The 103,850-nt window shown below is 48.5% G+C and overlaps 2 protein-coding genes and 1 pseudogene across 6 annotated transcripts; 1 reads left to right on the top strand and 2 right to left on the bottom strand.

The window, feature by feature from the left end:
* Positions 1-15,174: 15,174 nt before the first annotated feature.
* Positions 15,175-16,140, bottom strand: LOC118664637 (olfactory receptor 2AT4). Its single transcript, XM_036324968.1, has one exon. The coding sequence runs from the start codon at positions 16,138-16,140 to the stop codon at positions 15,175-15,177; it is 966 nt and encodes a 321-aa protein (XP_036180861.1).
* Positions 16,141-31,743: 15,603 nt separating this feature from the next.
* Positions 31,744-32,685, bottom strand: LOC118664238 (annotated as a pseudogene).
* Positions 32,686-39,308: 6,623 nt separating this feature from the next.
* Positions 39,309-103,106, top strand: SLCO2B1 (solute carrier organic anion transporter family member 2B1). 5 transcript variants are annotated; one of them, XM_036324963.1, is made up of 15 exons: positions 39,310-39,742; positions 47,662-47,959; positions 52,721-52,851; positions 54,026-54,163; positions 56,486-56,648; positions 60,308-60,544; positions 60,772-60,870; positions 64,345-64,523; positions 85,720-85,819; positions 90,093-90,450; positions 93,208-93,373; positions 97,961-98,124; positions 99,524-99,588; positions 99,920-100,040; positions 101,553-103,106. In XM_036324963.1, the coding sequence occupies exons 2-15, from the start codon at positions 47,923-47,925 to the stop codon at positions 101,728-101,730; spliced, it is 2,136 nt and encodes a 711-aa protein (XP_036180856.1). In that variant the 5' UTR covers positions 39,310-39,742; positions 47,662-47,922; the 3' UTR covers positions 101,731-103,106. The 5 variants fall into 5 exon arrangements, with proteins under 5 accessions (XP_036180860.1, XP_036180856.1, XP_036180858.1 ...); XM_036324965.1 differs by lacking the exon at positions 47,662-47,959 and having other exon boundaries at positions 101,553-101,730; XM_036324964.1 differs by lacking the exons at positions 39,310-39,742; positions 47,662-47,959 and adding an exon at positions 48,832-48,852 and having other exon boundaries at positions 101,553-101,730.
* The last annotated feature ends 744 nt before the right edge of the window (positions 103,107-103,850 follow it).

Below are 103,850 nucleotides of genomic sequence, written 5' to 3'. Positions count from 1 at the left end.
ACTGCAAGCTCAGAGGCTGGCAGCAGCAGGCGGGGAACGTTGGAGTCCTCCGTCACTGAAGCAAGCAAGCCTCATGTTCGCTTCAAGCTGCCTGGCTGCCGGCCGCCATCTTGGCTGGCAGTTAATTTGCATATCGCCCTGATTAGCCAATGGGAAGGGTAGCGGATGTACAGCTAATTACCATGTTTCTCTTTTATTAGATAGGATATGGGATTGGTATTGTCAGTATCCCTGTCTTGGAATATTTAACCTCAGCCTGAGCTTAAGTAACTTGATTAAAAACACACCACCCTGATGGAGATAGGTTTCAAGCCAGATCATGTGCTACACACCCCAACCTCTTACTCACAATGCTATATAGTATAGTGGCCTCAAAGCCCACTCCAGTTTAGGGCTCTGGAGCCCACTTCCTGCAGGCACTGGTTCCACCAATCACTGCCTTGCCTCTTTAAGCTCTCTCTCTCCACTGGCTCCTTAGCATTCAACATTTTTATGACTTTCCCATCTCAAAAATGGCCTCCATCCCATGTAACTCTACAGCTACTCTTTCCTCACTGTCATAGCACAGTATATTTTTCTTGGGTTTTTCTACATGTTCTCTACACTTCCTCACCCCTGGCTTCCACTCCTCCCACTCCACCTAAACTCCATCCTAAGCATATGGAGATTATAGGAAAAAAAATTGTATGCCTATCAACAGCCTAAAAGAACTGTCAATTAAGCATGAAATCAGCTATGTAAAGTGTAAAACATGTCACAGCGCTAGACAAAATTTTCATCAAGATTGAAAAGAGTTGCAAAGACAAACACTGAGTACTTTGGCATAACTCAATTGATGATGACACTGGAGCCAAGACTTCTCCTTCTAGCTCAAGTTTTGCTTTTCTGCTCACATGCATTCTAATATTATACCCAGCCAATGTGTCATTCAAGTGTAAAGGCAACAGCCCAAGTGTCTTTAAAAGCAACAGAACTGACACTTGGACTGATCGGTTTCCCTGGGTACACACAGTTCTTACTCTTCTTCACTTATTTAACATCCAGCCATGGTAGATCGTGGCTTCTTTCTTGTTAACTAAAATTATTAGAAAATAGCACTAAAAATAAAGTCCCCTTTTCTTTGTGGGTTCTCGGCTACCACACCTCCCTAACAGTTGTTATGCATTTCTCAGCCTTTCTCTCTTCCTCCTATAATCTGCTTGTTCCCTTCCCTTCACATCTTTGCTACTCTTTCTAACACTGCTATTTTCCTCGCCTGGCTTGGATTTCTGTGAGAGGTTGGATAAGAATCACTAGTATGCCAGGGTCAAAAGACACCCTTCGCTATCCAAAGCCTAGTCAGAGAGATGATTCAGGACCGTGGGCAGGGCAGGTATAGGCCCTGTCAACCATTTAGTTGCACTGTACCCTTGAAAACTACTTTGCCAAGGTCCCCAGTGACTGCTGCATGGAGCATTCACTGCCCTGCTGCCTGCTGGTCCCTAAACCAGTTTTTAGCTTTCGTGTTACTGACCATTGGGCAGCACCAGGGACCACTTACTATTTGACCTTCCTGAAGCAATTCCATTCCTCCTGCGCTACGTCACATAGCATCACTCTAATTCCCTGTCTATCTTCCTGTTGCTCATCTTCTACGGGTTGGAATTCTCTGAAGTTCCAGCCTCAGTCTTCCACTCACTGTACACACTCTCTCTAATGACCTAGTCCATTCACACAACTGTGACTACCTGTTTGTGAATGATTCCCAAGTCTCTCTCCAGGCTAGGTCTTGGCCCTACATGCAGATATTCATCTGCCCTCTAATTCAACCGGCCAAGACCACACCCCCCTGCTGCCCCCAAACCTGCTTCTCCTCCTGTGCTCCCTCTGTCCATCTAGCCTCCCTGGTCAGAAGCCTTCATGGCTTTCTTGAATCCTCTCTGTCCTTTGCTTTCCACATCCAACCAATAGCAGAAATCAGATGGAGTTCACACTCCCTTAGACTCTCTGGAAACTTCCTAGGAAGAACACAGTAGAAGAGAATGGGCTTTAGGGTTAGACAGGCCTGGCTTGAAATCCTGCCTCTGTCACTTATTGTCTATTTGACGTTTGGTGACTCCCTTAATTCACCCAGGGCTTAATCTCCTTATCTACAAAATGGGGTGCTAACCACTTTGAAGAGTTGTTGTGAGGATTAGAAACAATGATGTACATACCTAGCACTGTGCCTGTCCAATAGTAACCCTTAATAGTGGTAGTCATCATCATCATCATCATCATCATGATCATTGTTATTATTTCTGGATTCACTGTTATTGCTCTAATCTAGGACATCATCTTCCCTCTTCTAGACCATTACATCAGCCTCCTCACTGGACCCTTTGCCTTCATTCTCCATCACTATCCCGAAATCCGCTTTTCAGAGAGTATTTGAAGAGATGGTTTTTTTAAAATGCAAATATGATAATGACACTTACCTGCCTAAAACTCTTCTCTCCCCGATTCTGTCTGCCCTATGCCCCAGCCATACTTTCAGGTCTCCAAACACACGGTTGCTCCGCCTTCTGCCATGTTTTATTCAACTCCCTCTGCCTCTGCCTAGATGTCTCTTTCCCTCCATTTACTCACACCCTACCTGGAAAATTCTCGCCCTTCATGCCCTGTGCCAACGCCTGTCCCTCACCCCATGGGGTGTCCCTTTACTTGGAGTTGGTGGCCAGCTCTTTGAGGACATGGAGCAGGTTGGATTCTTTCTTGTGGCCCCCACCTGGCTGCACAGGGCTTGGCACAGAGAAGGGCCTCACAAAATGTCTTCAGACACTTGCCCATGGTCACACAGTAGGTGAGCAGCAGGACCAAGGCTTGAACCCAGGTCCCTTGTCTTCTTGCCCAGGACTCCTTCCTCGCAGCAAAGAGCAGGAGCCCAGGGTTGGTGGCTTGGGGTGGAGAACCTCTCCACATGAGGGCAGCAGCCAACCTGAGGACATGACACACCTCATCTCAGTGCTGTGCCCGGGAAGTGGGGGAAGGATAAAATTATCCACTGCCCACGTCCTGCATCTTCCCGTCCGACATGGACTAGAGATGAAAAATGAACGACCCAAAATCCAATCTTCCTTGGTGCAAAGGCTGGCAGGGGTGCGTGGGGGTGGGACTGCTCCTGGCAGAGCACATCTCATATTTATTGGCTCGTAATTGAAGGCAGCCTGGAGATGTCCCAGCACTGGCACCCAGCGAGACAGATGGGCACAGTGACTGTGAAGGAGGGAGTCAGGACACAGGCTGCCTCATGGGACGGCCGCCATGGAGGGGAGGCCAGAGAAGGGAAGGCAGCTAGCTGGCTGCTCTGGCCCCAGGCTTCTGACCCAGACCCAGGTCTTGCTTCTGCCACCCACTTGGGATGACCTCAATCAGACCCTTCCTTCTCCAAGCCCATAATTTCAGGCTCCTAGGTGTTGCTTTTTTAACACCAGGTTATGGGAGAGCTCTATGGGGGGTTGGGGGAATCTGGGCTACTAACTTGCTGTGTGGCTTTAGGTGAATCCCTTTACTTCTCTCGGCTTTGTGCTTTCTCCTCGTAAAGAGGAGAGGATGACTCTTTCCTCTATAGAAAGACTGAGGGAGTTGGGTTGGCCTACAAGCAGCCAGATTGTGCATTTTAGCAACAACACTGGGAGGTTTCTGTTGGGGGAAGGGGGGAAAAAAAGAAAGAAAAGAAATGATGCCAAATATGAAGAACCTGCCGTGGCTCCCAATTGCTCATGGGAATGGTCCAAATTCACAGGCTTGGCATGCAAGGCTCTGTGAGACCTGCACGGTCCTACTGCTAGTTGTGCTACTGTGGGGGGTGGGCCCCAGGACGCCTGGGTCTGGACCAGTCTTACCGCTACCTCTCTGTGTGACTTTGGACAGGGCCATCTCTAGGTCTCGGTTTCCCCATCTGTAAGATTTCTGCACAGGATCCCAGGCCATCAGGGTTCCTAAGAACCAGTCAATGACTAAGTTCTGTGTCTCTCCAAGTGCCCCTAATCCTTCCCTTTCCTCCAATCATGGCCATGCCTTCCCTTGGCACTCCTCTTTTCTCCCAGACCAGCAGCCTCTTTGCTGGTCTCATAGCAAAGGGTCTCCACCCACCCCTGTCCATACTCTAGTCAAAGCCGCCCCCTTCGCTGTGCCAAACCCTTCCTCAGTGACTCACTGTCCTGTCAACCTCGTCAGACTGGTATTTAAGATCCCGCATGACCTGGCCCTGTCTTGTCTTTCTATCCCCCCACTGTCTGCACCTTTCAGGCTGGCCTCTGCATCCCTCTTCCGCGCCTTTGCTCAGGCTGTTCTCCTACACCAGCGGTTCTCAACCTGTGGGTCGCGACCCTTTGGGGGTCGAACAACCCTTTCACAGGGGTCGCCTAAATACATCCTGCAAATCAGATATTTACACTACAATTCATAACAGTAGTAAAATTACAGTTATGAAGTAGTAATGAAAATAATTTTATGGTTGGGGGTCACCACAACATGAGGAACTGTATTAAAGGGTCGCGGCATTAGGAAGGTTGAGAACCACTGTCCTACACCCTTCCCTGCCCTCTCCCCAGCTCCGACACCAGGCCTGGGCTTTCCCCAAACTGGCCAATAGGGGAAGGGCTTGCAGATTCTTCCCAGGCCCCTCTCCACCTTCCAGGGAACCATTGTCTCAGGGCTGAAGTCACTGCTTTGCGTGAAAGGCTATTCTATGCAGGCCCAATGTGATGGCTGCGGTAAGTGACACCATCAGGGAGCTTTTCCAAGTGTGAGGTTATTAGTTTCCTAGATGTAATTTCATAGGAAGAATATGGCCAGCAGCTGAAGCAGCCTAATCAAGATGCAAACTCAAATGTTACCTGCATAGCATGTCTGTCCATGACATTAGAACCCTGTGCTCATTCTGCAAATAATGAGAGCACCGTGGGCGAGGCTGAGTGCCAGACTTGGGGGGTCCACAGCCCATGCTTTCATTTCCTTTCGTTTTCATCATTTCATTTTGACATTTCGTTCTTTAACTCACTTAGGGTTTACGTGGGCATATGATATAAAGTGAAACTCTAAAATGATTTCCCCAAGTTGGACTGTGTACATGTGAACTGTAATCTAGGTCAGAATTTTCCAGAGTGTTTCTACAGAACACTGGTCCTATAAGATGTGCAGGAGTCGAAAACATCTGTAGTCAAAAATATTTAGGGACTGTTGCATCCCAGAGCCTTGTTAGAGAGTCACAAGGGACATGCACATAGTCAAGGCTTCGAGGAGTTCTGCAGGAAGTAAACCTTTATGCCCTGTTTCCTAATTTTATTTGATGACAGAACCTGTTTTTAAATAACAGCCATGACACTATGCAGACATCCACTTTGGAGTAAAGACAATAGTAGAGTAGAACCAAGACTGAGGCCTCCTCTGTGTCCGATCCAGCTTCTCCTCACTTGTGGATCTGGGGTCTGGCCAGGATGAATGATATGCAAATGACCAGTTCTGCTCCAGGGCCCACAGTGCTATCAGCTCTGCCTGGAGCCAGAAACAATGGGTGCCCCAGGGAAGACCAGGTGGCCTGTCTGGCAATCGGGCTAACACTTCATGGAGGAATGTTTGCTCTGGGCCTTGAAGGATGAGCAGAAATAGCTCTTGTGAGAACAAGATCCCTAGTAGTGACACCCAGCTTCTGTTGGAAGAAGGCAAAAAAAAAAAAAAAAGAAAGAAAGAAAGAAAGAAAGAAATGCTGCCAAATATGAAGAACCTGCCATGGCTCCCAATTGCTCATGAGAATGGTCCAAATTCACAGGCTTGAAATTCAAGGCTCTGTGAGACCTGCACGGTCCTACTGCTATTTGTGCTATTGTGGGGGAAAGGTCAGGGGCTGGGTGCCAGGACACCTGGGCCTGACCACTACCTCACTGGGTGACTTTGGACAGGACCATCTCCAGGACTCAGTTTCCCCATCTGTAAGATTTCTGCACAGGATCGGTGAGGCAATCAGATTCCCTAAGAACAGGACACGGCAGTGACACAGACCATGGCTCCAGAACCATGGGGTGGAAAGAGTTATAGGAACAAAGATGCTCAAATTAGATGCCCCTGGAGAAGCCAGGTGAGAATACACATGTCTATAACATGGGGCTAAGATGGGTGTGGGCGTGCAGCTGGAACGGGTGCCGGGAAGGGAAGGATACTGAGCATTCACTTTCCAAGTTCTGGGTCTGCCTCGATTAGGCAGGTTCTCCTGGGGCCTCGTTATGACAGTCGGCACAGACCACACATGAGACCCTCCCACAGCTTCTCTTTCCTTGGGGAGTCTGCAACCTTCCTTTCTTGTCTGAAGCACATAACTGGGGAGTTGGAGTGGAATGAGAGGAGAATGTGGGGACCCAAATCCCTAGGAATTAATTAGGGCCTGTCAATGAGATCTGTTTCCTCTCTGGAGGCCAATTAGGATATCTGGAAACTTGGGTGGTGGGGAGGTATGTGTGTATGTGCTTGAGGCAGACCCATCTCTACTCTGCTGGGCTGGGTCCCTCTCGGGGGAGATTGGGCCTCAGGGGCACCCTGTCCACTTAGAGGAAATGTGCAAGTGCAAAGATAATCACAGAACTGTTTCATCATCTAAGAACTGTATGAAGTGCATTGTCCTCATCACAGAAATCACCCTTCCCTCCATAGTATTGTCCTGTAATGGGCGCTCACTAGGGTCCAAGCCCTGGGCTAGTCCTTTACATTCTTGATCCACCAGCAATGCACAGGGTCCCAATTTTCCCACATCCTCACCAACACTTGTTGTTCTCTGTTTTTTGATATTAGCCATCCTAATGGGTGTGAAGTGGTATTTTGTTGTGGTTTGATTTGCATTTTGATGGTTTTGAGCATCATTTTATGTACTTTTTGGTCATTTGTGTATGTTCTTTGGAGAACTGTGTATTAATTTGTCCACTTTTAAATTGGGTTGTTTTGTTTTGTTGTTGGTGGTGGGTTCTTTATATATTTTTGGAATTGATGCCTTATCAGATATTTTCTCCTATTCTGTGGGTTGCCTTTTTACTCCCTTGATAGCATCCTATGATGAAGAAAAGATTTTCATTTTTTGATGAAGCCCAATTTATCTATATATTTCTTTTTGTTGCCTATGCTTTTGTTGTCATATCAAAAAAATCATTGCCAAATCCAGTGTCATGAAGCTTTTCTTCAATGTTTTCTTCTAAGAGTTTTATTCTTTTAGCTCTTGTGTGTAGGTCTTTGGGAGAGGCAGTTTTTAATCTTACTTCATTTAGTAAACATCTATGGAACACCTTCTAAATCAGTGGTTCTCAACCTTCTGGCCCTTTAAATACAGTTCCTCATGTTGTGACCCAATCATAAAATTATTTTCGTTGCTACTGCATAACTGTAATGTTTCTACTGTTATGAATCGTAATGTAAATATCTGATATGCAGGATGGTCTTAGGTGACCCCTGTGAAATGGTCGTTCGACCGCCAAAGGGGTCTCGACCCACAGGCTGTTCTAAATGATGGATCCTGGTGCTTGAGAATACAATGATGAATACAACTTTTTAAGTCAGACATGTTTTGGATGAGGGATTTGAGGCTCAGAGAAATGAAGTAAACTGTCTAAGGCCACATAGCTAATAAGTGAAAGAAACATGACCACTCTAGGTCTTTTGACATCAAATCTACCCTCCTGTGCCATTCCCTTTGCCTGTTTGCATGCCTCCTGCAGTTCCTGAATGCCCAAGAACCAAGACCACACTCCTCAATAAGGCACACCAGGCTCTTTTCTGGGCCAGTCTACCTTTCCAGCCTCATCTTTCCTGAACCACCTTTATGTATCCCTGAGTCCTGATCCAGGACTCAGTTCAATGCCCCACGCTCTCTACTTCTTTCTTCTTCTTTTTCTCAAACTCACTCACATTCAAAGGCCCAGCTAACAACCCACTTACTCCAGAAAGACTTTCCTAACCTTTCAGCCCTCACACATCTCTTCTCTTCCCACAGAATGTAAAGTCGCAATATCGTACCTCTTTTCATCTCATCACAGTTGTCATATCTGAATCAGCATCAGATTTGGCTTCAGAGAAACCTGATCTTGAATCCTCTTTCTACTATTTCGTTTTTTTGAAATATATTTTATTGATTTTTCACAGAGAGGAAGTGAGAGGGACAGAGGGTTAGAAACATCGATGAGAGAGAAACATCGATCAGCTGCCTCCTGCACACTCCCCACTGGAGATGTGCCCGCAACCAAGGTACATGCCCTTGACCGAAATCGAACCCAGGACCCTTCAGTCCGAAGGCTGACACTCCATCCACTGAGCCAAACCGGTCAGGTCTTTCTGCTACTTTGTAACATCACATCATCTTTCAGAACCTCAGTGTCTTCCTCCGTAAAATGGGGACAGCAATGCTGACATGGCTGGTTTGTTGTGAGACTTAACAACGACCTAAAACTCCGGCAAGTGCTCAGTGACATTTATTATAGGTCCTCTCTCCTTCTTTCCCCACCCATTTCCCCTTCCCTCTGTGTCCTGAATGAGTCTGCTCTCCTTAACCACAGCATGTGGGTGTTCCTGCCAACAACTGTGATTCTCTCACTCTCACAGCTGTGCAGCAGGAAAACCACCCTGTGCTCATGCCCTCCCCTCGGCCCCTTCCAGAAAAAGAAATAAGGCCCATGAGGGAAAGTGACTTACCTGAAGACACACTGTTAGCTAGGCCTGCCGCCTATGTGTCTGATGGTTTGCTTTATTAATAGCATTACATAAGCTGTGATTATCTTGTTTATTTATTTACTTCTTGTCTGTGCTCTCACTTGAATGTGCACTATACAAGGATAAGAACTTTTTCTTGTTCATCTTTGTTTCCAGTGCCTACCCATAGTCTTTCCTTTATCGATGTTTGTTGAATGTTACCAATTTTATCCAAAGGAAAAGGCAGTGAGGAAAGTAGTGAATTCAGAATGTCCACTGTAGGCAGCCCTTTTTAAAGCATTGAGATCCCCTGAACTAGAAGCAACTTTTAGCGTCTGAGAGGGTCTGACTCAGAAGGGCCCTTAGGATATCTTGGTCCAATCCCCTCATTTTACAGAGAGAGAGAGGAGAGATGGGTAAGGACTTAGTGAGGGACACATAGCAAGGCTGTGACAAATGTAACTGGGACCCTGGTCTCCTGCTGTCCAACATAATAACAAATGCCCAACACAGCAGCTTGAGTAAAACGTGGGTCTGTTGTGCCATTAAGCAGGAAGTCCAAGGGCATAGTTTGGCTTCTGGTGAGGCTGACCTAGGGATTCAAGTGATAACTTTGCTCTCTTTGCTCCATCTCTCAAAGAATCTGCTGTCTGTTCTCCCCGCGGCGTTAAGAAGAAGGGCACTTCATGGATCAGTGAAGTGGATCTCAGTGAGGAAACTGGGCTCTGGCTTTTTCTTTCATTTACTCCAAGTCCTTGGGAAATACACCCCCTCTCCCTGGCTGTGAGGACATCCATCTCCACAGCGTGGCATCTGATGAGATGATTGTTTAGAGAGTAGGAGGGAACTACTGCTGAATGACACCATGTGTCAAGGGCTGAGCCATTTGTTAAGCTGCTGCTGTGTGCCAGCCCTATGAGAGGTGCTGGGCATGCAGAGATAGGAAAGGCAGGCCCAGTGCCAATCTCCATGTAGCTTGGCGTCTAATGAAGAATACATGCTAGTAATAAAAAAGGAATTATAATTCACTGTGATAAGGGCTATGATTGCGAAGCTTTTATACTAGCCAGAAACTGTGTTCTTTTTCTAGCATAATAACCAGAACAAAAATTTTAATGCCTTTTTACAGTAGTAATAAAGTTATAATGTCAAAAATGACTACCATGTTTGTTGAAAAAAATCTAGAAATTTAAAGGAAAGACATAAAAGAAGGTTTTATATATATATATGTATATCCTGGCCAAAATGGCTCAGTGGTTGAGTGTTGATCTATGAACTAGGAGGTCATGGTTCGATTCCTGGTCAGGACACATGCCCAGGTTGCGGGCATGCAGGAGGTAGCTGATTAATGATTCGCTCTCATCATTGATGTTTCTATCTCTCCCTCCCTCTGCCTTTCTCTCTGAAATCAATTAAAATATATTTAAATATGTATATGGTGAATCAGGTAGGTAAAAAGACATACTGCAAAGCTATAATAATAAAATAATATGGTACTGGTCTAGCCATAGGCAAATAGATAATAGAACTAAATAGCTCAGAAGTAAACAAGGTGTATAGGAATTTGAAATTAATAAAGATGGAACTATACAACAATGAGGAAGAACGGATTTTTAAAGATAGATTGGGGGAAAAATAGCTTTCAGCATGAAGAAAAATAAAACAGAATTGCTACCTTACATGTTAAACCAACAGGAATTCCCCATGGATTCAAGTATACATGTGAAAGATAAAACTAAGAAGCTAATGAAAAGAAAATGTTGGGAAATACCCTGGTGAAATAGTTGTAAGAAAAGCTAAAACTCACATACCAAAAGGTAAAAAATGTGATGGAATTGAGTATATCAAAATTAAGATTGTCTGCTACATGAAGGACAGATCACAAATTTGAAAATATATTTGCAATATTTAAAGTTGCCAAGGAACAAACGTAGAGAAGTCCTGAAGGCAATAAAATAATACAGGAATTCCAAAGAAAATGAGCAAATGTTCTCAATAAGCAATTCACATAAGAGTAAATGCTAGTTGCTAACAAGTATTTACAGAGATGATGCATTAGTAATTAGAGAGATGCAGATTAAATGGAATGAGGTAGCACTTTAGCCTGATAAGGATGGCAAAAAATTAAAAAGTTGGATAATATATCAAATGTTAGTGAGTATGTGGGAAGATGGGAACTACATAGTCCATTGTTGGTGGGAGTATAAATGGTACAACTATTCTAGGAAACAATATTAAAGTAAAGTCAATTCTCATTATTTGTGGTAGTTACATTCTATAAAGTAGCAGTGAACACTGAATTAGCAAATACTGAATCATTCTTCTAGGAAAAATACAGGGTTATTTTCTTGTGAGCCTCTGGTCATAACATCTTCATCAGCTGATCAAATACATACCCTTGTTTCATGTGTGTTTCTATTTAAAAGCACCTTAGTTAATACATTGTTGATTCATTAACATTGAACTCGGCCAATAGCACTGTAACTCATGCCTGAATGAAGCTTATCTAACACGTGTATTCTCTCTAGAAGGCACATCACACACTGTGCTTAGGAACACTAGACAGCACTTCAGCACTATGCTTGGGTACCATGTTAAATAGCAAAATCACTGCCCCTCTTCCAGCACAAAAAATGCAGAACAAAAACAAAAAACCATGGTCCTAAATAGACTATGAAAAGGACACTTGTATGCAGTGGAAGCTGAAGCAAGAAAGCAGAGTGTTGCCTTGTTAGGCAACTGGGAGCATGGATGTGGGCGGCTCAGATATTTTGCTGCTCTGGGCATGTCCGGTAGTGACCCTGAAAGTGCCACGAGTATTGGCTTTGGGTTTAGTGAGTAAGCAAATTTGCAAATACAGAATCTGCAAATAGTGAGGAGACTATGTTTGGCTCAAGTTTATGCATAACCGATGACTAACCCGACTCCTTGTCCTATGTTCCAGGGAAAATCCTCCAGGGGCTCCACGAAAGGACATACACAAGGACACTTACGAAGACACTGTAGTAGCAAAGAGTTGGAGGTGGTTTCAGTGTCCCCCACTAGGAGAAGAAAGTAAGATGTGAGGAAGTCATACTACGGAATATTATACATCAATTGGTGCCAATGAAACTAGATGAATAAACAGCAACATAGCAGATCTAAAACTTGGAACTGAATGCAAATGTAAGAAATAAACTGAGATGTGTAACATCACATATAAATTAAAAGTGTACATACATAAGCACATGACATATTTTACAAAGATATGTTTATATTTATGGATGGACATCCAACACATCAGAACGGATGCTTAAGTGGGGAAAGGAGAATGGGATGGAAATTGGGGAGATGGAGATAAAGAGGAAGATGAATAAAACAAGCAAGGAGCTTGCACAGGCTAATGGGTATAATGTGCTCAGAGCTCTCGTCTCCTAAGGTCCAGAAATAAAAAAAGTGCCACCATGGGAGGGGGGGATTATAAACTGCTGAGGGAGAACATGTGAATGGCACCCACCTCGCATTTCAGGGTGAGGTGCCAGGGCAGGCTCCCCTGAGAAGATGATGTTTCAGGAGAAGCCCAAGTAAGATGCCAGCTGACGTAGACAAAGAGGAAGAGGGCTTTGGGAAGAGAGAAGAGTGAGTCATTGGTGAGAATGAGGACTTGGTGTGTTTGAGAAACTGAAGGAAGTTCAGAATTGCCATGAGAGAGGCAATGGTGAGATTTGCAGTCAAAGAGGCCGTTTCAGGCCACATTAGCGAGAGCCTTCCAGTTATGTGGAGGGTGGTAAGGTAACCAGATTTGTCTGTCAGAAAACCCATTCTGCCCACTTATGGAATGGACGGCGGGCCCACAGGCGGAGGGACCAGTGAGGAGACCGTTGTGCTCATTCAGGAGAGAGAAGGTGGTACATCTGCCCCAGGGTTGATGATGTGGGGATGCAGAGGAGCGGATGCCGTCTCAAGATATTGGGGAGATGAAATTACCTGCTCTCACTCAGATCTTCACAACAGTCTCCTGATACAGATGGGGAAAGGACTCCCCTAAGTGCGGCAGGTGTCAAATGCCTTTCCTCCCACCCCACTTTTTAAGGCAAGCTGCTCCACGACTGTTTGTGTCCGTGTTAAACCATGTGATTGAACAACATACCTCCCTCTGGCCACAGCTTATGGGCCAGGGGTGGGCATCTGACCAGGGGCAGGCAGGCCCCTGGCTACTCAGGGGCCTGGGACCCAGGGCCTGGTGAAACGGTGTTTTAAATATATTTTGATTGTGGCAAAGTATACGTCATATAAAACTTACCATTTTTAAATGTAATCTACAGGGACATTAAATCGATGCACAGTGTTGTGCAGCTATCACCACTGCCTGTTTCCAGAAGCGTTTCATCATTCCAAGTGGACACTCCATAGACATCAAACAGGGACTCTCCCTTCCCCTCTCCACCCCCAGCTCCTGTAACTATTGTTTTCCTCTCAGTCTTTATGATTTGATTATCCCTCATGCCTCATGTAAGCGGAATCATGTGATGTGTCTTTTTGCGTCTGGCTTATTTCACTTAGCATAATGTCTTCGAGTTTTATCCATGTTGTGGCATGTATCAGAATTTTAGTATTTTTTAAGCCTGAATTATATTCTATTGTATGTATATACCACATTTTGTTTATTTGTTCATCTGTTGATGGATAGTTGGTTATTGTGAATAAAGCCACTATAAACATAGGTTTACAGATATCTCTTAGGGCCCTGCTTTCAATTCTTTTGAATATATACCCAGAAGAGGAATTGATAGATCATTTGGTATTTCTATATTTATTTTGTTGGGGTTTTTTTTTGAGAAGTCTCCGTATTGTTTTCCACAGTGCCTGCCCCATTTTTTCCCCAAGGGTTCCAATTTCTCCATATCCTCACCAATGCTTATTATTTTCTATTTTTTTTATAATAGCCATCCTACTGGGTTCAAAGTGGGTATCTCATTATGGTTTTAATTTACCTGATGGCTGGTGATGTTGAGCATCTTCTCATGTTCTTGTTGGACATTTGTATATCTGTTTTGTAGGAGTATCTATTCAAGTCTTTTGCCCATTTTTGGAGTTAAGTTGTTTGTTTTTTGTTGTTGTTGAGTTGCAGGAGTTCTTTATATATTCTGGATATTAATACTTTATCAGATATGTGATTTGCAAGAAAATATATTACATGTATTTTCTCCCTTTCTGTGTGTTGTCTTCTCACACTCTCTTGGTGGTATCCTTTGATGCATGAAGTTAAAACTGTTTTTTAAATTTGAAAATGCAGAGGGACTTGCCAATTAGCAGATAAAGCTCCAGGTGAAAAACATTATTATTGTTGTCATTGTTATTTCATGTCCACTCATGGAAAATGTGACGAGGAGCCACAATAGTGTGTGGGGGTGGAACTAGCCTGGAGATCCATGTTGCTCTGATCCACTCTTCATGTGATTAATTCATTGCTCCATCTAGAAAGGGAACTGAACATGAAAGGATGTCATGAGGCTCATCCAGGAAACCAAAGCCCTGAACTGAAACGGAAATAGATACCAGAAGAGAGTTGCACAAAGCAGGGCTTTAGTGGTGACGTGAGGGTATTTTGAAGTTGTTTATTGGGTGGTAGTGGAGTAGAGAGAGAAACAATTTCTCTGCAAGCCCTTAAGTTAAATTCAGCAGGTCTTCAAGAGGAAATGAGGCATAGGGGAAGGGAACCAGGACACGGGGATGGCCACTAAGCCAGAAAGAGGAATTCGTAAGACAGTGTTTTGAGAAAGAGTAGAGGTCCTGGACCCAGGATCCTACTGATAAGGGCAAACTTCTCTACTAAGCTCCCCATTGTCATGGATGGGAAAACTATGGTGTGGCTGGGAACCAAAAGAACTGTAATGCTTTGGTGCCCACACAGGTTTGGTAAGGGGCACCACTTGCCTAAGCATAAGCTAGAGGAAGGGCCTGCTTTTGAATGACCCCATGAGGGTCTAGAGGTAAATATCTTGTGTGACTGGTGTTGAAATATTGGTAGTGGCAGTGAATTTTTAGGAAACAGGGATTGAAATGGTAGCAGTCAGACTTTAATCCCTGAAAGGGGTTTCTAAGGTGCTGTTCTAACAATAAGGGCAAGACGGATTCATGTCTAGATGTCAACAATCCTGGGGATGTTTAGAAATACTGGAAGAAGAGATATAAGGAAAAAGACTGAATTTATTGCTGGTAAAATACTTGGAGTCTCTGAGAATCAAAATACTTTGAATTAATGGAAATGTGACCACAATTATATTCACAATCTTGTGAAGTTGGGATTCACAGCTTAAAAATTAAACAGAAAACTCCCATCCATTTTGTCTGTGAATTAAGGAAAGAAAATTATTATTTTATTACAGCAGAGGAATACTTAAGGCCATATTTTGAGAATTATTGTTCTAACTATCTGGTTGCTTCAATTGTCAACTTTTCCCTCTATTGTTATTGGTGTTTGTGAATAGGTCAAGTTATACCTACGAATCAGGGTTTCCCAGCATTCTTTAGGCCCTTGGGACATGCCATTTTGGTGATGGCTGCTTTGACATCCTTATTCCTCAGTGTGTAGATGAGAGGGTTGAGGACAGGTGTGAGAATAGCAAACACCACATTGCCCATAATGTGGAAGTCCAGGGGCAGGTTAGCTCTATAGGCCACATAGGCTATGGCAATAGAGGAGTAGTATGTGCCAACCACCAGGAGGTGGGAGCTGCAGGTGGAGAAGGCTTTTGAACGTCCTCCTCGGGAGCTGATGCAAAGAATGGAGGCCAGAATATGGGCATAGGAGAGAAACACCAGCAGAAGGGGCAGGAAGGACACCCCCATGGCGATGCAGAAGCCCATGAGGGTCTGGCCCATGGTGTCAGAGCAGGAAGCCTGGACCACAGCCAAGTGGTCACAGAAGCAGTGGTAGACCTGGGCCACAGAACTAAAAGCCATGTGGGATGTCTGCACCACTGCTGGGATGGGCAGCAGGAGGGCCGTGAGCCAGGCACTGGCTGCTAGTGCCGCATTGGTCTGTGGGGTCATGAGGACAGGGTAGTGCAGTGGGCGGCAGATAGCCACATAGCGGTCATAGGCCATGACCACCAGGATGAAGGCTTCAGAGCAGGAGAAGCTGTGGAAGAGGTACATCTGCAGGAAGCAGGCAGGGAAGCTGAGGAAGTGGTCCCCGAGCAGAAACAGGGACAGCATCTTGGGGACGGTGGTTGTGGTGAAAAGGATGTCCAAGGCAGAGAGATTGATCAGGAAAAAGTACATGGGCTTGTGGAGGCTGGGCTCTGCCACCACAGCCACCAGGATCAGGGTGTTACCTGCAACAATGAGCAGATAGAGGAGGAGAAAGACAAAGAAGATAGAAAGGAAGAGAGATTTCGGCAAAGAGGGGATGCCTGTTAGGTAGAAGATGGTTGAGGAATCCTCTGATCCATTACAGGCTGTGGTCTGCATGATGGGTTAAGCTGGATGCCCAGTAGGTGGGTAGTGAAAACGTGAGAACCAGGCACATTATCTGGAAAACAGGATAAGCAGTGATTCTGGAATGAGAATTAAATAATGATCACTGTGAGCCCTAACCAGTTTGGCTCAGTGGATAGAGCGTCGGCCTGCAGACTCAAGGGTCCCAGGTTCGATTCCGGTCAAGGGCATGTACCTGGGTTGCGGGCACATACCCAGTAGGGAGTGTGCAAGGAGGCAGCTGATCGATGTTTCTCTCTCATCGATGTTTCTAACTCTCCATCCCTCTCCCTTCCTCTCTGTAAAAAATCAATAAAATATATTTTAAAAAATAATAATAATGATCACTGTGTAGTTAATATAACCATATTTATTTACAGTGACTTTAAAAGAAACATGATGGGCCCTCTCTTCATCCTATCCCAGAATTCCCTGTTTTCTTTTTGAACCAAGTATGGAAAAAGCACCTATGATATACAAAACCATGTGTTATATGCTGGAACATATAACACATGGTTTTGTAGTAGACACGTTGAACAAGACAGAGGTCTCCAACCTCATGGAGCTGAAGTTCTAGCAGCAGAGAAAGAAACATTAAGCAATAAACTACACAATTATTTAACTGCAATTGTGTTAAGTGTTATGGAAGAACTTCCACTGGTCCTCTTTCCACATCCCATCTGATCATTTAGGGATATCAGATCTCTTAAACCAGGCCTCTACACTTCTTTATCTTTTGGCATTTACTTTAAGTTTTAAAAAAAAGGTGACATCTTTGTCACTGCGTTGCTAAGGAGGGCTGATTTCTCCAATGCTTACAGCAACATGTTGTCTTTCCACCATAGTTATTAACCAGGGAATGGCTCCTTTCTCTCTCGTTTGCTTGGTCCTATGGTTCTGCTTGTCTCCATCTAAGCTGAGTACTCTGTATCTTGTCTCTGGGTGTGGGGCCTTTGTCATGTTACAGTGAGGGGAATGACAATGAACATGCTCTCGGTGGGAAGAGTCATTTCTGATTAGAGTCTGAAGTCATAATGGGTTCTCCCGCAGTTGGGTAGCAACAGAGAATCCAAGACAATGTCTGTGTTGCTCCATTGAATTCACCTCCCTACTGGCTGCTGCAGCCCAGCAGGTGCTCCTGTTTAACCATTGAGTGCCCACTGCCCAGCAGGCTTCCCAAGTCCCTGGTCAGAAGTTGTCATGTGGCCTGGGAAGGCTTGGGAGGCATGGTTGATAGGAACTGAAGATCTGCTCAAAGCCCAAGAACTCTTCCCAGAGGAATCAGAAGAGAGTGTCTTCAACCCACAGACCTGGGGGACTTGAGCTAAAGGAAGCGCTGATCCACCCCCCTCCACTTTAGACTTGTCCCTCAGACTAAGCAACTACCCCACGCCCACCCCCGGCAAGTTCATGTTGACAGTGGTATGGCTGCCTCTTTGATCCTGGTGATTCCGTGAGCAGTGTCCCTGTGATTTTCCTGGAGTCACCTCTAATTTCTTTCTCTTCTCACACCTCTTATGCATAAAACCACCAATGTAAAAACTGGAAAAATCTTTTTTTTATTTTTTATTTTCAAGGCCAACCACTTTCCCCTGAAGGCCAGGGACTGAGCAGGGTCTTTCTCAGTTGCCACCTGCATTGGTTGCAGAGTCACCACCAGAACTCAGGTCTCTGATTCTTAGGACAGGACTCTTTCTTCTATGCCATTTTCCCCCCTGGAGAATCCAGAAGTTCAAGTTTACAGGGGAGAAAACATTAGGACCAAGGTTTTCTATTTCCCTTTCTGTTTTTCCCCCCCATGGATAACATGAGACAAATCTCTATTTCAGAATTTTATCTGAGTCTGCATATGGTAAGTACTAAGTTGAGAATAGTTACCTGACAATGCAAATCCTTGTTTGAAATAATGATCCAGAAGTCGGTCCCCTGCCTCCAGACCTAGCAAAAGAGTGAAGCTGTTTTGTCCCAAATTAAAAGGGTTATCCCTTAGTTAACCAAACCCCATCCAACAAGTTCATGACCAGGTTTTACTCACACCTGAAGGGTTACAAACTGCCCTGCCCTGGACAGTTCTGTTCTCAGAGAGGCAGTCATGCTGATGGGTCCAGGTGAGGCAGAGTAGGGGATCTGAGGGGCAGAAACAAAGAGGGCCAAAGCCAGAGAAGTCCTAAGGGGCCATCTAGTCCAGCTCTGCCCCTCTCCCGCCTCCTCTGTCCCACTGCTTTATAGATGGAGCTAGGGGTGCTGAGACCCTGGTGGAGAGGTGGCACATGCTACTCACTGAAGGGTGGGGCTGGGCTATCCAGCAGGGAGAGCAGACATGTGCTGGGCCATCACAAGGCAGGGGCACCAAAAATACTTCCCGAAAGAATTTCACATTTGATATTTCCAAGCACCGTTCTTGTTTTATTTGAAATTACATACTGCACCTGAGTGATGCAGCCTGTGCTTAGGGCCGAAAAGATGCTGTTTCTGTGGGCACAGAACTTGCCCCAGCAGGTTCTCCGCGTCAGGATAGTCTGTGAGCCAGTTACGGTGCTGGTGGGGACAGAGAAGGACCGAACAACCCATCACCCGAGTGTGCACGTTACGTACTTTATGTACATCATCACTTCTCATCCAGGCCTGCCAAGGTGTGGTTATACCCCTTCAACAGATGAGAAACTGGGGATCAGAAAAGGACAGGCGATTGTCCAAGGCCATGGCTGGTGAGAGGTTGTCCTGTAGCCGACCTGCTGTAAGAGACTGAGCCCCGCCTGTCAGCTGTGCGTCCTGGCTCCTGAGCCAGTTCTGCCGCTCACTGCTGTGACTTGGGGGCCCTGAGCCTCGGTGTTCTCATTGGTTCACTAAGGAGCTGAGAGGAAAAGCCCCCTAGGGAGCAGCTGCTGCCAGTGGGATCTTTACATTCATTATGTCACGTGGACCTTTGTGCTTAAGTGTGTGGATTTGTGAGTCAGAAAGGACTGAACTGCAATCCCAGCTCCTGCCTTCAGCTGTGTGACCTTGGGCAAGCCATTCCCCTCTCAGCCCCTTTCCCTCATTGTGACCTGGGGTTGTTGTGAGTCTTTACAGAGAGAGTTCTGGACAAAGCTTATACCAGAACCTGGAACATGTAAGAGTGCAAAGTTTGCTAGTGTTTCCAATGGTTACTACTCTTATCAGTCTTGCTTTCCTGTGGAAAGCTGTTGGCCAAGGTGATTTGAATCCCACCTGTGAGCACCCTCTCTTACCCAGACCTCCCAGAATATGTGGTCTAAGATCTCACAGCCCATGTATGCACAACCATCCTGGATCCTAGCTGCCTGCCTTTTGTGTCCACCCAATAAGTCTTCTTGATCCCTGGTTTATAGGCTCTGGCCTCCCTGCCCCTGCCTCCCCACCCCAGTTTTCTCTGCCTACCTCTGGGCACTCCATCCCTAGCTCTTCTCACCTGTTAAGCCTGATCCATACTGGTGTTTCCTGTGGTGTCTATGAGCAAGGCCTTGTTGAAGGCTGAAGCATAGCCCATTCAACCCTCAGCCCCTCCTTTCAAGGAAGCCTCCTGGGGTACTTCCCTTAAGATGGTGCTCCTATGGGGCACTGCACCCACTATTCCTCAGGGATGGACTCCCTCGCATCTCCTAACGAGAGGGGCAAGGATGTCCCTAGGCTTTGCTGATAATGAGGAGAACATCTTTAACAGCCCTCAACGGCCCAGCACTTTACTCCAATGGTGTAACCTTCATTCTCATTATGAGTCTGACTGATCTCCATGGGACAATCATCTTGTCTACCTGACCTTGCCTACTCTTGATGATGTTGGAAAGCTTTTTCTACCATGGATACCCTTTGGTAAACAGTTACATGGGACTCAAGTATCTTTACAATTTGTGCCCCTTCTGAGATCTAAAACCTTAACTCTTCTCCAGATTCCCTCTTTATGAATCCTCTCACCTTGTTCTTTCCAAATACCTTCATGTTCCAGCCAAACCATTAGCCATTGCACATAAATTTGTATAGATCCTTACTCTTTCCATTGCATCTTCTAAACCTACCAGGAAAAAAGCCAGATGCACTGCCCAAGATTCTGCTCACTGACAGGATTTACCTTCTAGTTGATAGTTCAGGCCCTTCTGAATGGGGCCTTATGCAGCAGCAGTCCACTTTTGGGTGGACTCAGCATATTTTGAAAAACTGTTTGTAAATCAGGCCTGAATTTTTTTTCTTCTTGAGGGAGTTGGTTATAGGACATTTTCCATGAGGATGCATGTTAGAGTTGATGGAAAGGTGTCAATGTAGCAAGATTGTGTGTCATGGGAGTCTAAGACAACTGCTCATGCAATTTACTTATGCCTTTGAGATCTGCTTGACCTAATATAACATTTATTATTTGCAATTGAGGATGGGATATTTCTGTACATAGCCAATGTTATATTTGGTTTGTTCAAATTCATATCCAATACATAAGGGACAGCTTAGGGTCCCCTAGTCATTAAGTGTTCCCTGGTCAGGCATTCAATCTGCACCAGGAACTATTTTTCAAAAGGAGAATAGTTGTCTACAGAAAAAAGTACAGGTTTGCTCTAAAATTCTAGGTCGAGTGCTGTGATTCTCCTATTACTAGCACATGTCACCTCAAAAATTCAAAGAGGACTTTAAAGTTTTGGCTATGACAGAATAGCTTGTTTTAACTAACCTTCCTGGTGAAAACAACTAGAAAAGCTGGACAAGATATAAAACAATTGTTTGAAGGCTTCAGAGAACAACCAAGGGCAGGTCTTGAAGAATTGCAGTCCTTGAAAGAAGGAAGGCTCATGAGGTGAGTTCCACAGGACTCCAGCTTTTTACCTGAGGGCATTTCCCAATTTGCAGGATTGGAGAATAGAGCTGAATTAGAAAAGGGAAGTCTCCCTTGACTGAGGAGATATGGAGTTGGAATTTGGGTAATCAAAGTGACTGACGCATGAGGGGCAAAATCCTAGAGAGCAGGGTACTTACAGAGAGAAAGAATATCACAATCTGTATGCAAATTCCCTTCAAGTCCTTGACCAACTCCTAAGGTGCATGTGTAGGGAAAGACCTGGAGAAACTAGGAGACTATAGCAGCTGGAGGCTACAAAGCTGCAGAAAGATTTGAGCAGCCACATGATGTTGGAGAGTCAGAGGTTGGAACCCAAGCCCTATCCAAGTGGATGGACCTTGGTAAGTTCCCCAGGACTTCCGTTGCGACCCTGGAAATGCCAGGCTCTAGGAATAATGGCTAAACCTTAAATATAAGAACCAAATGAGAGTAGATGAGGCATCACATAGACTACAATCAAGCCACAACATGGATGATCCATTGGTAATCAGTTTGCTAGTAGAATGCAACATTTCTTGGAGAAAGATAAATCATTTAGAGCTTTAAAACTTTTTCATCTTCAATGTCCAATACCCACTAAAAAAATATGAGTCAAGGTTAAAAAAATTATATCAGACCAAATGAGGAGAAATAAAAGAGTAGAAGCAAAGACACAGATGATTGAGGTATCGCAATTAGAAGACAGGGCCCCTGAATGAACTGTGATGAATATAGTCTTCCCCTCCACCATACAGAGGAAAAGATAGACAAAATATAAGAAATGAGGAATTTCAAGATTGAATTGGAATCTATAGAAAAGAATGAATGAACATTTCAGAACTGAAATATATAATATGTGAACTTAACTTTTTTGGACGGGTACACAAAGGAAAGGATCAATAAAAGGAAGACAGATGAATAGAAAATAACCAAAGTGAATCACAGAGGAAAAAATAATTAGAAATGTAAAAGAGCACAAATGATTGTGGCACCTGTTCAAAAGATCTAACACACATGCATTTTAAGTCCCCAAAGTAGGAGAGAAAAGAATGATGCAGAAACAATTTGTACAGAATAATGTCTGAGAAATTTCCAAAACTGGTAACAAATCAACCTACAGATTTAAGAAGCTCAGCAAATCCTAAGCCAAAAAAATAAACCAACAAAAAACCATAAAGGAACCACATTGCATCATAGTCAAACTTCTAAAAACCTATGTTAAAGGGAAAAACTAAAAAATAGCCACAGAAAGTAAGAAACTTTTCTTTTAATGTAGCAACAATAGGACTGAGAGCTGTCTTTTCAATAGAAACCCTGGAAGCCAAAAGACTATGGCATAACATCATTACAATGTTAACAGAAAAAGCCTCCTAGCCTAGAATTTTATACTCACCAAGATATCCTATTAGAATTCCAAAGTAGAGTTCATATTAAAGTCTCTCAGAAAAAATGGGAAATAGAAAAGAACATCCCCCGCTTAATAAAGGGCATATATGAAAAATCCATAGCTAGCATATTTAATGGTATAAAACTGAATGCCTTTAACTCTCAGATCAGGAGGTAGACAGCCTATCTTCTTTCACCACTTTTATTCAACATTGTGCTGGACGTCTGAGGCAGTGCAAAAAAGGTAAGTAAAGAAATAAAAGGTATAGGCATCAGAAAGGAACAGATAAAAGTCGTTATTCATAAATGACATGATCATATATGTTAAAAATCCTGCCCAGATGGATTGGATCAGTTGGTTGAGCGTTGTCTTGTGCACTGAAAGGTTGTCAGTTCCATTCGGGACACATACCTGGGTTGGTGGTTTGATCCCTGGTCAGGGCATGTACAGAAGGCAGCCAATCGATGTTTCTTTCTCACATTGATGTTTCCCCCTCTCTCCCGCCCCAACCCCCTTCTCCTCTCTAAGTATGTTTTCGGGTGAGGATATTTTAAAAAAGAAGAATTTTTAAAAATCCCACAGAATCTAAATTAGTTACTGGAACATCAGCACACCTGGAAGTCAGGTCAATCAAGGAAACATTAACTAGAACATGCATCCTTTTTCTTTCCAAGCTTGGATCTCAATCCTGACAGTTTCTTTGTGTCTGGAGTTTCATCGCACAACTAAGATGCCCAGGATAGTGAAGTGTCTAGTGAGCAATGGTTGAAAGAGCTGGTCCTGTCTGGTGAACCCCTGCAGGGCTGTCAAGGGCAGGAACAACACTTACAGAGAACTAGAGCCAGGATTAGCAGCTCCAGGGGCCCAGACATGGATAAGTTTCTTATAATCAGAACTATCCCATTAAGCAAAAGAGTGGCTTCAAAATTAATGAATTCCATGTAACTAGAGATATGGAAGGCCAGGTCCTATTTGAACCATAGGACATTCAATATTTGGATAAGAGCCAAAGTAAAGACCTTTAAGCAACCTTCTAAACCTGGATCCATTGATTCTTTTTTTTTTTTAAGTAACATAAATGAATCACATCAATCAGATTGTAGGTTTTGGGGGACAAATTTATTCTATCTGAGAGAAATATTCTTGAGAAGAATGTAAAAAATCAAGTAGCTTCTTTATTAGTCCATGTGTCTCCTTTAAGGATGTCAGATGTGGTAGCCTAGTTCCTGCTCCCACAGTTGGAGGAACACTCTGTGTGTGGTAATGTTGATGAACCACTTACCAGACTTTGTCCATTGTCAGCACCGGAATCTTGACTGCTGTCCTTTGGCACAAGTCCAGTCCGTCCAGATATATCTACACAGCAGTTCTTGAATGGAGCTCTTTAACCTGAGGCCTTGTGAAGACACCAGGATGACTGGTTGAGAGTGATGAAGCTAAACCCAGGAGTGAAAGAAAACTCCTTGTACTTTAAGGTTCCGTTGACCCTACTTACATACCTCTGAGCCTAGGTGATTGTCAGTGGCCTCTATCTGATAAGGACTTTTAGCTTGTGAGCTCTCAGGCGCTGGTGGGACCCTTCTTCAGCGATGGCTGCAAGAACCAGCCTGTGCAGCTCTGGATTTAGTTCCTCTTCCATGCCCCAGGCCATCCTCATCCTGCTCCTCAGAGCTGGGGTGCTGTGTCTCTTGAATCAGTGTTCTTTGTCTCTACATTCCCATTCACTTGAGGGTTCCCATTCTGGGATATGATGTGGTGGTGCTGATAGGAGGGCCTCCTCCTCCATGGAGTTCATCAGGATGCTGTCTGCTTAACAAAGAACGGGTTAAGCTGCTGCCGGGTTCTCTATCTGCCTCCGGCTAACCTGGTGCCCTGTGACCTGTGTCTGTATTCTGTCTCCTGGTCATATTTAGGGACTAACCATCCTGATCTGCCCAGAACTGCCTGGTTTTAGCCCTGGAAGCCCCATGTTCTGGGAAATCACTCAGTCCCCAGCAGACCTGGGTATTGGTCACCCTGGGAGGGTATCGGCATTGTGCGCGCCTTTGGCAGAAGGAGACATTTCCCAAATGGAGTCCAAATTGAAGGTGGATTCTCCTCCTAGTGGGAAAAAACAGACTCGAGGGTCCCTCCCGCGCCACTCCATGTCTTCTCTCCTCCCGACTGCGGCAGTTCGGCAGGGCTTACTATGTAGCCATTTCGTGCCCACACCCTGGAGTGGCCCCAGCCCGGAGGGCACCACAGAGAACTGAAACGTCCCGGAACCAGTGTCAGGAGAGAAGACCAAGCGCTCAGCAGTGAAGAAGTTCCCGCGCATCCTGGCAGCCCAAGACCTCCGAAGTGAGACTTTCCAGCCCACGGAGCTGAGCTGGGGGAGTGTGACTCATTCTTTACCTTGAAGGAGCGATCAGGGCCAGGTTGTGCTGACATTCAGATCCCCGCCTCTCCGCCCCCACGTACCCTGGAGCAGTTCTACTTGGTTTTCCAAAACCACCTCCGGTTTCTCCCCTTTCTAACATAACTCTTCTCAGGCCACAGAATATATATAACAGTGGAAAGGGCCCTGCAGACTGTTCAGGCCCTGAACCTTTCTTCACAAATGAAGACTCAGGGTGGGGATGGGGAGCAGCAGGTCAGTGCCCAGTTGGTCCTGGAAACCAGGCCTCCTGGCTCTGGCCTTGGACTCTGCCCACCAAGCCAGGCCACCTGGAGGGCTCAGAAACTCTGCTTTCCACCTGGGCAAAAGTTAGACCAAAGGTTTTCTTTTCTTCTCTCCATTTCTTAGGCTGATGTCAGAGACAACTATACATTTCTGTTTTTGTTCTGAGGGCATTTTCAAACAGTTTCAGATGGACTGATTACTAAATGGAGGTTCTCTATGGAAAAAAAAAAAAAGCCCTTTTCAACAAATGACGTTAAGAAGAGATGGACTGGGCACATCTGTGTGGACAATGGTCATGGCCGCCAGGCCCCGCGTCCGAGCAGCAATGTTGCACACCGGCTGCCCCGGGAAACCCAGCTCACAACGGACCCTCAGCAAATATTTTTAAGTAAATCAATTAAGGAATGAATGGGTTAACCCAAGCTAAACGGAACTTTTCCCCATAGTGGACTAGTCAGAAGGCATTTTTATTTCCTTTTATTTTAGCATCTAAATGGACACAAACTGCCTTTCCCTGAGAGGTTGTTGCCTCTGCTCACTGGGCCCACGCAGCTGGTGGTGCAGGTTTTGCTGGGCAATCACAGTGTCAGAGCCAGAATTGTCCTTAACATGCAGGCAATGTCGTCCAATCCCCAGTTCCCCTATTTTTCAAATAAAAAGAGCTTGGAGAAGGGAGTGACTTGCTCAAGGTCACACCGGGAGTTGTTGGCAGAGCTGCACTAGAAGCCAGACTCCTGGCTCCTGCCCAGGGCTCCTGAGGGCCCACCGTGGGAGAGGCACTGAAGCAACCCTGTCTGGCAGCACAGATTATTCTGCGTGTTTCCCTCACCTGCCTGGGGGTTTGTTGGGGCTGGAGGTTGGCTCTGACTCCTCCCCTATAAAACCGGAGTCGCAGTGGGGCGCCTTGCTTCTCAGTGTTTCCACAGGCGGAGACGGGAGCATGGCTGTCCTGAGGTCCCAGGCCTTCCTCTCTAGCATCCCCGCAGTCAGACAATACTTGACTTTATGGAGAGCCCTGGTCCCGCTTCCTTGCTGTTGCTGACAGGGTTGAGGGAGGCCCAGAGAGCAGCCATGACCTGGCCAACATCACAGTTAGCAAGACAGCAGCAGAACCAGCCAGCCAGAACGCTATCATTGGGGCAGAAATATTTCAGCCCATCTTCCCTCTCTTAGAGCTCCTATGATAGTGGTGTGAGGGCCCTTAACTGCCCCCCTAAACCCTGCTCTCCCAGAGCTCTGACCAGCTCTGGGCACTTTCTCAGTAGCTTTCATACCCAAGATCTCTGCAAGGTGGCCCAGCTCACCTGCAACCCAGGCCACTCCAGCTGCTCCCTCCTCTCCCCAAGCCAATGCAGCCTCAGTGGGGAGGACTGGACTGCGACTGAGCCAGGCCCCATTAAACCCCTAGGCCTTGCCCATCCTTAGCCTGCTGTGGCCCTGCCCATTGATATCCCTTCTCCTGGGGCCCTGAGTAATGTTTTTCTGGGGATTCCCAAGTGGCTGATTAGCAGCTACCACTGGGCTTTGCTGATATTAGAACAACAAGATAAATAATCCTCCCTGGGGCACAGAACTCTGTGGTCTAGGAAGCCTTTCCCACTTGTTGAGCAGCAATTGGTATCCCCATGTGACAGATGAGAAAACTGAGGCTCCTATGTGAAAGGAATTACCCATGTCACAGCAAGCCAAGGACAAAGCAGGATCGGGTCTCAGATTTGCTAACTCTCAGTCTAGCTCTGAGCCAACTAACCAGATAAATGAGAAAAAAAATGTGAGTGGGAGAGGATTCTAGAAATAGGAAAACCCAGCTGAGAGCTGGATAGCAAGGAGAGGAACAGGGAGAAGTAATCATGATTCCGATAACAGAAGCCACTGCCCTTTGCTGAGTGCTTGCTTATGCTAATGACTGTGTCAGGTGGTCACATATTTCATGTCAGTCTATCTGAGCAGTGGTTTTTATTACTCTTGCTTTGTAGATGAGGAAGCTCAGAGAGGTTAAGTAACTAAGCCTGCTTTGGTCCCTCCTCGGGGACAACAGTGAGTTGCTGTTAGAATCTTATCTCTTTCCAAGGCCTATACCTCTTAACTATCAAGGCTTAGAGAAATGTTTGAGGCAAAATAGTCAGAATTTGATAACTGCATATGGAAGCGTCCAAGATGATGCTCAGTGTTCTGGATTGGATGACAGGAGAGACGGCGGCGATACTGACTGAGAGAACATGGTGGCGGGTGATGGGCAGTGTAGATGGGAAGAAGACATTGAGTTTGTTTCTGGACATGTTGCATTTGAGGAGGCTGTGGGACAGCCAAGTGGGGATACCTGGCAGACATGTGTGGGTTTATGTCTGGAGCTTAGGTGAGAGCTGAGTTGCAAACAAAGACTTGGGAGGCCTATGCTCAGTGGAACTTAGAGGGAGGGTAGAGTGAGAAGGACAGAACCTCATGCTTAAAGGAAACCAGCATGAGACTGGGGCAGGACAAGAAGGGTATGCAAGAGATGCTGAGAAAAAAATGGTGGGAAGGCGTGAAGCAAAGCCAGGAGTGTATGTGCAGTAGCACAGAGGAGCTCCAAGGGGCACATGTGGCCAGTGGCAGTAAAAGCTGCTGATGTGACCAGAAGGGTGAGAAGTGATGAGTGTCCCGGGGATCCAGCAAGGAAGAGGTCACTGCTGAACAGGTCCAGTGGAAAGGTGGGTATGGAAGGTGAGGGAGTGAGTAGATAGAGCAGATAACATTTTCAAGATGTTTGGCTGTGAGGAGAAGTAAATGGTTGTAGGGCAATGAGGGGTCAGGGAGGATTTTGTTGTATTTTTTTTTAATATATTTTATTGATTTTTCACAGAGAGGAAAGGAGAGGGATAGAGAGTTAGAAATATGGATGAGAGAGAAACATCGATCAGTTGCCTCCTGCACACCTCCTACTGGGGATGTACCCGCAACCAAGGTACATGCCCTTGGCCGGAATCGAACCCGGGACCTTTCAGTCCGCAGGCCGATGCTCTATCCACTGAGCCAAACCGGCTAGGGCTTGTTGTATTTTTAAATAAAAGATATTTGAGCAGATTTTCCACCATTTGTTGATGGGAATTAACCAGCGGAAGGAATGGGAGAGGAAGGGATGGTTAACAGAGAAGAAGAGAGCTTCTGAGCCCAGGATCTAGACTTCTCATGAGTCCGGTGGGAGAGAAGAAGGTAAAAAATGGAGGTTTGGGGGAGATAAAGACAAGTTTACAGATCTAGTGGCCCAGGTCAGGGACAAGTCTCACTTAAGACAGAAGAGGTGGGAGGATTTTGTGAAGATGCTGAGATTGTAGGAGAGTTTGTTCTCCACCTAACGGGAGGCTGTATGGTAAATACTCAGATCTTAGTGCCAGACTGGTGTAGATCCAAGCCTGGCATTTAGCTTCCGAAGACTCTGTTTCCTCTTCTGTAAAATGGGTTTGTTCGTTGAGTAAGTATCTCCTGAGAGCACGCTCTGTGCTAGTGTGGTGCAGGTTGAAAAAAAGTGAGGGACACAAGCAGGTGTCATTACCATTTCCCACTGAAATTGCACAAGCCCTGTCTCTCTCTCCTGGGACTGACCGTGGAAGGTCCATCACATTCACAGTCCAGGTCTCACCCTCCTCAGAGAATGGGGAGGTCCAGAAATATCTCCAGGAGGAAACCCGTGTATTTCAGGAACATTTCTGAGCTCAGAACAGAAAACAACTCTGAAGGTCCCACCAGAGTGGAGGCCAGCTGCCTGCCTTGCAAAATCGTCGGTGACGCTCTGTCTCTCCCCACCTCACCAGCATCACTCCTCACCCTCAGCAGCGTGAGGCTCCCACAGATGCAAGAGGCTGGAAAGGAAAGTGCCAAGGAGGAAAGGGAAGTTATAGAAACGTCCAGGGAGGGCCACACTGCCTTCCTGGCTGTGGGCAGGAGGCCCACGGAGCTCTGCGAGAGGCGTCTAGAATCAGGGACCACTGTTGGGGCATCCCACATGCTCATCACTGGCATCATCCTTCCTGCCACTAGGAGGCAGAGTGGCATCAGCTTTGGGGACCAAACACAGGGGTTCAAATCGCAGCTCCTCCATTTACCACTGGTAACTTCACTTCGACAGGTAACTTCGCTTGTCTCGGCTGCTGTCTCCCTTTGTGAATAGGGTGACAGTACCAGCAATATGGGCTGGAGTGAAGGTTACGATACTCTGGGTGAGAGTACTTTGCAAACTGTGAAGTGCTGGGAAGATTTCCGTTGCCATCGCCACCATAGCCCCCCCCTGGATGTCTTGCTTCCCCTCTGTGGTTTTTCCCCTCAAGGCTGCCTTTTGGCTGGAGGCGGAGGAACTGGCTGATGAAAAGTCCCCTGAGAGTCTGGCCAGCCTGTACAGTGCTCGCTGACCAGGGCCATGTAGAAATCTAGGGTATGATCCTGACCTTGTCTGTTTTCTTTCTGGAGGAGTCAGGAAACACTCGGGGGGTAGGGGGAATTGGTGGAGACTTGGAGGTGGTCCTTGAAGGGTAAGTGCTAATTCTCTGACAAAGGGAGGAAGGGCATCTGACCAGAGGGAACTGCACATACAGCACCAGGACAGGAGTGGACATCAGCAGGGTGTCAGCTAGAGCGGAATCTAGGAGTCAGCAGCTGGGGTTCAGGCTCTTCCTGATTTGTAAACTGGGGATTATAAGGGTAGTTGGGAATTGTTAACTGAGATAATGCAAGTAACATACATAGAGTAGTAAAATAGAACAGTGCTTGACATATATGAATGTTGGTCCTAATTATTGTATCCATTTTATAGTTGAGGAAACTGAGGCTTAGAAAGGTGAACTAACTGCCCAGCGCTACACAGCTAGTTGTTGGCACAGCTCAGGCCTGCGTGACTCCGAAGACTGCATTGTTTTGCTTAGGCTGAAGTGCGTTCTCTTGTGGTCATTTCTGGAAGATGGTTGGTGCTTTTAACTCAAGAGACAGGAGTACCCAACTTAAAGACTCTTAGAGGCGATTCCGTGGCCCTCTAGGCTCCCTGTCTGGGCCCAGCTCTGATTCTGACAGTGAGGCAGGATAGTAAGAAGCTAGGAAAATTCTTTCGAAAGTGGAATGAGGGAAATTGAGACAAAAAAACAACAACCGATAAAGCCCATCAATTTAAGTAATTTACAGTCAGCTAGTGAATCACAATGGCTGCCTTTCCTAGCCAAAAACACTTAACAGCAATGATTTCCACATTCCAGACCACACAGGGGCAGGCCCATCGCCTCCCATTCCTCTTCAATGACACTCTTTAAAGATAAAACTAACCAGAAAAACAATAAAATAAAAGATAAAACTAACCAGAGAATGACCCTGACTCCTCTCTACACTCATTTTGATGAATCAACATATTGAAGGACACGCCTGAAAAACGAATATATATTCCGTTATCACCCTCCCTGGAGACCTTCCCTAGGATGCCCTTCAGAAGAGAGATAAAGCCTCAAGACACAGGACCCAGCACAGGCTCTCTCTGGAGCACACCCACGCCTTTTCTTGGGCACGAATTTTTTACTTTCTTTTCCTAAACACTAAAGATCCCCACAAGACTTTCAACCAGGAGAGCAATGGGCAGCAGCAGCTCATCCTGGGCTTACCCTCTGAACCTGTCTCCAAGGCCCCTTTTTCTCCGACTTTCCAGTGAGCTAAAAGCAGCCCCGCCTTGGCTCACTCCTGCACTGTGACTTTTACTTTTCAATGAATCCACGCAGCCCAGTGTGGCTCACTTCTTTCCTCTAACATCTTTAGAGAGCCAAAGCAGCCCACCTGGGCTCTCTCCTGTAGCTTCTATCCTAAGCCCTTTTTGTTGCACTGCCCCCAGCTTTACTAAACATACTCTCAAAATCACCTGGACTCGTGTTGTGAAATTTTTCCTGCACAAAGTGAAGAACCCACACACTACAGGCCAGCCAAGGCAGACCCACTCCAGGCCCAGTCCCCGTCTGGTAACACCACCACCATGAAGCCTGTGTGCTAGAGAGATCCACTCCTGCCCTTGCCAGAGACCAGGCCTGCTCCGTGTGGGACATCTCAGGCCTGGGCTCTCCCCTCCCCTAGAGAGACAGATCTATGTTCCATCCAGAGGAAAAAAAAAAAAAAAAAAAAAAAAAAATGGAGAGCAGGCATTTAAACAAAGACAGAACCACTCGGATGGTGAGAGGATTCTAGACATGAGTGCCAGGAACAGTTGGAGTGAACAAATCTAGGAATAGTGTGTGTGGAGTGGAGGGAGTAGTGTTTGGGGTGGAACATGAGAAGGAGAGACTTAAGCAAAATGCAAGCTGACAATGTTCCAAATAGCTACACTGATGAAAACAAGTTAGCTTGTTCCAGCCGTTCCCGAAAGAGTTAGAACAGAGGCAAGTTGGGGGTCTTGCAGCAGCCCCGCCTGGGCCAGACGCCAGGCAGAATTCTCCTGCCCGTGCACTTCTCCCTGGAGCATCGGTGGAGGGCCAGCCTGACTGAGAAGCAGCTGCCTACACGCACTCCGCTTCCTACCTTCCCGTCTCAGGCTCCTAGCCCCACCAGGAAAGGAAGTGACTCATCTTGCTGGGACGAAGCATGCGTCAGGCTGCCCCAGCAGCTGTCCCAAACCCCCCAGTCACAGAAACGAATCGGCCTATGGATTTCTTTTTGTTGTTGTTGTTCACTGGTCAATAGATTAGATTGTTCTAATTCTCTCACTAGAAGAAACTCCAGCTTTTCATTTTCAGGTGGGGTAAACTGTAACTCCAGTAGAACGGCGATACAGAGAGATTTTGTCACACGGCCTAGTTTCCATTTAGTCACTGTTCCTAGCTGTCTCCATTGGGATAGATGTGTTTATAGAACTGGCTGGCCTGAGCCTTCTTTGCAAGCAGCTGCAGAACTGCAGTGCTCCTGGCAACTGCCCCCTTTCCTGCTGGGCCGAGGCGCTCTGCACCGCGTGCTTCTCCACCCATCGTGCCATGTGCTCTTGTTCCTTTCGATGCATCGTGTTCTGCACGGAGATATGATAATCCAGGCGATTCTTTACCTCCGTGTGAACTCTATGCAGCCGTTTCCAGTAAGTAACCCTTCCAGGCCATAGCAATGTTAGGCCTCTGGACATGAAAAAGGTAATGGTGCTTTTGAACACTGCCTGCTGTGACTTCTCCAGCTCAATTGCATCCTGGATGCTTGTGACGGAGCCTGTTTCGCCTCTTCTATAGCAGTTGGGCATTTCTTGCTCATTGAGTTTATCAGTAAATTCCCCAATCGAGGTACCATCTTTTTAAATTACGTAGACAATCAACCCTATTGTTGGTACGGCAGAGATGGTGTCTGGAGTAATCACATCTATTTCTTTGAACAGAAAATATAGGCTCAGCCAAGTTCTGAGCACATAGGGTCTTGTTACACTGGTTTTAGGAGGAAGGACCTGGAAGAATTCCTCAGGATCAGCCCCTGACAAACCTTTCCTCCATATTTAGGAAGAGGTGGCACAGGGGCAAGCCTTGGTGCCCAGTTGGAAGATCCCTGTTGCCTGCAATACCCTGGGCCGAGGACGGCAGCGTTCTTCAGAGAGGGGCTGCTGTGGTGGCCGCAGGAAGTACCAGCCGAGACAGCCAGGTCAGCGAGGGTCTGCTTGGTGGTCTTGGCGGCCCAGTGATGGGCGGGACTGGCCTTTGGATTTCGTTAGATAACCCATGCGTGCTGCTTCACGTCCTTTCCAGGGCAGTTTCCTGGGTGAAAAGGGTGAAGGGATTAAGCAAAAAACAAACAAAAACGCGTAGACACAGACCACAGTATGGTAATGACCAGAGGTAAAGGGAGGTAAAAGACAGCATAGGGGGATAAATGGTGATGGAAGGAGGCTTGACTTGGGGTGGTAAACATACAATACAATATACAGATAATGCATGATAGAATTGTACACCAGTTGAGACCTATAGAATTCTATATAAATTCAATAAAAAGTAAAAAAAAAAAATAAAGTCTATTTTGTCTGTTAAAGATAAAGAGATAGAAAAAATTAGAGTACTAATTTTTGAGCACCTACCTATCAGGCGCTGTGCCAAGCATGTCCATTTTTCAGCCCCATCCTACAGGTGAGAAAACAGAGGCATAAAGAATGAAGTCACACAAGGATGTGGAGTTCCAGTTTGGGGAGACAAAGAATTTCTGGAGAGGGATGGTGGTGATGGTTGCACAACCATGTGAATGTACTTAATGCCACTGTACTGTATACTTAAAATGTTCAAAATGGTAAATTTGATGTTATGGGCATTTACCACAACAAAAATACCTACAGAGAATTAAGTAGCATAAGAAGCCAGGAGTTGCACCCTCAGGGTCCAGTCCCAAAGCCTGGTTCTTGACCACCCACTATTTCATTTCACTTGCACATGACGACACTGAACTTGCAGAAGACAGTGACAGAGGGACAAGGGCTCTCTAGATCAGGCTTAGAAAGATGGGGTTATCCTGAGGGCCGGGGCCGGGGTCGGGGGCAGGGACAGGGTTTTAAGCAGGGAGGAGGGTATGATTAGATTTAATGCTTGGAAAGTTTCTTCTGGCTCCCAAGAAGATGGGCTGGAAGGTAAGAGCAGAGGCGGAGAGGAGGCTGGGGCATGGCCCCGCCAGAGCTGCTGGTGGGGGGAGGAAGTGGGTTGGTTTGAGAGACATGAAGAGGAACAGACTGTGTGGAGGGGAGGGAGAGTGAGGAACAGGCAGTGATTGCTCTTCCGGGCGGCTTCTGGCCTCTCCATTTCAGCCTCTTATGACAGTAGGCCTTCCAGCCCCCTTTCCCTGGTTGTCATCTTGCAGAAAAAGTCCGAGCACAAATCTCTTCTCTGGCCCCCAGGGGGCAGTGTTGCAAAGTCTTCAGGAAGTTGGGGCTCTTGCTCCAAACTACCCGCAGCCAGGGGCATATGCTTGCTCCCCGTCTTCTCTCCCAGCCTTCCCAGCATCCCCGTCCCCATGCCCTCTCTCCCAGGAGCTTAATTACTGATTACTGTAATCCCTCATGTCCCGAACGTGACACTTTACAAACGCCAACCTCCCACAGTCCCTCCCAAAAGGTAGGGATGGAGCACATGAGACCTTTCCTCTTACTCCCCCACGCATTTCATAATAAGGAAACTGAGGACCAGGCAGGAAGTGGAACCGGACCAAGGCCAATGTGTTGGTGGCAGAGCCGAGGCTGTGTCTGGACCTTGTGAGACGGGCCACCCTGTGGCACCCATAGAACAACAGCTGCTAACAATGGCCTGCTACTACCCAACCTGCCTGCTGGACCCAAACTTGCCCTTCAGCTCCCTCCCACCTCAAGGCGCCTCTTCCTATGACTTATTTTCATGGGATTGTCAGTTAGGTCAGACTCACCTGGCACATGCCAGATTTACTTCTCCCTTTCCTCTGCTTCCAGAATTACAAGTCATTGCCATTGCCACCATCCCCATATGAACAATGGCGTGTGTTTGCTCAGCTCTCCAGAACTTAGCAAGGAATACTCCATCCATCAGCTCATCTGAGCCTCATGGCAGCCATGGAAAGGTATTTCACAGACAAGGGCACTGAGGATCAGAAAGGGCAAGTAACCAGCCTCAGGTTACCCAGCGAGGCCTCGTTTACACTCTCCTGGGAGAGAGAAGCTATGCACATACCAAGTAGAACAGCGGTTTTCAACCTGTGGGTCGCGACCCTTTGGGTGTCGAACGACCCTTTCACAGGGGTCACCTAAGACCATCGGAAAACACACATATAATTACATATTGTTTTTGTGAAAATCACTATGCTTTAATTATGTTCAATTTGTAACAATGAAATGGGGAGTCACCACAACATGAGGAACTGTATTAAAGGGTCGAGGCATTAGGAAGGTTGAGAACCACTGAAGTAGAAGATAGGGCGAGATGACGGGATTTAGTGCAGTTCTGCCAGGAGGTTTCCTGCCACCTCCATTTTACAGATGGGGAAACTGAGTCTCAGATCTTCTTACAGGGTTAGGATTGAACTATCTGACGGAAAAGCTCATGCTATTTCTGGGGCATAGGGCTGCCACTTTCAGAGAGGGGTGCAGAGCTTCTAGCATGGTATGCATTCTCCCTAGGCTGGAGGGAGAGGCTGGTGGGAAGTAGAGGCAGTTGGACAAAAGGGCTTCCTGAGGAAGAAACTCACGGAGGGGTTTAAGGTGTGCAGGGCTGGCTGTGCTGAGCCAAGGTGGTGGGGCTGCGGAGCCAGGCCAGACACCCATCTGCCTGCCAACCTGAGCTTCTCCTCACAGGGTTGGGAAATTTCCTGGGTTCCGACCCAAGAGGTGTGCCAGCGAAGAGGGGGAAGTCCTGAACTTTTGGCAGGATGTGGTCTGCTTCTCATCCACCACAGAGAGAAATTGAAACCTAAGGACAGACAGTCACGACATGTACAGCAGAGCCTGCCTCTCCCCAGCCCTCAGTCTCCCAATCGCAAAAAGGGACGGGTTGAATTAAATGAACTTGAAGTTCCTTCCAGCTCTGACCTCCTGAATGTCATGCATCCATCTTTGCTGTCCTTGCCTCAGATCCCAACCTGACATGTAGCCCTGGGCAAGTCACACAGCGTCTCTGAGTGTCAGAGTCCTCATGCGTGAAATAACTATGACTTTGCCTTCCTTGGACGGATTTAAAGAGCCATGCATGGGGGCACGTCTACACAGCTTGGGTTCTGACCCCCAGGCAGCACCTGGGGTGGGGAAGGCTGAGGCTCTGGCTGAGGCTCTCACTTGTCTGCTCAGACAAGGGCTCGTTTATAGATATCCGCTCCCTGGCTGCCAGGCCAGGGGGAAGTGGGAGCAAAGGTGCTGAGCGGGCAGTTTGGAACCTTTTCAGGAAGGAGCTTCTGGGCACTCTTCCTCCTGCCCCCACCCCCATCTTCTGGGCATCCTCGCAGCGATTCTCATAACAGTTCAGAAGGTCAGCATCTTGACTTCACAATCTCCATTAAACAGAGGCGAAGACCGAGACTTAGAGAGGAGAAAGGACTTGCTCAAAGTGCCACTGCAAGGCAGTGACAGGGCTGGGACCAGAATTGAGGTCTTGAGCCTGGAGCCCAGGATTCTTCCCTTGTACCCAAGCTTAGCGAGTTCTAGAAAATGAAGTCTCCTATTATGCCTGGTTAGCAAAAAACACACCAAAACAACAACAACACATTTTCCTACATGGGTTGATGCAAAGAGGGGAAGGGCTCGGGTTCTGCAAACACACTGAGGTTTTATGAACAGCGGCAGGCTCAGCACGAGGACACGGGACTGTGCGAATGTCATGGGGCCCTGGAGGCTGCAAACTGTGCCAGGCTTTGCCAACAGCACAGGACTCAAAAAAGGCAGCGAGTTTGCAAACCGGGGAATTCGCAGGTGGTGTCGCAATCCGCACATTCGTGGGGCTCTGTGAAGTTGCACTGGGCTCAGCAAACACCACATTGGCAAGGGGCAAAGCTGGAGTGCAAACATGTTGGTCAGACCTCAGCCTGGGCCTCCCCCAGTGGGGCCTCAATGTAGGATTAGCCCAAAGCTATTTGAGGGCTTGTCAGCATAACTCCCAGAGGCCCCAGGTACCTGACCCTTGCTCCAGGTTCACAAGTGAGTTCAGGATTACTCTTGGACCAGGCTGTGTCAGCATGGGGAGGCTGAGGTGGTAAATGAAGACTGTTCCTGCGTCTTCCATGCCCCGTGGGGTGCTATCCATTGAGGTGAACTTTATCAGGCAAGTTAGTCCTGTTGTAGGAGGGAATGGCACCATGTGTCTGACTGGTGGGGCTCAGACCAAACCTGGGTTCCGCAACCTCATTACTTGGGTTCGGGCTAGAAAAGAATTCAAAGTCCAGACCAAACTGTAAGAGAACATTTACTGGGTAAATCACAGAGATAGAGTAATTCCTAGAAGAAATGAGCTTAGCAAACAAGTTCTGAAGGTAAAAGAAGGGCCCGTGGAGCTTGGGAGTGAGGAAGCTGATGGTAACTCACCTGGGGAGGGGGCGGGGAAAGGGCAGGGTAAAGGGAAGGAAAAGGCTCAAGCGTGCTCCCCGGAGGGAGAGCGCACTGGGTCCTCCTTCCTAAGGGTTTAAGGCTGGAGAGTTAGGGGAGGTCCCAGCGGAAGATCTTAACACATCGCCGACCAGTAGTTTTATGGCTAGCTTTACCCAGTGGCCAGATAAGTTTCTATTGAACGAGTACAGAACACGCTTTACATAAATGTTAAAGGCACGCTTTAAAAGTAAATACCCATTGCATTTTGAAGTTATTTATTACATGTTCTTACAAGCTAATATCTTTTTAAAGTATGATGCTTTGTAAAACACTGTGTAATATGAAGCGAGAATTCTCATGATCCGTCCGAGATGTTAATAGAATATTCAGTAGTTTCCCAGGTGTGTCCTTTCGGGGCTGTGATCTCCACTGATTGATCGGTCAGCGCCAGGGGAGGGGGTCATTATTCAATGCAGCTGGTCCTGAGAGCAGCCACAGAGTCGCTGGTCTCGTTTTATTGGTTGTCTGGGCCTAGAGCAGAAATACAACTGAGGCGTAGTTTTTATCTCTAGGGAGGAAAGGTCAGGGGGTCTACACCTCATGACCAGAGATATGCTGGGGGAGGAAAAGTCACCCTAGGGTGTAGGAGTGAGGTCTCCCGCTACAATTGATTGTCCATTGTTAGGCACCTGGGACTTCCCGTCCTGGTGACCTTCTTTCTGTACCTGGTCCAATGTCCTTGCTTTGCTCATGTCTGTCTAACTGCCTACAGCATCCCCAGCACATACCCAGACCAATCCATGTGCATAATTTCTTCATCCCCAGAGCCAAGCAACTGGGCTTCCAGAAAGTCTAAAGGAAACTTCCTTCTCTCAACCATGCACCTTCCATTTGGAATCAGGAAAGTTGCACCTCTACCAATCTCAGTGAGGACTCATAGTTCCAACTATGGGCCAGGCCAATCTGCGATTATTTCCAACTAGAGGCCAGGTGCACAAAATCTGTGCACTTGGGGGAGGGGTGTCCCTCAACCTGGCCTGCACCCTCTTACAGTCTAGGTGAAGGCCAGGTTGAGGGACACCCCGTCCCCCGCAAGTGCACAAATCAGGGGATGTCTGACTGACGGCTTAGGCCAGCTCCCCCCGGGGAGCAGGTCTAAGCCAGCAGTCAGACATTCTTAGCGCTGAGCCTGGCTCCTGCTTTGAGCGTCTGCCCCCTGGTGGTCAGTGTGCATCATAGCAACCGGTCGTTCTGCTGTTTGGTTGATTTGCACGTTAGCCTTTTATTATATAGGATACTCCTCACTTCCTCCTAACATCCTCATACAGCCACTAGGAGCCAAGTGGCACTGATGATATTTCTCAATCATTACACCCCGAAAGTTAGACTCCAAACCCACATTCTTGTTTCATGCAAAGACTTTATTCCTGGAACTGAGTCAGGTTCACTTATTAGCTCAGTGACCTCTGGGCAGATCCAGAGACTCAATGCCTCATCTGTATCCTGAGGGAATAAATTCCTGGCCTACAGGTCAATAGGAGGGCCGGAGGGGGCTGCATGTGTGAAAATGCTGAGGTGGATTAGCTTTCTCTCATGATGCCTGGTTCTGAGCCACCTCTGCTGCTCCCTTCTCTGAGCTCCAGGACTTCAGACTTGGAAGTCCTGAATTTTCTTGCTCACTAAACTTTCACAGCAGCCCTGCAAGTGAGGAATATCGTCCCTTCTTTATAGATGAAAGAACATGCTCAGAGAGGTGCAAAGAGTTGCCTAAGGCCACTTGACCTACGATTGACAGGGATGAGATGAGACTCAAGTCCATAGTTCCATGTCCTCCATTCTCAGCCTCAGTTCAGGAAACTCTGGAAATTTCATAGTTGTCCTGCTCTTCCTCTTCCCCCCACCCCCCTATCGAAAGGGCCATGCTTTATGGAGCTGCTACTGTGAGTCCCTACCAGATGGGCTGGCCATTGCAATTCCCAATGGACAGAGTCCCTCCTTGCTCTAAATCCTTGGAACTTGGAGAGGAGACAGGAGTTCAGTGAGAGGGAACCAGAGCTTGAGGAGGACAGGGGTTTGGTGAAGGAGGACAGTGGGGAAACAGGCTCTCTATGGGGCTCATGAACAGTAAGAGAAGTTCAGTGAGGGGGACAAAAGCTTAGTGGATCAGGAAGCACAGTGAGAAGAATCAGGACTGAATGACCACAGGGCTTGGGGACACTCCCATTGGCCCCACCTCTCCACTGCTAACACAGGAAGAAAAAATATCCAAGGGAAATGCTGAGGCAAGAGGCTGGGAAGAAGCAGGCTGACAGCAGCCTCCTCCCATCAGTGGGGCTGGATCTAAACAAACCCAGCCTCCTACTCCACTGGCCCTGGGCTGCCCCAGGCAGAGATCAGAGGAATTCAGAGAGAGAGACAGAGAGATTGTGAGTTTGTAAGCCAGGGGCTGGGGCGGAGAGAGACAGAAGAAACAAGTGATCAAGGCAGGCAGGCACTTGGAGAGTGGGATCAAATTTGAGCAGGACTTCCTTAGCCCTACCTGGAAAAGGTAGCTGCCTTGTGATCAAAGAAGCATCGGCCGGTGCCTGGAGGCCCCACTTTAGCGCGCGCCCGCTGTGGCTTGAGACTTGTCTCTGGGAGTCCCTGATAAGAGCTCACTCCCTCGTTCCTGCTAAACTCCAGCCCTGGGGTTGAAATAGGGGTTGGAACTGACTGCACCCCACACAGTCATGGGACCCAGGATAGGTAAGTCCGGACAAAGTAAGAAAGGGGTATCGGGAGGGCATATGGGGCCACATTCTCAATGTGGAGGGTGCAGCTGTTGAGCCAAAAGGGGTGTATTGGGGGCTCGGGTTCCTTACCCAGAGCCCAGCACAGGTGAGAGTGTGTGGAATGAATGAGTGAACTGCGGGAGGGGCAGAAAGGGACGCTGTTTACTCAGGTGGAGGTAGGGGGCCTTATGAGACATAGCGACTGTTAACATAAAAACATTCAAACCTGTAAAGAATTTTTGTGAGTTTATTTGAGCCAAAGTGTCAACAATTGCCGGGAAGCAGTATCTCAACAGATTGGGATAGTGCTCCAGAGGATGGCAGTTTTTGCATCTATTTTTATATATTGCAATCAAAGGAGGGTACATAGGTAGGTTACATGAAATCCATTGGTGATAGAGAGAGGTGGGAGAAAGCAAAGTGGGGAAACCTCTGGGATTGGATAAAAAGTAAAATGATAGACACATACTGAGGTGGGTACAGGGTAGTTAACAGTCAACAATTAACATGATAACAATAACAGTGAAGAAATTTGTGGTATCCTGGTGCCCAGGCACATTAGGTTGTGCCCCAAGGGGTCCAGAAAAAGGGAAGTTACAAGTTACCCAGACATTTCAAGGATATGTTACCATAGATGCAAAAAGACAGATAGGCTCAATTAAGGTAAAGGTTGACCTTGTCAGGGAAGATACCGGCCTAGGACGTAACTACCCACCATAACTGCTTTTAGTTAAAGTTTAATTTCAGACCATCCTTTGTGGTGACTTTAGGTCTCTGAGTTTGCAAGACTGCCATGCAGGCCTCCCCTGAGCCTGTCAGGTCAGCGTGTGGCCCCTTTTGTCCACAGAACCAACAGGGCAATAGAAAGGCACCCCCGCCCCCCGATTCCTTCACCAAGCCCTGTTTCTGCTCTCTGAAGCAGCCAAAGAGAGAGACAAACACAACAGAAAAAAGAGAGAAGTGTAGTCAGAAACAGAGCAAGTCCAGAGATATGCAGAGTCAGACAAAGGCCAGGAGGGGACAGACACAGAGGGAGAAGACAAAGATTAGCAGGTGTCTGCGGGAGCGTGCAGAGGGACCCAGAAGCATGCAGAGACCAGCCCCAGAGAGAGGGCTGCAGAAGGGATTAGGAGAAGAGATAGTGAGAGAGAGAGGACCAGAAGGACATAGATACAGGACAGACCTACAGATCTGCAGACAGAGCAACAGAAAGTTCAGCACAGAAGAGACTGCAGAGACCTGTGTGCACTGGCTGCCAAGTGGGGAGGAGGCCAGAGGGGAAATGCCTGGAAGCCTTGAGAAGCCGAGCCTGGGGAGTGACTGAAGCACCATGTGGAGAGGGCGGTGGTTCTGAACCCAGCGCTGAACTTTTCTTAGGCCTGGGGAGGAAAGTGAAAGAAACAATCTTTGATCTTCGGACAGGGTGGCTCTTGGTGCTAGACCTTGCAGCAATCACCTCTGGCATCCCTCCAGCTGTCTGTCCTCTTCTAACCGTGTTAGCCTCACACCCATTCAGGCAAGGCTGGGCTTGCTCCCTGGAGTGCGGCCGTGAGGACTTTGTGGGCTGATGAAGGCTTAGTGGCCCAGCAGGCAGACTGGGCTATGTCACAGCCATGGCTTGCGGACTGTGGCAGGCAGGAAGGGTGGGGATGGATACTTCCTCTGGGGGCCTCACAGGAGAGATGACAATGAGTTTTGGAGATGGGCCACTGACAAACCAGTTTCCCAATCACCCTTGGTGAGCATTGGGACGGGAGAATTGGCAATCCTATGGGTATGGGAAGAAACTAAACTAGAGACTTTGGCCATTACTGCACCAGCCCCCAGCCCTGCCCTACCTCGACTGCTATTCTGACCCCTGCTAGGCTCCATTCTGGAATATTCTCTAGCTGCCCCCTAATTCACACATGCACCACCACCACCTATGCCCATAAAGCAGGAAGCTGGCCCCAGCATCTGCCCACTCTGCCACCAGAAGGCACACCTGGCCTATCTTCCTAAGTCCCAACCTGAGCCATGGCCGGCTTCCCCCAGGCTCTCTTTCTGGTCTGAGAACAAACACTCTGAGGGATGTGGGGATGCAGGCAGGGCAGGTACAGAGCCTGCAGCCTGAAAAGAGACCCCGTCCCAGCTCGCTGGAGGGGGAGGGAGCAACTGTCCCAGCCAGAGGCAGAGAGGAGTGGTGGTCAGATGTGGCTGTCAGCAGAGACCCATCATCAGCTCACCACGTGCCCTTATGCAACAGGTAGAGCTTTCTTGTCTGTGGGGAAGGGCTGGAGGACATGAACTAAGACAGGTGTGGGGAACCTTTTTTCTACAAGGACCATCTGGATAATTATAACATCAGTCATGGGCCATACAAAATGATCAAGTTAAAAATTAGCCTGCTATGTATTTGGTCAAATATTTAATTGACTCACCCTAAATGCCTTGGCAGGGCCAGGCCAAATGATTTTGTGGGCCTTCTAGGGCCCAAAGGGCAGGACGTTCCTCACCCCTGATCTAGAGCCAGTCCCATTCTGTGATTCAGAAAAGCCACTGTGCCATCTCTACACCTTGGCTCAGCTTTACCTTCACCTGGAAGCCCCGCCCTCCACCCACATTTCATTCTGGTGAAATTTGCCACTTTCCAATTCCTCCAAACACCAGCTCCCCCAGGAAGCCTTTCAGACCGATTCTCCGCTAGCCGTAGCCTCTCTCCCATATGCTGTTTGACCCTCTCTTTGTGGTTCATCCTTCTCTGTTCCAGGTGTTGTTTCTGTTGCTTTCTCCAGCTCTTCTGGGTTCAAATGTGAGCCAATCCAGGGCAGATGGTGTGGCAAGAGAAAACACCGGCAGCCCTAGGTTCACATGTCAGCTCTGCAGCACTGGCTTCATGAGAATGCAGTGACATGTGCTCGCCCCTTTTAACAGGCGAGGAAACAGATGCTCAGGGAGGGCACGTGACTCGCCCAAGGTCACCCTGCAGGCAAGCAGCAGAGTCGGGGCCAGAATCCAGCCTCTACCTGCGTTGGGCACTTCCCCGATGACTCCAGACAAAGCAAGCTGTTCCCTGGGTGCTAGTGCAGTATGTATGTGGGGAGGAGTTATTTCCTCCCAGGCTGGGCCTTGCCTGCTGAGCCAGATGTCAGGCAGCTGTGAACCAAATGGAGAGCTTGCTTGGACCCCACAATCGGGTGCCAGGCACCCAATGTTCAGTCTGCTTCTGTCCCTTTCTGGGACTCACTTTCTCCCTCTGTACAGTGTTGGCCAAGGTGCTCACTTGCTCCCTTCCTACTCTGAGAAGCTCAGTCTTCTGTCTTTGGAGGGAGCAGTGGAGCAGAGGCCTCTGCTGAGGGCAGGGTCCAGTCTTCCCTTAGTGTTAGGGGCCTTGGCTACCTGTAGGAGGCCTGCCTGGGCCTCAGCCACACCCTAGCGGTGTAGAGGAAGTAAACCCGGCCCCTACCGCCCCCTACCACCCCTATGGCCTGCAGCCCAGAGCCCTAAGCATCAGTGCTTGAAATTACAAAGAACAACACTCGACTCACCAGACTGGGAGCTCCCGGGGGCTGGGGCCTGATTTGATTCACTCCTAAGGCCCCAGAACTCAGAATAGGCTGGGCAGAGGTAGTACTGGGGAAGGCTCAGTACTAAGCTGTCCTCCGTCCTCTTCATGCTTCCCCTCCCCTCATGGCATTCCTCCCCTCCCTCCAACCTGTTTTGAAAGCCTCCTGAAGACTGGAGATTCGTGATATGGAGTGAGGTGGAGTACAACGGGGATCATTGGGAGTAAAGCACAGAGAGTGATGAGCTGGAAGCAGTGGTTGGAGGCCACAGGGCCTGGGCCAATGGCACTTATCTCTGAGCCTCAGGCTCTGAGTTTTAGGCCTAAGGAGACTGGGCTCAGGGCCCACCCTCCCTGTAAGCCCTCATCACTATGTTTAGGGTCATCTTGGGTCTAGATGGGTAGCTGGGGCCAGAACCGGGAACAGAAAGTCCCAGCAAAGGGTCCCTGACCTGGCTTGGAAACCACCAGAAAGTGCTTAGCCCCTTCCCCCACCCTGCATGGATCTCCTTCAAGAAGCAACAGCCGGGAGGCCTGCAACAGCTGGACCTCAAGTAGGTTATTGTTCTCCCAGCAGATCACCCAAGGGTCCTGCTAGGAGGAGGAATTTCCCAAAAATGACAGCCAAGACCTATGCCTTTAAGTCTTCCTCCTCCCTGCCGAGCCCTGCCACTCTGGGGGGACCTGGAGCAGTCAGGGCCCCCACAAGGTCCCCACCCTACCCTGGGGTCCCCCTACAGCCCCCCCATCCCCACTCTGTTTTCTCCCTCATTCAGTTTACCTCAAGTCAACAATCACGATTTTAAGGTGGGCCAGGTCTTGAAAGATGAGAAGCGGTTTGCCCAGGAGGAAGACACTCCGGGATGAGTAAGAGCATGTGCAAGTGCTGAGGGGTGGAAAAAACCACAAGGGATTTGGGGACTGGCAAGCACCACGTGGGGCCAGAGAATAATGTTTACTGGGGGTGAGGAGATGAGACAGAGTGGCGCCCATAGTCCTTGACCTCCTTGAGGCTGAGGCTTCTGTACTCAGGCTTCGGCAGATGGCGTGGGAGGGAGGAGGGGCTGACCATGGTTGAAGACTACAGTGTAACCGGCAGGTCACTTTCCTGTGAGACACTTCTCTCACTTCCAGAGAAGGAAACGGAGGCTGAGAGAGGCTAAATAAGCTGCTCAGGGGCACACAGCCACAGTGTGGCAGCACAAATATTTTAATCCAAAGTCTTTGACCAAGAGGGTTTCAGCAGGGACCCCTGTGGTCCTCCGGGACACAGGGCAGGACAGCTTCTGCTCTGTTGGGTTGATCATTGCCTAACCAGATAAGAGAGGCCAGAAATAACGCAAGGGGGTGATCAGCTCTGCAGCCCAGAGGAAGGGCTGAGGGACCTGTTCCACAAAGGGGGGCTTATGAAGGGAGAGATAGCTGGCCTGGGCCGCAGGAGCGAGGCAGGAAGGCCAGCAGGCCGAGGAAACCCAGGCAATCTAGGCGATAGGAAGAGCTCAAGGCAGGCCCTGGCTTTGATGAGGCTCCCTCCTTCCACCCCAGCACTTGCAGAGAGAGGTATGTGCCATCGTTATGAGGAATGGATTGACCAATACCTGCTGCTGGGAACATTTCCCTTTGCAGGCTTGGGCTGTGGGTGTGTTAGTGCTGGAAGCTGGTGGATTTCCCAAAAACATCCTGGCTCCTTAGTGACAATACACCCCCGCCCCCCTCCACCTTTGGCACCTGAACAGAGTTCCAATATGGTTCCTCCTTTTGCTGTGTTCTCCTCAGTTGAGGCACATGATGGGACTCCTCAGGCTCCCTGGGCAGGCTTACCCACCTGTGGCTTCTGCTACCTTTTTTTCCACACATGCCTCCCAGACTTCCAGAGGTCTGGTTCAAGGTACATCCTCTCATGGGCCCTCCTGAAGCCCATGCTCTTGGATCTCCCCCTGGGTGCCCTGGTGCCACCCCAAACTCACCTTGTCTATGGCTGGACTCACCACCACCCTACAACTCTGGCCCTCAGTGGTGGCATACCCAGACAGAAAGCTGTGCCTCTTCCCTGCCGCCAGGACAACTTGGCCTCTTCACTCCCCATCGCTGCTTTCCCACCAAGCCCTGTCCATCCCACCTCCCCACTGGTGCATCCATGGATAACTCTCCATGTGCCCAGTTCCATTTCCACTCCCTGCCCTGGACCCCACTCCTGCCTTCTCCTTGGTTCTTGTTTGCAGCCTGATTTCTCCACTCTCCCACCTCAGACATGGAGGTCTTCCTAGGAAGCCCAATCGGACCTCATCACTGGACTCAGACCAAATCCAAGCCCTTCCGCCTGGCCCTCCAACTGCTCCAGCCTCCCCTCCTCGCCTTGACCCCAGCATTCCAGCCTTGCCAGACTCCTTGTTCCCTAAGCAGTCTTTGCACTTTCCTACTTCTGCCCTTCTCTCTGATGTTTCTTCCTGTAGGAAGCCTTCCAGAACCTTCCAATCTAGGCTACGGCCTCTACACTGTGTTTCCATAGTCCCAAAACTCCTAGTGTCACATCAGTGAGCACATGTCATTGTGATTCTGTGTTAGGTGTCTGCCCACTCCCATTCCCCTCCTCTGCCCCCCCCCCGCCCCATATCACACACACACACACACACACACACACACACACACACACACACACACACACTGGAAGCTCCCCAGGGGCAGGGACTGGGTCTGCTTGTCTCTGGGTCCCCTGTGGCCTGATTCGGGAAGCTGTCAGCGTGTGTGGAATGAATTTTCTTTCTCACTCTTAAACCAACAGAGACCAACTCTGTCCCTGCCATGGTGACTCTGGGCAAGTCATGGCCCTAGTTGGCTGCTTCCTCACTCCGCAGAGAGTTAAGCAGGCCCTGGCTTCCTCTCTAGCGGACTCCCCAGGCCCAGTGCTATTGTGGGGTCACAGACAGGGAATCCTCCAGGCAGGTGAAGAGGGTCCAGGAAGCAGACCAGGCAGGCACCCCCAAAGAGGCTCCAGCAGGACAAATCGCCACGTGCAGGCCCAGCAGCTTGGACTAGCGGAGTGTTGCCATGTGGGAATGTGGGCCCATTGTTGCCAGATCTGCTAATCTTCCAAGAAAAGAAAACAAAAATCTGGAGTTTTATGTGGAATTTTCTGATTTTTAAATGCTGGAAACTGACTTGTTTAAAAACACTCAACAAGCCAAGCATTGTGCAAGCCCTCCAAAAATGTCCAGGCGTCAGATGCACCCCCGGCAGGGCTACGCATGGCACAACTCCGTAGGGCGTCATTAACCTCAGGATCCACAGCTCACACAGAGGCCGGGCCCTCCCAGTTGTAACCTCTGCCTTATATTTTGTCTCTGCCAGGTCCTTTGATGGTTCTGGTGAAGTGTGAGTGGTGGCGAGTGTGGGGGAGGGACCTTTCCGTCTCTTGCACAGGGAGATGATTAGAAAAAAAAAAAAAAAGGTCTTAGAATGCAGCTGGTGGGGATGGGGTGGGGAGGGAGGAGAAGAGACAGCAGAGGGAGGAACCCAGAGGGATTGGTGTCGCTCAGGGATCAGAAGGAGGTGAGAGAGTAATGCCGGGGCTGAGTCCCCCACAGGAAGGAAACTAAGTTATTCTGAAGCTTAGTGGCCAGACCTGGAAATAGACTCCCTGGTGAGTTGGAGGCAAAGGCTGACAACACTGGTGTTTCAGAGGCATCTTGGAGTGGATCAAGGACGTTATCCTGTGTGACCGTCACACAGGCTTGAGAAGCAAGGCTATGACTCTAGTTTAGAGGCTCAGAGAGATTGAATTGCAGGCCCAAGGTCGTACCAGGTCTAAGTGACTCTAGGTCTTGCTCTCTCTGCTGAGGGGCAGGCTGGAACATTCTAGAGAGAAAGTATCATTGCCTTGTTCCTGCTTTATCCAAGACCTCTCCTTCATCCTCAGGCATTTTTCAGGAGATCCCTCCTGAAAGTTCAAATCTGGGCTTTGATTATGAGTCTTAAGTTCCAACCATTGTCAAGCCCCCTGAACTGGGGTCCACGCGTCCCTCTCACCACACCTCTCTCCAGCCCTGCCCTGAGGCCATCAGAAAAGGGTATTGACTGACCAGTGAACTGACTGACTGACTCATTGTTTAGGTGAAGAATCAGCTGGTAAATTCTAGCCAGTTTGGCTCAGTGGATAGAGTGTCAGCCTGTGGACTAAAGAGTCCCGGGTTTTATTTTGGTCAAGGGCACATGCCCAGGTGGTGGGCTCAATCCCCAGTAGGGGATGTGCAGGAGGCAGGCAATCAGTGATACTCTCTCATCATTGATGTTTCTATCTCTCTCTCCCTATCCCTTCCTCTCTGAAATCAATATATAATATACACACACAGAAGAAGAAGAAGAATCAGCTGGTAGAATGACAGACTGCCCCCGTACAACCACCTTTGACAATCCGGGAAGCCAGGCCAGAAGAAGAAATGGCTCCATGGGGATTATTTTTGCGTTTGTTCTAAGGCCGTTGTTATAGCCACCATCTTGTGGTTGCTGGAGTCAGACAGATCTGGGTTCCAGTCCAGGCTTTTCCATTACCAGCCCAGGGACCCTGGATAAGTCACCTCCCCTCTCTGTGCCTCAGTTTCCTCATCTGTATTATGGAGTCACAGCAGCCCCCTGAAAGGATTGCTATGGGTGAGTGTGCCCAGCTCAGTCTGCCACACAGTGTTGCTCGACTATGGTAGCTCTTAGGATGAGCTCCCCCATCCGAGCCACTTGCTGTGGAGGGTGAGGGATCCTGACCAGGACTGGGTAAGAACCATGACCCAACAGTGCAGGATTTGTGGGTGGAAACAGCAAGGCAAGAATCTTGGGGATAGAGATTCAAAGAATTTGTGGGTACACACTCTGTTGATGGTTTCCCTTGAAAAGCGGATCGGTTTTTCAGGAAGTCCCTATAATAAGCAATCAAGCCATTTGCTTGGTCTGGCCAGTCAGGGAAGAGTAAGAAGGAAAAATGCTCATAAAAACAGTGGAATATCAAAATCCAGTTAACGTGGACATTAAGGTATGGTTTCGGGCTTTTAGTCCCAGCTGAATGTGGGGTGGAAGTGTCCTGGTGGACACTGTCTGCACTGGGAAGTGGGGGGAATCATCCCTGCGTTGGGGTTGAAGAGGCCAGTGGGCACTGCGTCCAAGGCCATGCGGCAGGATTGCAGCTGGAGGAGTCAAACCTGGGCAGTTGCCTCCCAAGACAGTGAGTGTGCTGGAGGGAAGGGGTCAGGCCCTCGGGTCTTACGGTTGACTGGGGCGAGGATGAGAAGGAGAGACAATCCAGGTGGAGTTAACTTGGAAGAGTCAGGTGTGCATGGAAAGGAATGGGATCATTTGGGCCTTGTGGTCTCGTAGGGCTTGAAGTATACTGGGAGAGGGGAGGGCAGTGGTGCTCAGTGGGGCCTGTGATGTGCCAGGCCCGGGCCAGGCACCCTAGATGCCTTATCTCCTTGGAGTAGATGTTGTGTCCTCACTCTGCAGATGAAGAAACAGGCTCAGAAAAATGGAGGGTCTCACTCAGGCTCACGCAGCAGGTCAGTGGTGGTGGGGAGGGCTGGGGTTCAGACTCATGTCTGAGGACTTGGAAACCGGCCATCTGCCTGGGAGTTGCTCTTGGCAGCTGGAAGGTGATGGAGAAAGCAGGCCCCTGAGTCTTTCCAGCAAAGAGCAGGTGGGGAAGGCGGCCCTCCCTCTCAGACAGCTCTCTGAAACCTTGGCCCTCACTACCCCAGAAGCAGCTGGTGAGAGGAAAGATAATTCCTGCCCCTGGATGGGGTAGCTAGAGGCAGACCCTCTGCCTTGTGGACCTACCTCCGGAGTCTGACTGAACTGGTAAACAAGGTCTCAGGGCGACTATTTGACCAGCTTGCTGAGCAGCTGCAGGCAGGTGGCCAAGCGACACCCCAAGTGGACAAGTCTCCTGAAAGGCTAGCCAGACCAGTGACTTGCCAGCAGATGGACACGAGTGGGCCTATGTGAATGACCAGCCACACAACCCACTGACAGGCACGCAGACCCCTTGCCTGCTAGCTATGGAGCTAAGGGCTCCAGCTCTTGGAACAATCCTGACCTTCCTGGGGCCCCCAAACTTGTTTGCCTACCTGGAGAGAAAGGGTCTAGGAGTTTTTACTGGGGTCTGGCTCCCTGCTTTTCCCTTCATTCCTACAGGCCACCCTGCCCAGCCCAGGTTCACTCCCCCAACTGCCCCTCTCCTGTCAAGCCTGGCCCCTGACAGTCTTCAGGGGACAGGAAGGGCCCCAAGGATGTCACAGGAGAAGGACACACAGCCCTGGACTCAGGACCCTCCTCCTGAGGGGAGCTCTGATCTCCGCCAGGGAGTTGGACTGTTTGCTGCCGGTCCCTCCAGAGAGGCCTCAGCCCACAGGAAGGGCTCAGAGGGAACGGACAACCTGCCGGACCAGCCCCACTTAGTGGCCAACTGACCACACAATACACTGACTCATGGTCTCAGAACCCAGGGGTCAGGCCAGTGCTTCCCTCTTCTGCTCAGAGGCTCAGGCTGTGGAACGGGCCACAGGAAGGTGGACGGTTCTGAGCTGGTCCACTGACCTCCTGTCTCTCTCCCTCATCTATCCCTTGGGTTTCTTTCAGAGCTGGGCCTCCAGGTCAGTGACTTCTGTCTGCCCAGCCTCGGCTCCAGCCCTTCACCTGCCCAGCCTGGCCCTTTGGCACTGCTGTCTTCCAGGTGCCTGGCTAGGTTTGCTTGGGCTGGTGCACTGTGCTTCTTCCCCTCATCAAACCTGTACAAGGAGCATCGAGCGATGGTGAGATTAACACCTGAGCTTGAGTCCCTGCACCAGTGTCACCCAGCAGAGCTAGTTACCGCTGAGCATCGGTGCCCTCCTCAGAAGCAGAGAGACAATGAAAGCACCAAAGGCACTGATTGTGGAGAGCCTGCACGAGCAGGGAGAGCATGTGGCGCAGCCCCTGCACTAGTGGCTCACCGGTCTCTGCTGGTGAGAGCCCTGGGGCTTGGAAATGGCCCCGCGATATCCTCTGGGAGAGATTGTTAGGAGCCCTTCAGCGAGCTTTGCAGTTTCCCTTGCTGCCCTTCACTAAGCCAACCCCTCAATTCCTCCCTGTCAGGTGTCACTTTTGTTTCAATATCTCCTGTTTCCTCTGAGTGTTGATGCCCCAAGAAGGCACTCCTCCCCAGCCACACACACTTTCATTTCCTCCGTCAAGCGCCTCTAGCTATTTGAATGGACAATTCTCCAGAGAAGATGTACAGACGGCCAGCAAGCACATGAAAAGATGCTCAACATCAGTAGCCCTTGGGGGAATGCAAATCAAAACCACATGAGATATCCCTTCACACCCACAAGAATGCTATCATCAAAAAGACAGCTAATAATAAGTACTGACAAGAATGCGGAGAAATTGAAGTCATCATACACTGTTGGCAGGATGAAATGGTGCAGCCACTCGGGAAAACAGTTTGATAGTTCCTCAGAAAGTTAAACATAGAGTTACCATATGACTCAGGAATCCCACGCCTGGCTATATACCCAGGAGAACTGAAAACATATGTCTAAGTAAAAATCTGTACATGAATGTTCAGAGTACCTAAAACAATTCAGATGTCCATCAACAGATGACTGAATGAACAAAATGTGATCTGTGCATACAATGGAATATTATTCAGCCATCAAAAGGAATGAAGTACGGATGTATGCTATAACATGCAAGAACCTCGAAAGCTGTGCTAAGTGAAAGAAGCCAGTCACAAAAGACCACATAGTATATTATTTCATGGATATGAATGTATATGAAATACCTGGAATAGGCAAACCCAGAGAGCCAGAAATTAGATTAGTGGTTGCCACTAATGGAGGATGGAGAAATGGGGAGTGACTGCTAATGGGTATGGGATTTCTTAGTGGGGTGATGGAAACCCCACTGGAATTAGTGGTGATGGTATCTAACTTTCTGACTATACTAAAGACCACTGAATTGTGTACTTTAAAGGGATGTATGTTATGGCATGTGAATTATATCTCAATTTTAAAAAATTTCCTAAGGCTCCCAGGTTCCTAGCGCGAGGAGTGCAAACCTCCTGCTGGGGCAGTTCCCGGCCTCTGGAGCCCCCTCCCCGAGTTTGCCTTCAGGCCTGGCGGAGGTGTCCTCAGATCAGTTTCCAGGCTCCAGAAGGAGCCTATTGAATGAGAGGAAACTCCTGCAGGTTGAGAAGCAATGAAACAATGGAGGAGGCTCCCCGCAGGAAGCGGAGCCCCAGGGGCAGGAAGGCCAAGGAGGCCTGGGCTGCCAGAAGGTACAGGGGGTTTCCATCTAAGCCAGGGGTGGAGTGTCCCAAGGCCGGACTTCTGGTTCCCCGTTGCGATTAAACCTCAGAAGACCCTAGGACAGTGGTTCTCAACCTTGGCTGCACATTAGAATCACCTGGGAATCTTTTTAAAATCCTGATTTCTGGGCCTCATCCTCCGGAAATTCTGTTTCTTTGTTACTAATGTTGTGGCCTCACCCCATAACGAAGAAACAGAATTTCCGGAGGATGAGGCCCAGAAATCAGGATTTTAAAAAGATTCCCAGGTGATTCTAATGTGCAGCCAAGGTTGAGAACCACTGTCTTAGGAGATGCTTCTGAAGGGGTTCCCCTTCCTCTCAAGACAGTGAGTGGGGTATTGACATGATTGCCGTGGCTGCCATGGGAGAAAACGGACATGTGTGATGGGGCTTGTGTCCCGTTCTACCGCCTCTCTGCCTCCTGAGTCATCACACCACTTGGGGCCTCAGTTTGGGGCGGGGGGAGTATGTTAAATAGGATGACCTCTGAGGGCCCTCTCTGTGCCAATCAACAACATGGGTTGATACATGATTTGGGGATTGGGCTGGTTCGCTCTGTGATGCCATGCAGGGTGCTCTCCTATGGAGGTGTTGGTATTTATTCCAAACTGGCCCCCAGGATAAGTCTTTATGCCCTGACCATGCACCTAGCCAGGCCCCTGCAACCTGGCCCCAGATGTCTGATCTTAGGCTAAGCCAGACAGACCCAGACACAGACTCTGTTTCCTGGGGCACCAGTATGTCACTGCTTAGGCCCAAGGCGGGCTGAGACTGTGCGTCCCCACCACTGGGGCCACTGCTCGAAGGTTGTGTCATGGTGAGCAGCGTCTCCCTAGAAGGCAAGTTTATGCTAGGAATGGAACGAAGGTGTGAAATAGGTGGTCCCAGTCAGGAGCTGGCCAAAGTGGGCACATGGAGTACACACCCTCTAGCACCTGGGACTCAGGAGTCTGAAGGCGCTAAGGTTCGTTGACTCTCAGATCCTAACCAACCCCTGAAATACCGTGGACTACCTGGGTCAGGGCCATTCTCTGGGATCCCATCTTCACTCTGACCCTCTGGCTGCCTGTCCCACAGGGCCAGTGGGTATGGAGCCCCAGATGACAGACAAGGACACCAAGGCCATGATGGGCACAGAAGACACACCTGGAGACAAAGCCAGCCCAGACTCTCAGGACTTGCGGCCAAGTGTGTTCCACAGCATCAAGGTACTTCTCAGGGCCTGGCGGCGGCAGGGCCAGCCAAACCTGGCAGAGAAATCTCTGCCACTTGCCGGCTGTGTAACACCAAGCAAGTTGCTGCCTTCCTGAGCCTCAGTTTCCTCATCTGTAGAATGGGTGGCCGTGAGAATCAAAGGGATGATCTATGAAAGCACTTAGCTTGGTTTGGGGCACAGGGAAGATGCCCAGCACAAGTTCTCCCCTTCCAGAAATGAAAAGGGGCTGCTCTGTGATGATAGGAGACCAGTTTCTCTACCCTTCATTTCCCTAGAGTGGAAGAGAAGGGCCCCAGGGATCCTGAACCTGTGTGGCACAGGCAGCCTCAATATTCAAGCACCCACTGGTACCTACAGGGTGCCAGGCCCTGTGCCAAGTGCTGTCTCCACATGATCTCATTTAGTTCTCACAGAAACACTGGGGATGGGCGGGGGGGGGGGGGGGGGGGGAGGCGGGGAGAAACATTGCCCTTGTTGTACACAGGGACACCAGACTCAAAAGAACAGAGTGAATGTTATTAAGCTTTGGCATAAAAACTCTAGTTTTTAATTCTCTGAGGCTAGGGTTTTTTTCCTCTTAGGAATTCTGCCATTTTTTTTTAGGAAGCAGGAGGGGATGTTTGAGGTGGGGCTGGGTAGAGTGGGGTGAGCAGCTTGGGGATTTGGTGGGTACAGGCTGTCTCCCAGGGGAGCTCTGGGGGGAGGTGGGTGGGGGTTGGAGAAGGACCTGGGATAGCTTCCAGGAGGAAGGGGAGGGGGGTGGTCCGGTCCAGCTCGAGGAGCTCTGAGGATCCGAGGGGCCTCTCACCAGTCTAGGCCCATGAAGACCCTCCTTTCAGTCACATGGGTTACTTGAGACCCCAGCTGAGGGTACCCTGACAGCTTTTCATTTGTGTGAGAAGCTATGGCTACTCCAATAACACTCTCTCTCTCTCTCTCTCTCTCTCTCTCTCCCTCTCCCCATCTCTCCTGTTCTTGACTCTCCCTTACTCTCTCCTCCTGTGTGTATGTCCCCCTGACTGTTTCCCCATCTCTATTCCTTGCTCCTCTCATGGCCTTACGCTCCCTCTTTCCCCAACTCCATCTCTGTCTCCCCACGCCTCTATCTCCCCACTGCCTCCCTGTCCCTCTGCCCACTGCATCGCTGCGGCCCCTCCCTCCGGCAGTTCTTCGTCCTGTGCCACAGCCTGCTGCAGCTGGCACAGCTCATGATCTCCGGCTACCTCAAGAGCTCCATCTCAACGGTGGAGAAACGCTTTGGCCTCTCCAGCCAGACCTCCGGGCTGCTGGCTGCCTTCAATGAGGTACTGGCCCTGCCCCAGCCACAGGGGTGGATGGGAGGTAGACTCGCACTCCCACCAGCCCCCATCCTCCTCTCTCACTAACGAGTCCAACATACATCCTTCCCCTCCCAGTACCTGCAGGCTTCCCCATCACAGCTGCCTCCCAAATCCTCCTTAGAGATTCCTGTGTTGTCTTGGCCAACAAAGGGACAAGCCACGTGTTAGGACAAGGCCTAATGAGAAGACCTCCCCCACCCTGTACAGTCACAGTATTGGCAATCCTGCCCTTGGGGGCCCTTTCGTGGGGGTATTTTAGAGCTAGCCACTGTCCCCATATCCACCCCCTCTCCCTTTCACTCTCCTTCCCTTTCAGGCACCTGGCTATTCCCTGTCCCACGAAGGAATCAGAGGAAGTCATTTCAACGATAGTGAGAGAGGGTTACTTTAGGTCAGAGGCAGGACTTTGGAACCTCGGGGTGGTTGGGGCGAGGTTGATACCAGAGCAGGATGTATCATCCTCAGAGATGTCCAGGGATCCAGGGCCTCTGCCTCTGGGGCCAACAGTCAGGGAGGAGGAGATAAACTGCTTTGTGTGGATTTGGAGATCAGAGTCCAGCCGTGCCAGCCGATCCCACACCAGATGTCCGGAGAAGGCCACTGTCCAGAAGTCACTCTCTTTCTTCCCCAGCCCCGGCAGATTCCTGCGAAATCCTCTCCCCGCTGGGTGATGTGTCACATTCCTCCCAAACCAAATTTTGCCAGCTCCACAGCGTTCCCAGATGTCCCTTACACCCCACCTCCAGACCTCAGGGGAGGGCAAGAAAAAGTCATTGTCTAGCTCAGGGACCGCGGTCAAGCCACTGTCTCTGGGCCTCCATGTCCCATCTAAACAATGGAGAGTGGCTGTCCTTCTGCTGTACGTGGTGGGAATGGCACCAGGTGCTAGGCGGTTGGGGACAGACCAGACCTGGGTTCAGCTCGGTGCTTGGGTTCTGGCTGGGAAAGAATTCAGAGCCAAGACTCCAACTATAAGAGAACGTTTATTTGGCAAATCACAGAGGTAGAAAAGGTAATTCCTAGAAGAAATGGTCTTAGGAAACAAGTTATAAAGGAAGGGGCCTTGGAGATTGGGAGTGAGGAACCGAATAGTAACTCGCCTGTGGGGGAGAGGGAGAGGGAAACGGAAGGGAAAGAGTAAGGGAGTGCTCCTGGGAGACTGGGCTGGGTGCTCCAGCCTAAGATTTAAGGGTGGAGATTTTAGGGGAGGTCTGGGGGGAAAGCTCAATAGAATACTCAGCAGCTTTCCAGGTGTCCTTCCAGGATCTAGTCTCCACTAACTGTTTGGCGCCGGGGAGTGCGGGGGGGGGGGGGGGGGCTGTCATTATCCAATGCAGCTGGTCCCGAGGGCAGCCATGGGGTCGCTGTCCTGGTTTTGCTACTTTTCTGGTCCTTGAGCTGAAATACAACTGAGGCCTCGATGTTATCTCTAGTGAGGAAAGGTGAGGGGGTCCAAACCATATGACCTTCTCCAAACATCTGGTGGGGGAGCAGCTGGCACAGCTGGACTCTCTGATCTCCAAATCCACACAAAGCAGCTTATCCAAATCCATCCTACAATTGTCCTTTGCTGGGCTTTCCACCTGGTGACCTTCTGTACGTGACCCATTGTCCTTCCTCTGCTCATGTCCGTCTAACTGCCTCCCGCACCTCTCAGGGTCAGTCCTCCTCCCAGCGCTCTACTGATACTGCCCGACTCCACCAGCAAGGAGCCTGGGGCTCAGGGCGAGGCCCTCACCCACAGTCAGCAGCCAGGAAGCAGTGGAGTGGGATACACACCTCAGAGGCTGACAGAGGAGCTTGCTTTTCACTTTCAAGCTCTCGTCCCCTCCAGTGCCCATATCCCAGGATTTTGATTCCAAGCCTTAGTCATCTGGGTTCAGACTTTCGTTATTCGTTTCTCTCATTCATGACATCTCAGAAATCAAAACCCCTTTCCTTGACTGCCCCCTTCATGCTCTAATATGGCAGTGATTTCCAACCTTTTCATTTCAAGGCACTCAAAGTAAAATTCTGGGGCACACCTGTTGGACATCGCTGTAATATGGGATCCAACCCATGCTCCAGAATGGAATTGAACTTCTAACCTTGTCCACTCTGCCCTCATTTCTCTCCCCTAATGGGGTAGTGGGGCCTTTCCTAGGAGGACCCAGAATCTGATTCTTATGTAGTCTACTAGTCCATTATACAGATGGGAACACTGAGGTTGGCAGTAGAGGCACGGATGGTGTAGACCTCAGCTCTGGGTTCTACTCCACACTAATGGGTCCCCTCATCCTTCTGCAGGTGGGGAACACAACTCTGATTGTGTTTGTGAGCTATTTTGGCAGCAGGGTACACCGACCCCGACTGATCGGCTGTGGAGCTATCCTTGTGGCCCTGGCGGGCCTGCTCATGACCCTCCCACACTTCATCTCGGAGCCATACCACTACGACCGCACCAGCCCCGGTAAGAGCGGGAGGGGCTGGGCAGGAGGTGGACGTGAGGAGCAGCATTACAGTGCACCAGGGCCCATCCCCAAGCCTTCATTCTGGCCTTGCTCCCCAGGACACTTCCCCACCCCACCCCCACTGCCTCCCTCATCCCAGTTTGGTCCTGGGGAGTGGGGTAGGGTGCAGTCCTGGGGCAAGGCTCTCTGGGCCACTCTTGGTGAGGGCCTGTTTGTATGTCACTGCTTCTTTTGAGGCAAATGTACACCACAGTCTACTTTGGGGCCTGGCAGTAGTAGGTCCTCAGGCAATGTCTGTGGAATAATAACAGTATCACACAGCCCTTACTATACACTAGACACTGTTCTTAGCACTTCTGATGTATTCATGCATTTAATCTTCACAAGAAGCCAAGATGCTGATGAAAGAAAGAATGAATGAGGGAAGAAACAACCTGAAAGATGAAAAATGGATGCCTGTCCCTTAGAGAACAACCCAAGCAGCCTTAGCATTTGCTCATTCCTTCTTTCTCCCATCCACCCATTTACCCATCCACCCACCACCCACCACTCACCACTCCGCATTTTACAATGCTCTGAGCGGGTGCTATCATCCTATTTTACAAGCAAGGGAACTGAAGCTCAGGGAGGGAGGGACTTCCCCAAGGCGCACAGCTACCAGAGCTATGACACACCCAGAACCCTTGCTCTGAATTACTGAATTATTCTGGTTCTAAATTCTGCATTTCTGTAGAACTTCCATAGTAGGAGACCTTTGAAAAATGAGGAAATGGAGACTCAGAGGGCTGAAAGGGTCAGTCTTCAGCCCGGGCAGCCTCGATGTGTTGTAGGTGACGGGAACGGCACCAGGTGTTAGACTGGTGGGGTCAGACCAGACCTGGGTTTAGCAACCTCGGTACTTGGGTTCTGGCTAGTAAAGAATTCAGAGCCAAGACCAAAGCTGTACGAGAACATTTATTTGATAAATCACAGAGGTAGAAGAAGTAATTCCTAGAAGAAATGGGCTTAGGAAATAAGTTATGGAGGTAAAGGAAGGGTCCTTGGAGCTTGGGAGTGAGGAAGCTAATGGTAACACATGGGGGCGGGGGGAGGGGGGGCAGACTGAGAGGAGGAAAGGGAAAGGCATAGGCATGCTCCCCGGACGGAGAGCTGCACTGGGTCCTCCTTCCTAAGGGTTTAAGGGTGGAGAATTTATGGAAGGTCCCAGGGGAAGATCTTTTTTTTAAAAAAAAAATTATATATATATATATTTATACACACACACACACACACACACACACACACACACACACACACTAGAGGCCCAGTGCACGGATTCGTGCACTGGTGGGGTCTCTTGGCCTGGCCTGTGGGGATTGGGTGAAATTGGCTCTCTGACATCCCCTGAGGGGTCCCAGATTGTGAGAGGGTGCAGGCCAGGCCGAGGGACCCCACTGGTGCATGCACCCGGGCCTCTAGTATGCATATAAGATCTTTGATTAATCTCTTCACTCCCTCCCCCCAGCCCCCAGCCCCCTTCCCTCTGAGATTCATCAGTCTGTTCCATGCCTTCATGCCTGTGCATTGAGCGTCTGCCTGCTGGTGGTCTGTGCATGTCATAGTTACCGATCGAAAGGTCAAATGGTCGAACAGTCACTTAGGCTTTTATATATAGAGATATTTTATTGATTTCAGAGAGGAAGGGAGAGGGAGGGAGAGATAGACATATCAATGATGAGAGAGAATCATGGATTGGCTGCCTCCTGCATGGCCCCGCATTTGGGGATCGAGCCTGCAACCCAGGCATGTGCCTGACTGGGAATCGAACCAGGACCTCCTGCCTGGTTGATAGGTTGATGCTCAGCCACTGCCATACCAGCTGGACTACAGTCTTTCCTATCAGGCCCTTTCCAAAAAAGTGTTTGATGACTTAAAATTGAGGCTTGCCCTTGCTCTTGAAGGGGTCATAGTCAGGTCAGGAAAATAGAAAGCAGTAGGTGGTTGATCAAGGCAGGCTGGAGCCAGCAAAGCCCCACTGGAGAGCAGAATATTAGTTTCAGGAGTTTGGGGAGTGGATTAGCTCACTGAGGCTGCCCTGACAAACTACCCCAGCTGGGCGGCTCAAACAACAGAAGTTCTCTCCCATATCCGGAGGCTGGAAGTCCAGGATGAAGGTGTCGGCAGGGCTGGTTTCTCCTGAGGCCTCTCCTTGGCTCCTCCCCGTGTCCTCTGGTGACTGACCCTGCCTAGGTGTCTGTGTCCTAATCTCATATCACAGTGGTTCTCAACCTTGGCTGCACATTAGAATCACCTGGGAATCTTTTTAAAATCCTGATTTCTGGGCTTCATCCTCCGGAAATTCTGTTTCTTTATTATGGGGTGGGGCCACAACATTAGTAACAAAGAAACAGAATTTCCGGAGGATGAGGCCCAGAAATCAGGATTTTAAAAAGATTCCCAGGTGATTCTAATGTGCAGCCAAGGTTGAGAACCACTGTCTTATCAGGACACTAATTGCCAGGGGAAGATCTTAATAGAACATGCAGCAGCTTTCCAGGTGTGTCCTTTCAGGGTCTGGTCTCCACTGATTGACTGGCCAGCACCAAGGCTGCTAGGGGTCATTATCCAATGCAGCTGGTCCTGAGGTCAGCCATGGAGTCGCTAGTCTAGTTTTGTTTCTTTTCTGGGCCCGGAGCTGAAATACAACTGAGGCCGAAGTGTTAACTCTAGGGAGGAAAGGTGAGGGGGTCCAAACCTCATGACCAGTGATATGCTAGGGGAGGAAAGGTCACCCTGGGGGCGAGGTCCCACCCTGCAATTGTCCTTTGCTAGGCCCTGGGCTTTCTGCCCTGGTGACCTTCTGTAGCTGGCTCACTGTCCTCGCTTTGCTCACGTCTGTCTAACTGCCCACCACAGATGGAAGGTCTGGATTGTTAACCTTGGTTCATGCAGCTTTTCCTCAGCCCCAGTTCCTGGAAAGGGCTGGACAGGCCGCAGAGGGAAGGCCACTTCTGCACCCATATTTGGGATAATAATAGCATGAGGGTCTTACGTTTGCTCACCAAATATTGGTTAGTTCCAGGGAAAAAATGTCTGGTACTAAATTAAGAAATGCCCTTTAACTGCACTTTACATCTGTGTCCCGAGCTGACACTGAGTCCTCCTCAGAATGAAGGCCAAGGGTCCTGGACCCCTCCACAATCCAGCCCCCGTATCCCTCCCCTGCCAGCCCTCCCTTCAGCCCCGGCCTTGCCCCTCACACTCTGGGGCCAGCAGTGCTGAACTTCCTAAGCCCCCGGGTTTGCAATGTACACTGACCTGGAATAGCCCTCCCCAAGTTCTTTTTCTGGAAACTCTTGTTTGTTCATCTCAACCCAGTTCAAACTCGACCTCCTTTGACAGCCCCACCCCACCAGAGAGCACATACCTCTGCTCAGGAAGTTAGCATACGGTGGTTTAAGAGCAAGGACTCAGAGCTGGGCTGCCTGGGTTCGGATCCTGACCCCACCCTTGCTAGTTGCTGCCTGAGCTTCAGTTTCCTCACCTAAGGGTAATGAGAGCAATCATCCCTGGGGTTTGTTGTGATTGAAATACACAAGCCCTGAGATCAGTACCTTGCATCCAGGAAGTGCTGTATAAAAGTCTTAGCTATTCTCATAATATTTTTCTCACCTCTCAGGGGACATGCCACAGGACTTCGAGGCTTCCCTGTGCCTGACCACAACCTCGGCCCCTGCCCCGACCCCCTCCAATGGCAGTAGCTGTTCCAGCTACACGGAGGCCCAGCACCTGGCCGCGGTGGGAATAATGTTCATGGCACAGACCCTGCTCGGTGTGGGCAGCGTGCCCATCCAGCCCTTCGGCATCTCCTATATCGATGACTTTGCCCATGGCAACAACTCTCCCCTTTACCTTGGTGAGGAGTGGTACCACCCTTCGGGCTCTGAGGGCGGGCCAGGCTCAGAGGCCTGGAGTGAGTGGGGTTGGAGGGGCAGCCTCTGTCCCATGTGGCCAGTGGAAGTTCAGAGTAGCCCTGGACATTTCCCAGGCTCAACCCGGGGAGACAGGCTGCTTTTGCCCAGTGGGCACTGCCCTGCAGGGAAGCCAGGGTCAGGATGGCCTAACCTAGGTTTTGTGTTGCAGGGATCCTGTTTGCAGTGACGATGATGGGGCCAGGCATGGCCTATGGGCTGGGTGGCCTCATGCTGCGCCTTTATGTGGACATTGACCGAATGCCAGAAGGTGAGCCCCAAGGGCACACAGCTGTCCCCAGGGGCACAGGGATGCTAGCTAACTGACTGTTGGTCTCCCAGGAGACACTGAGCCAGGTGCAGATCCCAGCAATTCCACTGACCTTGGACATGCTTCTTAACCTCTCTCTTTTCTCATCTTTGAGATAGACTCTGTCCTGTCTACCTCCCAAAGGTGCAATCAGAATCCAGTGAGATGATGGAGATAAGCTGTAAAGCGCCATCAGATAAGGAACTATGATTGTTGTCGCTGTTATTATCATGTCTTCACCTTGTTCCATCCCTGAGTCCCCCAGATCCCCAGCCCTGTGGGCAGACAGGGGTGCATACTCTCTTAGCCTGTGGGGAGCTCCCATCTTTAGGGGGAGAAGACCCAGGTGAAGCAGAGAGGACACTGGCACATCAGAGAAAATGTTTGGAGCAGAACTCAGCCCTCTTGGGCCTCTCTCCGATGAATTTACTGGGTGGTCTCTAAGGACCCTTGTAGTGTTGTGGAGCGCGAGCGACAGAATGACCAGAACTACAGACGGATCAGGATTTAGAGAGCCTTTACTGACTGGCCAGTGTCCGCGCCTCCACTCGGGAAGCCCAAGAGAGAAGCGGCCCCGACCACCTGCAGAGTCCAATATTTAAAGGGGACAGATACATCCGTGCTCAGGTTCCCATAGCAGGCAAAGCCAAGTTACAGAAGCTCATTGCGTAGTTTTAGCCAAGCTATTCATCATCCTCCTGTTATTCATTTCTGGGTAACTTAAAGGTCAGGACTGTTCTTAATTTTGATCTGTTCTTTGTGGGCCGTTGCTCAGGTGCGTTGATCTGTTTGTTCTTTGTGGGCCGTTGTTCAGGTGTGTGCGCTCAGTTCCTAGAGACTTTGCACAGGCTGTCAAGCGGCTGAGGTGGCTAGGTCATTAAGCAGGCCTAAAAATTTTCCTACTCTGCAACACTAGTTCTGACCACCTCAGAGTTTGGGAACCTGTGTTGAGGGCACCAGGTAGTAGTCAGAGGGGGCCAAGGGGTGGGACCGGAACTTGGTATGAAGGCAAACAAGAGGGAGGAGTTTGGGGGGTCCTGACGCTCTGGTGCCCTGTGGCATCTCAGCTGCCTGCTTGTCACACCAAGCAGTTCTGAGCCCCAGCTATGCCTTTTGCCTTCTGCTGCTCAGAAGTCCTGTCCCTTACCTGGAGAGTTTCCAGGAAGCCCTAGAAGCCTCAGGTGATAGACGTAGGATTAGGTGGACATGCAGATTCTGCTCTTGCTCTCTGGTTCTGCTCAATGATGCCTCCAGCCAGGACAGGTCTGGGCAGCTCTGAACAAGAGTCACTAGGACCGCCCCGCCCTACCCCACCAGGCCTCCCTTTCTGCTAGAAAACTGGGCCTGGGAGCCAAGTGGGACTTCTGGTTGCACTTAGCTCTCTCTCTCTCTCTCTTGAAGTATAACTCATGGGAGTCAGGCCTCCCTAGGTTCCTAAGACACCCCCCAGCTCTTTTGGCATCATCCTGCAGATGTGGCACCTCCACAGACAGATGTGAATTCCTAGTCATTCTTTCTCTCTGGGGAATTTCATGGGGTGGGTGGATCACGTCCACTGCAGGCACAGACTGGTATGTGAGAAGTGGAGGAGTTGGGGAGCTACATGTGTGAACTCTCACCAGCCTGGCACAGGAACAAGGGGGGGTAATAAGTGGAGGAGGGCATCAGTGCTAAAGCCAACTCCATTCCCAGCTTTACAGATACATTTGCTGAGTGCCAACTGTGTACCCAGGCCTCTGCCCAGGAGGCCTCGGGATCAGCTACCTGGGAACCAGTCTGACTCATGAGGCTGCATCCATCTGTAATAATAAAAGGGTAATATGCTAATTAGAACGGATGTCCTTCTGGACGACCTTCCGGATGAAGCTGGGGCTGCTAAGGAAGCCCGGGTCCTGGGTGCCAGAGGGAAGCTGGTGCCGGCAGCTGGGGGAAGGAAGGCCTACCCTTGCACGAATTTCATGCATCGGGCCTCTACTGTTATTATAAAGTGTTTGAAGATACTGTGGCAATTGAAAGAGGAGGGACTTAACTCAGCCTTGAGGTCAAGAGGTTTGATGGGAGGATGTGGGCACTACAGACAAGAGATATATTTGGGATAATCTAGTCCTAATTATATCTAGTGGAAGATCAAAATCACCTGGGGAACTTGTTAAAGGTACAGATTCCTTGGTCACCTTCCCACCCCACCCCATGGTATTTCTAAGTTAGTTTTAGGTAAGACCAGGTATTTTTGATAAGCACCTCTGGTGATTTTAATCATCCTGCATGTCTGAGAACCACAAGAATAGTCCTAACCTCTAATATATATATATATTAGAGGCCCGGTGCACAAAAATTCAGCCTGGCTTGTGGCTGAGCAGAGCTCCCCCATGTGGGAGCGCACTGACCACCAGAGGGCAGCTCCTGCATTGAGCGTCTGCCCCCTGGTGGTCAGTGTGTGTCATAGTGACCAGTCATTCCCAGTCTTTCTGCTGTTAGGGTCAGTTTGCATATTACCCTTTTACTATATAGATAGAGGCCTGGTGCACAGGTGGAGGCCGGCTGGTTTGCCCTGAAGGGTGTCCCGGATCAGGGTGGGGGTCCTGCTTGGGTGCCTGGCCAGCCTGGGTGAGGGGCTGATGGCTATTTGCAGTTAGTCACACCCCCTTCAGGGTGGGGGTCCCCACTGGGGTGCCTGGCCAGCCTGGATGAGGGGCTGAGGGCCATTTTCAGGCTGGCCGGTGACTGAAGCTCCCAGCCTCTCCATTTTTTCTTTTTTTTTAAATTCTGGGGTTTGTTTAGCTTCTATAATTGAAACTTCATTGCTGTCACTGGAGCTGAGAGCTGGCTCCAGCTCTAAGGCCACGGCCTGCTTAAAGCAGGTATCTGGGATTTGTTTAGCTCCTATAATTGAAACTTTGTTGCTTTCGGAGTTTGATCGCTCACTATGACGAGCACTGACCATCAGGGGGCGGCATGGAATGAAGGAAGGCCTGGGCCAGCAGCCGGCAGCCGGCAGCTGCTAGGGACCCTTCCCATGCACTGGGCCTCTAGTTTAATAATAATAATGATAGTAACAGTAAAATAGAGAAGTGCAAACACCTATATAGAGCATACTGTGTGCCAGTACTATTCTAAGTGCCTTTTACATGTATTTATTTAAGTAACTTGCCCAAAGTTATGTTAGTAATGGAATTCAGACCCAGCAGTCCATTTCCAAAGTCCATGACCTTGACCATTACACATGTTGCTTTAGTAGTTGAAAACCCCAAGGCCCACAAATGGTCAGGGACTTGCCCAAAGTCATGCAGAACATAAATGGCAGCACCAGGATCATAATCCAGGTCTCCTGACTCCTTCCTAGGCAACCTTATGTCTCAGAGGTCAGTCCAAGGGTGGTGGCCAAGAATCGAAGGTCCATCTTGAACCTAATATCATCATGGTCTTCTCTTCCAGGTGGTATCAGCTTGACTTCGAAGGACCCCCGATGGGTGGGTGCCTGGTGGCTGGGCTTCCTCATCTCTGCTGTCGCCGTGGCCCTGGCTGCCACCCCCTACTTCTTCTTCCCCAGGGAGATGGCCAAGGAGAAAGATGAGCTTCACTTCCGGCGAAGGGTCTTGGCAATTGTCAGCAAAGTAAGCTCCCTCTATGTCTCCACCTTGGTCCAGGCTCAAGCCCCCACTGATGTGTCCTCCTATGTAACATTAAACTTCCTCCCTCCTGGGCACTGCACAGCTTACAAAGCCACTCCTGTTGTGCTCCACTGCCTCCCCCCAATAGCCCTGAGCAGTGAGCATTTCCTGCCCCTCCCACATCTGAGGAGATCAAGGGCCAGCTATGGAAGTGACCTGCCCAAGATCGCAAATTTTATTACACTCTGAAATTTTGTGCATTCATTGTTTTCTTTCCCCAAGTATGGGAGTGTAAAGGAATATCACTCCTGTGTTTCTCCTTTACTCACACATATACTTCTGTGACCAGATTCCCTGTGACATCTGCTGGGTGTCCTAGAACGTAATTTCATTCTGACTCTATCTATCAGGAGATAGCATCAGATCCCATAGCTTAAAGCAGAGGTTCTCAACCTGTGGGTCGCGACCCCTTTGGGGGTCGAATGACCCTTTCACAGGGGTCGCCTAAGACCATCGGAAAACACTTATATAATTACATATTGTTTTTGTGATTAATCACTAGGCTTTAATTATGTTCAATTTGTAACAATGAAAATATATCCTGCATATCAGATATTTACATTACAATTTATAACAGTAGCAAAATTACAGTTATGAAGTAGCAACGAAAATAATTTTATGGTTGGGGGTCACCACAACATGAGGAACTGTATTAAAGGGTCGCGGCATTAGGAAGGTTGAGAACCACTGTCTAGGAGCTCTGTGTCCAGAACCAGGGCCAAAGACTGAATATTAGAACAAACCATTCTCCTAGCACGCCTGTTTACAAGCGTTTTAGGAGCTCTGCGACAGGAACCGGGGACAGAGACCTGCATATGTATAACATATACAATATAATATACATCTATAATAATTTCACAGGGAAGTCATAGATGATAAATCGCAAGCATAAATTAAGTCAGTTGTTGATAAGCAGTTGTAATTTTAAAGGGACATTTATAAAAAAAAACACATGTTTTACTATTTTGCAGCAAGAATAATTCTACTTAATGTGGCGGGTTGGTGCATTTAAATACGCTTTTGCTGTAATATATGATATCGCCTCCTTCGCAGAGCAGGAAAGTTTGGGGCTAGGAGCAAGGACTGAAAACGCCTCTGCCTAGAAAAGCTGGGATTTGAGCCCAAGTCTCTCTGAGCCCAGACCAGGCTTCTTTAGGAACCTTCCCACCTCATCCCGCTGCTGGAGCACAGGGTGTACGTGTGGGGCCCCAAGAAAAAGGGTGCTGGAACAGCCAGCAGGGGCCAGCAGCGATGGCATCGGCCCAGGGAGCAACCAGTCCGCTGGCTGTGAGGTGGGGCATGGGAACGAGTCTGTCCGGGAGACACCCGGCGGTGCTGCGCTGTTGTGGGAGGTCCCAGGACAGTGAAGGGCTGTGCTGATGCTGGATCAGAGTCAGGAGAGGCACGCACTGGAGAGGGAGCAGTTTCGGGGAAAAGGAAAGCTTGGAACCACAGATGGCCCTTCCCGGTTCTGCCTAACTCAGGTCAAAATTTGAATGAGCTAGAATTCCTAGAATCTGGGAAGAGTTCTTAGAAGTGAGGGCGATCATAGAGGAAAGGGAGAGCCTGGGTCATTGGTGATGAATAATCTCCAAGTTGAGTCTTAATATAGAACAGAAAGAATGGCCACGGGGCCTCAGGGTGGCTTCGGTAGGAGAGATTTCTCTATGCGGGGCTCGGTCACATGTCAGTCAGGTGACCTTGAGCAAGTCACTGCCTTATGGTGTTCTGTTGTGGAAGATGCTGGGGCTGGATCCCTGGAGCCTAGTGTGTGCTCCTGGCTTCTGAGCATGTGCGATGCCGTGAGTTGAAGCTGCTGAGATGCAGAGATTTCGGTTTTAAGAGGTCTGTGTCTGTGATGCCTCGAAACCCTGGTCCCCAGGCTGTGAACTTGCCTGGCTGTCTGCATTCATTCTGTCAGTGCCTTGGGGATAGGGGGTGGGGGAGGGGGGAAGGGGGTGAGAGGTTCTTTAAAAAGAACCAACGGCTGAGAACATGATGATCTGCTTCCAGCAGCTCTCAGGCAATAAATATTGATGTGGGAGGAATTGTTCCCCTGCCCCTTGAGGCTGCCTTGACTGTGTCTGCGTAGTTAGTAGGGCTGGCCCAGCTCACTCAGGCCAATGGTGGGGAGGTAGATGGACCGAAGGAAGGGCCCAATTAGGTGGAATCGGCTGCACCGAAGTCCAGGCCCCCAGACATGGGATGTGTTATCTTCTGCAAGGTATGGGGACAGACAGGGGGAGAAAGTGGAGAAAAGATTACTTCGGAAATCCCTTTGAGCATCCCCTCCCAGGTTCAGGGGGCCCCTAAAAACCCTCCTACAAGTAAATGCAGTTTCTAATGATACCCAGGAGACGGTGGGATGTAATACAAGGACTGTATGACCCAGAGAAGGTCTCTGAACTCAGTCTCACTTCAGTTGGACAGTTCTACTTTTATGTGTTTTTATGTCCGTCTTTTGAGTGAGATTTTAATTAGGAAAAGGGTTCTGTTGCTGAAAACCAGTTTTAAAAACACTTACCTAGCCCAGTACCCCCATTTGACAGAGGAAGAGACTGAGGCTAAGGAAGAGAGGTGATTGGCAGCTGATGTGGCCCAAGAGGCACCAACAGGGGCAGCGGTTAGACACATGGCTTGCGCACCATAGTGACCCGGGTATGAATCCTGGCTCTGACACTTACTGATTCTGAAATCTATAAAATGGGTATAACCAGCTCTAGCCGGTTTGGCTCAGTGGATAGAGCGTCAGCCTGTGGACTGAAGGGTCCCGGGTTCGATTCTGGTCAAGGGCACTTACCTCAGTTGCAGGCTCCTCCCTGGTCCAGGCCCTGGTCAGGGTTCATGCAGGAGGCAACCAGTTGATGTGATTCTCTCACATCGATATTTCTCTCTGTCTTTCCCTCTCTCTTCCACTCTCTCTAAAATCAACGGAAAAAATATCCTCGGGTGAGGATTAAATAAATAAATAAATAAATAAATAAATAAATAAATAAAATGGGTATAATAACAAAATCTACATCTTGAGATTTTTGTAAGAATGAAATAAGGCAAAGTGGTGAGGTAGGCAGTTTAATGCCTGACACGCGGACTCGATAACCAGGAGCACTTGTTCTTAGTATCTCTCTGATCAGGCCAACTCTTCAGAGGGAAAATAGTGGAAAATTACCTTTTTTTCTAATTTTCTTTTTATAGGCTTTTCTATATTCTACTTTCACTATATTCCATAGAAGGTTTAAGGCAGCTTACACCAAACACATGTGCAGTACTAGTAAAAAAGTGGGAAAGTAGGCTAAGGTGTATTGCTTACTTTGTACCATGGGCTGCTCTAAGCCCTTGATGTATTCTCCCATTTAATCTTCATTACCCACCTATGAAATAGGGTTAGTTACTCCCCCCATTTTACACCTGAGGGACTGAGTCACAGCGGGATTAAATAGCTGGATCAGATAACTAGTGAATGTTGAAGCTACGACCCAGACCCAGGAAGAGCCTTGCAAGAGCTCAATCAAGGCCAAGAACAGGAAAAGAGAAATAACAGAAAAAGGTTATCAGACTTAGAGAAAGAAACATTGAAGTGTGACCAGCCGGCATGGCTCGGTGGTTGAGCACCGGCCTGTGAACCAGGAGGTCATGGTTTGATTCCTGGTCAGGGCACATGCCCGGGTTGCAGGCTTGATCCCCAGCGTGGGGCGTGCAGGAGGCAGCTGATCAATGATTCTCTCTCACTAGTGATGTTTCTATCTCTCTCTTCCTCTCCTTTCCTCTCTGAAATAAATAAAAATATATTTTAAAAAAAGAAACATCGAAGTGTGCACTATAAAGTCAGTTCATATCAATTGAGCCTCTAATTTGTTTCTGAGCTTTCTGGCAGCCAAAGGGAAAGAGACACGTAGCCGGTTGTATGCATCTCATGATAAGAAAGCCAGGAGCACGTTGCGCTCCTCGCAGAAGTTCAGATCCCCAGGCGCTCTGCTACACACCACGGCCTCCCTCCTGTCAAGGAAAGCAAGTTTAGTGGATACCCCATCCCTGTGGCTGCTTTCTGTGGCCACATGTGTTGGAAGTGAGGGCTGACAGAGGTTCCGTATCACTTGCCAGGGGGCTGGGGACACAGCTCCAGGCCAGAACCTCCCAGGATTCCAGCTTCCCCTGAGGGCAGCTCCTGGATCCCTGATGGCCCGGCAGACGCGGGGCCTTCCACACAGCAGACCACACAGTGTCCCGTGCCCTGCAGGCTTGCAGCAGTCAGCACCACGCAGCCCCAAGAGGGGAAATTCTAACCAGCCCTCGGGCCAGCCTGCTGACCTGGGCAAACCACAGCCAGATGGGTCGGACTCCAAGCCCTGCTCTGAGCAGAGGCATGTTTCCTGTTTCTGGAGCCCGCTATTAGTCAGGAGTCCTCAGCGCAGATCTGGGAAGAGGGCGTGGGCATTTGTGGAGAGCACAGCGACGGGAACCAGGGACAGAGGTTGTTCCTGGTACCCGAGGGCTGTAAACTGCCTGGCTGTTTGTTTGTCTCGGTTTCCCTATTCCGCGTGTCCTGGCCTCCTCGCCTGTGTCACTGTGCCCTTGCTTCAAATGACTTCTCCCTTCCTGTCTACCCAAACGCAAACCTCACTTCTCCCTGGATGCCTTCCCGGAACCCCCAGCCCCTGGAAGTCTGTCCCTCTCCTCCTATCTCCAGCCCCCGTGTTCTTTTCCACAGCGCGAGACAGAGACAGGCATGAGGTGGGGCTACCAGAGAATCTGAGTTCAAGTGCCTGTTCTGCCAAATTCTCCCCAGGAGACACTTCCCCTTTGGGGGGCCTGAGTTTTTTCTGGGGAATAGGTGCAGTAATAACCCTTGCACCAGCCTGTTGTGGGAATTAATGACATGGTGGAAGTGAAAGTGCAGTGTAGACCATACAGGGTTGTACACGTGGCCACAGATGACATTGTGGTTGTTTTTAACTGTTCACTTGAGGACGAGGAGTCCCAGGCAAGGAACTTGCAAGATTCTGCCTGTCGAAAGGGAGAGCCTGTTCCTGCGTGATAAGAAAGGCTGGGGAGTTGTCAGTCTATCCCTGCCCTTCCTACTTCCATTCTCGGGGCAGCACTGCACTCCTAGAACCCCTCTCTCTCAGGTACCAGGACCCTCCCACACTGCTCTCCCAGAGCCTGGCTAGGACTGAGGCAGGACAAGGAGATTCCCATTCTCTTTAGGCAGCAGGTCCAAAATAAATATTATATGAGCCACATGTTAATTTTAAATGCTCTAGTAGCTACATTCAAAAATAAAAGACATTACTTTTAATAATATATATTTTTTATTTATTGGGGTGACATTGGTTTATAGGATCATATAGGTTTCAAGTGTACATTTCTATGACACATGATTTGTATATTGCATCGTACACCCACCACCCACAGTCATCATATATTTGGCCGCCTTTACCATTTATTACTATCCCCATCCTTCCCTCTGGTAACCACCATACTGTTGTCTGTGTCTATGAGTTTCTGTTTTATATCCCACATATGAGTTAAATTATATGGTTCTTAGCTTTTCCTGACTGACTTGTGTCTCTTAGTATAATTTTCTCAATGTCCATCCATGTTGTCGTAAGTGGAAATGTTTCATCTTTTCTTATGGCTGAGTAGTATTTCATAGTAGTATGTACCTCCTCTTCTTTATCCAATCCTCTATGAAGGACACTTTGGTTGGCCACCATAGATAATGCTGCAGTGAACGTTGGGGTGCATATATCTTTGTGAATAAATGTTTTCAAATTTTGGGGTAGATACCCAGAAGAGGGGTTGCTGGGTCATAGAGTAACTCTATTCTTAATTTTTTGAGGAACCACCATACTGTTTTCCATAGTGGTGTACCAGTTGACATTCCCACCAGCTGTGAAGGAGGGTTCCTTTTTCTCCACACCCTCTCCAACACTTGATATTACTTGTCTTGTTGATAATAGCCATTCTAATAATTGTAGTTTTGATTTGCATTTCCCCAATAAGGAGTGAAGTTTAGCATCTTTTCATATATCTGTTGGCCATTTGTATATCTTCTTGGGAGGGGTGCTGTTCATGTCCTCTGCCCCTTTTTTAGGTGGATTGTTTGTTTGGTGTTAAGTTGAATGAGTTCTTTATATATTTTGGATATTAACTCCTTGTTGGAGCTCTTGTTTGCAAATATCATCTCTCATTCAGGTGGTCGCCTTTCTGTTTTGTTGGCAGTTTCTTTTGCTGTGCAGAAGCTTTTGAGTTTGATATAATCTTATTCATTTATTTTTGCCTTTACTTCCCTTGCTTTTGGGATCAAATTCATAAAATGTTCTCTAAGGCCAAGATCCATAAGTTTAATACCTATGTATAATTTATTGTTTCAGATTTTGTATTTAGGTCTTTGATCCATTTTGAGTTAATTTTTGTACATGGAGACAAACTGTAATCTAATTTCATTCTTTTGCATGTGACTTTCCAATTTCCCAGCACTATTTATTGACAAGGCCTTCTTTTCTCCGTTGTGTGTTTTTGGCTTCTCTGTCAAAAATTATTTGCTCATATACGTGTGGTTTTATTTCTAGGCTCTCAGTTCTGTTCCATTGGTCTGTGTATCTGTTTTTCTGTCAATACTATGCTGTTTTGGCTATCATAGCTCTGTAGTACAATTTGAAGTCAGGTAGTGTGGTACCTCCAGCTTTGTTCTTTTTTCTCAGCATTGTTTTGGCTCTTCGGGTCTTCTGTGGCTCCATACAAATCTGATGATTGCTTTTTTTTTTTTTTTTTTTTTTTTTTTTTTTTTTTTTTATTGCTTAAAGTATTACAAAGGGTATTACATATGTGTCCATTTTATCCCCCCGCCCTAGACAGTCCCCTAGCCTCCCCTATCCCCCAATGTCTTATGTCCACTGGTTATGCTTCTATGCATGCATACAAGTCCTTTAGTTGATCTCTTACCCCCCTACCTCCTGCCCCGCAACCCTCCCCGGCCTTCCTGCTGCAGTTTGACAATCTGTTTGAGGCAGCTCTGCCTCTGTATCTATTATTGTTCAAAAGTTTATAATGGTCTCTATTATCCATGAATGAGTGAGATCATGTGGTATTTTTCCTTCATTGACTGGCTTATTTCACTTAGCATAATGCTCTCCAGTTCCATCCATGACGTTGCAAATGGTAAGAGTTCCTTCCTTTTTAGAGCAGCATAGTATTCCATCGTGTAGATGTACCACAGTTTTCTAATCCATTCATCTACTGATGGGCACTTAGGCTGTTTCCAGATCTTAGCTATGGTGAATTGTGCTGCTATGAACATAGGGGTGCATATATCCTTTCTGATTGGTGTTTCTGGTTTCTTGGGATATATTCCTAGAAGTGGGATCACAGGGTCAAATGGGAGTTCCATTTTCAGTTTTTTAAGGAAACTCCATACTGTCTTCCATAGTGGCTGCACCAGTCTGCATTCCCACCAGCAGTGCACAAGTGTTCCTTTTTCTCCACATCCTCTCCAGCACTTGTCGTTTGTTGATTTGTTGATGATAGCCAGTCTGACAGGTGTGAGATGGTACCTCATTGTTGTTTTGATTTGCATCTCTCGGATGATTAGTGACTTTGAGCATGTTTTCATATGTCTCTTGGCTTTCTGAATGTCCTCTTTTGAAAGGTGTCTATTTAGGTCCTTTGCCCATTTTTTGATTGGATTGTTTATCTTCCTTTTGTTAAGTTGTATGAGTTCCCTATAAATTTTGGAGATTAGGCCCTTATCGGATATGACATTGGCAAATATGTTTTCCCACACAGTGGGTTTTCTCGTTGTTTTGTTGATGGTTTCTTTTGCTGTGCAGAAGCTTTTTATTTTGATGTAGTCCCATTTGTTCATTTTCTCTTTAGTTTCAAGTGCCCTAGGAGCTGTATCAGTGAAGAAATTGCTTCGGCATATGTCTGAGATTTTGTTGCCTTTGGATTCTTCTAGAATTTTTATAGTTTCCTGTCGTACATTTAAGTCCTTTATCCATTTTGAGTTTATTTTTGTGTATGGTGTAAGTTGGTGGTCTAGTTTCATTTTCTTGCATATATCTGTCCAATTTTCCCAGCACCATTTATTGAAGAGACTATCTTGGCTCCATTGTATGTTCTTGCCTCCTTTGTCAAATATTAGTTGAGCATATTGGTTCGGGCTGATTTCTGGGCTCTCTATTCTATTCCATTGATCTATATGCCTATTCTTGTGCCAGTACCAGGCAGTTTTGAGAACAGTGGCTTTGTAATACATCTTGATATCTGGTATTGAGATCCCACCTACTTTGGTCTTTTTCAGGATTGCTGCAGCTATTCGAGGTCTTTTTTTATTCCAGATGAATTTTTGGAGAGTTCGTTCTAGATCTCTGAAGTATGCCGTTGGTATTTTAATGGGGAGTGCGTTGAATTTATAGATTGCTTTGGGTAGTATGGACATTTTAATGATGTTGATTCTACCAATCCATGAACACGGTATGTTCTTCCATCTGTTTATGTCTTCCTCTATATCTTTTTTCAACGTCCTGTAGTTTTCTGAGTAGAGGTCTTTTACCTCTTTAGTTAAGTTTATTCCTAGGTAGCTTAATTTTTTTGGTGCGATGGTAAACGGGATTGTTTTTATAATCTCTCTTTCTGAAAGTTCACTATTGGTGTATAGAAATGCCTCGGATTTCTTGGGGTTAATTTTGTATCCTGCTACATTGCCAAATTCATGTATTAAGTCCAGTAGCTTTTTGATGGAGTCTCTAGGGTTTTGTATGTATAATATCATGTCGTCTGCAAATAAGGACAGTTTTACTTCCTCTTTTCCAATTTGGATGCCTTTTATTTCTTCTTCTTGCCGAATTGCAATGGCTAACACTTCCAGTACTATGTTGAACAGGAGTGGTGAGAGGGGGCATCCCTGTCTTGTTCCTGTTCTTAGGGGAAATGGTGTTAGTTTTTGTCCATTGAGTATGATGTTGGCTGTGGGCCTGTCATATATGGCTTTTATTATGTTGAGGTATGATCCTTCTACTCCCACCTTGCTGAGAGCTTTTATCAAAAATGGGTGTTGAATTTTGTCAAATGCTTTTTCTGCATCAATTGATATGACCATGTGGTTTTTTTCTTTCAATTTGTTTATGTGATGTATCACGTTTATTGATTTGCGGATATTGTACCATCCTTGCATCCCTGGGATAAATCCTACTTGGTCATGGTGTATGATCTTTCTGATGTACTGCTGGATCCGATTTGCTAAGATTTTGTTGAGGATTTTGGCATCTATGTTCATGAGGGATATTGGCCTGTAATTCTCTTTCATTGTGTTGTCTTTACCTGGTTTTGGTATTAGGGTGATGCTGGTTTCATAGAATGAGCTTGGAAGTGTTCCTTCCTCTTGAATTTTTTGTAGTAGTCTGAGGAGGATAGGTTTTAGTTCTTCCTTGAATGTTTGGTAAAACTCCCCTGTGAAGCCGTCTGGTCCTGGGCTTTTGTTTGCTGGAAGCTTTTTGATGACTGCTTCAATTTCTTCCATAGTTATTGGCCTGTTGAGATTTTTAGATTCTTCCTGATTGAGTTTTGGAATGTTGTATTTTTCTAGGAATTTGTCCATTTCCTCCAGGTTGTCTAGTTTGTTGGAGTAGAGCTGTCCATAGTATTTTTTAACAATCATTTGTATTTCTGTGGGGTCTGTTGTTATTTCGCCTCTATCGTTTCTGATTTTGTTTATTTGGGTCCTCTCTCTTTGCTTCTTGGTGAGTCTGGCTAGAGGTTTGTCAATCTTGTTTATCCTTTCAAAGAACCAGCTCTTGGTTTCATTGATTTTCTGTATTGTTTTTTTTGGTCTCTATGTCATTTATTTCTGCTCTAATCTTTATTATCTCCTTCCTTCTGCTCACTCTGGGGTTTTCTTGTTGCTCTCTTTCTAATTCTTTGAGTTGTAGAATTAGATGATTTACTACCATTTTTTCTTGTTTGTTGAGATAGGCCTGTAGAGCTATAAACTTCCCTCTCAGGACTGCTTTCATTGTGTCCCATAGGTTTTGGATTGTTGTGTTTTCATTGTCATTAGTTTCCAGGATGTTTCGAATTTCTTCTTTGATTTCATTGGTAACCCAATCAATATTTAATAGCATGCTATTCAGCTTCCAGGTGTTTGAGTATTTTGGGTTGTTTTTATTGTAGTTTATTTCTAATATTATGCCATCGTGGTCTGCGAAGACGCTTTTTATGATTTCAATTTTCTTGAATTTGGGGATACTTTGCTTGTGACCCAATATATGGTCTATTTTTGAATATGTCCTATGAGCATTTGAGTAGAATGTATATTCCCTGGCTTTCGGGTGAAGTGTTCTGAAGATGTCTATTAAGTCCATCTGATCTAGTGAGTCATTTAGGATTGCTATATCTTTGCTGATTATTTGTCTAGAGGACTTATCCAGTGCTGTCAGTGGTGTATTAAAGTCCCCTACTATGATTGTATTGTTGTTGATGTCTCCTTTGATATCTTCCAGGAGTTTTTTTATGAATTTGGGTGCTCCTGCATTGGGTGCATATATGTTTACCAGGATTATATCTTCTTGTTGTATTGATCCCTTTAGTATTATGAAGTGGCCTTCCTTATCTCTTGTTATGGCCTTCACTTTGAGGTCTATTTTGTCCGATATAAGTATTGCTACCCCAGCTTTCTTTTCCTTTCCATTTGCCTGAAAGATATTTTTCCATCCTTTTACTTTCAGTCTGTGTGAGTCCCTTCTAATGAGGTGGGTTTCTTGTAGACAGCAGATGTATGGGTCATGTTTTTTTATCCATTCAGCCACTCGATGTCTTTTGTTTGGAGCATTTAGTCCGTTTACGTTTAAAGTTATTATTGAAAGGTACTTGTTTGTAGGCATTACTGTTTTTGTGTGGCTGTTTTCTTTCTGAGCTTTTTATTTCTTATTTTTATACCAGTCCCTTTAGCATTCCTTGCATTACTGGCTTGGTGGTGATAAACTCCCTTAGCCTTTTTTTGTCTGTGAAGCTTCTTATTTCCCCTTCAAGTTTGAATGATAGCCTTGCTGGATAGAGTATTCTTGGATTCAGTCCTTTGCTTTGCATCACTTTGTAAATTTCCGTCCATTCTTTTCTGGCCTGATGTGTTTCTGTTGAGAAATCATTTGACAATCTAATGGGAGATCCCTTGTATGTAACTTTCCGTCTCTCTCTTGCAGCCTGTAAGATTCTCTCTTTGTCCTGAACATTTGCCATGGTAATTATGATGTGTCTTGGTGTGGGTCTTTTTGGGTTCACCTTGTTTGGGACTCTCTGGGCTTGTGTGACTTTTTTCTTCCCCACCTCAGGGAAGTTTTCTGATATTATTTCTTCTAATAGGTTTTCTAATCCTTGTTCATCCTTCTGTTGTTCTGGTACCCCTATTATTCGTATGTTGTTTCGTTTCATGTTGTCCCAAAGCTCCCTTAGGCTCTCCTCCTGTCTTTTCATTTTTTTCTCCAATTGCAGTACATTTTGGGTGTGTTTTGCTTCCTTGTCTTCTAAATCACTAATTCGGTCCTCCGCTTCTCCTAGTCTACTGTTGATACTTTCAATGGAGTTTTTCATTGCAGCTATATCACTCTTCATATCTTCTTGGGTCTTACTTAAGTTGTTGATTTTTTCATCTGTTTCTTCTAGCTTCTTCCATATGTTATCGATTTTTTCATCTGTTTCTTCTAGCTTCTTCCATATGTTATCGATTTTTTCATCTGTTTCTTCTTGCTTCTTGCTGAGGGTGTCGATTTTTTCCTCCATCCGGTTTATGCACTCTAGGACCCTTATTCTGAATTCTTTTTCTGTCATGTTGCATGCCTCTGTATTACTTAGCTGCTTTTCTGGAGAGTCCTCCTTCTCTTTCCTTTGGGGGTTTCTTTGTCTACCCATGTTTGATCTCACTGACATATCTAGACGTTGAGTCGTTCAGTGGCTGCTCCCTTGGTGGCAGTGACTCCTTGGTCTGCGGTTCCTCTTCGGGCGGTTGCGGTAACAGCTGCTCTTCAGTTGGCAGCAACTCCTCTGGTGGGTGCTGTTCACAGCTGTGGTGGCTCTTCTGGCTGGTGGGGCGAGGTTTCACGTACAGCTGCTGTTCCTCAGCAGAGGGTGTGGTGCTCAGGAGGTTGCTGTTGCTTGGATCTGCTGTGTTGATTTAAAGGCACAAAATACAACACAACAAGGCACCACGTACCAGGCACTATACACAAATATATTCACGATATTAATAACCCCAAATAAAGGTGAGCACCTGAATTAAGAGAATTAGGGGATAAGGAAAAGGAAGAGAAAAAGAGAAAAGAGAAAAAAGAAAAGAAAATTAGGGACCAAAAAAAGGAGTGCAAAAATGAAAGTGGGAAAAAGGAGGGGGGAAAGTAAAAGCGAGAAGAGAAAGGAAAAGAAAAAAAAAGAGCGAAAAGAGAGAATGAAGTGGAAGAGGGGAAGAGACTTTTAATATGAGGAGAATACTCCTATAGAACAGCCATTAATCCCAACAAATTCCAGCAACAGCTTCCTGGAGATAAATGCAAACTAGAAACAACCAATAATATAACGATGAAAATAGAATGGAGAACACTAATCCCAAAATAAAATAAAGAGAAAATAAAATGGCACTTTAAAAAAAATGGTAAAATGGTAGCAGTAATAATACTGGTTAAAAATAAGAAGGTAGTAATTAAAAGGGTAAAATCAGGTGATGGAAAAAAGAAGAAAAAAAAAAGAAAAAAAAAAAAAGAAAAAGAAAAAAAAAAAAAGAAACAAAAAAAAAAAAAAAAAAATGGTTAATTAGTTAAAAGGTGAAAAAAAAAAAAAATATTGCAGTAGTGAAGGTCCTTCGGTTCTTCTATTCTTCAGTGTGGCTCGCCTTAGACCTGCCAGGTATTCAGGAGAGTGTTGAGTTTCCCTGCGATACACTGTTCCTCTGTGTTGTAAACCACAGTCCTTATTTTAAAGCAAGCCGCATTTGTTTCCCAGATTGCCTTATTTTGTGTTTAGCAAAGAGTCAGTTTGTGGGTCAGCCTCTGGGTGGCAGTGTTCTGGGGTTGGCCTCTGAGGCTACAGGGCCTCTCTGTCCAGTGGAAGTTCACTGCCCAGAGCTGGCTGCGTAAGAGTTACCAGTGCTGTGTTGTTGCTGGGATTTGATGATTGCTTTTTTGTTCTATTTCTTTAAAAAGTGACATTGGGATTTTGATGGGGATTGCATTAAATCCATATATTGCTTTCGGTAAAATGGCCATTTTAACTATGTTGATTCTTCCAGTCCATGAACACAGAATATCTTTCCATTTCATTATGCCTTTTTCAATCTCTCTCTCTCTCTCTCTCTCTCTCTCTCTCTCTCTCTCTCTCTCTCTCTAATTTTTCTTACCCAAGGATATGTTATTATTGATTTTTAGATAGAGAGAAAGGGAGTGGGAGACAGAGAGAGAGAAACATCAATCAGTTGCCTCTGGTTGCCTCCCGTACAACCCTGACCAGGAATCTAACCACAACCTGGGTATGTGCCCTGACTGGGAATTGAACCCTCCACCTTTCAGTGTACAGACGAGGTTCCAACCAATTGAGCCACACCAGCCAAGGCTTTTTCAATCTCTTTTAATAATGCTTTGTAGTTTTCAGTATATAGGTCCTTCCCACCCTTTGTTAAGTTTATTCCTAGGTACGTTATTCTTTTGGTTGAATTGCAAGAAGAATTGTTTTTTTATTTCTGTTTCTGAAGTTTCATCATTTGTATATAAGAACTAAGTATAAAAATCAATTTTTGTACATTGGTTTTGTATCCTGCAACTTTCCTGTATTTGTTTATTATTTCAAATCATATTTTGGTGGAGTCTTTAGGGTTTTCTATATAGAGAATCTTGTCATCTGCAAAAAGTGACATTTTTACTTCTTCCTTCCCAATTTGGATGCCTTTTATTTCCTTCTCTTCCCTGTTTGCTCTGGCTAGGACTTCCAGAACTATGTTGAGAGTGGGTATCCCTGTCTTGTTCCTGATTTTAGAGGAAATGATTTCAGTTTTTCACCATTGAGTATGATATTGGCTGAGGGTTTGTCATATATGGCCTTTATTATATTGAGGTACTTTCCTTCTATGCTCATTTTACTGAGTGTTTTAATCATAAATGGGTGTTGTATTTTATCAAATGCTTTTTCTGTATCTATTGATAAGATCATATGATATTCATCCTTTCTTTTGTTAATGTGGTGTATTACATTGATCCATTTGCATATGTTGAATCATCCTTGTGCCCCTGGAATGAGCCCCACTTGATCATGATGTATAATTTTTTTAATGTGTTGTTGTACTTGATTTGCTAGTATTTTAAGATTTTTGCATCTGTATTCATCAGAGTTATTGGTCTGTAATTTTCTTTTTTTGTGTTATCCTTGCCAGGTTTTGGTATTGGGGTTATGTTAACCTCATAAAATGTTTTACGGATTATTGCCTCTTCTTTAATTTTGAGAGTTTGAGGGGGATAGGTATGTTTGAATGTTTGGTAGAATTCACTAGTGAACCCATCTGGTCCTGGACTTTTTGGGAGGTTTTTGATTGTTGTTTCAATTTACTCGCTGTTGGTCTACTTGGATTTTCCAGTTCTTCATGATTCAGTCTAGGAAGGTTATATATTTCTAGGAACTTACCCATTTCTTCTAGGTTATTGAATTTGGTGGCATATAGTCTTTCATAGTATTCTAGTATGATCCTTGCATATCTATAATGTTTGTAGTAACTTCTCTTTCATTTCTGATTTTGTTTATATGAGTCTTTTTCTTTAGTGAGTCTAGGCAGGGTCTATTAGTTTTATTAATATTTTCAAAGAAGCAGTTCTTTGTTGTATTAGCTTTTTATAGTCTTTTGTTCTCTCTTTCATTCAATTCTGTTCTAATTTTTATTATTTCCTTACTCTTGCTGACTTTGGGTTGCTTTTGTTCTTCTTTTCTAGTTCTTTAGGTATAATGTTAGGTTGTTTACTTGGGATTTCTCTTGTTTCTTGAGATAGGCTGTGATGATATAAACTCCCACTTATTACTGCTTTTGCTGCATTTCAAAAATGTCATATTGTCTCTATATAACTTTTGAGCCCACCTTTTAAGTTTCTTCTTTGACCCAATCATTTTTTAGTAGTATGTTGTTGAATCTCTACGTATTTGTGGGTTTCTTTACTTCCTTTTTGCAGTTGATTACTAATCTCAAAGCATTGTGGTCAGGCAGTATGCTTGATATAATTTCAATCTTCTTAAATTTGTTGAGGCTAGTTTTGTGACCCAACATATGGTCTACCCTTGTGAATGTTCCATGTGCACTGGAGAAAAATGTATAATCTGATGTTCTGGAACAAAAGGCTCTGTAAAGGTCAATTATGTCCATTTGGTCTAATGTGTCATTTAAGGCTGATATTTCTTTATTGATTTTTCTGTTTGGATAGTCTATCTAGGGCTGTCAATGGAGTATTAAGGTCCCCAACTATGACTGCTTTGGTCTGTTTCACCCTTTAGTTCTGTTTTATATATTTTGGTGCTCCCTGATTGGGTGTATATTAAGAAGTATTAAGTCTTCTTGCTGTAGTGTTCTTTTTATCATTATAAAATGTCCATCTTTGTCCCTTGTTACCTTTGTTATCTTGAAATCTCTTTTTTCAGATATAAGTATGGCTACACCTGCTTTTTTGTAGATGTTATTTTCTTGGACAATCAATAATTCTCTAATAATAAATTTTATTTAACCCACGACATCTAAAATATTATCATTGTAGTATATCATAAATATAAAAAATTAATGTTAACATAAGAAACTTCAAACCTGTAGGGAATTTTTATGTATTTATTTGAGCCAAATTGATGACAGGGCTGAGAAGCAAGATCTCACATTCTCTGGAGAATGACAGTTTTGGAATGTTTTACATATTTGGAATTAAGGAGGGAATGTAAGGAAGATTACATGGAGGTGGGAGAAAGCAAGGTGGGATAGGTTTACAGGACAGTTAACAAGACTATGTGCTCCCTTGCCCTTGCCGGTGTGGCTCAGTTGGTTGAGTGTCAGAAAGGCGATTCCCGGTCAGGGTACATGCCCAGGTTGTGGGTTCAATTCCCAGTCAGAGCGCATGCAGGAGGCAACCAATCAATGTTTCTCTCTCTCTCTCTCATCAATGAAAACATTTTTTTTTTTAAAGAGAAGATTATTTGCTCTCGTAAGGGTGGTTAAGCTTCCCAGGAGTCTGAATAAAAGACTTTTCAAAAGTGTGTTAACCTAGATCAGTAGTTCTCAACCTTCCTAATGCCGCGACCCTTTAATACAGTTCCTCATGTTGTGGTGACCCCCAATTTCATTGTTACAAATTGAACATAATTAAAACATAGTGATTAATCACAAAAACAATATGTAATTATATATGTGTTTTCCGATGTCTTAGACAACCCCTGTGAAAGGGTCATTCGGCCCCCAAAGGGGTCATGACCCACAGGTTGAGAACCACTGACCTAGATGAACAGAAACATGGGCAGAACTTGCTTAAGGCATATATAAGCTTTTACTAAAGAAGCTATATGCCTGGTGAGTGACTACCCACCATGACCTGCCCAGTTAGCAATTTATGATCAGGTCACCCAGTGAGGTTACTTGGACTGGTCAGTTTTATTATAGAGCCCCTTTGTGTCCACATTAATAATGAGATATTGTCCATTCTTTCATTTTCATGCCAAGGCTGTGACATTCAATGTGTCTTTTATATTTATGTCACATCCCAATGGGACTAGCCATATTTCCAGTCCTCAGGGCCATGTGGGCCGGTGGCTCAGACAGCACAGCTCTAAGGTATAAATGAATAATAGCCCCACCATACCTCACCAGGAGAAACAGGACAGAAAGGTGGGACTTCCGGCTCCTTCACATCACACCACAAAGGGGCCTCCTAATTCTGCCAGTCCTGCACCAGGGACTCTGACTTACAGGGCTCAGTGGATGAAGCGTGAGTTTCCTACTCGGCAGGCTTGAGCTCAGATCTTAGTTCTGCCACTCTCTAGCTGTGTGATGTTGAGCAAGTTACCTAACCTCGCAGCGTGTTTGCTGGCGTGTGGAGTGCTTAAGTCTCTTCCTTTGCAGGGCCCCGTGAGGATGGAGCGGGAGCGCGCGTACAGAGCCAGTGGCCTGGTGTGCCTGCCATCTCCATTGGCTAGGCCCCTGGGGTGCTTAGTGTGGACCCTCTGCCCCGCTCTGAGCCAGCCGCAGTCTAAGCGTTTACTTGCAGCATGATAGTATCTCCCGTTGATGTTCTCATTTTTCTTCCAAGAGCCTGGCATTGGCTACACCCACTACCTGTTGGAACCACTTCTTGCATTCCTTCTTTCCTATATTTATCAGATATCTGCTATTTTGCCCCAGGCCCTTGGCTAGGCACCAAAGGGTTTTTGGTTGTTGTTGTAGTTGTTTTTATTTTATTGATTTCAGAAAGGAAGGGAGAGGGAGAGAGAGATAGAAACATCAATGATGAGAGAGAATCATTGATTGGCTGCCTCCTGCATGCCCTCCCAGTGGGGATCGAGCCCACAACCTGGGAATCAAACCGGGACCTCTAGTTCATAGTTCGATGCTCAACCACTGAGCCACGCTGGCTGGGCAAGCACCAGAGTTTTGACAGAGAACAGGGTCCCTGAGGGCCCGTCTCGAGCCAACCAGCACCAGGGAGCCAAGTGGAAGAAGGCTGGGACAATGTGCCCTGGGGCGGGGGTGGGCTCCTGCAGATCTCAGAGACTAGCAGGGGAGAGATCATGAACAAGCTCCGACTCATACCAAGTATAAACACTTCTTTATTTTCTCTGAAAATTAACTTAACTTCCACATGGAACGCCCATCCTGCCAGATCAGAAAGAAATGCAATCTCAGCCCTAGCCGGTTTGGCTCAGTGGATAGAGCGTTGGCCTGTAGACTGAAAGGTCCCAGGTTCGATTCCAGCCACGGGCACATACCCGGGTTGCAGGCTTGATCCCCAGTAGGGGGTGTGCAGGAGGCAGCCAATCAATGATTCTCTCTCATCATTGATGTTTCTCTCTCTCTCTCTCTCTCTCTCTCTCTCTCTCTCTCTCTCTCTCTCTCTTCCTCTCTGAAATCAATAAAAATATATGAAAAAAAAAGAAAAAGATATGCAGCATAAGTCCATCCTGTCCCACGTGGTCCCCCTCCACAAGCTTGGAGCGTAGGAGTTCGGTGCAGTTGAGGACAAGGGAGCCCAGCCTCCCCAGGTTAGCCTGCAGCCTGCCCCCTCGAGGTAAACCGTTCTCTGTTGCTCATAGAACCCCCCCCAACACACAGACGTACACAACACCCAGCATACTTTTTCAATGGCCTCAGGCTTTGGGAACAAAGGCAAAGAAGGAAAATCTGAAAGCAATGGAGGACTGCTTTCTGTCCTGCCGCAAACCTCGCCTTTAGCCAGGAAACCCAGAGCCCTTGCTACCTGCTGAAATAAAAGAGAGGAGAAAGGAAAAGCCCAAGAGGGGAAAACGCATAGGATTTTGAATGGCTTTCCCTGCTGGGCGAGGCCAGTCTGGAGCCAACCAGCACCGGGAGCCAGGTGGGAGAAGACTGGGACAGCGCCCCTGGGGTGGGGGCGGGCATGAGGTTCTGAAATGTGGGAAAATCCAGTATTTGCCTCCAGTGGCTCCCTTAAAAATAAAAAAAGGTGAGAAAGGAAAGAGAAAGTGTTAGACCCAGACCGAAGGGTGAGGCCTGTAGGGACAAAGGCTCCGTGGGAAGAGAAGAGCTTTATATGATTTATTTGAACCAACCTGATGACAGTGGCTGGGAAGCAAGATTTCAAATGCTCCGGAGAATGACAGTTGTGCAGTTTTCTTTATACATTTGGAGTCAGGGAGCAATGAAGGTGGGAGAAAGCGAGGTATAGCATAGTTAAGATATAGGTTCTCTGGAGGATGTCTCTGAGGGTCTGGAAAGGAGGATTGCTCTGGCATTTCAAAGGTGTGTTAACCTAGATGCACAAGAACAATGGACAGGACCTGCTTAAGGCAGAGATAAATCTTTTACTATAAATGTCATAGGCCTGGGATGTGACTACTCACATGACCTGCCCAGTTAGAAATTTATGATCAGATCATCCTGTGAGGTTCCTTTCCATCACTGCACTTGTCAGTTTTATTACGCAACCTCTTTTTTGTCCATAAGAGGCAGAACCAGAGGACCCCCAGATAAGTTTTCCAGCCCAACCTGCCCTCCCTTCGCATGGACCAAGGCGAAGTCAGCCTCTGCTTGCATGCTTCTAGTTATGGGGAACTCACTTCCTCCCAGGGCAGCCTCCTCCAAGTGCTCTTGACACTGGGCTTCAGTCTTCCTCCATAGAACATGTTGCTGCTAATTCTGGTCTTAGGCTGCATAGAAAAATGGAGTGAAATCAGACCCACTTGATCACCTACATTCGAATGAGCCTGTGCCAGTAGCAACTTCTCCAAGATTTCAGTTCTTCATCTAAAAACTGTGCACAATAACAATACCTGCAAGAAAATATCATATTAGAGCAAGGCGGGTAGAATACTCAGCACTCAGGGACCTTGGTTCCCCCTTTGCTCAGGGTGAACCAGCCAAGTGCATAGAGGCTCTGGAGTCGAGCTGTCTGAGTTCAAATCATAGCCAGACCACTTACTAGTTGTGTGACCAAGCAAGTTACTTTATCTCTCTGTGTCTCCATTTTATCCCCTAAAAATAGGGATTATGATGGTACCTACTTCAGAAGGTTGCTGTGAGGTTTCAATGAGTTAATGCATTAGTTGTTAGAATAGCACCGGGCTTATAACAGGTGCTTAGTAACCATTAATCATTATCATAATTTCCTCCTTCCCTTCTGACAATCAGAAGACGTGATTGTGTCCCAGTGTCTCTTCCTTCCCAGGATAAAAGACCTATTTTGTAGGCTACCCTCGCACAGCTGGGAGGTCACACTCCAGGGTGTCCATGAGTCCCCATAGTGTGAGGGTAGAGCTGAGCAATCCTCTCCGAGGGTGGCCTGACTCATCTGAGAGGAGAGGAGCTGTTGCCTCTTGCCTCCCCAACCCTCTTCTTTTCTTCTCACGGCAGACAGTATAGGACAGATAAGCCTGTAGGCCCAACCAACCCCAACCTCTAGGAAGGCATAGGTCACTGGAGGCTCTTGCTATGGTGACTTTCCAAGTGATGATAGCCATGAATGATATAATAACTGAAGGTAGCGGTGTGGTGTTAAGTTCAGATAGAGGTTGGTGATGCTGATGGCAATAAAGACAGGAATAATGATGATATTAGAGACAGTGATAATGGTATTGGTGATTCTTAGAGTCATGATTTCATTAGTGATTCTGAAGTGTCAGGTGACGGTGATGATGATAATGATTGTGCTGGTGGTGGGTGACTATGAAAGAAACAATGATAATAATTAGGACAATATTGGTCATTTATTCATGATAATATTGGTGATGTGAATGGGGTGATATTTAAGATGATGGGAATACTAATGATGACTGTAGTTATGGTGGTAATTTTCATGTAACGTTGGTGATTATGATGATGTTAATGATGGTGAAGACAAAGTTTGACCACTGGAATTTCATTCATTCTTTCAAAATTACTTGTATGATGAATGTTTTCCAAAAACTTATCATAAAAAATGACTAAATCACTAGAAGCACAATGCATGTAACAAGCATATAGGTAATTGCAGATGAATGAATATTCAAGTTCTTAGCTGTGGTGTTTAAAAATTCTTCATTGCCTCAGAGGTGTGGCATTGACATTTTGGAAGGAAAAACAAAGAATTAGTCAAGAAGTCATGAGTTGAAGCAAATGATGAAACAATATTTTATTTAACATTGGTCACCTCACAATAAATTATGTAGAAAATACATGTTTGAATACTTTTAATTGCTGGGCGATAAAATCTGTTTTCTTAAAAACACATACAGAGAGAAAAAACACTTGTTATGTACCTCTAGGGCCAAGAACAAATAGATCACTGCTGGCCCCTGCTGCTCCTGAGGAGGTGACAAACCCCCACCCCCTCCTCTCCCAGAGTTCCCTTCCCCAGCCCACAAGCATCTCTGAGCGGGATGTCTTGTCCAGCTGACCACCTTGGTTGTGTCTTCCCAGGGTAAAGACTCCTCTGAGCAGACCCCTGAGGAGTCCCCAAAGAAGCAGGATGGCCTAGCCCAGATTGCACCAGACCTGACCGTGGTCCAGTTCATCAAAGGTAGGTGAGCTCAGGCAGGACTATGTGGAGGTAGAGCTGGAGGGGCATTTGAGACTGTACAAGCTCTAGCCCCTTCCTGTCTTTCTTGATTCATCTTCCATACCTATAGGCCTCTCATGAGCACCCTACACTTCTTGTGAGTCTTTGCTCATATGACCCCCTCTGCCTGGAACATCATTTTTTATTGCTATCAAAATCTTCCTTGTTCCTCTAGGTCAAAATCAAGTGCCACTGCTCTCCTTGGCTCTCCTAGCCTGGTTCCCCTCCTCTCGGCACTCTGAACCCTTAGGGCTTCCAGATCAGCTCAGATCTGTGCTGCACACTGGTCCAGTCCTTCCCCCCAGCAGTGTGCTCCTGAAGGCCAGGGCCTGTGTCATCTGTGACCCCCTCTCCCAGCTCCCACTGAGCCCCACTAGCAGAGGGCTCTCAGTAAATATTAAATTCCCAGGCAGTGGTATGGGTAGAGGGAGCTCTGGGCTAAAGTGCAGAAACTGGGACTTTTGTCCTGAGTGATTGCTCCTCTCTGGGCCTTGGTTTTCCCATCTGTGCATTGGGCGGGGGGTGGGGGGAGGTGGGGGGTAGATTCAATGATCTAAGATCCATGCCACCCTGATCCTGAGACTATGAGCTCAGTTGATCAGTAACCAGGATCCTTGTTGTAACCAGGCCATCCTCTCTGGAGGTTCTGATCCCATGACCACTGATTGTCTGCTGTGAGCCAGGCTCTTGTACAGCCCTGGACGTCAGGTCAGAGACCTGGATTAGAGGCCCCAACACTGACCAGGGCACAGTCTTACGGAAGTTCCTTTCCTCCCCTAACCTGCGTTTCCTCACCTGAAAGATCGGGTCTCTAATCCTTTCTCAAGGACTATTAGAAAAATCATGGGATGATGAATGGAAAGCCCTTCGTATATTATTTTTTAAAACTCTACTTATATAAGGTACAATTATTATTTCAAGTATCACTCCTTGCACTACTGGTATTATTCTGACTGTATCCTGGGACAATAAATCAAGCTGCTTGTGGTTTAAGGGGGTGATAACCACAGGATTTATATCATGTTCCCACTAAGGACTTTTGCAATAGGAATTTAATTAAGCCCAATCCTTGGGAAACCTTTCCTAAGACATGATGTTGGGATATCAGTCATTTAGCCCCCAGTTCTCCAGCATCCCAGGGAAAGGGGGTGTGGACCCCTTTGAGCTGGGCCTAGAGGGAGGGGCCTGGGCTCCTTAGCCTCAGCTCACCCTCAGCTGCTGGGCGTGCTGGCACGCTGCTCCATGGGGGAGCTTATTAATCATTGCTTTGGCTCCTGCCCAGGGAGAAGTTGGAGCCAGTCACTGAAACTGGAGTGGGTGTCTGGGGCCAGACTGTCTCTGGTAGTTTTGACTTCTACACAAGCTGCTCAGCCTTCTGTGGAGCTCCAGTGGGACCACTGTGACCCTGAGGCTTGGCCTTGACCCCCTGGAACCATGGAGAAGCAGAGGGAGGAGGAACCATGGTCCTCCAGTTGGAGGAGCCCTAACTCTTGGGGGAAGACAGTCCCTGAGCTAAGGAAATCCCCTGTCTGATAGGGGAGACATAGTCCCTGAGGCGGAGAGGCCCTGGCTGAGGGGAGAGACAAGTGCCTGTGCTGGAGGAGGTCCCTGTCCAATGGCGGATACATAATCCCTGAATGGAGGGAGAACCCACCTGCCTTGTCTAATGGAGGAGGCCTGGCCTCTGTGCTGGAGGAGGCCCCTGTCTGATGGAGGAGACATTGTCCTTGAGTTAAGGGAAGTCTCTGGCGAGTGGAAGAAACACAGTCCCTAAACTGGCGGGTGGAGGGGGGCGGGGTGCTGTTCTATTTGAGGGTGGTACCTGGCCTCTGAGCTGCGGGAAGCCCTTTCTGATAAGGCACACACAGCCTCTGAGTGGAGAGAGGCCTGGCTGGTCTGATGGGGAGACATTGTGCTAAGCCAAGGAAAGCCTCTGCCAAATGGATCAGACACCCTTCTGAGCTGGAGATGGACCCTGGGGTTTCCCTTCAGGTACCCTGTCTAAGTGCCCTTCAAGAATTTTCCATCTGTTCTAGGACCAGGCTGCCGATGCTGGAGATAGCGAATGGGCACTGCAGTGATTAGCACAGGAGAATGGAATGGAAAGTTACAGCGGTTCTCAACCTGTGGGTCGTGACCCCTTTGTCGGTCGAATGACCCTTTCACAGGGGTTGCCTAAATACATCCTGCATATCAGATATTTACATTACTATTCATAACAGTAGCAACATTACAGTTATGAAGTAGCAACGAAAATAATTTTATGGTTGGGTCACAGCATGAGGAACTGTATTTAAAGGGCCAGAAGGTTGAGAACCACTGATAGTAGATGGAGTCAGGCAGCCAGAGGCCCAGGAACGGGGTAGGGAGGGGGAGAAGGGAGAATGGCCCTTATACTGAGTCAGGAAACCCCCAGCAACTTACAGACTTGCCCCAGCCTCTCCAGACAAACTGGGGTGAGTCCCTACCGCCTGTACAATGAGGGCACCTGTACAGCTTGGGCCAACCCCAGGCCAATCCTGGACAGGCAGCTCATGGAGGGAGGGAGGGAGGAAGGGAGGAAGGGAGGAAGGAAGGGAGACTGGAGCCAAAGGCCTGGCATCACATGTTCCTGCTTCGAATCCTGGCTGACTGTTCTCTGTATGTGACAAGGGACGGGGGGCAGGAGGCAGGCCTGGGACATGGATGAAGGGGAATTCCACAGCCCCTGCTCCCACCTCCCCTGCCCAGACTGTTTGGCTCCCATGAAGACAGCTCCAGGCCCTCCCCAGGGGGCTAGGGAACCAGCTGGCTTGGCTCTGGCCCTGCTCTGAGGCGGGCAGAAATCTCCCGTGACAGAGGCCCTGGCCCTGCTGCTGCAGGACCTGAAGGGACACTCCCCGCCCACTGGGCCCAGAGAAGCCCATGGTCATGTTTCCCGACCAGCCCAGTCTGGCAAGTGGTTTGTTCCTCTGATACCTCTTCTTAGAAAGGCCTTTCCTCCTCTCTCCGTCTCACCTGCAGGCGGAAACACATCTCTTCCTCTTTTGTTGTTAGTGGAGAGAGTCGCTCCTGTCAGAACAGAAGCCTTCTTGGCTGTACCTTGGCGGCCCCTGCTGATAAAGGCCTGAAGCCAGAGCTTGGGCTCCCCCAGTGTCAGGTGCCCTCCGTTTAGCAGACTTGCAGTGAGGAAACCTGTACCCAGGCGCCAGTTTAGGAGCCAGCAGGAGACTGGGAGCTCATTGCTTCTCTTCCTGCCTCCAGGCCTTGGCCCCTGCAGTGCCCCTATTAGGAATTCCTTTTCTTTCTCACCCAACCTCTCCAGACCCTCCCATTCCTCAGGCCCCACCTCCAGGAAGCCGCCCAGCACCCAGCCTGCTCAGGTTTCACCTTACCTGGAGGTCTTAGATCAGCCCCAAAATTTGACATTTGACCACATGTTAGTCTGTATGTCCATTCTTTCATGCCCGCATTCATGCCAACATGCTTACTGTGCCCCAGGCTCTGGAAATTCGGCAATTAGCCCAACAGACAAAAATCCCTGCTTTAAATGAAACTTGCATTCTGGTGGGTGACAACAGAATGGTCCAATAAGTAAAACGTGTAGTATGTTAGGTAACGTGTTCTGGAGAAACATGAACTAAGGATGGAGAGATCAGGGGAGGAGATGTCCCGTGTTGAGGATAAAGGAGGGAAGACAGAGGCCTGGGCTGGCTTTGACAGAGCTATAGCAGGACAGGATGGAAAGGGCCAAGTGGGGGGAAAAGAAGAAAAGATGAATAAGTAGAACAGAATGGATGAAATGAGATGGGGTGGCATGAATGAAATAGAATCAGATAGGATGGTATGGAATAGAAGTATATGGCATAGAATTTTGAATGGAATGGAATGGAAAGAAACACAGTTGAATAAAATGCAATGTAATTCAATGGAATAGAATGAAATAGAATCAGATAGGATGGTATGGAATAGAAGTATATGGCATAGAATTTTGAATGGAATGGAATGGAAAGAAACACAGTTGAATAACATGCAATGTAATTCAATGGAATAGAATGAAACAGAATTTCAAAAATGAACTGGAATTAAATGGAAAGGAGTCAGATGTACTAGTATAGAATTGAATGTAACAATCAAATGGACTGAGATGGGATGGAAGGAATGTGACAGTGTAAACTGAACAGGGCAGGATGGAACAGAAGTGAATGACATGAGTGGCTGCCCACCCTGACCTTCTCCCCATTCACCCCAACAGTCTTCCCCAGGGTGCTGCTTCGAACCCTGCGACACCCCATCTTCCTGCTGGTGGTCCTGTCCCAGGTGTGCGTGTCGTCCATGGTGGCAGGCATGGCCACCTTCCTGCCCAAGTTCCTGGAACGCCAGTTTTCCATCACAGCGTCCTATGCCAACATGCTCATTGGCTGTCTCTCCATCCCCTCGGCCATCGTGGGCATCGTCGTGGGGGGCATCCTGGTCAAGCGCCTCCACCTGGGTCCCATGCGCTGCAGTGTCCTTTGCCTGCTGGGGGCGCTGTTCTGCCTGCTTTTCACCCTGCCCCTCTTCTTCATGGGCTGCCCTACCCACCAGATCGCAGGCATCTTCCACCGGCCTGGGTGAGTATGTGTGAGAGCCTGGGAACCAAAGCATGGAAGAGGGTGGGACCAGGAAGGGGGTGGCCCAAACAAGGCTAGGCCAGTGGGGCACCTCAAATCTCACCTCTCCCATGTCCCTGTCTCCTCCTCTCCCCACTGGACGCAGTTGTGAGCAGTGGGACCTGCCTCGCCAGTGAACCTGTCAGGCAACACTAGAAGGAATTGCACTGGCCTGAGAGCTCAGGCCTGGGGAGGGATGGAGGCTGGATCAGGGCAAAGCCTCTTGTGGGCATGGCGTCTGCAGAGTGGACAAGCGCTGTGTGCCAGTGGAGGTGGGGTGCCCCAGAGGAGCAGGACCCAGCTCAGCCTAAGGAAGGCTTTGCTCCCAGGCAGAGGAAACGCCTACCCAGGAGGGAGCAGGCTCTCCATCCTGGGGGCGAGGGGGAGAAGGGGGTGACCAGGGGCTGAGAGGCCCCTACCAGGGACCCTGCAGAGGAGACTTATGCTTTGGGAAGGGGTTGCCCTGGAGACCTCGGAGATTCTTGGTTTTTAGAGCCTGGGAGCTAAATTCTGTTGTTCCATGGCCCTGAAATTCCAGAATTCTTTTTACACGTCTGTGGGGCAGCATCTGCCTGCAGCCCCAGCAGGAAATCCTCTGACGACTCTCCTTCCCTCTCTGGCAACCGCCCCCCCCCTCCCCCCCGCCCCCATACACATACCTTCTCCCCGCGGGAGCAGCTTGGAGAGGATGCTGGAAGTTACACAGCTGCCTCTTCTCCAGGATGACTTCATTTTTCCTAGGAACTGTTCCAGGCTTTGGCTGGCCTGACGCTCAGCTAGAATTCCCCAACTTTCTCTGTTCCTGTCTCTCCCAGGCATCTGCTCCCTCCCCTGGGCGCCAGCTTTCTGCACCTGGGGCTCCTGTGTGACGGGAGTGGGTGGGGACTCGGCTCAGGCTCCAGAAATGCTCAGTCCTGGCCTCCCTGTCCCAGGTCCCACCTCACGGACCTCTCCCCATCTCCTTTCCCTCCTCCCTTTCCTTCTCCCCCAGTGAGGCATCTCTGGTATCCAGGGTGGGGCCTTCTGTGTGCAGAGCCCAGCAAGAGGGCTTCAGCCAGGCCCTGGGTGAATTGATTTTTGGAATAAAAAGTAAGTGAATATGTTACCACATATATATTTTCTTTTTTAAACTGGCCTATCCCCACTGCAATGGCTCAGTTGGTTGAGCATCATCCTGTGCACCGAAAAGTTGCCCGTTCAATTCCCCATTAGGGCACATACCTCGGTCATGGATTTGATCCCCAGTTTGGGAGCATGCGATAGCCAACTGATCAATGTTTCTCTCTCACATGGATGTTTCTTTCTCTCTCCCTCTTCCTCCCTCCCTCCCTCCGTCCCTCCCTCCCTCCCTCCCTGTCTCTCGCTGCATGTCCTCGAGTGAGGATTTTTAAAAGCCTATACCACATTATTTCTCTTTTCTTCTCCCTCTCACCTTAACTCTGACATCTCACCTCACCTGTGTTCTCATCTATATTCTTTTTAAAAAAATATTTTTTATTGATTTCAGAGAGGAAGAGAGAGAGAGAGAGATAGATAGAAACATCAATGATGAGAGAGAATCATTGATTGGCTGCCTCCTGCACGCCCCCTACTGGGAGGATCAAACCCACAACCAGGGTATGTGCCCTTGACCGGAATTGAACCTGGGACACTTTAGTCTGCAAGCCGTGGCTGTATCCACTGAGCCAAACAGGCTAGGGCTATATTCTTGCAATTTACTCACTGAACTTTGGGTTCTAATTCATTGAAGAAGCCCTTCTGGACCAAGTGAGCAAATTGAACAGAATTTCTCATGCTCCAGCCCAACTAATGATACCAATCGCTGCCTGGGCCTCTGCCTGCACCACCCCGGGCCCACAGCACCTCCAGCTGCCCCTCTGGCCTCCTGCTCTCAGCGGGCCATTGGCTCTTTGGCAGGTTTCCTCCTTCCAAGCTGTGATGCCAGCTCACATTTGAGTCCCAGGGCACCTCTGCCCCTCCCGGGTGACCTGCCCCTGGGACCGCCTCTCTCCTCGTCTCCTGCCCCATCTTGCCCTGGCTGACTAGAGTGGGGGCTCTCCTGGGGCTTGGGGACTGAATCTCTGAGGGAAGGCAGGTGGGACATAACATGTGCCCTAGACAGAGTAGTGAGAGTTTTGCGAGGTCTGAGACTGGAGAATGGTGATGGGGTGGGGGATCCTCAGTCAAGGTGACAGAAAGAGAAACTGAGGCCCAGAGAGAGGCAGGAGCCGGTCGGAGACCCCACAGCTAGTCAGGTGTCCTGAGTTCCACACACACAGCTCAAATTTTCCAAGAACAAGAAGTAATCCAGTTACATCGAGAAAAAGCGCTTTTCACCTGAGACTAGATTCTAGGAGGAATTTATCTCATGTTCCCTAAAGAAGGACCCCCGAGGAGCAGAGATGTTCACAGAAGCAGTTCAAACAGCACCGGCTCTCGGGGCGGGAGGAGTCCAGAGGCCTCTTGTCCCCTCTGCTCCCCACCTCCCCATCGGGAGGCCATGGAGCTCCTAGCTGTCTTCCTGCCCGCACGCCTCCACTGCAAGGCGCTCACCTCCACACGCCATGGGGCAGCCCAGGCAGCGTAGGACCCACATGGGGTGGACATCTCTGGCCACGGCTCTCTCAGTGGGGAGCCAGGCTGAGGGTTAAGGTAGCTCTGGTTTGTGGCCTGAGGGAGGGAGAGCCAGGCCAACCCTCTGGCCTTCTCTTACACCAGGTCCCAGCCTGGACTGGAGTCCTTCCCAGGCTGCATGGAGCCCTGCGCCTGCCCTCCGGATGACTTCAACCCGGTCTGCGACCCCAGCACCGGTGTGGAGTACCTCACCCCCTGCCACGCAGGCTGCACAACCCGGGTGGTCCAGGAGGCTCTGAACAAAAGCCAGGTGGGTCAGGCCTCTGGCTGCTCCCTCTACCTCTCGTGAGCTCTCTGCCCTTCCCTGACTCTGTGTGCCTGTCACACTCCCCAACTCGGAATGTGCTCACTCTCTGGTGCATCTGTCTGTCTGTCTGTCTCCTGTTGGCAGAGGTAGAACGTTATTCTCTCAATAAGCTTTCATTGCCAGTCTGGGCCCAGTCATGTGCCAGTGCTCACAGGGGAAGCAGATCTGGCCCCAGCTGCCCACGCAGGAGAGATGCCAAAGGAAATAACTCAGGAATTCCCGGGGTGCTTCTAGGCAGGAGAAGTGGTCCCCCCACACACAGACAAGGATGGAAGGAGATACAGAGGCTTCACAGGACCTGGCATTTGTGCTGGATCTTCAAGGGTGAGCCAGCAAACTAGGGAAGGGCTTCCCAGGCAGGGGGAAGAGCAGGAGCCCAGAGTCTAGAAGCAAGCCCATGCACAGGGTGCACACACACACACACACACATACACACGTATACACACCCATACACATACACACACACACATACACACACATACACACGTATACACACCCATATACACATACACACACACATACACACACATACACACACATACACACACATGTATACACACCCATATACACATACACACACGTACACATACACACACATACACACACACACACAATGTTTCATGAAAATGCAAAGAGCTTGTTGGAGCAGAAGCTCGGCTTCATGGAGGGAGAGCAAGGCCCAGACCCAGAAGGGCCTTGAATGCCAGACCACGAGTGGGCACTTTATCCGAGAGCAGCGGGGAGCCTTGGATGACTTTTAAGCAGGGGAGTGACAGAGTCAGACCTGTGTGTGATCACTGAGGCCATGGTGGGAGGAAGGAGAGCCGAGTGCAGGCTGGGAGACGGGAGGCCAGAGGGGAGGCTGGGCAGTGAGCCCATCAGTCAGCCCAGGGGCCCTGCCTTCCAGGAACTCTCCGGGTGGGAAAGGGGCAGCGCATTCTGTGGGAGCCCTAGAAAGGCCATCGAGACCAACTGGCTCCTCCTCCCCTTTCTCCTCAGTCCCAGCAAGTGACAAACGGGCACAAAATCCAGCCCCAGGTTGTAACGCATGTGTGTGTAGGGTGGTAGGGTCAGGCTTATTGTTATGACAACTCTGCCCTCTCTCCAGAGCCTCCCACCTGCCCCTGTGTCCTACTTGGCACCAGCCTCTAAGCAGCTCTCCCAGGAAGAGGCCTTTCCGCACTGGCTGGTGCGGAGCAAAGCACCTGGCTGATTGTGCTTCAGAAGCCGGCCAGGCAGCACCTGGGCTGTGTAAACTGTTTGCATTTGGAATAAATGTAATCCAAGCCTTTGGAGCCTCCTGTCACTCCCTGTCCTGACCTGGGGTGACCTCCCTGAGATCACTCCAGAAGCCTCCAGGCCCTAGTGGCCGGGGCAGTATCCCCAAGGGGACAGTGCACTGTGAATATGGGCCCCTGAACACTGAGGCCAGGCCACATGGTTCAAATCCCTGTTCTGCCTCTGACTCTGTTGCCTTAGGCGAATTAATCTGTGCCTCGGTCTCCTGGTCTGTAAAATGGAGATGCCAGTAGTGAGTGCCTACTCTGTGCCAGTCACTGTGCTAAATGCTTTCCGCAGATGAATTCATTAAGTCAGAAGTGAAGAGCCACGTGACATAATCCATGAAAAGCACTTAGCACAGTGCCTGGGGAATGTTAAACACTCAGTAATACCCACTCCTGTTTATACCCATTAAACAGATGGGAAATCGAGGCCCAGGAAAGGACCAGGCATTGCACAAATGCCCAAAGTCTTCATGCCAGAGCTGGAACTAGAACCAGGGCTCTGACCTCCCAGCCCAGCCCCCTTTCCAGAGCACCCTCAGAGGCTGGGTTTTGAAATAGTGCTAGGAGGCGCCCAGCCCTGGTCAGCACTCAGGAACTGGCACTGTGTCCTGGAATGGTCTCTTGGTGAGCCTGCCTCCTCGGCCGACTGCAAGCTCCCGGGCCCAGGGGTGGGTTGGTCCATGTCCAGCACAGCTGTGCTCAGTAACCAGCTATGAAGAAGTGAGTGGGGAAAGATGGGGTGAGGTGGCTGGGTGGCGGGATCTTGGCTCGGGCTGCATCAGAGGTAGATGGAGAGATAGAAGAACTTTTTAAAAATATATATCTTTATAGATTTCAGAGAGGAAGAGAGAGGGAGAGAAAGATAGAAACATCAATGATGAGAGAGAATCATTGATTGATTGCCTCCTGCATGCCCCCTACTGGGGATCAAGCCTGCAACATGAGCTTGTGCCCTTGACCGGAATCGAACCTGGGACCCTTCAGTCCACAGGCTGACACTCTATCCACAGCGCCAAACCGGCTAGGGCAGAACTTTCTCCCATAGAATTGGATGAATGTGAATGAAGGGCTGGGAAAATCCCCAAGAAAAAGGCCCCTTGCTTCTGTGTCCACCCCAGCCTCCCAGAAAAGGAGCAGGGCAGGCTGTTTCTCCCCAGCAACCTTGCCCTGGCTCATTTCTCCACTTTCCTGGCCCTCCAGTGTGCCTACAGCCCAGTGAGCTGTTCGGCCTGTAGGTGAAGGTCCAATGGCGTGTGCTCAGGAGGTCACACACACAGGCCCAGCCTCGCCATGCACAGGAGCTCTGCAGGGCAGTGGGAAGTGCACCCGCTTCCCCAAGCCTGAATCCTAGGTGTCCCCTCTCTCAGAGCAATACCCAGCTCTCCATGGCCCTCCCGTGCAGTTGCCAGAGCAGCTTTTGTGCCATCAGGTCTTTTCTCTCCCGTGCATAAAGTCTTTCCAAGGCTCCCGGCATCCAGCTCAGGGCTTCCCAAGCCTTTTCACACTGGGAAGTGTCTGGGGCTGCCCGGGCTGATGGTGAGAGGCCCATGGGGTTCCAGCTGCCCTTGGCCAGCCAGGCCGCACTGGGCCAGTCCCTGCACAGCTGTGTCCCAGCTGCAGCCCGAGGCTCTCTGGGGCACACTGGTCAGGAAACTCTGATACTGTACGTGGGGAACAAAAGAAAAGCCTGGCTTCCTGGCTTGGTTTTGCGTTTGTCGGGCACCTGAGGGCACTGCCAGTCGAGACCACTTCTGAAAGAATCCTTGGCTGGAGGTTTTCCAGGCCACTAGAGGGTAGGAGTGTGGGCGGCAATCAAACACCCTTTGCCAGCCTGGGACGGATCCGTGCAGTTTGGAAAGGCGTCAGTGTTTACTCCTACTTCAGCGTTTAGACGGGTCCCAGTTTCTTGGGGGGTCTCCTATTAGACTTTTCACCCTGGCAGGAGGGAGGGCTGGGACTCATGCTCTGGCCCTGTAGCCCCCAAACCTCAGAAAGCTGCACTCCATTGCACAGAAGCCTGTTTCAGGACTCTGCGCATCTCTCAGCATCTGGCCTCCCTGAGTACCAAACCTCAGTACTGTTCACATCCTGCCAGCTTGTGGGTGCATTCGGGACCATACGTTCAATACCGTATCCAGTATTTTAAGTTGTTGTCAGCAGGATGATTGGCAGGGCTCTGGTCCACTGTGTCTCTGGAAACAGCAGTCTGGGTTCCTCTCTCACGATGCCACCACAGCCGCCCTTTGAGCACCGCCCCTCTGCCCTCTGCGCTCTCTGCTCCGGGCAGAAGGGAAGATTGGCTGGGGTCTTTCATGCCCCTGTGAGTTCACATTTGACCCTACCCCACTCATCCCAATTTTCCTCTTGGCAAACTTTTATTCATTCCTCAAGACCCAAGTCCTGCCCCCTCTTTGGTCAAGCCTTCCGCCTGCAGAGCTGGCTGCATCTCTCCACCCTGCTCCAGTCTCTCTGAGAGTCCCCTGTAGGGCCCCGAGTTCTGGAAGACCTGGGTAACGTAGGGGGGAGGAGCACTGAGCTGAAAATCGGAGTTCCTTCCCTAAAACTCTTCGTTGCTTTGATTCCTTGCACATATGGTCAGGAGTCTGGAACATTCTGACATCACCAGGTAAAGGAATGAGTTTGTGTGGGGGGTGTGTGTGGGTATGTGTGAAGGTGTGTGTGTGTGTGTGTGTGTGTGTGTGTAAGGGTAAGGCACAAGTAGGTTTACAGTTGTGAGTACATGAAACAGTTTATTCTTATATTATTATTTACTAATTATTGTGTTATTTTCCATATGAACAACTGTAAACCAACTTTTGCCCTATATGGTATGTGTATGTGTGTATGGTATGTGTAAATGGGTATGTGTGTGTCTGTGTGCGTATGGTGTGTGTGAATGTGTGTTGTGTGTGTATGGTGTGTGTGAATGTGTGTGGTGTGTGTGTATGGTGTGTGTGAATGTGTGTTGTCTGTGTGTGTATGGTGTGTGTGTGTGTGTTGTGTTGAGGATGATGCTCTTCTTGGCTCCCCTCCCTTTCCTCCTTTCCACTCCCCTTTGTCCCCACAGCCTCATGCAGGCTCAGCCCATCTGTGTGCAGACAGCCAGCCTGAGCCCAGGGACCTGCCATCTGACTCAGCCTCCCATCCTCTCTGTCCCAGCTGGTTTGGGTCTGTCAAGCCTTCTGAGCCACAGGCCCTCGGCCAGCTGCTGGCCCCTGAAGGCTCTTCCTCCTCTTCCCCACAGGTTTTCTACACCAACTGCAGCTGCGTGGCAGGGGGCGGCCCTGTGCCCGCGGGCTCCTGTGACTCAGCCTGCAGCCACCTGGTGCTGCCCTTCATGCTCCTGATCAGCCTGGGTGCAGCCATGGCTAGTGTCACCCACACTCCTTCCTTCATGCTCATCCTAAGGTGAGAGCAGGGATGGGTCAGAGCTGGTGGACACCAAGAGATCCTTACCCACAGGCAGGACAGGAATCCTGAGGGAGGAGTCTGAAGAAGGAGGGATGGGCCGCCACAACACAGCAGGCTCCCACTGTCCTGTCTTCATCCTCATGGCAACCTGCTGAGATGAAGTTTTCACCCATCTTACAGATAAGAAAACTGAGGCTCAGAGCAATTCAGAAGCTAACCCACAGGTCATGTGGCAAGTGTTGGGTACCAAGCCCAAGCCCCTACCTGCCCCAGGGGAGGGGAGGCCACATCCAAGGCCCTGCCTTTGCCTCCCAGTCACAGGGGGGAGGAAGTAGAGGAGTGTCATCTGACTCCCCACCCCGACCCTATCTGTCAGGAGCGGGCCACAGGAGTGCACGCAGAAAACCGGACGCTATCAGTGTGGTCCATGATTCTGAACACCACTCCGACCAACAAGTACCTAAGGGCCCACTGTGGAACCAGCCCAAGATCCAAGATCTTCCTGGCTATTGTCCAGGAATGAGGGTACCTGAGGGACCGACAAATTGTCTCCTGGGGCCAAAGTCAGCAGCTCCCCGGTGGGGCTGCAATAAGGGGACCTCATAGAAGGATAATTCCAATTTCTATTATGCTGGGATTATTTTATTCCCTGTTTTCTAGAAAATTAGAATGGGGATGGACCCCCTTACAAATATTAGAAGGCATGTAGATCCATAAAATAGTCTGGCCACAAGAGAGAAAGTAGAGGAATCGGATGCCCCAGCAGGCAGCCTGCATATGAGGAGTTAAGGCAGGCAACGTGCTGCACAAATTCTAACTCCTGAAACCATCAGCCATGGTGGGATCTTTGCCAAGTCACTTAGCCTGTCCAAGAAGCTGTCAGTCTCCTTATCTGTAAAATGGGGCTAAGGATACCCCTACCTCATGGGAGTGAGGATGGGTTTGCAATAGAGAATGAATCCTTCATAATTGCCAGTTGCTGGTACCACTTAGGAGAGGAGCCAGTGCTTCTCAGGGCGTCTGGGCCATAGCCTTACCGTGGTTGAGGGAGTTAGAAGGCATATCTGGCTGCCCAGCTCCAGGTTTTGTCCAGTGTATGAGGAAGGGGAGAATTTGGTGGAGCCAGGGGATAGGGATGGGAGGTATCTGTGACCAGGAACATAGGGAGGTCAGCATAGAACCCTGACGGTCAGTGGCTATGCCTGGTACACGGGGATCAGGCTCTGCGGGTTGGTCACAAATGGAGTGTAGAGCCTGAGGTCCCGGCCCCATCCCACCCAAGGGCCTTGAGACTGGGAGAAGGCTGGCATTGGGTGGCGGGAGAGAAGGAATGTGAGAGCCCCTTGAGGGCTGGACCCCTCTCGATCCTCATGTCACCCATTTTCCTTCTTGTCAGGGGAGTGAAGAAAGAAGACAAGACTCTGGCTGTGGGAATCCAGTTCATGCTCCTGAGAGTTTTAGGTAAAGAACCTCTGGTCCAGACACTCACTGTGTATGGGAGCTGGGGGCACAGGGATAAGTGAGACCCAGTTCCTGGCCTTGGGGTTCACGGGCCCATGGGGAAGCAGATCCGACCCAGGGACCTGCAGGTGGGTGTATCAGCAGCTAGTAGCCCAGCAGGGAGGTAGCATCTGATATCAGGGTGAGGGGTGGGCTTGAGGGCCAAGGACAGATGGGCCCAGAGGCCTCCAGTGGCTCAGAGCCCCTGAGGGGTTGTGTATACCAGGGAATAAGGGTGGGGGGGCGTACAGGAATGCCAGATCCGTTGTTCCCTGAGCACCTCCTCCTCCAGCCTGGATGCCCAGTCCTGTGATCCACGGCAGTGCCATCGACACCACCTGTGTGCACTGGGACTGGAGCTGTGGGCGTCGGGCCGTCTGCCGCTACTATGACCATGACCTGCTCCGAACTCGGTGAGACCTGGGGTGGGGGCTGCCAGGGGATTGTGGGAAGGTGCTGAAAGTACTGGAGGGGGTGGGGTGCCAGGCAGGACACCAGCAGGGAGGAGAAGTTCTGCTGGTGACAGTTGCTATATCCAGTCCTGTGATCTAGATACTGTATCCCCCTTTATGGAAAAGTGAGTGTTAAAGTGGCCCAAAGACACAGCTGATAACTGGTGAAGCTGGGCCTTGAACCAGGCCATCTGATGGCAGTCCATGCAAGAACATGCATCGTCATGGCTGAGTGTGGGGGAACCAGGGAGCAGCCCAGTTGTGAGAGAGACAGGAAATTGGGATGGGGTAGGAAGAAGGCCTTCTCATATAACACTGGAGGCCCGCAATCTGGGCCCAGCTCTTTCTTCCTTATTGTGAGACCTGCCTTTTGGGGGGCTCAATCTTCCTACCTATACAATGGGAATCCCAGAGGAACCTGAAGGCATAGAGGCTGCTGGCCCTGAGATGTGTTGGGAGATGGAAGGAGGAGGAGGGTTGGGAGCATGGTCACTTCCAGCTCTGAGGAGGGCATGGTTCCTGTGGGTTGGGACTGTGCAGGGACTTCCTAGGGGAGAAAAAGTCAAATGAGAGCCCTAACCAGTTTGGCTCAGTGGATAGAGCGTCGGCCTGTGGACTGAAGGGTCCCAGGTTCAATTTAGGTCAAGGGCATGTACCTTGGTTGCGGGCACATCCCCAGTGGGAGGTGTGCAGGAGGCAGCTGATCGATGTTTCTCTCTCATCGATGTTTCTAGCTCTCTATCCCTTTCCCTTCCTCTCTGTAGAAAATCAATAAAATATATTTTTTTAAAAAAAGTCAAATGAGAGACTTGGTGAGTTCAACCAGGGATTTTTCAGCCTTTTTCGTCTCATGGCACACATTGACTAATTACTAAAATATATTATATTTTTGATGATCTGATTTTTTTTAAAGGTATAATTTGGATTCATTAACACCAGATAGTCATTATTGTGTTGGCTGTTGTCATTTTTTCATTTGACAATCTAAGGGAAAAGAAGTCAGTGCCCCTGACTAAATAGTCAGGTATTGCATGTTTTAAAAATTCTTGCAGCACACCAGTTGGAAATCGCCCAGTTAGATGAACAGGGGAGAAGGAACCCTCTTTTTCTTTTGGTGGGGTGGCGGGGGTCGGGGGGAAATCCAGAGTTGCAATTGTCAGGCAGGGCCTCTGAGCCCTTAGACCCAGGCAGAGGCGCACTGGCCAAGTCCACGAGGCAGTCAGGGACAGGGCAGGGAGGGTGCCTAGGCTTCTGCTCCCCACCCAGGGCTCCTTTGGCATAGTGTATCCCCCTCTCCCAGGCTATGGTGACACCGAGTCCACTGGGGCTGGAGGCCTCTCCTCCTCCCAGGGCCTCAATGTCTCCAACTGCACAATGGGTGGTGATTGCTGACCCCATTCTGCCCCCAGCCCAAGGACACCGAAGCCCTGGACGGGGAGGTCCTGAGTCCAAGGGTCTCTTGCTCTTCCCCAGGTTCATTGGCCTCCAGTTCTTCTTCAAGACGGGCTCCCTGGCCTGCTTCGCCTTGATCATGGCTATCCTAAGGCAGCAGGGCAAAGAGGAGGGGACCAAGGTGGTGACATGCCCTGGCCTACAGCAGCAGCCGTTAATGTCAGGACCAGAGAAGAAGCCTGAAGAATCCAGAGTGTGAGCTGTCCCAGGGCCCTCCCCTGGCCAAGAGTGGCAGCCACGGCAAGGGCCTCCTCCAGGCTCTTGGCCTGAGATTGGTTGCCAGGAGCCCTGTGGCCATCTGTGCTGTCAGGATGGACTCAGGTCTCCTCCTCAGCCTGGGGTGGGGCCAGGATCGCCTCTGTCAAGAAGTGTCCATTTGGTGCCCCCTGGAGGCAGAGCCCTGAGCTCTGAGGAGAGATCCACTGGGGCAGGAGGTGAGCATCCAGACTGGGCAGGGCCTTTAGGAAATCTTGAGTCAGGGCCCTAAGGGTTCTGAACTCCTTGGGGAGGCTCACTCTCTGGACTCAGGAAGTCTCAGACCTTGCCCTCAGGGAGCCACGGTCTGGGTGAGGGGCTCCGGTGGAGAGGGAGACCTGGGCCCCTCACTTGGGTGTTTTCCAACTTCAAAGACTAAACACACCCACCACACACTCACTGGTACCCTATGCATTGCCAAGATTTTACACATTTGACCAGGGCCCCCACCAAAGTCACTGTGGCTTTTGTAACTAGAATCCTAATTTCACCATTTCCTCCTAGGCGCTTGAATCTGTGTCACCTGGGGCTCTGTAGATAATGTCCGTTTCTATGACACCTAAGTTTGGGGGGTAAACTGGTTCTCTGTGATGCGGGGTTGGTATAAGGACCTGCTCTTTGTACTGCCCAGGCCTGTAATGCCTGGGAGCAGTAATGTTCAGCTCTGTGTAACGAGTAATGTAATGCTGGGAGCAGTAATGCCGAGCTCTGTGTAACGAGTAATGTAATGCTGGGAGCAGTAATGCCCAGCTCTGTGTAACGAGTCGGTCTGTGGAATGCTCGGGTCTAAACAAACCGGGCCCGTGTACGTCAGGCCTTGACTGATGCTATGGCCAGGCCTGCTTATCTCCCTGGAAGGAGAGTTTCCTGATCTGCTCCCAGCCCGTTCTGTTGCCTTCACCTATCTGACCTGGCTGGGACCTGCTGCTCCAGAGGCAGGCGACAGGGAGCCAGCAGCAGCAGCTTCCCACACGCTGTACCCAGCCACGTGGGGCGGGGCCGGGGAGAGCTGAAGGGACAGGGGACACCTGGCTGTGGCCCTCTGAGCAGCTCCCAGCATCAGGCTTTGAGGCTATCTCATGTGAAAGAAGAGGGAAGTACAGAAGTTCTGATTCCCATTTTATCCTACTATTTGTTGATACCTTTAAGTGTTTAACAAATATCTGAGCCTGTGTTTATCAGTGTCAGGAATTTCAAAGTTCCCAACAGGAAGAGGCTGTTCATGTGTTTATATTCCTTCTCCTTCCCCCATTTCCCAGGTTTTGCAGAAATAATCTGGAATTATAGATGCAGCTTGTTATTAAATTTTTTTTTTTTGCATACTGTCTCTCTTATTACAAAAATCCTTTCCCACAAACTGCATTAGAATTTGCAACAACTGCGTTATTTCCAATTACTTAGATTTAAGTTTGACTGGATTCACTGCTCACCATTATTTCTTGTGTATTACATCTTCCCCTGTCTGTATATTCTGGTCTAATTTTCATCCGGCTGGGTCACTTCCTCTAGTAATGGTTTCAGAAATGGAATGAGGGCGTGAGGCTTTCGGAGTCCTCACCTGTCCAAATCATCATTTACGTTTACCCAAGAGGAAGTGGTTCAGAAAGGTTACATAACTTGCCCAAGATCACCCAGAAAATAAATGATGGCACTGGGGTTAGATCCAGATTTTGTGGGAACTGAAGCTTATACAATTTGGGGAGCCCTCTAAGAAAAAGAACACAAAAATGAGGTCAGGAAATGAGTATTTACTTAGAAAAGAAGTCAAAACAACTATGTCACACAATTCAGAAAAACAGCACAGTATTTTTTTACTAACTGCCGTGCACACCTCTAAAATACATTCCCCCTACCCCCACCTGACAAGTGGAAGGGTTTCCCACAGGTTAGCTTCTGTTTCTGTACATTTCCAACCCGTTTCTCCTCCATTGTCCATATGCTTCCAGGGCCAGGCAGCATGGAATGCATTCATGTCATGAGATGCCCTCTGGATATGACATATTGATGTCACAACTCTGAGTGAGTTGGACAGTGTGTAGGAAGATTCCTAGAAGCCATTCTGTA

This window comes from Myotis myotis, unplaced genomic scaffold (genome assembly GCF_014108235.1).
Source record: "Myotis myotis isolate mMyoMyo1 unplaced genomic scaffold, mMyoMyo1.p scaffold_m19_p_10, whole genome shotgun sequence".
NCBI lineage: Eukaryota > Metazoa > Chordata > Mammalia > Chiroptera > Vespertilionidae > Myotis > Myotis myotis.
The sequence above is the reverse complement of the archived record's forward strand: the minus strand, read 5'-3'. Positions and strand labels throughout refer to the sequence as shown.

Bases quoted from the DNA above. Each gene is read 5' to 3' on its own strand.
- LOC118664637 (XM_036324968.1), bottom strand. From the start codon at position 16,140: ATGCAGACCACAGCCTGTAATGGATCAGAGGATTCCTCAACCATCTTC.
- SLCO2B1 (XM_036324963.1), top strand. From the start codon at position 47,923: ATGGAGTCACAGCAGCCCCCTGAAAGGATTGCTATGG. The intron at 60,871-64,344 runs GTGAGCCCCAAG...CTTCTCTTCCAG, and splicing joins CATTGACCGAATGCCAGAAG to GTGGTATCAGCTTGACTTCG. The intron at 64,524-85,719 runs GTAAGCTCCCTC...GTGTCTTCCCAG, and splicing joins TCTTGGCAATTGTCAGCAAA to GGTAAAGACTCCTCTGAGCA.